This window comes from Geotrypetes seraphini, chromosome 9 (genome assembly GCF_902459505.1).
Source record: "Geotrypetes seraphini chromosome 9, aGeoSer1.1, whole genome shotgun sequence".
In the NCBI taxonomy this organism is placed as follows: domain Eukaryota; kingdom Metazoa; phylum Chordata; class Amphibia; order Gymnophiona; family Dermophiidae; genus Geotrypetes; species Geotrypetes seraphini.
Window position 1 is genome coordinate 32,955,926 of NC_047092.1, and position 109,181 is coordinate 33,065,106.

General features: G+C 42.9%; 1 protein-coding gene across 1 annotated transcript; it reads right to left on the bottom strand.

Moving 5' to 3' along the window:
- Positions 1-37,111: 37,111 nt before the first annotated feature.
- NAMPT (nicotinamide phosphoribosyltransferase) lies at positions 37,112-96,118 on the bottom strand. Its single transcript, XM_033959280.1, has 11 exons — positions 95,875-96,118; positions 88,699-88,855; positions 83,467-83,570; positions 79,439-79,567; positions 79,032-79,190; positions 72,947-73,083; positions 67,158-67,383; positions 61,066-61,185; positions 50,209-50,349; positions 42,379-42,513; positions 37,112-39,584 (listed from the first exon to the last, which is right to left on the bottom strand). The coding sequence occupies exons 1-11, from the start codon at positions 95,926-95,928 to the stop codon at positions 39,471-39,473; spliced, it is 1,476 nt and encodes a 491-aa protein (XP_033815171.1). The 5' UTR covers positions 95,929-96,118; the 3' UTR covers positions 37,112-39,470.
- Between the last annotated feature and the right edge of the window lie 13,063 nt (positions 96,119-109,181).

Consider the following 109,181-nt stretch of genomic DNA (forward strand, 5'->3'; position numbering starts at 1 on the left):
TGGACACATGGATTAATACATTCATGGGGTTATCAGTTTACGGTAAGACTCCTGAGGCAGGCCTTCGTAGGCCGAAACACGATCGTGTCGAGTCTGAGGGGAAGATGTGATTGAAGTCTACAAAATCCTGAGTGGATCGATTTTTCACTCCGTCAAAAAAATTACAAAGACTAGAGGACACTCTTGAAGTTAAAACCAATAGGATGAAATATTTTTTCCACTCAAAGAGAATAATTAAGCTCTGGGATATGTTGCCAGAGCATGTAATAAGAGTGGATAGCATAGCTGGTTTTAAGAAAGGTTTGGACAAGTTCCTGGAGGAAAAGTCCAAGTTATTGAGAAAGACATGAGGGGAAGCCACTGTTTGCCCTGTATGAAATATTGCTACACCTTGGGTTTTGGTACTAGTGACCTGGATTGGCCACCTTGAGAACGGGCTACTGGGCTTGATGGACCATTGGGCTGACCCAGTAAGGCTATTCTTATGTTAATAAATAAAAGGATTGAGCGACATCTGGTCTCCGTTGTTTGTTTTCAGGTATTTATGATGAACATTTCTTCCTGAGACTGAACACCAATTGGTCACTTTTGTTGTTGTGTTTACTGCTCCTGTTTGTTTCCAAGTTGAACACATATGCCATGTCTCCGTTCTTGTGTACTTGTGTGCCTATTTGGAATACAGTGCTCCCCCGGTCATTCGCGGTCCCAGTCATTTGTGGTATTTTCCGACCGTGAATGACCGGGCAGGAGAAGGCAGGCGGAGAGGCAGGAGAGAGCAGCCGGAGCGCCGGCGAGTGAAGGAAATCACTCGCAGTATGCTCCAACCGCCTCTTCCTGCACTAAAGTCAGGCCTCACCAATCAGGAGCTGCGTGTCAAAGCAGCTCCTGATTGGTGAGGCCTAACTTTAGTGCAGGACAAATATCAGGAAGTTCTGCTTCACGCAACGAGTGGTGGACACCTGGAATGCTCTCCCAGAGGAGGTTAAAAACATAAGAAGTTGCCTCCACTGGGTCAGACCAGAGGTCCATCGCGCCCAGCGGTCCGCTCCCACGGCGGCCCATCAGGTCTATGACCTGTGAAGTGGTTCCTGACCATTTCTATAACCTACCTCTGCTTCTATCTGTACCCCTCAATCCCCTTATCCTTTTGGAACCTATCTAAACCTTCCTTGAACCCCTGTACTGTGCTCTGGATTTAAAAGCAAACTAGATGCACATCTCCTTACGAGAGGCATAGAGGGATATGGGTGACTAAAATTATGCCAGGTGTACACCTGGCTGGGCCTTCACGTGTGCGGATCGCCGGACTTGATGGACCAAAGGTCTGATCCGGAGATGGCAGTTCTTATGTTCTTATGGTAAAATACATACCAAAGAGCCATATTCTAAACTGCCAAATTGCCCAATTCTGGGAGGGACGTTCCACACCAGTCCTGCGTTTCCAATAATCCTATCAAGGTGCATGACTTGCAATACAGATTTCAGTGCTGCACAGTTTGGCATGAAAATTCAGAACCAGTACTTGCCAAAGAGTTTGCCTTCTAGAACTGGGGAGCTTGGTAGATGTGCATGTTTTCTGTAGACAGGGCCGGAAAAGAGCACCCAAATCACTGTTTTCTCTAGGCTCCCCACAATCCAGCATCTCTCCCTCTCTCTTCCCTTCCTCCCCTCACCCTGCCCTTAGTCTGGCATCCCCCAGTGTACCTGTAAACGTGTCTGTCACTGACAGAAGCAGCTATTCACACATGCTGCCTGCAGCTGGCCCAGAGCCTTTTCTCTACCACATCCTGTCCCTCTGACACAACTTTCTGTTTCTGGTAGGGCTGAACAGATGGAATAATCTGGTGCCAACCATAAGCAGTACACTTCCCCCTCCCCATTCGCGGTTTTGGCAATCGCAATTTCACATATTTGTGATTTTTTGGGGAGGGGAAAAAAAAAACAAAAAACATAGTTTAGCCTTCCCCCCGGCGTCCCGGCCTTACCTGGTGGTCTAGTGGGCTTTCGGGGCAGGAGCGATCTTCTTACGCTCCTGCCCCGTGTAGATCGCCAATAGGAAATGGCTTTGGGGAGTTCCCGTCGTAGTCTCTCGAGACTACGGGAAGTCACGGCAGCCTTTTCCTATTGGCGATCTGCGTGGGGCAGGAGCGTAGGAAGATCGCTCCTGCCCCGAAAGCCTGCTAGACCACCAGGTAAGGCCAGGATGCTGGGGGGGAGGCGGGGGTGGGTCAGAGCCGGACCAGAAGATATTCACAGTATTTCACCATTCACGGTCCGGCTCTGCCCCTATCCCTCGCAAATCCGGAGGGAGAAGTGTATATTCATTAATTAATTAACTAATAATTGCCTTTTTGAAGAGATTCACCTAAGGTACAGCATGTACAATTCAACATAAAACTTACAATTTTGAAGAAAGACCAGTGAAGGAAGGGGAGATTGACAGAGAAGGGGGAGATACCAGATCCTGGGTGAAGGGGGAGTGGAGGGAAAAGTATTAAACCGTCGATGAGCAGGGGCACTGATGCAATGGTTGGCTCAAGGCGCCACAGGCCCTTGAGCCAGACTTAGCTGTAGATAAAGTTGACTGAGGTTGACATTCTATCGATTACCCTTTTCATTTCAGGGGGACTCTGATACAAGTGTGGGCACAGTGCCGTGTGCCTCCTTACTCTTCCCCACCGCACCGTGCGCCCCCGCATACTTCTTGAAATGTTCACCGGTGCAAGCAGCATCTTCCACCTGCTGCTCGTGCCAGCCTCGGCTTCATTCTGACTTCATGTCCTGGTCCTGCAACCAGAAATTACATCAGAAGCAGTGGCATAATAAGGGTAGGAGGTACCCCCAACTCCCCACACTCCCACTCCTTCCTCACCCCCCCTGCTCATTCCTGCCCCCCATTCCACACTTTGCTCCCCCCCCCCCCACATACCTCTAAATCTTCACCAGTATTGGATTTCCCTCTGATGTCACTTCCTGGCCCCATGACCCAGAAGTGATTCAGAGGGGAACCAGGCTGGCGCAAGCAACATGCAAACTCAGCGCCCAGGGCAGTCCGCAGCCCCAGCAGCCCCTTACTATGCCTCTGGTGAAAAGGGAGCCAAGGCCAGCGCCAGCAGCAGGTGGAAGACACATCTTGCACCAGTGAACATATCAAGAGGTATGCAGGGGGGTGGAGAGAAGGAGAGATGCCAGCACCTCCGTGAGGACAGCGCTTGTGGAGGTCTGCCCCCCCCCCCCCTTCGCCTTACTATGCCTCTACTATGAGTGGGCATTTAAATAATAATAATAATAACAACTTTATTCTTCTATACCGCCACAATCTTGCGACCTTCAGTTCTTTCCACATTCATGAATGCACAGACAAGTTTTTAAAACAGCCATGAAGTAACGAAAATAAAATTGAAAAAAAATGAAAAAGTGATGGCCCCTGGCTTCACAGACAGTGGCAATTTCAGTGTACCCATAATCGCTTGATTTACTTATTGATGGAGAATTGTTCACAGCCTGCAGCTGCCTAGTCAGTGACCAAGGATTTAAGAACTTTGCAATGAGCAATAAACCGAGAAGCTCTCAGAATGGCCAAATAAGGAATCCACAGCAGTTAGCTAAGCCGTGCAAGTGTAAAAAGCAAGTTTATATTTTTCAGCATCTGCCCTGCCTCCTGTTCCAACTGGGGATTTATTTATATTCTGCTGGCTTGTGTAACAAAGCTGACCCTCCAGTAGTTGGATGCAGCATCCCTCCAACCCACCCAGCTAAGATCTCTTACATATCAGCTCCAGTGATAGTTTGTACAGAAATCCACTAGCTGGGAGAAAGGTGAGGGGGCAGTGTATAGAGAAAAGCACTGGCAGCATTGAGGACTAAGGAAAATAATTGCACACTATATTGAGCATGGGGAGAGTAATTTTATAATGGCACCTATTTTATAAAACATTTTTAAGGGCCTATGAGGCTCAACTGCTTTTGCATAGTAACATAGTAGATGACGGCAGATAAAGACCCGAATGGTCCATCCAGTCTGCCCAACCTGATTCAATTTAAATTTAAATTTTTTTTTTTTTTTCTTCTTAGCTATTTCTGGGCAAGAATCCAAAGCTTTACCCGGTACTGTGCTTGGGTTCCAACTGCCAAAATCTCTGTTAAGACTTACTCCAGCCCATCTACAACCTCCCAGCCATTGAAGCCCTCCCCTGCCCATCCTCCACCAAACGGCCATACACAGACACAGACCTGCAAGTCTGCCCAGTACTGGCCTAGTTCAATATTTAATATTATTTTCTGATTCTAAATCTTCTGTGTTCATCCCACGCTTCTTTGAACTCAGTCACAGTTTTCCTCTCCACCACCTCTCTCGGGAGCGCATTCCAGGCATCCACCACCCTCTCCGTAAAGTAGAATTTCCTAACATTGCCCCTGAATCTACCACCCCTCAACCTCAAATTATGTCCTCTGGTTTTACCATTTTCCTTTCTCTGGAAAATATTTTGTTCTACGTTATTACCCTTCAAGTATTTGAACGTCTGAATCATATCTCCCCTGTCTCTCCTTTCCTCTAGGGTATACATGTTCAGGGCTTCCAGTCTCTCCTCATACGTCTTCTGGCGCAAGCCTCCTATCATTTTCGTCGCCCTCCTCTGGACCGCCTCAAGTCTTCTTACGTCTTTCGCCAGATACGGTCTCCAAAACTGAACACAATACTCCAAGTGGGGCCTCACCAATGACCTGTATAATCGGTAGCATAGAATGTCACTACTATTTGGGTTTCTGTACATGTAACCTGGATTGGCCACTGTGGAAACAGGATAACAACATAAGATCATAATAGCCTTAATGGTCCATCAAGCCCAGCAGTCCATTCTCACGGTGGCCAATCCAGCTCCCTAGTACCTGGCCAAAACCCAAAGAGTAGCAACATTCCAGGATCTCAAAGAATAGTAAGATTCAGGAACCCCAATGAGAGCAACATTCCAGAGATGACATTGTGATGTCATAATGCCTCATTTCACAGTGCCCCAAAGCCAACCTCATCAGTGGTTACAATGGCTTAATTGGCCTATATTTGGTTCACGTAAGAAGATAATAGCCTTCCTGGGTCAGACCAATGGTCCATCAAGCCCAGAAGCCCGTTCTCACGGTGGCCAATCCAGCTCCCTAATACCTGGCCAAAACCCAAGGAGTAGCAACATTTCATGTTACCAATCCAGGGCAAGCAGTGGCTTCCTCCATGTCTGTATATAGACCATTGGTCTGATCCAGTATGGCTATTCTGATGTTCTTATGACTTTCTCCACTATCCTCCATGCAGTGGTTTAGTGGGAGAGTGGACCATCTTTGCAGGGGCGCCGGTGCCTCCCCCCTCCCCCCCTGTGTATCTCTTTAAATGTTCACTGGCATGAGAGTAGGACATGACAGAAGGGAGTCAAAGCCAGCACAAGCAGCAGGTGGAAGATGCTGCTTGTGCCAGTGAACGTTTCAAGAGATATGCGGGGACGGGAGGGTGGGCGCTCAAGCAGCAGGAAGAGCAAGGGAGCGCACAGTGAGGCAATGCCAAGTGCTACCGCCCCGGGTGCCAACCTCCCTAGCTTCGCCACTGCCTTTGTGACTTAGAACCTGAAAGCACTGGGAGTAATACCGTTGCTTTTAACTCCTAACCCTCACTCACTCGTAAAGCACCCATGCCTGAGAAGCTCCCTAACCCCCCTACGTGTCCTGTATGTCTGATTGATTAGGTTGTAAGCTCTACTGAGCAGGGACTGCCTCTTGAATGTTTTAATGTACATTGGTGTGTACGTCTAGCAGCTCTATAGAAATGATAAGTAGTAGTTGTATTTTCAAAAAGGAAAAATGTCCAAAAGTGACATGGGGGGCAGATGGATGTGTTTCTCACCAAACCCTTCCAATTTGCTATTTTCCAAACCCATTTTCTAGATGGATTTCTATGGCGGTTGTGTGCTCTGTGTCAAAATCTGAAGGGGGCATGTTGGAGGCGTGGTTTGGGCGGGACTAGGGCAGGCTTATGATTTGGACGTTTTTCTGCAATAATTAAACATTTTAGAAAATGTTGAAGGTGCAATTTGAACATCTGGGGCTAGACCTGTTTTAACAACGAATAAGTGCCAAAAAGGTGCCCAAACTGACCTGATGACTATTGGAGGGATGAAAGTATGACCCCACACACACACACATCCCCACAGTGGTTGCCGACTCCCTCCCAACCCCCAAGATGTGAATGAAACAGTACACTCACAATGAAAATAGACCTGCTCCTAGTTTCCAAGTGGTCCTGAACGCTAGGGTCTTGTATCCCAACTAGCGGAGACTCAGAGGAGACATGATAGAGACCTACAAGATCATGAAGGGCATAGAGAAAGTGGAGAGAGACAGATTCTTCAAACTTTCAAAACATAAAAGAACAAGAGGGCACTCGGAAAAATTAGAAGGGGATAGATTCAAAACAAATGCTAGGAAGTTTTTCTTTACTCAGCGGGTGGTGGACACCTGGAATGCGCTTCCAGAGGATGTAATAGGGCAGAGTACGGTACTGGGGTTTAAGAAAGGATTGGACAATTTCCTGTTGGAAAAGGGGATAGAGGGGTATAGATAGAGGATTATTACGCAGGTTCTGGACCTGTTGGGCCGCCGCGTGAGCGGACTGCTGGGCACGATGGACCTCAGGTCTGACCCGGCAGAGGCATTGCTTATGTGCTTATGTGCTTATGTTTTCCAACCCCCTCCTCCTTCCCAGGGAGCTGCTTCTGTCCCCTATGTTCGTTTTCTACAAGCAAGTTGCTCAGAGATGTAGAGCAGCTACATGGCCTACCCTTCATACCTTCTCCAGGTTCTATAGGGTGGACGTAGCAGCTGGGAAGGACACCATTTTTGGGGCCTCCGTCTTAAAGTCAGGCACAGCGGGCTCACCCTAGCCTCTGGGGACAGCTTTGGTACATCCCTAGCACTTAGGACCACAAGACACATTGCACTAGAAAAAAAGATTAGGTTCTTACCTCAGTAATCTTTCTTGTAGATGTGTCTCGTGGTCCTGAAGCCCCGCCCTGTCTATGGGCTTTGCCTGCCTTCTGTCTTAGGATCAATCTGAATTTGAAGAATTTCTATCCCTCAGAGGACCTGAAAAAAATAAAAGAAGAAGATATTTAAGCATTTCCTCATGATCATACATTCTGGATTAAGGCTCTGCTTTTCAGCAGGACATGTGAGTAGCTACAAACTCTATACATAATTGGTGCTAGTTGCGGCTGTTATAATGTTTTTTCCTATGATTGTTACAGAGCAAACCAAAATTGTGATGTCGGGGATCTTTCCCCATTTTCCTCCTTTCTGTTATGTCTTATATTACAGTGATACTTGATTGCTTTTGTACAAACTGAGAGGGCAGGAGCAGCTCTTTGAGAATGATGAGGAGTAGTTAAACACAATTGACAATTTTTTTACAAGCAACTTGCTGATTGGGATACAAGACCCTAGTGTTCAGGACCGCTAGACACAACTACAAGAAAGATTACTGAGTTAAGAACCTTTTTCTTATTGAGTCAGACCAATGGTCCTTCTAGCCCAGGGGTAGGCAATTCTAGTCCTCGAGAGCCAGAGCCAGGTCAGGTTTTCAGGATATCCACAATAAATAAATCTGCATCTCAAGGAGGCAGTGCATGCAAATCTATCTCATACATATCCATTGTGGATATCCTGAAAACCTGACCTGGCTCTGGCTCTCAAAGACCAGAATTGCCTACCCCTGTTCTAGCCCAATAACTTGCTTCAACAGTGGCCAATCCAGTCACAAGTACCTGGCAGAAACCCAAATAGTAGCAACATTCCAAGCTATCAATCCCAAAGTAAGCAGTGGCTTCCACCATGTTTATCTCAAAAGCAGTCCAGGAATGCTGTTACCACATCTTCTGGCAACGAGCTCCAGAACTTAACTATTTGCTGGGTGAAAAAAATATTTCCTTCTACTTGTTTTAAAAGTAATTCCATGTAACTTCAATGAGTGTCCCCTAGTCATTGTACTTTTTGAAAGAATAAAAATTAATTATCTTTTACCCATTGTACGCCAATCAGGATTTTGTAGACCTCAGTCATAACACCTCCCCCCCCCCCCACACACACACACAGCTATCTCTTTTCCAAGCTAAAGAGTCCTAACCTCTTTAGCCTTTCCTCATATGAGAGGAGTTCCAGCCATAGGAATCAGCTCTGTGGATGCTTGAGCACCCCCCACTATTGAGCAAACCTCTTGATTGTGTCTAAGGAGGGGTAATTCCCATTGGGTTTAGCACTGCTAATCATTTTGAAAAGCTGGATTCTATGGTTCCATTCCCTTTATCCAGGAGAGGGTCCTGAGGGCTAGAGTGGCCTATGGCAGAGCATATCAAGATGTACATGGCTGTGACCCTATGATCGTGCCAAGAGTGGAATGTTTGGGTTAGTTTTCTTATGCACCCAGGCTTGAAACATTGTCTCTCCACACTTTGATCACAGGCCTCGGTGGAAACCTTTTTTATTTTTTCAACTCAAGACTTTCATCTTTTTTTTTTTTTTTTTTTAAATAAGACATAAATAATTGACAAACACACATTAAAAAAATAAAGAGAGAGAGAAAGACATCCCACGTTATAAAGACAAACAGCTATCGCCAGCCAGAAAAGCAAGAGTAATGACTGGTAAAAATCCAAATGAGACAAATAAAGTACACCAGGAGCAAAAGAAAATCAATTCCACATAAAATCAGTACTAAACTTTACTAAGATTAAAATAACAAACCAATAAATCAATTCATATAACTGGAATAATAATGTTTATGAATGGGGGCCTATCTTGGAATGTCCAGGGAGTGGCAGATGGAGCAATCATTTCTCTCATAGCTTCCACCAGTCCTGGAACGCACCATAGCTCTCTTGGCATGCGCCAAGTCCCACAGCACAGAGCAAAACAAAATCATTTTAATTAAAGGTTTTCTTTTTTTTTCCTTTTGGCAGCATACTGTAAAGTGATTAAAACATTAAGGCATCCAAGTGAAAAAGGATACACTGAGTTAGTCCAAGTTTTAATTCAGCACCTTACGCCACTTTCTGGTCATACTCAGAAGCACTTCTGGGAGCCAGGAAATGCCCCATGAGCCAAGGGGTCCTTTCTTGACACTAAAGAAAGGACATCTTTTCTTGCCCATTTAGGCTTATAGACATATCCACTAGTGATTCATAGGAAAACAAGAAATGCAAGGTCATGCATTTGGGCTGCAAAAGCTGAGGGAACAGTGCAGTTTAGGGGGTGAAGAACTTCTGTGCATGAAAGAGGAGTGGGACTTGGGTGTGATAGTGTGTGATGATCTTAAGGTGGCCAAACAGGTTGAAAGAGTAAAAGCAAAAGATAGAAGGATGCTAGGGTGCCTAGAAAGAGATAAGGCCAGTAGAAAAAGAAGGTATTGGTGCTGTGCTTATCCACGTGGGAACCAACGATGTGAGCGGACGGAAGTACGACAGGGAGGAATTGAAGGGCCAACTCCGCTCACTTGGAAGAAAACTGAAGGTCAGGGAGGTGAAAGTGGCCTTCTCCGAGATCCTCCCGGTACCGAGAGCGGATAGAAAGAGACAGGATGAACTGCGAGCAATCAACGCCTGGATGAGACGATGGTGTGAAGAGGAGGGTTTCGACTTTCTGCGCAACTGGACGGCATTCTGGGGAAGAAGCAGATACTATAGAAAGGACGGCCTACACCTCACCAAGCAAGGAGCGAGAGTCTTGGCTGAAAACATGAAGAAGACCATTGAGAAGGCTTTAAACTAAGGATCAGGGGAGAGCCGACAGTCGACAACCAGTCGATGGCCCGGGCATCGGGAGACCCCAAAGAAAGAACTACAAGCAACTGCTCAGATAAAGAGGAAGAGCATGTTGAAATCAAAAGACACAGAGAAAGAGCGCAAATAGATACAATAAGGGATGTGAAGACTAAAAAGCCCAAAAAGGTAGCACAAAGGCAGTTTGAAAGTATGTATACGAATGCACAAAGGGAGCTCAAATGTATGTACACAAATGCCAGAAGCTTGAGAAACAAAATGCGGGAACTGGAAGCACTAGCAAGATGAGAAGAACTGGATATCATTGGAATAACAGAAACATGGTGGAACGAGGAAAATGAATGGGACACAGTACTGCAGGGATACAAACTATACAGAAGAGATAGAATAGGGCAAAAAGGGGAAGGTATTGCCCTGTATGTCCAAGAAGGAGTAGAGTCTATCAAAGAAGGGAAGACTGAAGGAAAAGAAAAGCTAGAGTCCCTCTGGATAAAGATTCCTAGACAAAACGAAGCAGACACAAAAATTGGCCTCTAGGACAGATGGAAGAAACAGACACAGAAATGATAGAGGAAATCAACCATGAATGTAGAACAGGAAATGTAACGATCATGGGAGACTTCAACTTTCCAAGGATAAACTGGAACCTGGGAACCTCAAACTGCGGCAGGGAAGCAAAGTTCCTGGAAATGTTAGGGGACTGCTTCCTAGAACAAATGGTGGGAGAACCGACAAGAGAGACCGCAACCTGGGACTTGGTCCTAAATGGCATAACTGGAAGGACAACAGATGTAGAAGTCACGGTCCCGCTGAGGACAAGCGATCACAGCATGATCAATTTTAAAATTGACATCGGGAAGGGGAAACGAACCAGGACCCTAACCACAACCTAACTTCAGGAAAGGAAAATATGATAACATGAGAGCCATGGTTAAAAAACGGCTCAAGAATAGGACAGTCAAACTCAAAACGGTCGATCAAGCATGGTCCCTACTAAAAAATACCATCACTGAAGCACAGAATCTCTGCATTCCGCAGATATCCAAAAGAAGGAACAATAAGAACAAAGGAGAACCAGCTTGGCTAACTAAAAAGGTGAAGGATGCAGTAAGGGAAAAGAGGACCTCGTTTAAAAAATGGAAACATGAAAAAACAACAGAGGCCTGGAACAGTCACAAGGTGGACCAGAAGAAGTGTCACAAGGCGGTAAGAGACGCCAAAAAGGTCTTTGAGGAAAAGATAGCGCAAGAAGCCAAAAACTTCAAGCCCTTTTTTAGATACATAAAAGGGAAAAAAACAGCAAAGGAGGCAGTAGGCCCTCTCGACGATCAAGGAAGAAAAGGGTGCATCAAGGAAGACAAACAGATTGCAGATAGGCAAAATTCTTTCTTTGCATCTGTCTTTACCAAGGAGGACACTGCATCAATGCCCAAAACAGGGAGAGTATTTAAGGAAGGAATTGAGGAAAGCCTCACCACAGTAAATGTGGATTTGGACATGATATACTATCAGATTGACAAACTAAGAAGTGACAAATCCCCTGGACCAGATGGAATTCACCCGAGAGTGTTAAAGGAGCTTAAGGTAGAAATCGGAGAACTATTACAATCCCTAGCAAACATGTCAATTAGAACCGGGCGAATACCAGACGACTGGAAGATAGCGAATGTCATCCCAATCTTCAAAAAAGGATTGAGAGGAGAACCAGGCAACCATAGACCTGTGAGTCTTACGTCGGTTCCTGGGAAGATGGTTGAAGCACTAATTAAGGATAGCATAGTGCAACACCTGGATAATCACGACCTGATGAGAGCTAGTCAACATGGCTTCAGGAAGGGAAAGTCATGTTTGACAAATTTACTTCAATTTGTTGAGGTAAATAAACAAATCGATAGCGGAGAACCGGTGGATATAATATGCTTGGACTTCCAGAAAGCGTTCGACAAGGTTCCACACGCAAGGCTTCCGAGGAAGCTACAAAGCCATGGAATAGAAGGGGATATACTAAGATGGATAGGCAAATAGCTGGAAAACAGAATGCAGAGGGTGGGCATAAATGGGAAATTCTCGGACTAGTAGAAGGTGACAAGCGGTGTGCCCCAGGGCTCGGTTCTTGGGCCCATTTTATTCAATATCTTCATAAAGGAAGAAAAAACAACAAGTGATATAATGAAGTTTGCAGATGACACAAAACTATGTCGGGCAGTTGGGTCACAAAAGGAGAGGGAAGAACTTCAGAGAGATTTGAACCAGCTGGAGAAATGGGTAGAAAAGTGGCAGATGAAGTTTAATATAGATAAATGCAAAGGGATGCACCTGGGCAGGAAAAACAAGGAACATGAATATAAAATGTTAAGTGTAACATTGGGCAAGAGTGAACAAGAAAAGGACCTAGGAGTACTGATAGACAGGACCCTGAGGTCGTCGGCTCAGTGCGCAGCAGCGACAAAGAAAGCAAACAGGATGTTGGGCATGATAAAGAAGGGAATCATGAGATTGGCGGACGTCATAATGCCACTTTACAGAGCAATGGTCAGACCACACTTGGAATACTGTATCCAACACTGGTCTCCCTACCTAAAGAAGGATATAACACTGCTGGAGAGGGTGTAGAGGCGAGCGACGAAGCTGGTAAAGGGTATGGAGAATTTGAGCTACAAAGAACGCCTCGGAAAACTGGGATTGTTCACCCTCGAGAAGAGAAGACTGTGAGGGGATATGATAGAGACTTTTAAAATACTTAAAGAATTTGACAAAATAGGGCAAGAAACATCGTTATTCACACTGTCAAATGTGACTCATACAAGAGGTCATGGACTGAAACTGAGGGGCAACAGGCCCAGGACAAATGTCAGGAAGTTCTGTTTCACACAGCGAGTGGTGGACGCTTGGAATGCTCTCCCGGAGGAGGTTGTGATGGAGACTACCATTCTAGGATTCAAGGGCAAGTTGGATGCACACCTTCTTGCAAATCACATTGAGGGATACCGGTAATCAAGGTCTCCATCAGGGAGCACCTAGCTTGGCCTCCGCGTGTGCGGGTCACCGGACTGGATGGACCTATGGTCTGATCCGGTGAAGGCATTTCTTATGTTCTTATATTCTTAGGGTTACCAGATTTCCTGTGGGAAAACCCAAACACATGGCCCTGCCCCATTCCGCCTCCAGTCCCGCCCCTTCCAAAAACGGTGACAGGTCAACTGCATGCAAGACAATCGCGTGCGGACAAAAACGCGAAGACAACTCAGCGCAAAGACAATACCGCGCAAAAGCAATAGCGCGCAAGACAATTGAGCGCAAGGATAACTCAGCACAAGACAATTGAGCGCAACGATAACTGAGTGCGAGACAATTGAGCGCAACGATAACTCAGCACAATGACAATTCAGTGCGCCCCTAGATGGCGCCTGGCGAATGAAGGTCAAGCGCACGTTCAGCACGTTAACACGTGATCATGTCACCACATTTTCAGTATTGCATTTTCAATATAAGTCACGTGAATGCATTTTCGTTACTATGGTTACGTGTCCTCATTATATATGTCCTCTCTTTGTGTTTTCAATATAAGTCACGTGAATGCATTTTTGTTACTATGGTTACGTGTCCTCATTATATATGTCCTCCGAACAGCCTGCCTTCCTTTCGCTGCCTGACCGTGTCCGTTATAGGTAAAGATCTGGTTTTGCTAGAACTTGATCTATAACGAATATTTGTCTTGCGCGGATTTTTCTCGCCTCCGGCAAGAGCAAACATACCTCCACATTTCTTCATTTGCAGGTATGTTTATATTTTCGGTATGTTTATATTTTCGGTTCACGCGCGCGCAGACTGTATATTTTAATGTTGCTCTATTTGCAAGCTATACAAGGTGCGCGCTGCACAATCGCAAGAAAAGCGAGGATATAATAATAAAACAGCGCAATTGACCATGAACCGTTTATATTTTCGGTATGTTTATATTTTTGGTTCCCAGACTGTTGCTTCCTATCCCTGACAACTGTGTTTTCTTTCCCCTCCAGCCTCTTGTGTTGCTGCTGCAATGATTACTACCTGAACAATCTGGTCTCCAGCATCATGACTCGCCTGCCTCCTACCGTCTTGTGGGATCTGCTATCCTCCTGTGAGTGTGTGTGTGTGTGTCTCTCTCTCTCTCCCTCCCTTTCTCTCTCTCTCCCTCCCTCCCTCTCTCTGTCTCTCTCTCCCGGTCCCAGACTGTTGCTTCCTATCCCTGACAACTGTGTTTTCTTTCCCCTCCAGCCTCTTGTGTTGCTGCTGCAATGACTACTACCTGAACAATCTGGTCTCCAGCATTATGACTCACCTACCTCCTACCGTCTCGTAGGATCTGCTATCCTCCTGTGAATTTCTCTCTCTCTCCCTCCCTCCCTCTCTCTCTCCCTCCCAGTCCCAGACTGTTGCTTCCTATCCCTCACAAGAGTGTTTTCTTTCCCCTCCAGCCTCCTGTGTTGCAGCAGCTGTGACTACAACTTCACATTTCAGGTCTCCAGCATCATGACTCGCCTGCCTCCTACCGTCTTGTGGGATCTGCTATCCTCCTGTGAGTGTGTGTGTGTGTCTCTCTCTCTCTCTCTCTCCCTCCCTTTCTCTCTCTCTCCCTCCCTCCCTCTCTCTGTCTCTCTCTCCCGGTCCCAGACTGTTGCTTCCTATCCCTGACAATGTGTTTTCTTTCCCCTCCAGCTTCTTGTGTTGCTGCTGCAATGATTACTACCTGAACAATCTGGTCTCCAGCATCATGACTCACCTGCCTCCTACCATCTCGTGGGATCTGCTATCCTCCTGTGAGTGGCTCTCTCTCCCTCTCCCTCTCTCTCTCTCCCTCCCGGTCCCAGACTGTTGCTTCCTATCCCTCACAACAGTGTTTTCTTTCCCCTCCAGCCTCCTGTGTTGCTGCAGCATTGATGCCGCCACGAACTAGTTCCATGAACAATCAAGTCTCCAGCATGAGAACTCGCCTGCATCCCACCGTCTCAGCTCCCATGTCTGGACTTGGCTTGCCAGCTCTCCTTCGATGATCAGAAAAATGTGGCATCATATCTATGATACTTTTAAAAAGACATTTTAATATACAGTTTATTGAAAATAAGAGACAACTGCGTACAGGATAAATGCAAAACCTTATCAAACATAAGTGTTAATTTACATGGCTGTGTCATGCCCACAGACAGCAGCACAGAACTAGGTAGAATTTGTAAAGCTATAAGATTGACAGCTTATCTTGTTTAGAGAGCTTTTTAATAGAGTAGAACAGTGTTTTTCAACCTTTTTACACCTATGGACCGGCAGAAATAAAAGAATTATTCTGTGGACCGGCATCGGTCTGTGGACCGGCGGTTGAAGAACACTGGGCTAAGTCGTGGGCCAGACCCTGCTCATCTCTACCCAATCTGCACCCCAGACCCCACCCCCATAATAGTACTAATTGCACCTTGCACATCCCGTGCCTCATCTGGAAGCCTTCCCTCTGACTTTGCAACATCAGAGAGAAGGCTTCCGGTTCAGGTGCAGGATGCCCGTAGGAGCCACTGCCCGTGGCTTTGTGCACTGAATCAGTTAGGAAGAGGGAGCTGGCTCAAAGATAACGCCACATCGATTGCACTGTGGACCGGCGGTTGAAGAACACTGTTTTGGGCCTAATGCACATGCTGGCCCTGTGGACCGTCAGGAAATTTCTGCGGACCGGCACTGATCCATGGACCGGTGGTTGAAGAACACTGGAGTAGAACACTTATCGTTCTTAATCATTTAAGTATAAATTAGATGAAATTTATAGAGGTGATATGTTAATATCTTTCCTTTCGTGCACACACAATGTGATTGGTGTATAGAGTGTACACCTGGCGTAATTTTAGTCACCCATAGCCCTGTATGCCTCTTGTAAGGAGATGCGCATCTAGTTTAAATCCCAGAACTACTTACCATTAATAAAACAGGGAAACTGGTCTCCTGAAGTAATAGCATGAGAATAATCTTCTTCAGGAGGTATAAAATCCCACTCCCCAAATGCACTCCAATATCACCAATAATGAAGAGATTCAAAGACCTCACAGTGGAGCGTGGTATGTGTTCCCACTCCTATAAGTCACGGGACGGGTAGAGGTGGAAGATATCTTTCTTCTCAGGGGACCCTCGACCACAAGAGGACATCCGCTCAAGCTCAGGGGAGGGAAGTTTCGTGGAGACACCAGGAAATACTTCTTCACGGAGAGAGTGATTGAGCATTGGAACGAGCTTCCAGTGCAGGTGGTCGAGGCACGCAGCATCTCAGACTTCAAGAACAAATGGGATACCTATGTGGGATCCCTACGAGGTCATGCCAAGGGATAGGGTCACTAGGACTGAATGAGCGGGTCAGTAGAGTGACAGTATAATTACAATTATTCTTTAGGGGGTCAGTAGACTTAGGAGGGTGGGTAAATAGTGTGGGCAGACTTGATGGGCTATGGCCCTTATCTGCCGTCATCTTTCTATGTTTCTATATTTTTTACTAGGTAAATGTAATAGGTACTTAGTGAGCAAGGGGTCAAAGCATTGGCGGTGAACATTTCAATTTCCCTGTCCATTTCTACAATATTCCTGTGCTTGCCCTTGCAGTCATAATATCTCTGTTGACTAATAACTTTTTTTTAGCATTAACAGTTCTTCATTCAATACATATATTTCAGACACTGCATGCCTTTATCCTTTTCTTTCTTCAGATGACAGTGAGGTTTGGGAACCATACTTTCTCATTGAACGAGAAGTACTCTGTTAAACAAAATACTTCCGCACAACAAACATATATATATATATATATATATATATATATATATATAAACCGCGCATATATTTAAAACGTACTTCCTGAGCGCAGTTTCAAGGCACTAGCATTGAACAGGTGCACGAGTTTGCTCCACGCCCTGCCCATTTCGCCGATATTTCTACGTTTCCCCTTGATGGGGAACAGCAGCTTTGCATTGAGCGAGAAGTACTCACTTAATTTGAGTACTTCACGCTCGGAGAATTTGGGCTTGTGCACACAAAATCCATGATAGGAAGCCATCTTCTCTGTGAATCTATGACGTTTTTGCAAAGTACTCAGTTCATCTAAGTACCTCACCACCAACCACCCCTGTTTCAGCGACCGCTATTGTGGCTCACACTGTGGCTCCCGCTGTACACACACACTGACTTGAATGAGAGCCAAAGAGTCAGTTTTCTCCACACTCTGTCCATTTCTCCAATGTTCCTGTGCTTGATGGGGAATAATTCTTTAGCATTGAACAAGAAGTACTCAATATGTATATATGGACTAGATTTATGTATGTATCTCTGTATATAATCTTTTACGGTTCATAGTCTTTTACATCCTCCAGTTCAAACACTGAAGCTCAAGGCTTAACTATTTTATACCTAAAGCATACAGAATACTTCTCTTTCTGTGAATTTAGGCTTTCGCACTGGAGTTTCATCCACTCCCTGTGAATTTCTACAATGTTCCTGTGCAGTCGTAATATCTCTGTTGACTAATAATTTTTTAGGCATTAACAGTTCTACATATACTTCTGACACAACATGCATTTATTTCTTCAGATGAGAGTGAGGATGGGGAACAATAATTGTCTTTTCAATTTACAACTGCTTTTAATGTCCATTTCTCCAATGTTCCTGTGCTTGCCCTTGATGAGGAACAATACTTTCTCATTGACAGAGAAGTACTCTATATGTGTATATGTACTATATTTATGTATGTATGTATGTATATAATCTTTTACATCCTCCAGTTCAAACACTGAAGCTCAAGCATACAGAATACTTCTCTTTCTGTGAATTTAGGCTTTCGCCCTCATCAGCATCCTATTTTTTGACCATGTAATTGTCTTTTCAATTTCAAACTCCTTATAATGCTCTTTATCATTCAATGTTATTATTCGCTGTTCACGTCATGTTTACTTGTGTTCAATAATACTTACTTTGCATTAAACTTTGCCCTGGGGGACCTATGTTGTCCATTCTATATGTTCACTGTATTATGCTTTGTTAAATAACACAGTTAACCAGAAATAAAAACATTATAATATAATTACTGAGTCCAGAATTTATTTTATTTTAACCTGACAAACTCCAATGAGATTATAACTGAGGTTGCCATTCAACAAATTAGTTATTATTCTCTTTTAACATATTAAGACACCTCATAAAATTAATAACTAGAAGGCTGCAAACAAATTGTGGACAGTTTTGTTTGGTTTTTATTCGGGGGGAGGATGGGGGGGTTCAGTGAAGCTTGTTTTTTTTTTTCAGTTCAAGAAGTTTTTATTGAATTTTTTTACAAAACAGAAAGACAAAACGTTCAATACAAATAATCTTTGGAATCTGTTGGGCCTGAAGACAACTGAGCGTGAAGACAACAGAGCGTGAAGATACTTATTGTAAGTTTGAAAATGAATAACGATTTAAACAAACAAAGAAAAAGAGATAATGACCTTCATAAACACTTAAAACATATATTCTGTCATGTAAAGATCATTAAGCAAATTCAGCCTTACAAAATTTTGAGAATTCATACAACAAACATATCCTGCAAGACAAACACAAATGAATGATTACTTAGAAATAATGAAACTTAGCATTTGACAGATGGATCAGATGAATAGACACTGCAGGCATCAGACTATGGGCATTTTATTATGACTCCATTGCAAACACCCACTATGCCCATTTACCTTCTACTATAACAGGTCTCACAGTCCCCAATGAATATGTCTGGTAACGGGACAAAAGCACCTGGGTGAAAATTGAGAACTATCCCAAAATCTCCAGCCTGGAACTGGGTAACCTGGCCACCCCGTTACTTTGATTTATTAAACTCTTTTTCCAAATAGAGAATGAGACAGGGACACAGGAACTAAATTTCCCCATCCTGTCCCTGCGAGTTATGTCGCTGTCCAGCTCTGCTTTAACTACACAAGCCTCAAACACTTATGACTTTAAAGTGTTTGAGGCTTGTGCAGATGAGGAGCTTAGGCATTGGTGGAATGAGGCACTATGACATCTGGTTCTGGTAACCGGTCTCACAGTTCCCCCAAATATATATATATATTCCGTAAAGTGTGTGTGGGGGGTTGCGCTCAGTTGTCTCGGCGCGCGCTTTGACTATGAACCAGTTGTCTTGCGCTCATACAGAATACTTCAATTGTCTTACGCTCACATGCCGGCGCTCAGTTGTCTTGTGCTCAATTGTCTTGCGCTCACCTGCCGGCCTCAGTTGTCTCTCACTCAGTTGTCTTGCGCTCAAGTGTCTCGCGCTCACCTGCCGGCGCTCAGTTGTCTTGCGCTCAATTGTCTCGCGCTCAATTGTCCCGCTCGTGCACATTACAGAAAATAATTTGCACTCAATTGTCTTGTGTTAGGTTGTCTTCGCGCTCAATTGACTAGTGCTCACTTGTCTTGCGCTCAGTTGTCTGCGCCTCTTTGTCCGCGCGCGATTGTCTTGCGCGCAATTGTCTTTGAACCCCCCAAAACATCTCTTTTTCTCTTGATCTCCAGGCCACATTTGGAGGGCTTACAGCATACTCTAATGTGTATGACGTCATCCATGCATGCTTGTTAGAAGCCCTCCAGACATGGCCAGAGCTCAGGGCTTTCCAAAACCCAGACAAACTGCTGGGTTTTGGAAAGTCCGTCAGTGAACCTAGACAGTCCTCTAAAAAGAAGACATATCTGGGTTTTCCTAGACATCTGGTAGCCCTAATTGTTGCACCTCTATAAGACTCTGGTGAGACCTCATTTAGAATATTGTGTACAATTCTGCAGGCCACACCTTCAAAAAGATATAAACAGGATTGAGTCGGTCCATAGGAAGGCTACTAAAATAGTCAGTGGTCTTTGTCATAAGGCATATGGGTACAGACTTAAAAATCTTAATATAACATAGTAACATAGTAGATGATGGCAGATAACAACCTGACTGGTCCACCCTGTCTGCCCAACCTGATTCAATTTAAATTTTTTACTTTTTTTCTTCTTAGCTATTTCTGGGCAAGAATCCAAAGCTCTACCCAGTACTATGCTTGGGTTCCAACTGCCAGAATCTCCATCCAAACCTACTCCAGCCCATCTACATCTTCCCAGCCATTGATGCCCTTTCCAGCCCATCCTCCCCCAAATGGCCATATACAGACACAGACCATGCAAGTCTGCCCAGTACTGGCCTTAGTTCAATATTTAATATATAGCTATTGGGGTGATATGATAGAGAGCATACAAAGATAGAATGGGGGAATCCCCCACATAGGTTTAAATACCTATGTGGCATAAATGTTAATGAGGCGAGTCTCTTTCATTTGAAAGAAAGCTCCTGAATGAGAGGGCATAGGATGAAGTTAAGATGTGATAGGCTCAGGAGTAATCTAAGGAAATACTTTTTTTTAACAGAAAAGGTTGAAGATATATGAAATAGTCTCCCAGTACAGCTGTGTCTGAATTCAAGAAAATGTGGGATCTCTTAGGGAGAGGAGGAGATAGTGAATGCTGCAGATGAGCAGACTGAATTTATCTGCCATCATGTTTCTCTGTCACCAGGTGGTGCTGTTCAGCATTAAAAACTTTACTGAAGCACTTGATGAATGCACATAATCTGACAGGTAGTACATTTTCTTCTAGTTGAATCCATACAGAAATAAAAATGTAAAGAACGTAGAAACAGTCCTTATAAAATCTACTGCTCTGGAGAATCTTTCTCCCTGTTTCCTGACTATGCTCTATAAAGATACTCTGCAATGGGCCTTATCCACTTGATAGGGTACAGATCCCCTCCCCCTTCTGTGCATATACATATGAGCTTCTGCTGGTTAGTAGCAAGTATACCAGCCTGGAAGTCATACATCTTAACTCTAGCCAGTGGCTTCTATTTTTTTATTTGAGCTGGCAGTTCTCTCCTGCTCCCTCTTCTTCCAGCTCAAAGAGATTCAGCCTGAGAACTGCTATAATTTCATTTTTATTTATTTTCTTATATACTGCCTGCAGGTCCAAAAACTATCAAAGTGCTCAGGTGCAATAGTGTTTTTCTGTCCCTGACTATTGAAAATGTCCTTCCAACTGTAATTTACAATTGCATGCCAATGTCCTTTACAAGTATGTCAACCTTTCTCATGTTAGACTCATCCGTTGCTATCACCAGTCATCCACTTTGTTTTTGATCATGCAAATCAGCCCCTCTTTACAATTTCTGGCTCAGCAACACGGCACTCACATCAACACAGTCATCGCCATAAACAACCTACATGTGATTGTGAATTTCAACTGGAAGAAGTAGCATAGTAAGGGAGGGGGGCTTTATTTATCGAATGAATGGTTCTTTTTGAGTGAAGTTACATAATATAAACAAAGCCAAAAATGTTTATGTGTTCTTTTGTATGCTTCCAACTTAGTAGGGTATCACATTCAGGGAACAACTGTTTGGCTAATGTGTCATATTTCCATTGCAAATGCAAGCAGTATCTCACTTCCAGTTCACCACACAATTGTTTCCCACGTACTCACCTTTATAGGACCCCCAGGGACCCCTGAAGAAGACTTTTTGTCGAAACGCAGACCGTGTTGGGTCCTATATCCCTAGCGGACTAGGTCCTTTAAGGCTCTTATGTGGATGATTTACTTTTATGTGGATGGAATTATTTTATGTGGATGATTTTAGTGTACCTTTGGAACTTTGATACTTTCAAATAAAGTCCATTTGGGAACATCGTCACTCCACAGAGTTCTTTTGGTTTTCTCTGGATTTTCTTCTTTGTGGATATTTTGGGGTCAATTCCTTTTGTTTTTTAATGTGTCATATTTACCATCAGTTGAACAAAAAGAGATATATTACTAATGGCCACTAGAGGGATCACAAGAGCATACATCTAGGGTTAGCCAGTGAACAACAGACAGGAAGACAGATGGAAAGAAACAGAAGAGAAAGGCAGGAGATGAGAACTGGAACTGGATCATTAACAAAAGAGGGAAATTTGGGTCCCTCGACACATTGGGAAAAGATAATATTATTATGTCCAGGACTGAGCCTAGAGGTATAGCTTCTATGACATTGGTACAGGGTTACCAGACATCCGGATTTATCCAGACATGTCCTCTTTTTAGGCATCCAGATGGATTTTTGAAACCCAACACTTTGTCCAGGTTTTGAAAAGCTTTGAGCTTAGGGCGGCATCCGGAGAGTATCTGCGCATGCGCGAATCTAATGTGGTGATGTCACATGCATGCATGCGTGTGACATCACCTTGAATGCATCTGTGCATGCGCAGATATCCTCCAGACATGGCCCAAAGCGATGAGGTTTGTGTGGGGTCGGGGTTAGGGGACAGAACGAGGCAGGTGGGATGGGTAGGGGCTGTGGGATAGGAAGGGGCTGTGGGCGGAACTGGCGGTGCTGGGGTTGGAATGAGGTGGGCCTGCACATCATTTTTTTGCCTTGCATAAATCTGGTAACCCTACGTTGGTACAATTAAAAAGAAACTTAAATTGACATTGAACAGGGAAATAGCCAGGTAACAACTGCTGCTATCCATGGATATTCTTATTTAAGAAGATTTTGTCATTTCTAGGTCATTTGTTTTTATTGTCACTGTTTCAAATTTCTTTTGAAAACCACATCGAATTCCTAAGGTACTGCGGTATATAAATACATTTTTATGTTATGCTATATTATATTCAGTGTATATATTATTCTCAGGAAACACACCCCAATCTTTGAAAAGCAGTTTTTAGAAACCATTCTTAATCCATTTAGATCATATCAAAACTTCAGCGGTTGTCACTTTAGCTTCAGTTATCTTCTCATTACCAAGAGATTTACACACCAGCCTCCTCATGAGTTTTGAAAAAAATTGTTTTTAATGCTACTTTTCATCTTAATTTTATAAGGGAGGGGGGATATTTGATGCGAGTTAGAATTTGATGATATATTAAGGGCTCCTTTTACGAAGCCGCATTAGCTGCTTCATCGCACGTGACTTTTTATCAAGTGTTAAACCCCCATGCTAGCCAAAAAACTACCGCCTGCTCAAGAGGAGGCGGTAGCAGCTAGCGCGGCCGGCACATTAGCGCGTGCTATTATGTGCGTTAAACCGCTAATGTGACATCATAAAAGGAGCCCCAAGTGATGTAAAAGTATAAAATGATTATATTATTTGTTACACTCATTGTGAGTTTTAAAAATGAATAAAGATTAATTTTTTTAAAAAAAATTACTTCTCTTAAATATAGTAAAAACGATGAAAGTTTAAATATTTTAGGATAATTCCTTGCCCCAGACTATATTTAAGAGAAGTAAAATTAAGATTAAAATTAGCATTAAAAACAGGGTTTTTTTTTCAAAACTCAAGAGGAGGCTGGTGTGTAGATCTCTTGGCAATGAGAGGATAGCTGAAGCTAAAGTGACACCGCTGAAGTTTTGATTAAACGTTTTGACACGATTACATTACATTAGTGATTTCTATTCCGCCATTACCTTGCGGTTCAAGGCGGATTACAAAAGAGATATCAGGAGATTACAAGAGTTGTAACATTACATAAGAATTGTCGAGAATTTAAGAATAATATGATCTAAATGGATTAAGAATGGTTTGATGAATGGTTTTTAATTTTCTATACTGTTCTCCCAGGGGAGCTCAGAATGGTTTACATGGATTTTCAGGTACTTGAGCATTTTTCCCTGGGGGTCTCATAGTCTATCTAATGTACCTGGGGCAATGGGGGGATTAAGTGACTTGCCCAGGAGCACAAGGAGCAGTGTGGGTTTGAACCCACCACCTCAGGGTGCTGAGGCTGTAGCTTTAACCACTGAGCCACTCTCCCCTCTCACTATCTGGAGAGTGGTACTAGATATCCCTAACTAAATGCCGCAGCCAGTATTGAAACAAATTATGACCATGATGTATAAATATTAACCCAAATGCTTGGGAAGACGAAGGTATGTCACCTTTGGTACTGAACTTCTTATGAACTATCTAGGAAGCATATTGGGACATTTCCTTTGATAGATCAAGGATTAGTTTTTGTGCCCCCAAATTAGCTACGTAATATACATGTGCACGAGTCAAGTCTCTTTCATTTGAAAGGAAACTCTGCAATGAGAGGGCATAGGATGAAGTTAAGAGGTGATAAGCTCCGGCATAATCTAAGGAAAGGTTGGTAGATGCGTGGAACAGTCTCTTGGAAGAGGTGGTGGAAACAGAGACTGTGCCTGAATTCAAGAGGGCCTGGAATAGGCAAGTGGGATCTCTCGGAGAGAGAAAGAGATAATGGTTACTGCAGATGGGCAGACTAGATGGGCCATTTGGCCTTTACTTGCCGTCATGTTTCTATGTTTCAATATCTGACCCTGATAAAGCAAAAGTACGCTGCAACAGTCGGAAGGAGCAAAAGGTTCCTTCTTCTGTAAATAATTGAAAAACATATTGTAACCCTTTAAGTTTTGATTGTCTAAAAACTTTACATTGCAAACCCAGCAGAAAGTCATTATTACCATGAATTGGCAAATATGGAGAGACAGTCAAAGAAACCTTGAGGCTGCGGCACACCCAATGCCAGACCCTGTGGGCCAGAGCAAAAATAGGATAGGTAGATACTCCCAAACCTATAGGAGGGGCATCACATAGAGCAGGGGTGTCAAAGTCCCTCCTCGAGGGCCGGAATCCAGTCGGGTTTTCTGGATTTCCCCAATGAATATGCATTGAAAGCAGTGCATGCAAATAGATCTCATGCATATTCATTGGGGAAATCCTGAAAACCCGACTGGATTCTGGCCCTCGAGGACCGACTTTGACACCTGTGACATAGAGCATATAACTAAAGTGATATGGAAACGGGAGAGAAATTTCCAACTGTGTGGCAGAAAATACAGAAGTACCATGGAACAAATCATTAATATGGTGCATTTTGCAAGCCATGGCATACCACCGAATGTTTAACAAGCCATATCTGCCCTTCTCCTTTGGCATACAAGCCCTGGCATAGGTGAGCTGTGACCTCTTTCCACACCATAAATACCGTTCAAGAGCTTAATTAATCTTAACTCATGTTATCATGAGAGTAATAATGGCAACACCTGAAAACGGTATAGCCATCGAGGAAAAAGAACCATAGTATATAGTACCACCCTCCCCGATATAGATAAAGGAAAAGATGCCCAGACTTTCAAAGCGGTCAAAGTGTCCAAAAGGAGAGAATCAAAATTATTTGCATAAAGCATGGAGAGGTCCCTTGACAGAATAATCCCTAAATATTTAAGAGAGTCACGGGCCCACGAAAACGGGAACTCTCCTACCCATGAATCTTGTAATGTAGAAGGAAGGGCTAAGGCTAGGGATTTTTGATGATTTAAAGAAAAACCAGAATAAAAATAAAATTCTTCCAAAGCTTGGAGTAAATAAGTCAAAGAGGACTGTGGGTTTCCCAATGTGAATAATAAATCATCTACAAATGCAAAAACTTTCATAGTAGTCGAAGAAATACGAACTCCAGAAATATCAGGGTCTCCCTGAATCATCCATAAAAATGGTTTTAAATAAAGCAAAAACAATAATGGGGACAAAGGACTCCCCTGACGGGTACCTCGACCAATAGAGAATGGTTCTGTGCAAATATCATTCACTAATAGTCTCGCTACTGGGGAAGAATAAAGAGTCTTAATATCCCCAAAATACCAACCATCCATACCAAGATATTCCAACAGTGCAAAAAGATATACCCAATCTACCTGATCAAAAGCACGGGCCGCGTCCAAGCTAACAATCAAAGTTGTAATCTGATAATGACGAGCGTGAGCCATAGTAAGCAATACCTTGCGGACGTTGACCACAGACTGACGGCCACCTGCTCTGGACCTATCAAATGCGGTAGACAGACCGATAACTTCTCAGCCAGAATCTTTGCCAGTATTTTAAGATCCATATTCAATAATGATATAGGTCAATATGAGTCCGGGGAGGAACCATCCTTCCCAGGCTTCAAAATAAGAGCAATAAGAGCCTCATTAGTGCCTGCCGACAATTCCCCCTCATCAATCACCTGGGCATAATACTCCCATAATTGAACACCCAAAGAAGGGGAGGGTAACATATAGAACTCTAGGGTAAAACCATCAGGTCCCGGTGCCAAGTGATTACACTGTGATGTAATCGCTTGATGTATTTCCTAAGTGCCAATGGCGTATTAAGGGAATCCCTCTCAAGGTCAGTTAATTTGGGGATGCCATAATCCTCCAAATAGTCCAGGACCGACGGGCCTGTACCCAATGTTGAAAATGAGAAAAGAAATTCTGCGCTATCGTACCAGATTTATGATGAAGAGTACCCAACAAACCAAAAAGATCCAAAATGAACCGATTGCCCTGCACCCTTTTGGTAAGTTGTGCCAATAACTTCCCCGATCGATTACCATAGCAATAATATTTATATTTAGAATAAAATAATAATTTCTTTGTGCAATTATAAATAAGAGAATTTAATGCCATCTCCGTGGACACCAAAGATTCTTTCATTAATAAAGATGGGTGAGCAATATAGGCCTGTTTCGCATCACGTAAAACACGTTCTAGGCAAATAATACCCTGGGATATATGACGATTGCGCACAATTCCATACGCTATGCAGTGAACCCGGATCACCACCTTGGAAGTGCTACAAAATAATTCTGGGTCATTCAAATGTTGTTGATTAAAACGGTAATAATCCTCCCATTTTGTCTGGAGATACTCGTTAAAATGATTGTCAGTAAATAGATAACTGGGAAATCGCCAACATGTAGAGCCTCGCACATTAAAGCCTACATTGACATCCACCCATATCAATAAATAGTCAGAAATTACAGAGGGGCCAATGTCTGCAGCATCCACACGAGAAAATATCATTTTGAGAGGAAAGCATGTAATCAATCCTAGAAAGAGTACCATGCGCACGAGACCTATGAGTGAAGTCCCGCACGTTAGGATTAAACAACCGCCAAGAATCTACCAGATCCAAGGCAGAACAGAGATATGGAATTCCGCACAAACATGTCTCAGTTTGAGGAGTATTGGTACCCTCTTCACAAAATTACCAGCACTCTAACCATATGATATAGGATCTTAGCTGACATATTTTCTATATGATTGTTGCAGTTATCTGGGTCTCACTGTATCTGGGTAGATAGAACCACCATTTCAGCCATCATGCTCTGGCTCTCTTCAGGGTGAGCTGTGAGGTCTGCAATTTGTCTTTATATGTAATGGGTTTTCAAACCTGGCTGGCTTGAGGTGATTAAGGCAGGAAAGTCCATTGGCCAGGAGTTTGAAGCCATTGGTCACAACTTTGAATTTTAATAGGAAAGTCCTTTAAATTCTGGCAGGAAAGAGGCTGTAAAATTAATTGTGACCAATGGACCAATGGACTTTTCCACCAAAATTCAAATCATAATGCCAGCCGCAGAAGCCTAGAACATATGTATTTTCAATAATTCCAGTCAAGAATAATAGCTTTTAGGGCTGTGATGTCTTATCACGAGCAAGAGCCAAAACCATAGTTATGTATCTGATCAAATGCTTCCTATTGGGCTGACTTTATTTACAATGCTTAACAGAGGAACTGAAAGCGCGCCGGGACAAAGGCGCGCCCAGACAATTGAGCGCAGCGCGGAGGCGCGCGCCGCTCTAAATTACTGTTTTTAGGGCTCCGACGGGGGGGAGTGGGGGGGAACCCCCCACTTTACTTAATAGACATCGCGCCGCGTTGTGGGGGCGTTGTGGGGGGTTTGGGGGGTTGTAACCCCCCACATTTTACTGAAAACTTCACTTTTTCCCCCAACCCCCCCCATAACGCCGGTGCGATGTCTATTAAGTAAAGTGGGGGGGTTCCCCCCCAAGCCCCCCCCCCGTCAGAGCCCTAAAAACAGTAATTTAGAGCGGCGCGCACCTCCGCGCTGCGTTCAATTGTCCGGGCGCGCCTTTTGTCTTTCGCGCCGTTGTCTATGAACTGAAGTAGCTAACTGGTTTCAAAAGGCTCTTAAACGTTAACATTTACTGTATATAGTTTGTTCTGGTTGATTTTTCAAACACTGTCCTTCGAGAGTATGAGGTGTTTTCAGTTCAGAACTAAAGCTGGTTTTGTTACACATCTCCGTAATGAGTGACTGGACATGTCTTGTTCCTATATATAAATCACCAAGCTTAATCCTCCAGGCCACATTGACCTTTCAGTACACGAAGAGGGGGAGGGGAAGAATTCCCAGTGTATCATGTGTAGAGTGTACTTGCACAATATTTTTATAACCTTCAGGGTGTTACAGTACTACAGGCAATCAAATATTGGAGAAGAGTTGGTATCAAGGGATTTGTTCTGCAGCTTCTTAGCGTAAACTGGTTTATAAGAAAAGGTCCCATTTCTAATCAGTGGTAAGGTCCAGCAGGTATTATTCTACAGAACAGAAACAGGAGGCAGTAGCCACCCATAACTAATAAAACTCAAAAATAGAAGTGACAGAAAGTAAATAAGGAAAAAGCCCAACAAACAATTAAACTAATTCCACCATAAAGACTCTCTAATATCCACAATATAGACGGTAACACTTAATAAACTATATAATGAAACTTCATAACAACAGGTTGTGGTGTTCATTAAGTATTCTATTCAATAAGGGAATCCAACAGAATATCTAGAAACCCAGCAAAATAACTGTTGAAATAAGTCCTACAGTAACATAGTAAATGACGGCAGATAAAGACCCAAATGGTCCATCCAGTCTGCCCAAACATACACTCTATAATTTAATGATTTAATTTGTTATTTTTCATAGATATTTCTGGGCCAGAAACCCAAAGCTCTGCCCAGTATTATGCATAGGCTCCATCTACTAGTTTCTATCAAAGCTCACTTCAGCCCATCTAAATCATCCCAGCCGTTGAAGTCCTCCCCAACCCTTCCTCAACTGAATGGCCATATATGGGACACAGACCGTGCAAGTACGCCCAGTTCTGGCCTTAGTTCAACATATACCATTATTTTCTGATCAGAGATCCTCTGTGTTCATCCCATGCTTTTTTTAATTCTGTCACTGGTTTCCTCTCCACCACCTCCCTCGGTAGCGCATTCCAAGCATTAACCACCCTATCCGTAAAGAAGAATTTCCTAATATTACTCTTGAGTCTGCCACCCCTCAACCTCAGATTATACCCTCTGGTTTTACCATTTTCCTTTCTCTGGAAAAAAAAATTTGTTCTACGTTAATACCTTTCAAGTATTTGAATGTCTGAATCATATCTCCCCCCTGTCCCTCCTTTCCTCTAGGGCAGGTGTAAGGAACTCCGGTCCTCGAGAGCCGTATTTCAGTCGGGTTTTCAGGATTTCCCCAATGAATATGCATTGAAAGCAGTGCATGCAAATACATCTCATGTATATTCATTGGGGAAATCCTGAAAACCCGACTGGAATACTGCTCTCGAGGACCGGAGTTCCCTACCCCTGCTCTAGGGTATACACATTCAGGGCTTGCAGTCTCTCCTCATACGTCTTTTGTAGCAAACATCCTACCATTTTTGTCACCTTTCTCTGGACAGCTTCAAGTCTTGTCCTTTGCCAAATACGGTCTCCAAAATTGAACACAATACTGTACTCCAAGTGGGGCCACACCAACGACCTGTACAGGGGCATCAACACCTTCTTTCTTCTACTGGCCACATCTCTCTCTATAAAGCCTAGCATCCTTCTGGTAACAGCCACCGCCTTGTCACACTGTTTCTTTGCCTTTAGATCTTCAGACACGATCAGGAATGAGTTAGCCAATATGTAGTATTGCAACATTCACTCCAGTGGAGAAAAAAAAGCCTCAGAAAAAAGAGCAGCTGTATAACGACATAAATGTTGATTCTTCAAGGCTGCTTAATCAAGTCATAGGCAGAAAAGAACTCCACTCAAACAAAATTCATCTTACAATCTACATAGACTAGTCATAAGCTATAGTGAAAAAACACAGTAAGGGACTTATCTGAACCACTCCAGCAAATCTTCACCACAGTATTCAAACTCTGCATTCCTTCTAAACCACAAAGTTGTCATATATCCATGGAACCAGTCCAATTAAAGAACCCAGAACCCAACAGAAATTCCTGTTTCACCAGTATATCTGGCTTCCTCAGGGGAATGAACACATCACATCTCCTATGGTCTACACAGGTTATGAGTAGCCTATGTAGATTGTAAGATGAATTTTGTTTGAGTGGAGTTTTTTGTATGCCTATGACTTAAGTAGCCTTGACAAATTGACATTTACACCGTTATACAGCTGCTATTTTTCCTCCACTGGAGTGAATGTTGCCATACTGCATATTGGCCAACTCATTCCTGTAGGGCTTATGTCAAGTTATTTTGCTGGGTTTCCAGATATTTGTTCGGTTGGATTCCCCTATTGAATAGAACACTTAACACCACAACCTGTTACTATACCACGAAACTTCATAATAAGCCAACAAGCTTTTTAAATACTGTATATACTCCTCAATTTTTTATTTTTTGAGAAAAGGAAACAGTGCAATAAGAAACATTAAAAGATGTAACAGTTTGTTACCATAGCCTTCTTAATACGCATCACAGAGTTCCTCAATTTGTAACTATTTCATATGGTGTATATTGAAAATAAGTATATACACACCCAACAATCCAAAAGTCACAAATCTAATATCAATAATGTGAGCAGTCCTCCATACATAAGGTTCCAAACTTCTTCGTTCTTATTTTCTTGGTGACATGCGGGTAAAATGAACAGGGTCCGAGGTGCCCCATTTCACTTTCTTCTTCAGGGACCGTGAGCAATTGTAACAATGCAGCAAACAGCATGAGCACATATACATACAGGTCCCTGAAGAAGATAGAGAAATGGGGATCCTCATTGGATAGCGTTCATTTTATTTGCATGTCACCAAGAAGATATCAACTAAGATAGGGTTACCAGATGTCCTGAAAAACCCGGATATGTCCTCTTTTTAGAGGACAGTCTGGGTGCCTGGAAGGATTTCCAAAACCCAGTAGTGCACCCGGGTTTTGGAAGGCCCCAAACTTAGGGTCGCATCTGGAGGGCCTTTGCGCATGTACGGATATCAATGTGATGACATCACACGCATGTGCATGATGTCATCACCTCGATGTCTGTGCTTGTGCAGAGGTCCTCTAGACGCAGCCCCGAGCTCGGAGACATGAGATTCGTGCGAGGGCAGGGATGAAGTGGAATGGGGCCTTTATCTTTAAAGATAAAATCTTGTAACCCGGTGAGGAAGGGCCCTCTGTTCCCCAAGGGCCCTCAGTCCCACATGAAGTGGAACTCTCATTAACTAACTGATGTCAAAGCTCTATATGCAGGCCTGCCCTGCATTTCATTTTCAACCGGCTTAAGTTTAATTTATTAAAGAAGCAGGCTGAGGCCCTGCAGGATACCAAGCTTTTGCTGCAAGAACACAGGCCTGTCATGTATTTGAACTTGGATCACGTGAGCAAGAAGATATATGGTTCCTAGTACAGAGAAGCACAGCAAAACAAGCCTGTATGTAAAGATATAGGTGTCAGGTCTTAGGAATGCACTGAACCTAGGCCCTACCTGACACTAGCTAACACAAAAAACAACTTTAATTTGCCAAATAAGGAAAAGACAGAACTATAGGAAAAAACTGTGGAATTGTGTACTGATTGGTCATTTGTAGATAAGTGCAACTATGGTTACCGGGAAATGATAGAATATGGTACATAGGAGCAAATTTGCAATATGACAAGATAAGTTTTGATTGGCATAAGAGTACAAGGTGCAACCATGAGAGAAGGTTATAAAAATCGATGCATGTCTTTGTGTAAGCTAGGGCTGATCACTTAAAGCTAGATATTTTTTGCCTTAACATCTACCTGTACCAATCCCTCCAAAGCATACCAACTGAGACAATATCTTTTGCTAAATACATTTTGTGTTGTCACATTTTCATTTTCTGATTAAATAAAATATTGTCTGATTTTGGGTAATACATTGTACGTCTGCGTGGTTGTTGGAGCAAGCTCTTCACCCAGCCTAAACTAAGATAAGTTTGATGCCACATGAGCGCTGAAATCAAACCCTCATGTTTCTTGTGTGTGTCGTATTCCAGTGGTTCCCAAACCTGTCCTGGGGGACCCCCAGCCAGTCAGGTTTTCAAGATATCCTTAATGAATATGCATGAGAGAGATTTGCATACCTGTCACTTCCATTATATGCAAATCTCTCTCATGCATATTCATTAGGAATATCTTGAAAACCTGACTGGCTGGGGGTCCCCCAGGACAGGTTTGGGAACCACTGGTCATATCCATCTGCATTGAATAGAGCAGTTTTTCTCAACTCGATCCTGGAGTACCCCCTTGCCAGTCAGGTTTTCAAGATATCCACAATGAATATACATGAAAGACATTTGCATATAATGGAGGCAGTGTATGCAAATTGAGTTTATGCAAATTCAATGTGGATATCCAGAAAACCTGACTGGCAAGGGGGTATTCCAGGACCGATTTGAGAAACACTGGAATAGATTGTAAATTAAATAATAGGAATTGTTAATTGTGTATATCTTTTAAAATGTTACAAAAACTAACTGCCCCCTCCCTCCAAAAACAACCACTCAGTTCTTACAAATGTATGTTTGAATTTGCTTTGTAGAGTAAATATATACGAGGGAACTTCAAAACGTTTCCACACTTTTATTTTTTTTTTTAGACACTATCTATTAACCGCTCCTGTTACTAAGCCATAGTAGAGGTTGCTACGACGGGCCGGAGCGCTAAATACTCCAATGCTCATAGAATTCCTGAGTGTCGTAGGATTTAGCGCTCAACCACAACCTCAACCACAGCTTAGTAAAAGAGGGCCTAAATATCGCAAAAGCAAATTCCATCACTTTTCCACACAATCATCCTTTTTTGCGATACATTTTTTCCAGCATCCTACTAACACCCCTTCTTACCACTTCTACCCCATTTCCTGTGAAAATATGAAAGCGCATAAGCTTTTTGAACCCTTGTATATTTTTTTTAAAATCCTAGTCACTTTTATTATGTATTTATTATTTTTCATACCTTTGCTGTTGTTTCATCCACTTTTTTGTGTAGTGAGGTTGGCCTCTTTGGCTGCTCAAGTGTTCGATTCCATTTAAAGTAAAAATATCAGATATCCATATTCAAAAATGCCTTGTTTCTGAAAGTGAACCTAAGACTCCAGTTTTCATATTCATGCAATAATGCATTGCTTCCATCATTTTTTTGTCTAAAAAAAAAGTCTGTATATCAGGAATTGGAACCAGTTTGTTATTTCAGGTGTGTTATAAATGCAGTGAAATCTTTGACCTTTTCCTCCAAACTGCTGTGAATGAAAGAACACCACAAGGTACAGAAACTAGATATTGTCGGTAAAATCACAACAGTTACCAACATAATGACAACCAGCAAAACAAGTAGCATCAGACAGAAAGTGTGGCAAAGTGATTAAAGTTACAGCCTCAGCACCCTGAAGTTGTGGGTTCAAACCCACACTGTTCCTTGTGACCCTGGGCAAGTCACTTAATCCCTCCATTATCCTAGGTATATTAGATTGTCAGCCCACTGGGACAGACAAGGAAAAATGCTTGAGTACCTTAATAAAGTCATGTAAACCGTTCTGAGCTCCCCTGGGAGAACAGTATAGAAAATTGAATAAATAGTGTGAAAAGTTTCAGCCTCTAAGAACCAGAGCTGGTTTTGTGACATCATAATGCCTCATTCCACCAATGCCTAAGAGCCAACCTCATCAGTGATGTCACAATGGCTTCGTTGTCCTATACTTAACTCACTTTTACTACATTTTGATTTCTAGAGTGGTGCAGTGGTTAAAGCTACAGCCTCAGCACCCTGGGGTTGTGGGTTTAAACCCACGCTGCTCCTTGTGACTCTGGGCAAGTCACTCAGTCCTCCGTAGCCCTAGGCATGCTAGATTGCGAGCCCACCGGGACAGATAGGGAAAATACTTGATTGTAAAAACCACTTAGATAAACCTTGATAGGCAGTATATAAATACCTAACAAACTTGAAACTTAATCCCCCCCCCCATTGCTCCAGGATTGTGAAAACATTTAAAAAAACACATAAGAACATAAGAAATGCCAGCAACAGATCAGACCATGGGTCCATCTTGTCCGGCGATCCGCACACGCGGAGGCCCAGCCAGGTCTACCTTGGCGAATACCTTAGTTACTCAATGTGTTTTTCAAGAAGATATGCCCATAAATCCTGGAATGGTGGTTTCCTCCACAACCTCTGCCGGGAGAGCGTTCCAGGCATTCAACCACTCGCTGTGTGAAGCAGAACTTTCTGACATTTGTCCTGGCCCTGTCTCCCCACAGCTTCAGTCCATGACCTCTTGTCCGAGTCACCTTCGATAATGTGAATAAAGGTGTTTCCTGTTCTATTTTATCGAATCCTTTCAGTATTTTAAAAGTCTCGATCAGATCCCCTCGCAGTCTCCTCTTCTCGAGGGTGAAAAGTCCCAGTTTTCTGAGGCGATCGTTGTAGCTCAGATTTTCCATACCTTTTATTAGCTTCATCGCTCGCCTCTGGGAGCCCATTGGGACAGACAGTGAAAAAAAACGCTTGAGTATCTGAATAAATTCATATAAACCATTTTGAGCTCCCCTGGGAGAACAGTACAGAAAATTGAATACATAAATAAAATAGCTCCAGTGTACCCTAGAGAGAAGTAAATATAGAAAATGTCAGCAGATAAAAGCCATAGGGGCTATCCAGTCTGCCCATCCATATCATCCACTCCCTTATGAGATCCTATGTACTTATCTCTTGCTTAAATTTGGATACAATCTGTCTCCAACACCTCTCCTGGGAGACTATTCCACAAATTCGCCGCCTTTTCTTCGTTACTCCTGAGTTTATCCCCTTTCACCTTCATCCTATGACTCCTCATTCCAGAACTTCCTTTCAACTGAGATTTGCCTCCTGTGCATTTAATGTCTCTTATCATATCTCCCATCACCTGCATTTCTTCCAAAGATCACATTTTGAGATCTTGAAGACTGTTCCAATACATGTTAGGTCAAAGACCGCTGACCCTTTTAGTTGCCACACTCTTGACCGATTTCATTCTGCTTTTATCTTTTCAAAAGGTGTGGTCTCCAGAATTGCACACAGTACAATGGATCAATGGGATCCTACGAGAGACTTATACAGAGGCTTCATCTCTTCCTTTCCTGCGGGCCATTCATCAACCTATGACCCAAGCCTCCTTTGGGCCTTCCTTTGAATCTGGGCATAAGACAGCAGCTATTAATGCACACATCAAGAATATGCATAGATGTTTATATAAAATTAAAACAGCAACATGGAAATTCAGTAGCTTCCCCAGTGTTGCTTAAACTTGTCTATGCTCAAATTTGCTGTTTCACCTTATATAACTAATCCCTAAGTGGTTTACTTCATTTAAGATAGCTGTAATGGGATCATCTTATTCCTAAACTAGATTAGAATCTTAACAGGATATACAGTCTGGCAAACTGCCCATGATTTGTGACACAGGTGGATTTTATTACTCAAGTGCTCAACATGTGTACTATAGGTTTCCCTTACTTCCATCTCTCCTCTGTGAAAACACATAAGGGGGGGAATATAATGCAGGGAAGGGGCCCTCTCTATTTGGTCGCATGCTTCTGGTGGGAAGCAAGTTATTAGAAACAAGTCATTGGGTAAAGCTAGAATGCCCTCCTCTCACCAAATATGTTGTACATGTTGAAGCCTTCAACATCTGTAATTTATCCTGAATTGACCAATCCCAAGGGGCAACAAGGTTCATCCCAGTCATGTCCTAGAAACTGTTTACACGCCACTTGAAGCCTCTGTGCCTTGCACAATGTGAGGAGTGGTACAATGCACTGACAGGCTTTCTTGTGCAAGACCACCTCGCTGTGGCATGATTGCATGCAGAATTCCCGGAAATTGGGGAGTGGCTCTACTATAGCCTGCTACAGTTAAATAGCTTTTCTCTCACCCCCTCTACCATCTCTAGGACCCTTTTACTAATGGGGGTTAAGCTCTAACACACAGCGCCCAAAATAAGGCTTACCACAAAAATTCTTAAAACATTTACTCCTCCTGCCGTTTGTTTTTGGCCCGATGGCAAGAGGGAGAGGGAATCCCCCCTGCCATAATTTGGACAGCGATGGCGGTAGGCATCAGCATAGGGGGACATTTTTTGGGGTTCAGGGAGGGGGGGGGCGTTTTTTGTTGGTTTTTGTTTTTTTTTTTAAATCGGGCTGATATTTTGCGTATGTTATACATGCAAAATATCAATGCCATTTAAAGAAAAAGAAAAAAAACAGCAGAAGCCCTGACAGCAGCGACAGGAGGCTGCTTCTCCTGTCACTACTGTCTGGCCTCTGCCCCGACTCAAATCGCATTGAGTCGGGAGTTTGAACGCAAATGACTTGCACCTCTGTGCAAATCATTTGCATGCAAAAAAGATAGTGAATCAATCACTGTTTTAAAATCGGCCAACAACAATTGACTCCCTATTTTTAGTGAATCTGGGCCCTTCCCCTCCCTAAAACTTTTGTCACCTCAAAAGGTTCTTCGACAAAACCTTCGCCTTCCAGGCAGCCAAACAGAACACTTGGCTAGCCCAAATTCTGCTCAAGGCCCACTCCTACCTTGATTTCCGAAAAACACTCAAAACGCATTTATTCCACGCTCAATATCCCTAATCCCATCTCTTCCATTTCTCTCTCCCCTCCCTCAAACGACCCAACTCGCCCGGTCCCCTCCCCCCTCTTTTAGATCTCCCCCATCTCACTAACTCCAATGACCTACTCATTCCCCCCCCTCGCATGCCCATCTTTATCACCTCATTGCCGGTAATTATGATCAACTGTAACCATGATCAATTGTAATTTCTTGTTAATTTTGTTCCAATACCTTCTTTACTTGTAAAGATAGTTTATTGTAATTTCTTATTAAGTTTTGTTTAATTGATGTGAACCGCCTAGAACTCCCTGGGTATGGCGGTATACAAAAATAAAGTTATTATTATTATTATTATGTGCTAAATACAGTGTGTAATCCATTCTAATTCTTTCTTTGTTTCTATAACCTGCTCAACTCTAACCCCTTAATACAGCATGCAGGTCACATGCAAAGGTAATGTGAATAGCATCGATTTATTGTGGTGGCATGACAGTTACTGCTCTAGCATGTTAACTGTTTTAACACAATTAAGTTAAAGGGCTCCTAACACAGAAAAATGAGAATGCAATTGGACTTTTTGAAATTGAATACATGCAGCAACATAACCTAAATTACTAGCAAAGATCTCCAAACATATGAACATAAAAACATTCGATGGTGCACAAGATCTCAAAAACAAAACCATGTATCCACAACATTCTCCAAATTTGTTTTAGTCAAGGGCACAATTGTTTGGTTCAGAATAAATGCCATTTTATTGCCCTCCCATCTAGCACAAAGTTTCCAAATATACATTTCTAGAAGGCAGCATGAAATACGTATATATACATTTTCTCTGTATTAGTGAAGACTTGGCAAACAATTTTATATACACAATTTAAAACTTGTAATTAAATGTCAAGGAGTTAAAATGCCAGAGAAAGGCAGGTATAAAGTATAAAAATCAGTATCAATACTCCTTCGTTAAGAGCCCCTTTTACAATGCCGCGATAAATGCACCGAAGCCCATTCAATTCCTATAGTCTTTGGTGCATTGCTACTGCAGCTTTGTAAAAGGAGCCCTAGAATAGCATATCGCAAAAAGACAGTTTCTGAAAAAAAAAAAAAAAAAAAGGAAAACTTATGCTTAAGAGAAGTGCAATGCCTCTTTAAACTGCATAAATTTGGAAATACAGTATAAGAATAATAGACATATCTAATAGGAAGATGAAACAAAAATTATTCACAGGCTCACTGGGATACAAATCTAAATAAGCCAAGGTAGACTTGCAAACTTATGGTCAAGATTAGCAGAATACACATTGTAGAGCTGTTAATAAATCTCTTTTCCCTTTGAATTTTTATTGTGATGTTAGAGCATACCAGTTTTCTTATTCCAACTACAACACACAACAGAAGTAAGCTTCCATCAAGATGGAACACATCATGGTGAAAATTAGATCCCATATAGCAGGGGTGTCAAAGTCCCTCCTCGAGGGCCGCAACCCAGTCGGGTTTTCAGGATTTCCCCAATGAATATGCATGAGATCTACTTGCATGCACTGCTTTCGTTGTATGCTAATAGATCTCATGCATATTCATTGGAGAAATCCTGAAAACCTGACTGGATTGTGGCCTTCGAGGAGGGACTCTGACACTCCTGCCATATAGGAAGTAAAGGCTGATACTTTGGCATACAAGTCAGCGCATTTTCCCCAAGAGGATTTAATCTTAAATACAGTACCCTATTTTTCTTCTGCTCAGTCATTTCTTTTCTTTAAAAAAAAAAAGGAAGAACTCACGATTGATTTGATAAATTTGACTTCTGCTATAACCAAATAGGTAAACTGGTTGCTAGTTTGATATTTTGGCAGCATATATCTTCCATCATTACGATGCAAAATGTAAAGTTTACTGCTATCAAAACATTCACCTTCATTTTTTGATACAGGAGTGCCCCATATACCAAAGGGGAGAAAATGGACACAATAGTTACTTATTTTCCTATTATTCAATGGTTTTGTCAACAATAAAGTATACGGAAAATGTCTTTTTACAATTTTTGTAACCAGTCTGAAGGCACACAAATGAAAAAAAAAACACATTATAAAAATAAAAAAAGAAGTATAACTAGCCACTCTAGTATGTTGCTTCAAAATAAAATGTCACTTAAAGAATATGCAAAATAAATGCATAAGTATACTAAAGCAGGCTACTTCCACAATTATCAGAAGAGAACTAGTTTTTAAGCTTTATAGTGCAATGACCAACTGAGCTTATACTAAAGTATAAAATTAAAGTCTCCGTTTTAGATCTGGCATTTCATTTGCATATATCTATACTGTGACCTGACCTTTCACAACAAAAGAAAAAAGTATTTTCAGGGTAAAAGTATTAATACAAATACTGCATAACAGAGTCCTCAGTTTCAGAGTTTAAATATACAATAATTGCTATAACCCAACTTCTAACAAACTTCTGAGGGGCCAAATTTTATCTGATGATCAATGGACAAGATCTACCTACTGCTCATAAAAATAACCAAGTTGGAGAGAGCCATCATTTAAAATTTTAAATATATTTTTACACTTTTTGGTACAAAAATACAAGTTTAAACTTAAAATTTTAACAACCATAAGGAAATGCAATTAAGGTGATATGCTGTACATGAATGTATGCCTCAGAAGACCCCTCCAAACCTAATCCGTAAATACAGCTTTAGGTTGCAAGTTTAAATTTCCTGATTACAGCTTTGCTAAATACTACCAAAAAATAAAATGGCAGTGTGGTAGGCCCATAAAAATCAACAAATTAAAAAAAAAATGGCTACAGTGTCTCAAACATTGAAGTTATACAGATCTGTACAATAAAACCATCTCTCTGCATTACATACACATGATATACCACAATGGAATGAAAATCAGTGACACACTACTTCAAGTTCATGGCTCTTCAGTCCAGCATTGAATCGTACTTCATCAAATGAGTAACACTTCATAACTTTGCCATTCTTGAAAACCGTATGGAGGAGATCCTGCAACGAATATATAAAGAAGCATTAGACATGAATTCAAAGTACGTTTTGCCCATTGTATCAAATCCTTCTCTTAGCTCTTCAAATCTCACATCCATCCAGAATCAGCCCTGTATACAGGTCATCCTAGAGGAAAAGTGCGCTTTGTAGCTTGTGAGGTACTGTTAAGAATGTTGATCTAATTAAGGGTATTTGAAGATCCCTGTACATCATTTTATGGTGGGTCAGTAGCAAAATCACAACCATGGAAATTTGTTATTTTCTCCTTGCCCTTCACAAGTCATAAAAAGTGCTTATGTTAAAACATAACTGGCAGAAGGTTGCAGGGTAAGATGGCCAAACTGCTTCATGCCAACAGAGGCAGCCATATCGCACAGGATTATCTTCCACCTCCACCCATAGGTCCGAAGATATTCTTTGCAGTCTTCCACACTCCCATCTTGTTAAAATTTTAACAGGAGCGCTGAACACTCACAGTACTTATTTTGGAAGTGCTATTTGCATTTAGACATGCATAAACCAGCATTTTAATGTTTATACTGAGGCCCTGATTCTGTAAAGTGCGTCCTGATTTTAGGCAGCTGTAGGCATCCTACAGCTGTCTAATCAGCCAATTGGGATGCACGTTTTTTTTGGGGTTTTTTTTTAAATGCTCCCCAGGTGGGCTGCCTATATTGAAGGCGCCTCTGGGAGCCTAGGGAGGCCCGCAAGACTGCCTAAACTCCCTGCCGCAATAAGTATAGCAGATGCCTGTCCGATTGCCGGCAGGAGGGTGCCCAACCCCTCCTGCCGGAAAGCCACACCCCCTCCGCGCTACCACCCCCCCCATGACCTCCCCCCAACTAACATCTGAAGTGTTGGCCGGCCGGATGGTCTTTCTGCCGTCCAGCCAACAGGCCCATCTCATCGAAATGAGGCGGGCCCGCCCCTTCCCGGCCCATCCCCACTAAGTCTAAGGCCTGATTGGCCCAGGTTCTAGAAGCCTGGACCAATCAGGCCTTAGGCATAGCGAGTCCGCCCATCCCCACTAACCCTAAGGCCTGATTGGCCCAGGCTTGCCTTAGGGTTAGTGGAGATGGGTGGACCCGCTAGGCCTAAGGCCTGATTGGTCCAGGCTTCTAGAATCTGGGCCAATCAGGCCTTAGACTTAACGGAGAAAGGAAGGGGGCGAGCCCGCCTCATTTTAACGAGGCGGGCCTGCTGGCTGGACGGCAGCAAGACCCTTTAGGCCGGCCAACACTTTAGAGGTTTGTTGGGGGGAGGTTAGGGTGGTCATGAAAGAGATAGTAGCATGGGGGTGTCATTAGCGTGGGGGGTCCGGAGGGGGTGCGACTTTCTGGCAGGAGGGGTTGGGCACCTTCCTGCCGGCGATCAGGAGTATCTAGGGGGGGGCGGCGTTCCGGCAGGAGGGGTTCAGCATCCTTCTGCCGGCGATCAGACAGGCGGCCGCTATACTTATCGAGGCAGGGAGATTCCTTACCGCGCTAAGTGTAGCGGCCACGTCTACTCTAACCGGCGTCTGTAACATGGATGCCGGTTACAGAATCGGGGTTAGTGTAGGCCCGATTCTGTATAGGACACCCCTCCCGGGCGTCCTATACAGAATCAGGGCCTGAATGTCTATATCCCAGTTCTAAATAGCAGAGATACATATATATATATATATATATATATATGTTAAAAAAACATCCATATGGCAAGGAGGTGTAGTCTGGGCATATTTTGGACCAGACTAGGGCAGGTCTAAAAATAAATTTGTATTCTCCTTTTCAGAAGGGAAATGCGTATCTGTGTCCAAATAGATTAGCATTGGGATTTACACCCGATACCCAGGATGTCTAGGTTTTAAAAAAAAAGTGCTCGTATTGAACAGAGCTCCACTACAGGGATTAGGAGGTCACTCCCTTATCCACCCAGTGGTTGATACTACTCAACCCCACCCTCAATACAAACTGGCAGTCTAGGACAATATAACATGTATGTTTATAAAGTTTTGTCAGCCACATGTTCCACCTCATGTAATTCAGAACACACTTATGTGCCGGCACAAATGTTTATCAATAGAGCCAACATGGCAACATATTTATATTTATGTGGTTCTAAAATGAGTGTTCCTGCCACAGACAACTAGGGATCAATACCCATTCCTGAATGTATTTTAACACAGACTCTGCTGGCAGATTCTAAACTCTAGTGCAGGTGCGGGCTGCAACCCAGCTAGGTTTTCCAGATTTTCACAATGAATATGCATAAGATCTGTTTGCATACAATGAAGGCAGTTCATGCAAACATATCATGAATGTGTATTTTTGTGTTTTTAATATGTTTTGTTATATATAATGATTTTGTTACCTGCTTAGAATTGTGGATTTGCGGGTTATAAATATTTAAATAAATATTCACTGTGGAAATTTTTTTTTTTTTTGTAATTCTTTATTTAAACATTGCAAATACAACCCAAAGAATTTACAAGATAGTTCTGACTGGGTTGCAGTCCTCAAAGAAAAAGGCTGCCCACCCCTGCACTAATAGAACTTGACACATCCTGACCTGATGACTTAATTTCAATTTCTAAAATGTCGCACCATACTTTACAGGACAGAAGGAAGGGTGGCCTAAGGACAAATTACAACTTTTAGAAGAAATATGCTGACAATTTTATTTATTGCTGAGTCTGTCTAGCTTTAAAAAAATCTCAGTTTATTCAGTTTGATTTAAAACAGAGTTAAGCAAGTGCTCCTATTGCTGTCAAAGAAATGTTTATTTCAATATCTAAACTATGTAAAATACATACAGGTCCATATTCCTCAAGATCTCCTTTTCCTTCTTCAAGGGTGACATAATCACCAGAAGCTGTCCTATGCAAAGACAGACGACCCTTCTTTGATCTTTTGTTAGGATCGGCAACGGGATCTTTAAAGACATTCACCTAGAATTTATTGGAAAATATGGGGGAAATGTTCAGAAAAAGTTCAACGTGTTACAACACTTAAAAGTTAATACCTTCCCAAGAGAAGTAAATAGAGCCTTCCCACTAGAAATATGCTATAGAAATTCAGAGCTACAAAATCACCAAGTTAAAAAGGGGGTCTTAACAGGTAAAGTAGATAAAATACAATACAGTGTCTTATATACCACAATTTCTGCAAGGAATCTATGCAGTTTACAAGATTTAGATCAAGTTTTTGAGTTACATTGTTAGGAGAGTTGGTTTTAGAAGGTAGGGGTGAAGGATAAGAAGGTGACTATAAAGAGAATAGGTATGCCTTTAGCTACCAAATCAAGAAACCACCATATGAACTTCCATATTCAAAGTCAGTAAATTAAAGAGTTGGGTTCCCAGTGAACAAGTTAAATGCAGTATATCATGGATTCTCAAGCAATACCACCAAGGACTGCTTGGGAACCCACTGCATTTATTTGTGTCCTAACACATGGGGAAAGTATGGCTCATGAAATTCTTTCCATCCTTGTGTGTGTGTCTGAGAGCTAGTATGTCTGCATATTCATAAATATGCATGTGTCAGTGCATGTATATTTTGCTTGCATGGGGGTGGTGGTGTGTATTTTATATCAATGTTGGGTCTCTGTGTCTGATCAAGAGAGCTGAAAATAGGAGGAATGGTGTAGATCAGTAATTGCTAAATAATTGTTAAATCAGTGTTTGCTACTGCTGTTCAAACTACTTTTCGCATTGGAGGAGGTGGGGCTTCATTTCTCTTCTATCCCCCTACCAATACAGATCCTCTACAACAGTATTTCCCAACTTGTTCCTGGAATACCTTTTTGCCAGTCAGGTTTTCAGGATATCCACAAATGAATGAGGATCTGGCGTGCAAGCTAAATGAAAGTCTAGTGTTTATTTAAAATGTTTGCATGACGGAACAGATTATTTCTATTCTGCCTTTGTCTATGTAGTGTACATTGTATTAGTAGCATGCGAACATGATTTTATTATGGATACAATTATTTGTATTCCACTTAGAACTTGCAGCGATAATGTGGAATAGAAATTTGTTAAATAAATATGCATGAAAGATTTGCATATAATGCAAATCAAACTCATGTATATTCACTGTGGATATCCTGAAAACCTGACTGGTAAGGGGGTACTCCCTGGACTGACTTGGGAAACACTGTTCTACATCACAAAGGTGCAATTGCTCTCTTGCTGCAATTACTGCTTTAATGCTCTCTTCCTACAGTTTTCCCACTGGCTTTATACTATCAGTCTGTGCTACTAGTTACCGTGGAAGCAGGCAAGGCAAAATTGGAGATGGAAAAATTATGTTCTTACCTGTTAATTTTCTTTCCTTTAGATGCAGCAGATGAATCCAGAGACCAATGGGATAGACCACATCTACCAGCAGGCGGAGACAGAGAAACTGATTAACAGGTGGTCCTATTGGCTGGCACTCTACCTGTATTGTCAGTATAGCTCCTTGCCCAAGCATCCGTAACCATCAATAGGCATATCATGCAAAAAACTTCTTTCCCATAACAAATCTCAAAAGACAATAATACAGAACATAACCATCAATAACAACAAACTGCGAAAGTTGCAAAAGAAAAAAAACAACAATATCCAGAAAGGGTGGGGCTCTGAATTCATCTGCTGCGTCTAAAGGAAAGAAAATTAACAGGTAAGAACATAATTTTTCCTTCCTTAGCAACAGCAGCAGATGAATCCAGAGACCAATGGGATATAGCAAAACAATCTGCAATCTGGGTGGGAAGCAAACGCCGCCTCCGCAACAACCGAAGCACGAAGCGCAACCACCGCATGCGCCCCCACATCCAACCATCAAAGCGGAGAGAAAGCACTCTCAGAAGACCAAGAAGCCGTGAGACAAAACTCCTCCAAAGAAAAAAGCTCTGGGCTTGACCAAGAAGAAGCCATCGCTCAGGCGGAATGGACATGAAGGGCTTCCGCCAACCGCGACCCTGCCATCAAGCAAGCGTAAGGAACGTCCTCCCGGACCCATCGAGCAACGGAGGCACTGGACGCCGCCATACGTTCAAGGCCCCCATGAAGAAAAAGGAATCGAAACAACGAAAAGTCGTTAGAAACCTAGCTCGCGGAGAACACAACTCACTTCCAAAAAAATGCAGCAAATAAATGCACAGCCCCCCCCTTACTCCTCTTAGGAAGAAGGAAGGCAAAGTGAGAGTGGCATAAAAGAAAGGAAGACACCTCCTTAGAAAGAAAATGTGGTACCGACCGAATTGAACCCCCCCCCCCCCCGGATCTCGGAAATAAGAAAGAGGAATCCCCACCGAACAAGGCCTGCAACTCAGAAAACCGAGCTGAAGCCATGGCCACAAGCAACCCCATGTTCAACGGCACAGCCTATTAGAGTCTCAAAAGACAAGGATGAAAGGAAGCCTTCGGGAAACTGCGAAGAAGTACCTCAAGACAGTACTGCGGACAGGGCTGTCTAAGAAATGTACAATTAAACTTTACTCTATTTAGGAAAAGAACTACATGAAGCTGAGAAGCAAGTGAAGAGCAAGATACCTAGCCCTTGTAACAAGCTAAAAAAGGCACTGGAAGCTGAAGGGAATTAAACGCTAAACCCTTGGCAAGACACTTGTGCCAAAAAAGAACTCTGCCAAAAAGGAAAGGACAGAACACCTAAAAGCCAGGCAGAGTGCCAAGGCAGAGAAACACCCGAGAAAGGAAGCGCCTCCAAACTGAAGTCTAAGTCACAGGCGAAGGAGATGTCTGTAACGCCTGGAGCAGAGAAGAAAGGACCTGCGTTGTACAACCCATAGACGGCATCTATGACATATCAAAAGCCCAGGCCGAACACCAAAGGAGTACGAATAACCATGTTGAACGTACCCCTGGTGAGCAAATCCGGAAGTACCAGGAATCACAACAGAGTGGCCGGCTGAAAGACACATCAGATCCGCACAGCAAGGAGGGTGCAGCCAATCCGGAGATTCCCTGATTACAGTGCCCCAAAAGCGAGCTTGCGAAACCAAACCCGTCCAAGCAATTGCCAGGGGAAAACACCCCAAAAAAGAGAAACCAGAGGTGAGAAAGAAGCAAGCTGCTACCCCCTCTGATTGCCACTTCCCGCATCCGCAGAAGGAACTAGAAAACTGGGAAGTTCGATACGAGGCCATGAGGTCCAACTCAAGGAGAACTCACCCTTCAACAAAGAGCAGGAACACTTGAGTGATTAGCTCCCAAATTCCAGGATGAAGAAGATTTTAGGCCTACTACCATACGAACCTGCACCAAAAGACGAGCTCTACGCTGTATAGTTTAACGTACAAAAGACGGGCAATGCTCAGATTGAGTGGTGAGAAAGGCTATCCAAATCCTTTTCCCGTCCTATAAAATGACGCGTAGACAGAAGAGGAAGACGAGATTCCACCCATGGAAGGAGACCAGAACTATGCTCGCCCAACCGAGCACATCACATACCGTCCCGTCCGTGGGGAAACAGTACCGCAAGAACACTTCCCAAAGACATGTATCGCCATGCCGGAAGAATGGTCCGAAACTCCCGAACCCCTGAAACTCAGGAAACGGCTGCCAGACTACGTTGCAGCCTAGAAGAATGAACGAGTACTGAGTCACCTGGTAACACCAGACTCCTTGCACTGAGGATCGAAGGCACTGAGCCCCCCAACCCGCCAGCCTGGGATGGTGGGTGACAACGTGCCAGTCCAGCAAAGACCAAGGCATGCCTTGAAAGGATTAATCTTGTCGAGGTGACAAATCACAATGAGCGAGGCTTGAGGGGCCGCCTAGACATCCCGATGAGCCTGTGAGATACCATGCACCCCCGGAACAAAGGTGACTGCTGCCGTGTGATCACGTGAAAGCAAACTGAAGTTCCCAGTGGAATCACCACCATATATCCTAGAACCTGTATAGAAGCCCATACACATGCCTTTGGTGACTGAAGAAGAAGAAGGAGGGGAACCTGAGAGTGTAACAGGTCACCCCCATCCCTGGGAAGAAACACACTCTTCTCGTACGGGACTAACAACATTCCCAGATAGTCCAAAATGTGGCATAGAACAAGAGAACACCGCGGAAGTTTGAACCTGCATATCCAAAGAATGGAGAAAATAAATCACCCAAGTGCGTTTGTCAAATGACCTAGCTGGAAGATGGCCGAATCAACCAGCAAGGAATAAAGCATCTCTATACGCCCAAACGCGAGCACTACCATCAACAACTACTAAAATGTTAGAGGAACCGCAGCTAGGCCAAATGATGGCTGCTTAAACAGAAAGCGTCGCTTGAGAACAACCAAGCGGAGAAACTGCTGAGAGGTGTTCACATGAGAATACATACAAAGAATCTCATGGGTTCTTATGAAATGCCAAACTCTGAGAACTAAGTGACCCATATGAAATCCATTGCCAGGCTGACCAATTTCCCCTTCTTGGGTACCATGAAGCAAATGGAAAAACCACTCCTAGTTCCGGAAGAGCAGAAAATATTGTCCCAAGTTACAGCCACCCAGGAAGGGAACTCGCACCAACGGCACCTTGGGATACACAATACATAGGGACACCCAGAAAGAATCTGAAATGGGAGAAAAATTCAAAGGCCCGGAACCTGAGACTACCATATCTCCCTTTCCACAGAGAACGAGCTGGAGGAGCGACGGAAGTTCTGAATAGAAGAAAGGAACTCTCCTAAAACAGACTAGGCCTGCAACGTAAGCATGATTACGAGTAATCTGCGGCAGCCTGCGCAAGCGGAAGACAGCATGCAAGCTACTCCAAATACAACGGCCCTGAAAGGGTAACCTCTCATTGGAGAATTTTTTTTTTTTTTTTTTGTGTGCGAGTTTGCAGTTCAATATGACCCAGGGAAGGAAAATGATGGGACACCCCGGCCATAGACCCTGTAACGCTATAACAGAAAAAGATAGTCATGCCCAACAGACATCGGAAATAGCCAATACGTCCCTAAAATTGCTCCAAATGTGCAGGAAGCATTTCAATAGCGCCACCAGACACATCCAGCGCTGCAGAAATGGCACCAAACCTACATAGTCTTATCCTTTGGAGACCCCGAGAGAGATGAAGAGACACCCGAATGAAAAACCGGGAAGTCTCCTGCGGCTGACCTAAGTTGCACCTTGAGTCACTTCTTCTACCAACCCAGTACAGAGGTAAGCCGAAAATGGGTGGTGAAGGATAGAGCCAAACCTCTCTCTAACGGGCCTGCAGAGACCCCCACAGGAGATAACGCCATCGCGGCAAATCACGCAACTCGGGAGACTTCCACACACTGAGCCCCAATGCCATATGAAAGCAGAAAAAACTGCTAGCAACTTCCGACACATCTGACTTCAAAGGCATAGAAGCCGCAGCAGATGCCAATATAAGCCAGCTACCAGAGAAATGCACCGAACGTTGTGGCGGCCCCACCAGCGCAGAAGCGCGAGCTTCTTCCTCACTGTAAGACAGCGGCTCCCAGCCTACGGGAAAAACAACATACCAGCCGCGGCAAGTGGGAAACTCAGCAGACACGCTCAGCAGAGCAAGAGAACAAGCATGTGCCTGTTTCGCCGGCCCCCTGCAACTGTGAGGTAAAAACAGGGAGACCGCGGGAGGTGTAGAGAGAAATAAGCCGCCGAAACAAACCGCAAGAACGCCGCAGCGCGTCTGCCAGCCTCGGAGCACAAGCGCAATCCACCAGCTCGCAAAAAGGCACGGGCTCCACCAAACAGCGTCCATCCAGTAGCACCCCGACCACAGCCGTGGCACATGCTGCGCGAAGGACAGCTTCAGCGAAACAGGCTGCAAATGCGAGGACTCCCCCCGCCCCCACTTGAAAACAAGCTTGTGTCTCCCGCACGCGGGAAGGCACCGGTCCATCCAACCGAGCCCAAACTATAACTCAGGGGCTCTCCACTGAAACATATCCCCCCCAAAAAAATATAGTCTCCACAAACAGCAAAATATGTACCGCCCCAACAAAGCATAGCGGTTGAGAAATAACATCAGGTGAACCACGCAACCGCACAGCCACCGCATCCTCCGAAGCATAAAACATAACACCAACAACAAGAAAATAGAACTTGCAATTGCAATGTAAAAAAAGGCATACTCACAACCCGGCTTACAGGGCTGTTAGACGCCGGCAAGAACTGGTTGAGCATCACAGAGTACTCAATCATGGAAAGTAAATGTGGTCTCACATGCTAAGGAAAGTCAGACTCTATTTTCACCAAAAACACTTTGCAGTCCTAGTACAATCCATCATCCTCTCCAGATTGGATTATTGCAATTCTATCTACCTCAGCCTAACCAAGAAAAGCCTCCACAGACTTCAGCGGATTCAGAACGCCGCAGCTAAGCTTGTTTTCGCGAAAAGCAAATTTGATCATGTCTCACCACTCCTGTCTAAGCTCCATTGGCTCCCAGTAATCCCCAGGATCCACTTCAAATGTGCGTGTCTGGCCTACAAGATCCTACATGGCATCCTTCCTGCCGTTATCCCTCTATCCTGGAACTCCCCAACCCCTACTTCCTCCAGATCCTCCCAAATTTTTAAACTATCCTTCCCTTCCATAAAAGGTATTTCCCATGTAGGCAAACTTGGGTCATCCTCCCCTTTAGAATCACTGAGATCTGGAATAACCTCACCTCCCCTCTCCGAACCTCAAGCTCCCTCCAACTCTTCCGCAAACACCTAAAAACCTGGCTATTCTCAAAACTGTAACACTTCCCCCCTCTTAGGCCTCTCACCTTCCCCCTTTACACCTAACTCTTTAATCTCTCCACTGTAGTTCCTCTCTCATCTTTCTTCCTGTAAACCGTGCCGAGCTCCGCATTCGTGGAGATGGTGCGATATATAAACCCAAGGTTTAGTTTAGTTTAGTCTCTTTTTTTTTTTTGTAGGGAAAGAAGAAAAAAATAGAGACCCAGCTAGACCCTCTATCATAGGAGGGAGGGTGAGGCCGGACACTCCTGTCTCATTGGAGAGAAAAATCTCAACAGGAGAAATAGAATTGCAAGCTCACTGAAGAGAAAATCTCAACAGGAGAAAATGAGTTTCCAGCCACAGCCAGAATCCAGGAGCTAGTTGAATAGCGATCAACCCCTGCTGGGAGATAGAGCATACTGACAATACAGGAGGAGTGCCAGCCAATAGGACCACCTGTTAATCAGTTTCTCTATCTCCGCTTGCTGGTAGATGTGGGCTATCCCATTGGTCTCTGGATTCATCTGCTGCTGTTGCTAAGGAAATGCAGATTAAGGTTTTAAATTCAGATGCCCTGATTAGTTCAACAGCAATTGAAGAAAACCCATATATCTCCTTCTAAACAACAATTTTTTTATAAACTTACTGAATTAGTGGTGCATCACAATTATTTCAAATTTGAAAACCAATATTTTTTTTTTTACAAACTAAGGGCGTAGCAAAGGGGGCCATTTTCCCCCACATGCTTCTCTTGCCCCCATACACTGGACCCCTTTTGTATAATTCTTTCTAACTTGCATCAAATTGGAAAAAATAAAAAAGGGTTAGCCCTTCAATTTGTCAGCAGACCAAATGTGGTCTTTTCTGTACTCTAATGCAGGTGGGATTGCCTATAGACTGCTCTCTTCCATTTACTGAACTATGTTCTGCAGAACATACCCCAAGTCCATTGGTCACCACATAACTACATTTAAAGGAGCAATTCAAGAGATCTCTGGTTAATTTCTGCAGCAAAGCTCCACCAGATCCAAAGGTAATGTTTTCAATGCTCCATTTATGCTTCTTCATTCCTTCCACAATCTGATAAGAAGAAAAGTGGCATTAAGTAATTTAATAAAGCCAAAAGAATTATCATCAGGGACATTCCACAAAAGGCATAATCAAGGGATCCATCAAATTAAAACATATAGTTGGAATTATTGGTGGGTAAAATAAGGCTCTTTTTTTTCTTTTTTAATCAAATCTGTCTTAGAGTTCAACCACTGAGTTCAGGCATTGATGGTGGAAATATGACAAAAGCATAATGTCACCACAATGTGGAAACATCCGATTGATTTAAGACAAATGAATTCAGCTTTGGAATGTTCTCTGCGTACAGAGGACTCTGCATGCTGAATGCCAATATATGATAAGCTGAAAGAAAGCCCGATGGAATCACCATATGTAGAGATTATTAAGTAACTTATCCAGTAAGCCCTACTCAAAAAAACTATTAAAAAGGCCAATTTTAAATATAAAACAAATATCAGAACAGAGACAGCCTTTTCTAAATACATGCAGAGAGCACACGTGTCTACATATGTAACAGAAGCAGCCATTTTAAAAATGCACAGGGCACCTAATAAAAATCTGAAAATGGGCCATTTTACTGTAGTGCTAAAACTGGCTTTAGCACATGAGGAACATACAGTGGGCATGCTAAGGCCACTTTTTAGCAATGCTTTGTAAAAGAACCCCATAGTATACGTTTGGAGGGTAATCTTATATAGGTTGTCTAGGCTGAAAGGGCAAGACGACACCTACATGACACAGCCTATTTTATAAAAGGTACCTTTGTATCTTTGTACACATGTCCCAATAAAGCCACAGAAGTCGCAGATAAAATAAAGCTGCAGAGGTTTATAATTGCTCAGAAGCAGGTTTAAGTGTTCATAAAAAAGTGCATGCGAATGAAGGGAGGGAGAGGCCCCAACATTCAGCAGGAGATGACCTGCATTTAAGAAAGCCTAAAAAAATGTGGTTATTTCCCACAAATGGAGAGGGGGGGGGGTCTAATGGAGATTTCAGTAGAATATATTGAAGATGGGGTGGTTGAACATGTTAATGTGTTTAGTGATGGGTTGTTAAGTAAGATTATAGGTTTTGGTATTTTTAAGATTAGAGGGTTTTGGAAAGTAGTAATGGGACAGGTAGATGTTATTGTACACTGCTTGGATAGTTTTAATTAGCTTGAGCAGTATATAAAAGATTAATAAAATAGAATGCAAAGATTAGAACAAGAGCTTGTACATGAACTGCTCACTTACTCTGGAATCCATCTCCTTGGGAGTTTGTAGGGAACTCATTTATGCTACATTTAGCAAGGGAGTGAAAATGTGGCTTTTTAATATTAACGGTAGTTAGGTTTTAATTGTTTTTGGCAATGCATTTTATCATAGTTGTTTCGTGTATATTTTTAGATTGCCAAAATAATGCTTTGTCTCAGAAGAGACAGAAGCAGTTCTTAATGTTGAGGCTAGGTGTTCTACAGTTTGGGGGTGGGGGCTGTTCTTTTAAGATTTCCATGTAAATGCATAGTCAAAACATATGGGAGTTGGATATATTTTTCCTTGACCCTCCCAAACAAAAATTTCCCTTTTTTTCATGTTTCATTAGCTACTAATCATTTCTATAGAGCTACTAGACATACGCAGCGCTGTACAGCAAAACATAGAAGAGATTGTCCCTGCTCGAAAGAGCTTACAATCTAAAGTGCATCAATACACAGCACTCAGGTGGAGGAATTACAGAGGAAATGATAAGACAGATATTGGTGCTTAGCAGGTAGGGGAATTACAGAAGGAATGACAAGATATTACTGAACATTAAAATGCCATCTGCAGCTGTTCAAATTGCTGAAGCTAGTCCCTCCTTATCTTAGAAGCTGAATTCATGTGGTTTAAATTCAAACAGGCATCACTATTTTCTTGTACAGAATATTTCTTTTGCATAATGCAATAAATCCTTTCCTTTTACTGAAGACATTTATAGCTTTCTGCATTATATTTTTACTTGTTACAGAAAAAGGAGAACATAGGTAATAAGATGAAGTGGTTATGATATTAAAAAAAAATAAAATAAAATGCATATACAGTACACACTGACAGGTCGGCAACTGTGCCCTGTTGAGAGATGAAAGAAGAACCCAGAGCTCCGGGACCTAAAAAGAAACCTGTGGGCCCTATCTATGAAGCTCTGAACTAGAAAGCTCAACAAAGAAGTACACTTCTCCCTCCGTATTTGCTGTGATAGGGGATTAACAGACCGGCAAATACAGAAACACCTCAAATAACTTTTTCCATATGCTATTCGCTGTTTTCTATTAAAAACCATCGTGAATATGGTGAAACCATGAATAACATGGTGGGAGACCTGGCCTGTTCCTGAAGGCGAGGCAAAACACGATGAAGAAAGTGCTGGGAAACAGCAATTTTCTCTGTAAACGCTTGGAATCGGTGATTTCTCTATGGAAACTGACGTAATTGGGGGGGGGGGGGGGGGGAGGAGTCAGCAAGCTAAAAAAACATGAATAATCGAAACCGCGATTGCTGAAACCGCAAATACGGAGGGAGAAGTATATCAACCTTTGACAGAAGGTTATAGAGCAGTGGTTCCCAAACCTGTCCTGGGGGACTCCCAGCCAGTCAGGTTTTCAGGATATCCCTAAGGAATATGCATGAGAGAGATTTGCATACCTGTCACTTCCATTATATGCAAATCTCTCTCATGCATATTCATTAGGGATATCTTGAAAACCTGACTGGCTGGGGGTCCCCCAGGACAGGTTTGGGAACCACTGTTATAGAGTAAAGAAAAGGAACAACATATTTTTGTACAAACGGGAAGGAATTTAAAGGGGCAAAACAAAAACAAGACACCTCCCCCCTCCCAAGTCCTTAACAGCCAGGAAGCGCGAGGTGGAAGATTCTTATGAGGTGTTTGAAGTGTGATATTATCTTAAAGAGAGGTGGCTGTTAGGCTGTGCATTTTGTACCTAGTGAAGACTGGAAGCCAACCTTATTTTTCAAAGGAATATTAAAGAGAGAAGCCCCTACATTTGTATGAGCCTTAAAATGCTCAAGCCTGAACTGGGACTTAGGGCTCCTTTTACGAAGATGCGCTAGCGGTTTTAGCCCATGCACCGGATTAGCATGCGCTAGCCGAAAATTTACCACCTGCCCGCTATTCCACGCATTAAGCCCCTAGCGCACCTTCGTAAAAGGAGCCCTTAGTTTACCTATTTGCTAGATTTGATACTTTTTTATTAATTCTTACTTTGTTCTTCCTCAGAAAGAAGTTGTAAAGACTAAAACCATTAGTAATATTCACCGAGGAAGTGATGTGCAATTTTAGGAAAGAGAAATGTAATCAGTGGGGTAGTGAAGATACTAGGTGCCCAGGGCAGTGGCACCCCCATGCCCTCCCCCGCATCACACAAACCTCTTTAAAAGCTTTGTCAGCTTTGCTACGGCCTGCTGCTTGTTCCAACATTTGTTTTCCCCGCGACATCACTTCCTGGCCCCGTGACCCAGAAGGGATTTCAGAGGGGAGCCAGGCTGGCATGAGCAGCAGGCTGGAGAAGTTGCTCACACTGACAAATATTTTTAAGAGTGGGGGTGTGGAAGGGAGGGTGCAAGCATGGCATGGGAGGGCTGGAAAGGTGCCAGGGTCCCCACCAAGATGCCCCCCCTAACTATGCCACTGGCTGTAATGTCATTTGGGGTTCACCCTGACTAGTACTACAGTAAACAAAGTACATTCAAAGATTTTCTCTAGTTTGTTTATAAAATTCCTCAGCTCAGACTGGTGATAGGATTAATCCTTAGTCCCTAAAACTCTAAAAGGCTGGTGATAAAATAAATGTGTTGACATGGACCTATTATACATACAGATTGGTGTAACTCGTTTTGAAAGGTGGTATGTATAATTTTTTTTCATACTACTCTGGAACTAAGTACTGATACCCCTGCTATTCTGATGCTTCAAAATCAAATACTCTTTATCTTTTTTCCTTTGGTACAGTCTGAAGATCAATTTGCACCAAAGCTGACTGCTATGGCAAACCTAATATGACAACCTTAACAAAATAGGGTCTCTACTGATTTTGTATTCTGTACCAAATACTTCAGGTTGGTGCCCATTTAAAGCTTTTATTCAATTCAGTATATACGTTATACTGGCAAAATAGACCTATCCGCCTTTTTTAAGCAGAAAAACAGTACCCACTTGCCTTGTATTCAGTGCCAGAAGTTAGTGTATACCTCTGGGAAAGGGAAACATTCCATCTTATTACCTTGGCATAAAGAGGGTCTTTTAATTCATTACCCTGAAGATGTGTCCTGTGAAGATACACTTCTCCCTCCGTATTCACGGTTTCAGCATTTGCAGTTTTGATTATTCATGGTTTTTAGCTTGCTGGCTCCTCCCCCCAAATTACATCAGCTTGCACAGAGAAATCACCGCCGATTCCCAGCACTTTCTTCACCGTGTTTTGCCTCTCCTTCAAGAACAGACAAGGTCTCCCACCATGTTATTCGCGGTTTCACTATATTCACGATGGTTTTTAATAGAAAACAGCGAATAACATATGAAAAAGTTATTTGCGTTTCTGTTAATCCCCTCCCTTATCACAGCGAATATGGAGCGAGAAGTGTACTACACTTCTGAGAGGACAACTTGTAGATTGAGAGGCTCTCATGAATTCCCAGAATGTTATGTTCCTCGCCCCCTTTAGGCCCTAGACAATGTGCACACACTGCATAACTAGAGAGAGACTAAGAGACAGACCAATCCACTGAACTCAAGAGTACTTTTAAAGTCCGTCAAAATCTACTTTTTCTATCCATAATGTAGGCATCTTTTGAATGCAACAGGTCTCTTCGACCTACTGAATTCTGCACATACAGAATCAAAATTATTTTAGAATTAAAAATTGCTAATTTTTCCCCTCCACACCCCCCCCAAAGAAAATTTCTCTATTGAAGACACTAATCTACAGTAAGTAGATGAACTACAAAAACAAAGAATACTATAAAAGCACTGATGAAATAGAAGAATCCAACGTGGAACAGAAGAAACAGTAGACAATCTGTAAATAAATTACAATGGATAAACTAAAACCATATAGATTAAAAAAGTAGAGAAGGTACTCACAGTATTTATTGATATACTTAATTTTAATATCTGTAAAGATAATAAAGATAAGAGTATTTGATTTTGAAGCATCAGAATAGTAGGGGGTATCAGTACTTAGTACCAGAGTAGTATGGAAAAAAAAATTACCATTTATGTTAAATTTTAAAGATTTGAATACTGTATATACTCGACTACAAACAGAGATTTTTGGGCCAAAAAAAAAATGGCCTCAAAATGGGGGTCTCGGTTTACATTTGAGTTTACTATCATAATTTTTAAAAAATATCCAAATTTAAGCCTACTGGGCTGGGGGGAATGGAGTCGCAGTTAAGAGGCAGGCCTGACATGCAAGGCAGGCAACCGATTCCTCCAGGCAGCAACCGCGGCAATCCTCCATGCTGTTTCTGGCCGCCGGGAGGAGTCAGTGATGCTTCTGGATTGTGAGCAGCCCTACCTTCTGTCCTGTCCCAGTCCCGCTAAACCAACTGGCACTAACGAAGCCAGATGGCACGTGGGCCTTCCCTCTTGCTAAATCGTTATAGGCTCTGCTAGTCTTGATCCCACCCCTCAAAATGAGGAAGTAACTTCAGAGAGGGGCGGAATCCAGACTGGCAGAGCCTATAGCGATTTAGCAAGAAGAAAGGTCCACGCAGCGTCTGACTTCGCTTTTGCCAGCTGGTTTAGCGGGACTGGGACAGGACTGCTCACAATCTGGATGCGCCGCCGACTCTTCACTTCCCCCTCCTTCCAGCAGCCAGTACACAGCATGAAGGACTGCTGAAGCCATCGCCAGGAGGAATCAGCTGCCTGCCTCGTATGTCGGGCCTGCCTTTTACCCACAACTCTGTTGGAAGCATCAAAGGGTAAAAGGTGATGGAGAGAGATCTTAGATGTAGGTGGAGGGAGGGAGAGAGAGATAGATGAGCTGTTGGAGGAAAGAGGGGAAAGGATATGCTAATGAAGGGGGCAAGACAGCAGATACTGATTAGAAGAGTGAAAATAAAGGGGTGTAGAGAAATAGAAGAGACTGGAAAGGAGGAGAGAGGGAAGGAAGAGTTAGCAAAAAAAAAAAAAAAAACCTGGAGAAATAGAAGCAGATGGAGATGCAGAAAAATAAATGGCAGAAAACTGAAAGGAAAAGGTTAAAGTCAGAGATGGATGTAGGAGAGGAAGTAAAGAATGGAATGAGAGAAGAGGAAGATAATTTTCTTTCCAGGGTCTGCAGTCTAAGACAGAAGAAAGCAGAAACTGGAATAAACATGAATAAAATGGCCTGACAAGAAAGGTAGAAAAAAAATCATTTTATTTTTAATTTCATGAACAGAAAAAGCAGTTTTACTATAAACTTGCACTGCTTTCTTTTTATATTCAAAAGTGTGGAGTGCTGCTTCTCTTTCTCTGGTGTTGAACTGCATATGGCTTCTTGAGGTTTAAGTTTGATTTTTGTCTACATTTATTTAAGTTTGTGGTTGCTTGTAGTTGTGGTTTTCCTATGTGGGGGCCTTGTTGTGAATTTGTTAGCTTTGGGATATATGCATCACAGATATTTGTATTATGTTTAGTGACCTACGAGATAGCTGATGAGGAGGGAGGGTGAACAGTCTTTATAGATTGACTTGAATATAAACTGAGGTTAGAAATTTGGGTTATCATGGTAATCCAACCTTATTTCCCCCTTTTGGAGGGGGAAAAACCAGATACCTCGGTTTATATTCGATTATATATGGCAGGGGTGTCCAATGTCGGTCCTCGAGGGCCGCAATCCAGTCGGGTTTTCAGGATTTCCCCAATGAATATGCATGAGATCTATTAGCATACAATGAAAGCAGTGCATGCAAATAGACCTCATGTATATTCATTGGGGAAATCCTGAAAATCCAACTGGACTGCGGCCCTCGAGGACCGACATTGGACACCCCTGATATACGGTATGTTAAATATTAACTTTTTTTTATTCATCTAGATGGCTTACGTGCTTTTTTACATTGAGATTTTTAAGTTCTTCGAGTATGTAGACTCCATGCACTTTGAATTTTAGTGTTTTCAGATGTTTTAATGGTTTGAGATATATAATGTTATTCAATGATTTTAGAGACATTTTTGGATTTTGAGATTTCTTCTGTGGTTGGAATGCACCAGTGACATCACTGGAACACATTTTTTTAAGCTCTATGTGTTCCACCGCTTTTTATTTTTGAAGCTTTTCTTCAATTTTTTAAAGGTCATTTTTGTAGCGTTTTAGGTGGTTATGGATTACTGAACATCTCAGGATCCATTTTAATGATTTTTTTGATCTTTTAAATGGATGTATTTTGTGTAGTTAACATTTACATCTTATCTTCTCACTCCCTAGAGCAGTGTTCTTCAACCGCTGGTCCGTGGACTGGTGTCGGTCCGCAGACATTTCTTGCTGGACCAAAGGCTGGCATGTGCATCGGGCCCCAGACTGTGCTCTTCAGCTGCCGGTCCACAGTGCAATCGATGTGGCGTTGTCTTCGGGCCGGCTCCCTCTTCCTCAGTGCTGCAATGCACAAAGCCATGGGCAGAGGCTCCTACACGCATCCTGCGCCTGAACCAGAAGCCTTCTCTCCGACATCGCAAGAAAGAGACTTGGGGAGTACTGGTAGACAAGTCAATGAAGCCGTCCGTGCAATGCACAGCAGCGAAAAGGGTGAACAGAATGCTAGGAATGATTAAGAAGGGGATCATGCCGCTGTACCAAGCCATGGTACGCCCCCACCAGGCACTGGTCACTATACCTGAAGGACATTGTACTACTCAAAAGGGTCCAGAGAAGAGCGACTAAAATGGTTAAGGGGCTGGAGGAGTTGCTGTACATCGAGAGATTAGAGAAACTGAACCTCTTCTCCCTTGAAAAGAGGAGACAGAGGGGACATGATCAAAACATTCAAGATAATGAAGGGAATAGACTTAGTAGAGAGAATGAGAGGGCACTCTCGAAAGTTAAAAGGGGATAGATTTTGTACAAATGTAAGGAAGTTCTTCTTCACCCAGAGAGTGGCGGAAAACAGGAACGCTCTTCCAGAGGCTGTTATAGGGGAAACCACCCTCCAGGGATTCAAGACAAAGTTAGACAAGTTCCTGCTGAACCAGAATGTACGCAGGTAAGGCTAGACTCAATTTGGGCACTGGTCTTTGACCTAAGGGCCACCATGGGAGCACAATGGACCACTGGTCTGACCCAGCAATGGCAATTCTTATGTTCTTATGAGGTATGGGATGCATGAGGAGCCGCTGCCCACAGCTTTGTGCACTACAGCACTGAGGAAGAGGGAGCCGGCCTGAAGATAACACCGGGGGGCAGGCCAGAAAGAGGGAGGAAGAGGGAGCCAGCCCAAAGATAACACCAGGGGCAGGCCAGAAGGAGGGAGGGAGATAACAACGGTAGGGGGAATGATTTTATTTTTTAATTTAGTGATTGATTTACCTCTGCTGTCTGTTCACGAAGAACTGCATCTGTTTCTTTTCTTCTGGGGTTGTACTGCATGCAAAGTCTTGCACCTTAGGGTTTTTGTTTGTATATATTAGTACTTTTAGTTTTTGGTCCCATATTTGAATGGGGTTATCTGTGTTCTGGTAGGAATGAATATCGAGAAGCATACAGTGTGCTTTGTGTAGCTTAATTTTGTGGTTATCATTATGTGTTGTTAATACGATTATATTGTGTGTGTGTATATATATATGAAAAATGAATGGAAAAATGGTGTTTCAATTAGTGTATGGGGGCAGGGTCTTGGGCAGAGATTGAATGGAGCTAGGTGGGGTCTGGCCCATGACTTAGCCCAGTCTTCAACTGCCGGTCCACAAAATAATTATTTTATTTCCGCCGATCCATAGATGTCAAAAGGTTGAAGAACACTGCCCTAGAGGATTTGTTCTTATTGTTTGATCCCCTTTGCTTGTTTAATTGGGTTTCTACCCTGTTTAAGTGCTGCACCAATTTTTATTGTTTTAAGTTTTTAAATCCTTATTATTCATCACATCAGGCTTCCACTATATAAGCCTGGTTGCACACACAAGTTTACCTGTATGTCAGCGACTATGTGAACAGGATACTGCGAGTACCTTCTCTACTTTAATCCATGTGGTTTTATTTTATCCATAGTGTTTGAGGTTTTTGCTTTTACCAAGTAAACTTCTAAATTGCTTGATAACCTTAATGGCGCACCCGTTAATGAGTATTTTTGATAGATTTTCAATATTGGAGTGAGCTGTGCATTCACACCAGCTGATTTTTATTGCTGGCAGAAGCTGTTTATGATACCAGCAAGGTAAGCCATCTTTCTTTGGCTTTTAATTTGTATGGATTTGTTTCTCAGTTAAAAGTTCTTATATTGTCATTAAATTGGCATTTGCATTGTGATTTATTGTCACAGTTACTCGCCCCTGAGCAGCCTTGTTTGGCGAAACTTGGGCATTGTTGCTGGAAGCACTCTGAATAAACATGAATTTATCTCCAAATTAGAACAGAAGAAATGGTAGACAATTACATGGAAATGACCATGTAAGCTCAATTATTGTTTCTCAGCAAAGTCAAATTGTGATGATCCACCTTTTTTGGTCAGCCTGGTCAATACCAGTCACCCTGAGTATCCTTGGGCCCGCTCCTGACAAGCTTTCCCTTTCCAGGTTGCTAGCCCTGGGAGTCTCGTTTTCTAACCCCTTTGCCTCTCAGGGTGAGTAATGAGCTCCCATGTATCTTTTGCAGTGTCTATGTGCAAATGAGCTCCTTCAGTGTTGTCTCTTCCCAGGTTTAAACCCATGCTGTATTCTGATAGCAACTTCCTACAACAGATTCCTTATTCAGGTCCAAGAATCCTGGTGACAGAGAGTATCCCATCACACAAATATTAACCACTTTGTGCATTTATTCTGTTCAAAATAAGAAAATCTCACACACTCTGCAGCATTGAACCTTGAAAGATGCAGCTAAGTATCCCACATAAAAAAAACTTTGCTTTCATTTGATTATCAAGGGATTGCCAGTTTCCAGTGTAGAGAAATGCAAGAAAGCTTCAAAGATTACCACAGAAGGTAAACACTGGATTTTATCATTTTCCTATCAACGCAGTTAACGCTTATGGCTTAAATACATAATTCTGGCCAGGCATAAAACCAGCAGTTTGTCTCCCTAACTTAAGAGGTCCTTCTACCAAGCTGCAGTAAAAAGTGGCCTTAGAATGCCCTTACATAGGTTCTCCCTGTGCACCAAGGCCATTTTTACTGTTATAAAAATGTACTAATGTGGCCATTTAAAAACATTATAAGTGCACATATTTACTGCACACATTTATTTTGTAGGCAATAAGAGCTCATATGCTATTCCTGTGCTAATTACTAATTCCTGTAGTAATTGCAAGGCGGCCCACTCCCCCCCCCAAACAAAAAAAAATTATATTTTAGCATACAGTTAGTGCACACACATTTGGCACTTTCTGCAGGACACCCGAGTACATCCTGCATTGGCCATTTTAAGATGCATTAGGTGCGTGTTAGTGCCTAAAGCAGCTTAGTAAAAAGATCCCTTAGTAAAGCATTAAGATTAGATCCTTAACTTAAAACATGGAATTGCTGGAGATATTGTTCTCAGATAATCCATACCTCTTGGAGCGTATTGATGTCAACACCATCTCCCTGAATAATACGGATATATGGTGGAAGCACCTTATAGCCTTTTGAGTTTTCAGTTGGAAGAAACTTCTTTCCTAATATATCCAATACCTGTAAACAAAAACAGGCAAAGAAAAAGTACTTATTCCTGATCCCCTAAAGAAAAGGAAAAACAAAAATGCCCTCTTACAAGAACTGATTGAACATTGCTGGAAAAATACCTTGAAAAAAAAAAAAAAAAAAAAATGTAAAGGGTGAATTTTTGGTAGCTAAAATCCTTAACATATCTTATCTTTTCCCATTTCTGCTTGTTTACCCTATGCCCACTTTTAGTTGGTTGCTCATTTTGGATCATTTCCTTTCTTTTAGCCTCCTTCTCTACCTTCTTTCAACCTTTATAGATGGCAACCGAGGGTACTGCCAGACAAACTTTAGGCACTTGGGTGACCGGGCATGTGAGTCTTTCAGCCCTCCTGCTGTTTATTTCAACAATAAAAGAACATTATTAAGGAGCCCAACTACTATAAAGTAATATTCTCATATTAAAATGACAATCTTCAACATCTGTCAATCAGAGATAAACAGAGTAGTTCAAGAATTATCTGCTGTCTTCTCCATAATCAAGATCAGCACTTTTAGACTCCTCAGCTCACATAGCATGTACTGGCCAAATAAGAGTCATGATCTTAAGATACGATCTTTGTCATCTTATGGAAAAACTAGTAACTTAATGTGTCAGTATACTTAAGAAAATAATATAAAAATCATTTAGTAAGCACATTAAACTTGAATGCACATGAAAGGGACAAGCTAGATGTATCTCAATTTGTATTAAAACGTTATCCCAGTTTTGATAAGACAGTAGGGGTAAAGGAAGGTAATGAGATTTAAGAACCACTGATTGTATTAAGCAGACTTAAAAAGAACCTGCTTTTCAATATCTGGTTAGTGTGCAATATTTGATTTCCATGTGCAGTGATATTTCCCTCATTTAAAAGTCATTTAATGGACAGAAGAGCATACTACGGACACACTCAACACACTAGAACAAACTCAATCACATAAGGGGCCGAAATCTAAAACATAGGCTAAGTCGTGGGCTGAATTTTAAATTAAGATACTTTGGGGTCCTTTTATTAAAGTACGCTAACCTATTTAATGCATGCTAACTTTGCACCTTAATAAAAGGACCCCTTAGTCTTAGTAGAAGTATAGGGTTACAACCTCTCCAACCCCACACCGGCTCTGTGATGTAAACAAAATAAATAAAATACTTTTCCTCTCTCTTTTAGGTCCTAGTTCATGCTTGCTGTCTTAAAACACCAGCTCTGACAGGGTACATATTTCAAATCTGGCATACTGTAATCACAAAAAAGAAAATAAAATTATTTTTTTCTACCTTTTGTTGCCTGGTCATTATTCAAATCATGTTAGACCCAGACTCTGGCTGTCTTCTGATAACTCACTTGCCAAGGTCTCCTGCCCATTTGTTGTTTTCTTCTTTCTTCATGCTAATCATCCATGTTCCATCTCTGTCCTCCCCTTATGTTTCCCTTCCCTCCCCAGAGGTCTGGCATCTTTCCTTTTTTTTTTTGTCTCCATCTCCGCAGCTGCAGCGATGGACCCCATCATCCCCAGATCCACCATCTCTCCATTTCTCTTCCCAACTAACCTCCTATCCAGTATTTCTAGCCCCCCTCCACAACCATCCCTTGTGTCCAACCCCTCTCCCTTTCTGTTCCTTCCCTCCATCCCATTGTCCACCATCTCTCGCCCTCTCCTGTTTTTAGACCCATTATTTCTTCCCCTCCCCTGCCCCACCCTCAGTCCGGCATATGCATGTCTGTTCGGACCCCTCCTTCCCTCCCTCCGTGTACTTCTACACCAGGGCCTACTGCCGCCAGCCCCCCTCTCCCCCCCATCAAAAGCCTGCATGTTTTCCTCATCTTCAAAGCAGCCTGCAGAGAATCACCTGTCGGCTGTAGCGAACCTAGTAGGCTGTCGTCAGCCTCCGCAGCACATTCCCTCTGCCGGGTCCCCCCATCCTCTGACATACGGGACCACGCTAGAAGAAACATGCTGCGGAGGTCGACAGCAGCCTGCTAGGCTCGCTACAGCCAGACTGCATTGAAGGTGAGACCGGGAAGCCGGGATGGAAGGAACAGAGGGCCAAATCATGGGTCAAATTTAATTACCCCTCGGGACTGAGTTTGACACCCCTGCACTAGAGGCTCTAGTGGCAATTACAAATTTGTATATATTACAAGCTGGCCTTATTCAGCACTGCTATATTTAGGTTTAATTCTCAATATCTTCTTACTGCCTATATTTTTATCCCCTATCCAAATCATTCTGGATCGGTCCTAAGTCCCATCAAGGACAATATGTCATTTCCAACAGAGGCCAATCCAGATCGCATGTACCTGGCAGGATCCCAAAAGGTAGACAGAATTCCATGCTGCTTATCCCAGGAATAGGCAATGGCTTTTCCCAAGTCTACCCAGACATTTTCCTTCAATAAACTTGTCCAGATCTTTAAGACCAGTTAAAAATAAATTGTTTTTACTACATTCTACAGCAATGAAGTCCAGATTACTGAATTTAAAAATATTCAGATGTGTTTTAAACGGGCTACTTATAACTTCATGGATTGTCCTATTTCTGTACTTAGAAGTCAAGCAATTCATATTTGCCCTATGCACTCTGCTCATGATTTTAAAGATGTCTGTCATCTCTTCAGTTGTCTCCTCTAATCTCTTTAGCCTTTGATTCACAAGGAGCAGTTCTCCCCCCTCTTGTTGTTTTGGGCTGCCCTTCTCTGTACCTTTTTTCAGTTCTGCTAAATCATTTGCGATGCAGTGACCAGAATCATGCACAAAATGCAAGGTGAAGTTATATAATGTAGTGATAAAGTGGCAGGATGAGATTCTCCATTACGTACTTTGCTGCTGCACATTGAGCTGTGAATTTCAACATATCCATGACACCTAGGTTCTTTACTTGGGTGGCGATTCTAATGTGGAACTTAGCTTTGCGAGGCTATAGTTTGGGTCAGGCCTTAATATCAGCCAGCGGATAAGACATAATATAAAAATACTTTTTTACCACTGTACCTTTCAGTTCAAAGCGGTTTACAAAGTAAGAAAGCTTTTTTTTTTTTTAAAACACAGGCAAAAGGGAGCCCAGATGAACTTTTCTATCAGGTTTCCCTAACCGCCCCATTTTAATTACTATTCTGCAAAGACACTTCATTCGAATCATGCATCGCTAAGCTTCCCATCCATTTTCTAGTTTAAAAGCTGCTTTATTTCTTTGTTAAAATATTAGAACCATCATACAAACTTGACTGGTTAGGGTAGAGCCCATCCTTTTGGAACACACTACAGAGGCAACACAGACAGCTCTGAAGCAGAACTCTAGCATAGCACATCACCACCATACTGGGGGACATCTGTTCTAGGTTCTGCAACTTGCTGCATTCTGTGACCTAAGAACAGCAGCTGCAAAGTTTAGAGATACATTGAGGTGGGGGGGCGCATAGGACCATCAAATGCTAGAGAAAAAGCACCCAGTTAACTTAATAAAGGTTCATGGTGCTGGAGATTAATAGTAACTGGTATTGAATGAGCTGTCAAAAGAGGTGAAAACAAATACCAACAGAACTACACACCTGCAGCCAAACTTTACAGGAAATGAAATCAATACTGAGAAAACTGGTTTTTACACAGGGAAAGCCGTTCTAAAGTAACACATTAGATACATCTAGGAGGTTAAGTGTCAGCAGAAATACTACATGTTTTGGTGGGCATTTGAAGGTGGAGTTGAGTGGAATTTAGGATTTATACCTATACTTTGCAAAATAGACTGTTCCTTCTTCAGGTACAGTAGATATGCAGAGGGTGCACAATCTATTCTTTTTGCCTAGGGACTAAGATCGCAAGGAGCGACTCATGACTATTGTTTGTTAATATAGTTGATGTAGAGGAGTAGCTGGTTGAGACCAGGGAAGCTCGGGCTCAAATTCCACTGCCACTCCTTATGATCTTGGGCAAAATCGCTTAACCCTCCACTGCTTCAGGTAAAAAGAAAAAAGAGAAAAAGAAAAAGAAAAAGAGAGAGAAAGAAAGAGAAAAAAAGAGAGAGAAAAAGAGAAAGAAGGAGAAAGAGAAAAAAGAGAAAGGAGAAAAAGAAAAAAAGAGAGAAAAAGAGAAAGAAAAAGAGAGAGAAAGAGAAAGAGAAAAAGAGAGAAAGAGAAAAAAGAGAGAGAAAAAGAAAGAGAAAAAAGAGAGAGAAAAAGAAAGAGAAAAAAGAGAGAGAGAAAGAGAAAAAGAGAAAGAAAGAGAGAAAAAGAAAAAGAGAGAGAGAGAAAGAGAGAAAAAGAAAGAGAGAGAGAGAAAGAGAAAAAGAGAAAGAAAGAGAGAGAGAGAAAGAAAAGAGAAAAAGAAAGAGAGAGACTGTACACCCTCTAAGGACAGGAAAATATGTACTGTACCTGAAGGAGGAACAGTATCAGTTATTTTAGGACACTTTACTTAAAATTTCCAAACCAAAAGTAGTGGCATTTTTTTTCTCAAAGGAAAATAAAAGATTCTGACACATCACTTATATGTAGTGTTGGCATGCATGTATGTTTACATGCATCTCTGCCAGGAATTACACAAAAAGGCCCAGATTCTCTAAAAGTGCGTCCCGATTTTAGGCAGCTGTAGGCGTAGGGATTTTAGGCAGCTGTAGGGATCTCTCTGCCGCTATAAGTATAGCGGGCCGCGGCCTGTCCGATCGGATGCCACCCCCCCCCCCCGACAATACTGACCGACCGCCCCCCCCCCCCGACACTACCAACCGCCCCCCCCCCCCGACATTACCGATCTCCCTCCCACCCCGACACTACTGATGCTGGCAGGAGAGTGTCCAATCCCTCCTGCCCGAAGACGGCACCCCCCCCTCCTGCCCGAAGACGGCACATCCCCCCCCTCCTGCCTGAAGACTGCACACCACCCCCCGGCGCTAACAACCCCCAAACTAACCTGTTCTTCGGGCCAGACGGTTCTTTCCCGTCTAGCCGGTAAGCCCGCCTCGTCTAAATGAGGCGGGCTCGCCCCTTCCCAGCCCATCCCACCGAAGCCTAAGGCCTGATTGGCCCAGGCTCTAGAAGCCTGGACCAATCAGGCCTTAGGCATAGCGGGTCCGCCCATCCCCACTAAGTCTAAGGTCTGATTGGCCAAGTGGGGATGGGCGGACCCGCTATGCCTAAGGCCTGATTGGTCCAGGCTTCTAGAGCCTGGGCCAATCAGGCCTTAGGCTTCGGCGGGATGGGACGGGAAGGGGCGAGCCCGCCTCATTTCGACGAGGCGGGCTTACCGGCTAGACGGGAAAGAACCGTCTGGCCCGAAGAACAGGTTAGTTTGGGGGTTGTTAGCGCCGGGGGGTGGTGTGCAGTCTTCGGGCAGGAGGGGGGGGGTGCGCCGTCTTCGGGCAGGAGGGGGGTGCGCTGTCTTCGGGCAGGAGGGATTGGGCACTCTCCTGCCAGCATCGGTAGTGTCGGGGTGGGAGGGAGATCGGTAATGTCGTGGGGGGGGGGCATCCGATCGGACAGGCCGCGGCCCGCTATACTTATAGCGGCAGAGAGATCCCTTGCCGCGATAAGTATAGCAGCTGCGTCTACTTACAATGTAGACCAGCATTTTGCTGGCCTACATTTTTAAGGTTTCTTCCTCTACTAGGGAGATGCGTAGGGCCACCTAGGTTCGCCTAAGGCCCTTAGGCGAGCTTAGGCGTCTTGCGGGTCTCCCTAGGCTCCCGGAGGTGCCTTCAGGCCTGCCTGGGGAGTATTTTTTTTTTTTTAAACGTGCATCCCGATTGGCTGATTAGACAGCTGTAAGACGCCTACAGCTGCCTAAAATCGGGACGCACTTTTTGAGAATCAGGGCCAAAAACTTTGCGTTTTGCAAAGTGTAAGTAAATTCTAAATTCCATCCAACTCCACCCTCAAATCCCCACTGAAATGTTACTTTTTAAAACCCATCATCTTAAAAAGAAAACAGAGAAATAAGACTTATGTTTTGATCATAGACTAGTCTTACCTTCAATACAGTATCAAGAGGATTTCCAGAATCTGGTCTTACTATAAGGGGTGCCTCTGGACTTCTGGACTCAATGATATTTCTTAAATCTTCACCCCAAATTTTTTCACAGGCATTATAAATATCATAGCTATCACTGACCACGGACACGGGCACAGAGGAGAACTGTGTCACAATGTGCTCAAAAGCATCTCGCTCATGTTCTTTGCCCCAGGCAGTAATGGTACTGGAAAAATAGACAAATGTTAACAGGATGTTACTAAGCTGTTGATTTTAAGGTTATTGTTTTGTTGCCTTTAGGTCAAACTACACACATTAAACACTATAATTTAGGAGCAAATGTCTAATCAGCATGCATCAAAACAATGAAAACTGAATTAAATGCCATTTATCTAGATGCTCTGTGCGACAAGGTGTTGTACCACAGGGATGCATTACAGAGGTGCACTTGTACACTAATCTAATCTTTAGGTTTGTATACCGCATCATCTCCACGTTCGTAGAGCTCATAATTAAACTTCCTACAATGCTACTAATGAATAAAAATCCCGACACGTCTAAATTATGTAAAATTTAGAAGCAAAAAGTTAAGAATCAAAGCTCTAAGTTATACGGTTCATTTATTCTGAGTAAAACATCAACCTAATTTATTTGAACCTGCTTACTCACACATGTAATATTTCCCCTTAACAATAAAAGAACTCTACAGCAATAAAAAAATGTTTATATATAAACCATAGTAATTTTATAGCCCAGTGAGAGCAGTAAAAGTAGTATTATTTACCTAAGAAACCATAGAATACAGTCAGATATACTGGATGAGAACAATCCTAGACAGTGGCATACCTAGCATATGTGAAGATGTCAAAAATGTAAGACAGGAACAGCATAGACCTAACTCGAAAAAGCCTCAGAAAGGGCCCTCCCACCTCACCAAAACGGCTCAAAGAGGTGGTCGCGCGTTCACCTCAGTAGCAAAAAAACCTTCATTATGTGATGAAGTCTTATGCTGTGCTGTAATGTGCCAACGAAAATTAAATAATAGAGGAATTATTCCACTTATCTTCACTGATCGGTACACCAACGGTGGCCAGCGTTTCACAAATTCCTGCTGCCTCAGGGTGTATCCCGACCGATCAGGTTTCTTTCAGAACAGGACGCCAAACCGCCTCTCGCTCCTGAGAGGACGCCAAGTTTTTTTTAAAGTCTAGAATCTTTGCTTTTTAATGAGCCCTCTCTATACTCATCTTAATATTAAATCGTACCATGCAGTGATCACTGGATGCCAGATGATCACCCACTGTAACATCAGCAACACGTTCACCATTTGTAAGTCCAGTATGACCCCATCCCGCATCGGTTCCATTATCAACTATTGGAACGGTACATAAATTTAAAGTACGTGGGACAACAGCGCACCAACAAAGCCGCTTGGACAAATGCGTGCAAGACGTCAGCACACTGGATTAAAACTTAACTTTAAAATGCTTTGAAGGTTTTTTTTGGGGGGGAGGAACCCCCACCCCCACACTTTACTTAGAAGTGTTGCCGCTGCCGTTGAGGGGAACCCCCCCCCCATTACAGCAGAAAGTGTAATTTTTCCCTCTTTCCTCTCCAGCAACACATTTAAGTAATGGTTCTCCGTGAACCACATCTCCGTGATTGCCACTATATCCAACTCCTCTTCTTCCATCACAGCTTCTAGAACCAGAATCTTGTTTCTCATACTTCAAGCATTAGTATATACTGCTTTCCAGACATTGACCCCTTTTTCCATCAGTGTAGGTGTTTTCAGTGATTTACTTACCTGAGGACTTATACTCACCTGGGAACTTTGATCACCCTGCCTCATCACTTCTAGTTTAAAGCCCTCTTCAGTAGATTAGCCAGCCTGCCAGCAAAGACACTTCTTCCCTTCTTTGATAATGCACACAATCCCTGCTCAGCAGCCTTTGGAAAAATCATCCCATGGTCCAGGAAGCCAAAACGCTCTTGATGACACCATCCACGTAGCCATGCATTCATCTCCAGGAAGTGAGCTTCTCTGCCCTGGCCTTTACCCTCGACAGGGAGGAAGGACGAGAATACCACCTGCGCACCTGACTGCTTCACCTTCTCTCCCAGAGCCACAGTCACTTTTGACACATTTCGCAGGGGTACCACCACAACCAAAACATAACTTTCATGGATTTCTCTAAACAAATCAGAGCTGTTATGGGTCTGAGCCACTACAGGCGCCCACATTTCAAAATGACTGGGAGTGCAAAACACAAAACAAGTTAGCACTCCCTGGGCACAAATGAAAGAGCTCACTCAATACTGGGGATGTTCTACACTACAGAGCTGGCTTCTGAGACCCACTGCTCAAAACTCAATGTGGAGATGAGAAAAACATGACACACAGTTAAAAAACAAAACCATGTCTGTACAAGATTCTACTCGTGGCCAAAAACACAAATTGGAGAACAGCACATGACACTAGCAAGGAAACAAATACGGATTACTTCATACAAGCAGATATAAAAAGCCTAGTAACACAAAAGGGTCTGATGTAACACGAGGACAACTCTGGAACTCTTCCACATATGCGCTCAGAGCAGCCTTTCCTCTTTTCAAGGGTCTTCTGAAAACATTACTAAGGTTCTTTAGCTTTTTCATCTAATGGGTCGTGGGCTGGAAGGAAGGGTAGACCTGAAGATGACAGTTTGGTTTTAAAGTTTTATAATTTCTGAATGTGTGACTGTTCTTGAATGTGTGATAATTTGTCCTTAAGAACATTTGGAATTCCTTTCATTTGTTTGATCAGTTTTAGGCCCACATTCTCAACACTTTAACGTCAACACTAAACTGTTTTCAGATGGTTTAGCCTGCACGCATTTTAGCAGCGAATTATCAAAACGGCTTATCTCCGTCTTTAGCAAGGTTTCTAGCAGTCTCCAACACTAAAATGGGCTCTTCAACATTAAAATGAGCACTACGGTGGATTCTTTAAAATTGCCGAGCCAGTCTCCAAGAACGGAGTTGGCTTTTGGCAACATAAATCAGCGACTGGTCCAGAGGTGCCGGTACAGTGACAGCACTGTTTTAAAAACCCAATGTGGCAGTGTCGGAGACTGCTAGAAAGCCAACTGACACCCCCCCCCCCTAGGAGCGGGAGAGATGCCCACTCTCTTCCGCCACAAACACCCCCTCCCTGGAGCGGCTGCCCACTCTCTCCCACTGTAAGTGACCCCCTAGCAGTGGGACGGGAGAGATGCCTATTCTCTTCCACTGCCAAACATCCTCCCCCTCCCACTAATTCCAACCCCTCTTCCCTTTATCTTGAATTAGTTGGCTGACTGGAGGCATGCCTACTCCCTGCAGCAATCTGGCCTGCCTCTTCAAAATGGGCCTGCCCCTCCCCGGTGCATCCTGGGATGCACCGGCAAGGGGCCTGAGGCTCTGATTAGTTCAGGTTCTCTAAGGCCCCTCCCATAGGAAATGCAAATTTAGCGAGTCTTCGCTACTCTCCACCACCTCATTTGCATGAGCGTTTTTTGGGAGAATAACTTGCATTTTAATTCACTACCAGAACAGCCCGTTGTTTTTTAGTGCGTTTTTTAAAGAATCTAGGCCTTAGTCTCTAAACCACTTAATACCAACAGCACCATCACTCAGATTGAATAAACCAAAGGAATCCTTGTATGCCATCAACAAATACTACTTTACCACATGATATACATCCTCACTAGATTAGGATTTTAAGCAAAAAGAAGCCAGACAAAAAAAATAAATCCAGGAAGTTACTATTGTTCTTATAATAAAGGAAAATTCAGAAGAAAACGCAAGATGGTAAGACAGCCTATACTACTACACTAGTACAGTGGTACCTCGGTTTACGAATGCACCAGTTTGCGAGTGTTTTGCAAGACGAGCAAAACATTCGCAAACTTGGAGTATTGTGTTCAGTTTTGGAGACCGTATCTGGCGAAAGACGTAAGAAGACTTGAGGCGGTCCAGAGGAGGGCGACGAAAATGATAGGAGGCTTGCGCCAGAAGACGTATGAGGAGAGACTGGAAGCCCTGAATATGTATACCCTAGAGGAAAGGAGAGAGAGGGGAGATATGATTCAGACGTTCAAATACTTGAAGGGTATTAACGTAGAACAAAATCTTTTCCAGAGAAAGGAAAATGGTAAAACCAGAGGACATAATTTGAGGTTGAGGGGTGGTAGATTCAGGGGCAATGTTAGGAAATTCTAGTTTACGGAGAGGGTAGTGGATGCATGGAATGCGCTCCCGAGAGGTGGTGGAGAGTAAAACTGTGACTGAGTTTAAAGAAGCGTGGGATGAACACAGAAGATTTAGAATCAGAAAATAATATTAAATATTGAACTAGGCCAGTTACTGGGCAGACTTGCACGGTCTGTGTCTGTGTATGGCCGTTTGGTGGAGGATGGGCAGGGGAGGGCTTCAATGGCTGGGAGGGTGTAGTTGGGCTGGATGGAGTAAGTCTTAACAGAGATTTTGGCAGTTGGAACCCAAGCACAGTACCGGGTAAAGCTTTGGATTCTTGCCCAGAAATAGCTAAGAAGAAAAATTAGGGCTTCAATGGCTGGGAGGGTGTAGATGGGCTGGAGTAAGTCTTAAGAGATTTTGGCAGTTGGAACCCAAGCACAGTACCAGGTAAAGCTTTGGATTCTTGCCCAGAAATAGCTAAGAAGAAAAATAAAAAAAAAATAAAAAAAATTTAAATTGAATCAGGTTGGGCAGACTGGATGGACCATTCGGGTCTTTATCTGCCGTCATCTACTATGTTACTATGTTACTATGGTGCCTCGTAAACCGAGCTTGCCTCGCTGTACGAGCGCCCCCCCCCCCCCGGCGAACCGGCATCCCCCCCCGCTCGCATTGCCCCCCTCCACCGTGATCCTACTCCCCCCCCCCTGAGCAGTCAATGACACCCTTTACCCGACTTGGCACCAGTGCCTGTGCCCGAAGATCCTCCCTCTTCTGGCGCGGCTGGGCGGTGCGTTGGAGATCCTCCTTCTGGTCTGGGCTGGGCTGGACTGGCTTTGAGCATTTGCGCATGCTCAAAGCCTTCTGGTCTCGCTCTCAATCTCGGAGAGAGCGAAGACCAGAAGGCTTTGAGCATGCGCAAATGCTCAAAGCCAGTCCAGCCCAGCCCAGCCCAGAAGAAGGAGGATCTTCGGGCACCCGGCACTGGTGCCAAGTCGGGTAAAGGGTGTCATTGATTGCTCGGGAGGGGGGAAAGTAGGATCGCGGTGGAGGGGGGGCAACGCGAGCGGGGGGGGGGAAGCTGGATCGCAGGGAGGGGTTTGGACTAGCGTTGGATTCCTCAAGAGGGGGGGGGGAGAATGGAGCCGGTAGCCTCGTGGAGGTGGGGCGGAGGAGGTGGAACCAATCAAAGCAGTTTCCCTTACTTCCTATGGGGAAACTTGCTTTGATATATGAGCAATTTGGTTTACGAGCATACTTCTGGAACGAATTATGCTCGTAAACCAAGGTTCCACTGTATTTGTTTTACAACTGCATCATTAAAAACTACATATTTATGTTGATCAGAATAGACAAATTCCCAAATCTGTAAAAGATCCAATACAGTTCCATGCTTGCCAGTTATCTCAATTGAGAGCACCCTCTTTTGGCCACCAAGTGGAAATTTGAGACCATAATGCAGGACAAGAGATTAAACAGGACTATGGAACTGTGATCAAGGTTAACTTCTCTGAAAAACTAAAATGCAAACATTTTAACTCACAAGGTTGGTATAAAAGCAGAACCAGTACCTGTGCTCAGCAGCTGGAACAGAAAATCCTGGAACTGGGTCTTTTGTCCCATAATATCTTTTAATTAAACCTATTCCGGCTACTGTATCAGTTCCTTTAAAGTTCACCAAGTGAGCAGAAGCTCCAATCCCTGCAGTCTTAGGAGAAAAATAAAAGATTAACTGTACTATGTATATGTTATGTGCGATCTTGTATCCTGCCGAATCTTCAGTTTTAGGTGAGTTACAAGCAGCTTCTTGTTACATAGAAAGTTTTATATAGGCGATTAATCAAAATAAACCTGAACTTGAACTTGTATAAACATGTTACAAATTGTTATACATGCTACATAAGTTATCAAATTGTTAACACATACTGTACATACAAATGGAGGTCATATATCAAAATCAGCAGCTGAACATTAACACCGTCTTTGTTCTGGGTGACTTGTATTAACAACCTGAGTCTCTCTGGACACATGGTAGGGATTTCTTTAAGAGAGAAGCAGTGTGCATATTGTAGTTGTGCGAATTTTGATGGGGAGTTCCACCCTTTTGCAATTTGGTAGTTGAAAAGGATTTCCTTTGAGATGTCTTGTATTTTATATCTTTTAAAGCTGGTCAGGTTATTAGAGAGTTATGTTGGTCAGCAGATCTACATAATAGATCAGTAAATCTGGGGAAGCTATTAGGGACATCACCATATAGCGTTTTAAATGCCAAGAGGCATAGTTTGAATTCTATTCTATTTTCTAATGGTAACCAATGTAGTTCGACAGTATAAACGTAATGGTACAAAATGGTCAAATCTTGATTTGTAGTACAGTGGTGCCTCACACAACGAACTTAATTCGTTCCAGGAGCAAGTTTGTTATGCGAAAAGTTCGTTATGTGAAACGCGTTTTCCCATAACAATACATGTTAAAAAAAATAATTCGTTCTGTAGCATAAAATATGCTAAGATGACATAAAAAAAGATAAATTTATCTTGTTAGAGCTGTTAGAATGATATAGAGGGGATCTATGTGAAGGGGAGGGGAGACAGGGGTTTTGTTGATCCTTGCTGTGTATTATAATCACCCCCCACATACTCCCCAGTACCTTTTTTAATTCCTCCCATCTTTCCCAGCCAGTGGCGTACAGGCCAGAAGCGCAGAGATCAGGAGCAATTCCTCTGCACGCCTGTGTGGGCCCATGCCGATCTCCGAATGGCTGCAGTTAGTTCTTGTGAGTCCCGCGAGAGCTGGCTGCAGTTAGTTCTTGTGAGTCCCGCGAGAGCTGACTGCAGCCATTCAGAGATCAGCGCAGGCCCAGGCAGTAGCACAGAAGGCTTGCTCTTGATCTCTGTCTGCGCTTCTGGCTGGGAAATTTGCTAGACCACCAGTTCGAGTGAGCGGGTGAGAAAGTTGCAGCAGTGGTGGCTTTTTTAAAAAAATATGTGGCGGCGGGGGGAGGTTTAAAAATATGCGGTGGCGGCGGGGGGAGGTTTAAAAATATGCGGTGGCGGCGGCAGGGGGGTTTAAAATATGTAGCGCCGAGAGAGGGCAGTTAAGGATGCAGCTCGGGCGACTTCGTTGTGTGAAACGAAGTTCGTTGTGGGAAGCAAGACCTGAAGTTCGTTGTGCGCAGCGTTCGCTGTGCGAGGCGTCCGTTATGCGAGGCACCACTGTATATGAGTTTTGTATTGGTTGAAGTTTTTCATTACCAGTAATTTGATGGAGATACCGGACAGTAGAGCATTGCAGTAATCCAATAGTGAAAGTATCACTGACTGCACTAGTATTCTGTAGTGCTTCTTAGTTTTTGTAGCATAAGAAAGGATTTTCAGACTAAGCTGTTAACATGATCTATCAAGGGTGACTCCCAGTACTTTGGAGGTTCTCTCATTGTTGGTTCCTTTTGTCAGACTAATATTACATGGGTTTAGAGTTTGTTATTTTCGGTGTTTAGTTTGAAATAGTATCTCTCTGCCTATTCTTGAACTTTAATTATGGTTCTGGACAATATTACATTAGAACATAAGAATAATCTTACTGGGTCAGACCAATGGTCACCTAGCCCAGTATCCCGTTTTCACGGTGGCAATCCAGGACCCTGGCGAGCGAACTAACAGAAGACAAACAAAAAAGATCCTGGGACCAACATCAAAAAGGTAGAAAAATAAATTTAATTTTCTATTCTTTAGATTACAATACATCATATTTCAAGTGTGTATCCTGCCTGAGCCAGTGTTACACAGTGAGCAAGAGCTAGGACCCAACAAGTGTGTTCTGTTTACATTTGGCAGCACCAGCATGGGGTTGGAAAGGGCAAAAGGGGGTGGGGTGGGTGAGGATGCAACGCTGTGTGTGTCTGGTAGCACTATTAGTGAAGAGGCTGCAAAATAAAACCCGTCAGCTAAATTTTAAAAAAATTGAATAACTTTTGCCTGAATTGGACAGCTCTATTCTGCTTGGCAATGCACGGTACTGCCACTAAAGTGGTCATGCAGACTATCCTCCTCTTCTACGAAACCGCGTTAGCGGTTTTTAGTGCAGAGAGCCGTGCTGAATGGCCCGCACTGCTCCTGACGCTCATAGAGTTCCTATGAGCGTCGGGAGCAGCACGGGACATTCAGCGCAGTTTCCTAGAAGAGGGGGTAAGTCTTCTGCTTCAACCTATTATGCCACGACTTTATGCAAAATTAACATACCTGAAGACAGTGGCAAGTTAAAGTAGGAGGGTGCAGGAAATGAACAAATTCTTTTCTGCAATTCTTTAAATCATCCTGTATTACTAATAGTGCTATAGTGTTATACTGGGCTGCAAGTCATAACATCTCTGCACCTAGCTGGAAGCCCATCCATTTAAAAGGAATTAATGAACAGCTGAGAAGAAATATGAGCAGCCTCCTGCCCAGCAGTCAGAGGGCAGAAAATAGATCCAATGCTTTACAGTAAATACATGCATAGAAAAAAAGGCACCAAGACATTACATCCAACACTACTACAAAAAGAAGTATATCAAGCCAGTATACTGTAATCACTTTATTACACTACATAATACAAATGATCGGGTACCAATACATTCACATGAACAAAAATGTCCTTAACTTTTGAAATCATCCAAATCTTAGAGCTCATATTGACTCTTTCCTCTAATCATCCCTTATGTCTACTAGCATAATATTAAATAATTTTAAAAAGCACAGGGGCATATTTTTAGAATATTGAAGTGCCCTGGTATTTTGATCTACTATATTTACTAGGGCTGCACATTAAAATACATTGTGATTATTAATGACATGCAGCCCACCTCTTGTCTTCCCTTCCCCCCCCCCCCCCCCCCCATCTAAAGCCAGTCTTTGGTCCTGCAGCCTCTGACCCAACCCGCCCTTCAAAAAAAGAAAGTTGTGTCAGTCTGCACTGGGCCGGGCAAGACAGAAAGGCCCAGTGCAGACTGCAGTTAGCCTTTCAGTACAATTGCTGTTCATGCAGCAGGGTTGAAGACTGGCTTCAAAAGATAAGCGAGGGCCAGGGTGGGTAGAGGGAGAGTGAATTAAGAGAACCACAGACAGGGCTGGGAGAGAGAGAATGGGCCTTTGTTAAGGAAGGGAAAAAAAAAAAGTATTGGACTGGCGGGTGAGGGAGAGGGTAGGGAGAGTTGGACCTGGGGTAGGAGAAAGGAAGATATTGGGGAGGAGCCCTTGGTGACTTAGACCCCCCTCCTTTGGGGAAGGGTCCCATCCAAAAGCTGCAGTATTTGTTTAATGGCTGGTGGGGTAGCTGAAGCCCCATCAACTGACAAAATCTACTGCCAGAATCACCTCCTTCCCTCTCATATTGCCTCAGGAGCAAAAGTCATGTCATGCCTCCAGCCACCAATGCCTGCACTCCCCAAACATGCTCAGCTCATGCATGAAATGAGCATGCTCTGGGAGTGCTGGTATCAGCGGCTGGAGGTACCCTGCTGACTTCCTTGCTCTTGAGGCAGCAAAAAGGAGAAAGGCGGCAGCTTTGGCAATGGGTTTCTTTAACTGGCAGGGCTTCAGCATCCCCATCAGCAAAGGTAGGATATCTAATGTGGGGAGAAGGGAGAGGAAAAGTGTGGTCCCCAGCCTACCCTTTCCCCATAGATTGCAATTAGTCATGATTAAAAATTTTAATCAAAATGCAGCCCTTCACATTTAGCAAAGTACAGAAACAATTACTTGAGCCTCACTTGGCTTATAAGAGCTGAACAACTCAAACAAAGAATGAGAGAACAGAGTTCTTCCATCATACACAATGTAAAGAAACCAACTAAACATTCACTGCGACACTGTTCACTTATCATGCATCATTGCACTCTTGTGCCTCTTTCCTATGGCGACATCTTCTTTCTGACACTTCCCTCTCACCCACTTTTAATCCCTCTTTTAGTTTGACCTTTCTATATGCTATCCTGATCTGTCATATCACATGATGTGGGACACAACCTGGTAAAGCATAACACATGTTAAGACTGCCACTGAATCGCAGCACATACAGGTAGGAGTTTTGAAAAATCGATTCAATACCGTGTTTCCCCGATGGTAAGACACTGTCTTATTTTTTTTGGAAGGCCAAAATATGCTCTAGGGCTTATTTTCGGGGGGATGCCTTATTTACCCTTTCATGTCCCCTCTGTATCTCTATCCTTATTCAGTAGGTCCTGCTTACCCTTTCTCTTCTTTGTGTCACTATTTCCATTTTCAGCTTTCCCCCCCTTTTCCTTTGTTACTGCACCCTGTAGCTAGAATCTTTCCACCCTCCCTCCACTCCGGCCCAGCCCAGTATGAAATATTTCCTTTTGTTTCCCTCCCCTCTCTCTTTCTCTCTCTCTTCTGCTCCCTCACCCACGAGTCCTGCATCTGGCCCTCTCCCTTCTACCTGCACCTGGCAACACCCCCCTGCTCCGCGGCTCTCTTCAGCAACTTGTCAGCAGCGGTGATCAAGACAAGCTACCGACATCGAGGCCTTCCCTCTACGAGTCCCGCCTTTGTGGAAAAAGGAAGTTGAAACAAGCGGGACTCGCAGAGGGTAGGCCCCGACGTCAGAAGCTTGTGTCGATCGCTGCTGCTGAGTTGCCGAAGAGAGCCGCGGAGCAGGGGATGTGGCCGGAAGCAGGTAGAAGGGAGAGGGAGATAGGAAGGCTGTAGATCTCCGGAGCATGACACCGACCCCGGCCAGGATGATTTCTTTTTCAGGCGTGCAACTTACAAGTCCGGCGTCGCAGCGGGAAATAGCCATGCTGAGCAGTGAGCTCAGCACTACACAGATGAAAGCCTTGCTTGCTGATTGGTCCGGCGGCACGGCCGCCGGACCAATCAGCAAGCAAGGCTTTCATCTGTGTACGTGCTGAGCTCACTGCTCAGCATGGCTATTTCCCGCCGCGACGCCGGACTTGTAAGTTGCATGCCTGCGTGACACACTACCGGAGCCACGGCAAAGGTGGAAAAGAGCCGCATGCGGCTCTGGAGCCGCGGGTTGCCGATCCCCGCGGTAGACAGAGGGACCACACGGAGTCACCCACCGTACCACCCGATTCGGGTAAGCGCAGGTATCGGTGGGTGGCTTATTTGCGGGGGGGGTGCCTTATTTTACAATTTTTTCTAAAAAGGGGGGGCTGTCTTATTTGATGGCCCTGCCTTATCATCGGGGAAACACGGTAGTATGAATCGAATTGAAATATTTTTTCCTGAATCGGGCAGCACTCCTCCACATGTATTTTTCCATTTAAATTAATAGTTTTCATCTTTACAAACCTGATAGGTAAAACTCTCTAGGAAACCTTTAAACCATAGGAAAACATACCTGAAAGGACTGTAAAATATGTACATAACGTAAATTCCACAAAACCTGTGACAAAGCAGGGAATCCTGGAGACAGTGTGATTAACAGATTCCTTCTGAATTTAGAATTAAGATGTACTATAGCACTACCTAGCCATGCTTTAAAATTAAAACCACTTACTATAAAGACATTTGAAGGACTAAAATACCAAAACAGGCTACCGAAAGTCACTTTTGCCAACTGCAAAAGGGCTACTATAACAAAAAGTACATAAATGAATGATCAAGAGCACTTGTCATGCATCTGTTTTTTTACCTCTTGAGAAGAAACTCCTCTGTATCCAAAGTCATGTAGTTTATAGTCCAATCCATCCAAATTCCCAGATGTCTCCATCAAATACTTAGCCAAAATTTTCTTCTGCTCTCTGGAATTTGTAGCGACTGTGATTGGATACCAAGTTTGAACAAGGATAGTCTATTTAAAAACACAAAAAAAAACAATCATTAGCAGGGCTATACAAATACTAGAGATCGCAGTATTCGGAAGTACTACGATTAGCCACATAACAAAACACAATTTTATTTTCAGTGTAAATTTAGATTAAGACTGTAGAAAAATTCTCAATTAACAGTCACAACTGCCCCAGAAAACAATAAAAAAAATAAAAATACCATAACTTGTTTCAAAACCAAATACAAAAATAATGGGAGTCTTAGACAGACCTCAATCCAATTTGTGAGCCAGTAGCATTCAGGATCTGTGTTTTCCACTGTAAAGAGAACATTTCCTCTCGGAATGACACTGCCCTCAGGAACAGCCTTCACTTCTATGGGAAGATGTCCATCATATTTCTGATCAAAACAGATGAACCACAATATTAGCCATTTATCCAATTAGATAATTATATTCAGTGAAGTGTGCTGCAGTGCTGGTGCATACTAACGTACATTAATATAAAATTATGTATGAAATTGGACCTACATAGTAACATGGTAGCATGCTTTTAATAAATCTAGCTTTAAAAAGGTCTTATAAAGCATTTTTCATATGTAAAAACATGTTTACATACAAATCTATGGCTCTTAAAAATTGAGTGGCCAGACTGAACACCTTTGTATGGCAGATGCAGTTTATATGGGAAGGAGTACAAAAAAAAAAAAGACTGGGATGACAAGGAGACAGTGAACTGCCCACTATAAGTTATTAAAACTTATATAAAAGCTTTCTGGTACCTGCCAACTGTACCACCTGGAAGGTGTTCTTTTTTTTTAGAAAGTAGTGGGGGTGCAATACAAATATATTCAAAAGAACAAGCACAATTAGAAAATCTGTATAATGAAGGTACATGCACTCATTTGCAGTTACAGGAATATTTTGACATTTCTTGGTCCCATTTCTAGACATACTTTTTAAGATGGCTGTTTGCAAGCCAAATGGGATATAGAAGTCATTCAAGGTGAATGAGAATTAGTTGAGAAAATTCAACAGGTAAGTGAAGGGAAGAAAAGAATTGGTTTTGCAGTGGTATGATGTATAGGTGGCAGAAGAAGCAGATATAGCAGCTGGAAGCTATGACCTTATACTGGCAATAGGAACTGGGTAAAACCCACAAAGGATACTCAGGGTTACATTCTGAATGCACATTGTTAACAGTAGGGGCAACTTTTGGAAGATGCAGATCAATCCACCACTGCTATGTGGACTCTCAAATATCAAATAATGGACCTCGCAGAAATAGCAAACTAATGGAGAAAGGATCTTTTGTACATAACTGTTTGCTGTCTGCAGCTGCAAAGATTTTGGAAAGTGGCACGAGTAGACATTGTGAGATGAAACTTTATGCTTGGTCTGTGTTAGTAAAAAAATAAAAAAAGGGCTGTATGGAGGGGGGGAGGTGCTGTTTGAAGGCTTTGATATCACTGTCCTCGAGGACTGAGAAAATATGTACAGCTGCATTAGATGAAGAAGCATCCACTAAGAAAGGATGATGCAAACAACGCAATTGAAGGGTTAGATGAAAAGTGGCCAGCACAAAAGGTCACAGATGAGTACCATATATACTCAAATATAAGTCGATCCGAATACCAGTCCAAGACCACCCCCATTTTCCCCCAAAAAAGGAGGAAAAATGGTTGACTCAAATACAAGATGGGGGCCATGCTATGCCCTGCCAGGATCTGCACCCAGTGTCCCCTCCCTCTTACCCTCCCCAGCTTTATACCCAGCCCCTCTACCTGCCAGGCTCTGCACCCAGCCCTCTTCCCTTTCTTGCCAGGCTGGTGGCGGCCATTCAGAGAGCAAAGAGGGGCCAAGCAGCAAGCACAAAGACCTCGGCCCTGTCAGGTGCACCGCTGGACTTGAAATGGGAACCGGGGACAGAGGCTCAGCATGGGTCAGGGCGCAGAAAGATCGCTTCTGCCCCGTACACCACTAGACCACTAGGGATTAAAAATGGCGCAAAAGGTAAGCACAGGAGGTGGTTAAAAAAAAAAAAAAAATAGTCAGCCAGGATGGGAGACAGGGAGCATCCCTCCATGCCGTATCGACCGGAGGGGTTCAGGTTGATGATCTGAATATAGGATGAAACCCCCATTTTGGGGCCATTATTTTTGGCCCAAAAATTTCATCCTATATTCAAGTATATACGGTATATGAGGACATTGGGGCCCCTTCCACAATTTGCTGGGGCTAACGTAACATTAACATTTAGCTAAGATGGGGTTTGAGATGAACTGTATATCAAAGACATGTGAGGGAGGGATGGAGACAGGGCAAGGAATGAAGTGCGATTCAATGAAGGGATAGGATTTATTTTTTTTTTTAAAAGGTATATTCTTCTACCAGCCAGTACTTGTTAGCATATAAAATATGAATGCAATGTTATGAAGCATCTTTTATGTATAGGTTCTACACAGAAACTATTAACATACAAAACTTATTACATTTTTTCCTCTAAAAATAAAATACCTCAAGAAAATTGAAGTGACTGTAGGGCTGAAGGGATAGTTTGGATCTAATGGGATAGTTGGAAAGTTCAAAAACAGATTTATCAGTCAGGCAACCCTTATCGAAACATGTATATTTCCATGGGATCAAGATCATGTCTTCAAACTTTTTTTTAGGATTTTAAGATGTTGAATATATAGGACATCAATGTCTGGGTTGAGACAGCATGTACAATCAATAAAAGGAACATTTCAGCTGAGGTAACCATGCAAATGTGCAATAGTTATTTTTTCTCCTTGAAGCAAATCTAAATTGAAAGTTAATTTGATTGAGATTTTTCTATAATTAGTCATCATGGAAACATATCTGGGGTGATCATCTGTTAATAGGTCCCTATCTTCTCCTAATTTTTACTTCACTTTATATTCATGGTTAATTATTAGTGCTGCCCGATTCAGGGGAAAAAAAATTTGATTCGATTCAGCCTATTGAATAGATTTTTCCATTTGATTTTCCTTTCCAGTTGGGTGTTTTTTTCAAAATCCTGGTGGGCTTATTTTTTTAGCCTCTACACCCACCTTTTGCTCTCTCCAACCCCATGCCAGTGATGTAGTGAACACAAAATAAACAGTCTTTTCCTCTCTCTGTTAGGTCCTAGCTCATGCTCACTGTCTAACACCAGCTCTGGCAGGATACACGTTTCAAATCTGACATATTGTAATCACAAAATAGAAAATAAAATTATTTTTTTTCTACATTTTGTTGTCTGGTCATTTTATTATTCAAATCATGTTGGTCCCAGGCTCTGGTTTCTGTTTGTCTTCTGATAACTCGCTCACCAGGGTCTCCTGTCTATTTGACGCTTTCTTTTTACTCTGTGCTAACCAGTCATCTTCCATCTCTGTACTTTTCCTTCATTGCCATATCCAACATTTCTTTCCCACTATCTATCATCTCTCTCTCTCCCTGCCTTCTGCCCTGGGTCAAACCTCTCTATTCCCCTCCATTATCATTATGAAATATCTCTCTTTCTCCCTGCCCTCCAGCCCTATGTCCAACATTTTTCCCTCTCTCTTCTCCATGCATGTCTCCCTCCCCTCCACCATATGCAAGATTCCTCCCTCACCCCTTTCTTGCACTTCCTTCCTCTCCTCCAACCCATATCAAAACAATTCTTCCTTTCTTCCCCCTGTGCAGTAGATTTCCATTTCCCCCATCCCCCTGTGCAGCACTTCCCAATCGACTGAACTCCCCCCCTCCCGAGATATGACATACCTTCGGGTCTCCTAATGCAGCGGCAGTGCTCTGAATGATGGATGCAGTGGCTCTGAATGATGGACTGCCCCACCACGGCTTCCCTTTGCTGCATTATCAGTGACATGGCAGAGGGAAGGCCCCCAGCGGGGCAGGCTATGAATAAGCCTGTTCAGAGCCTATATCTGCTAGCTGTCTACCGCTGCTGCTGCTTTAGCAGGCCCTGGAGATATGTTGGGCCTCACCGGAGAGGGGGAGGGCTATTCACTGAATCAGAGAGTCCGATTTGGGGGGAAAGTGAATCAGACAGCACTAGTAATTACATGCCCTGTGCTTCAATGGTATTTATTTTCCTTAGTCTTGGTTTCTTTCCTCATTTGGGGACCAAGAAGCACAAAGTTGGGGTAAAGTTTACTTGTTTTCTTCTTTGTAAAATATATTTCCGAAGTGTGCTTTTATTGTAAACTTTAAAAAGCAACTCCTCCCCCCCCCCACAGTTCACACTTTATGTGACTCAGAATGAAACTATTAAGAAGACTGACCCTCATACCTCAAGAATATAGTTCCAACCTTTTTCATTAAAAACATCATCCTGAAAATGCTCCCTGTAGACTTCTTTGGCTTCTTGAATTTTCACTTTCGTCACCACTTGACCTAAAAAAAAGGTAAAATTAAGTTTATCTTTACGCAAATATTACAAAAAGCAAAATAAACTACATAATTTTTTCAAGAAATGTCCTGTACATGTTGAAGACAGTAAGCACTTTCCTTTTCTTCCGAAAATTACATATGCAGTTTCTAGAACCTTCATTTACATTTTCTGCTTTAAATGCTGGCTAATATGGATCATGTTAGGACCCAAACTCAGTAACTCTTGTTCCAGAAGTTGCTACATCTTGGGATGACACAGCTTTAAAGTTTCTTTCAAAATAAGTTGGAAGGGGGGGTTCATTTTCCATTTTATTTCAAAATATTTGAGTTTGAATATACTGTGCAATGAATAAATTGTTGAAGCTTTCATCTCACATGAACTTTATGCACATGCAAGTTGAGACTGGCCCAATCTTCTATAAACACTTTTCCGGTGAACCTAGATATACAATTAACACACTATGGGGACTTCTTTATCTTAAAAAAACCCAAAAAAAAACAAACTACAAAGAAACAATTATACTCCAAAGCAGAATAAATATTATATTCTGGTCAGTGCTTTTTAGCTATGCCCTGGAGTACACTTAATCAATTTGGCTTTCAGGATATGCAGATGCTGATCTCTATTGTTCTTTTTTTTATAGTAGCATTAACTGGTCACATATCTAAAACCAGCTTAGGCTTTTCCCCTGCCTCTAAACGCAAAGAGCGAAAAGAGGCGTATTTAGAGGCGAGGAAAAGGTGTAAGATGAGTCGTACAGCAGGTATAACCAAAAGGTGTAACAGGTTGCCTAATCAGCAGTTATACGTTTTGACTTAGATCTAGTCAAAACAGGTATAAATGCCGAAAAGGGGCTGCTGAGCTGATCACAGCTGCCACGATCAACTCAGTGGCCCCGGCAACCTGCCCACCCCCCACCGCAATGATCGCGGCCGGAGAGATGGCTCATCTCCCCTGCCGCGATGGCAATCCCTCCCGAACCGCGGCACTTTGGGGTGAGGATCGCGGCAGGAGAGATGAGGCATCACTGTAGGAGAGATGGCCAATCTCTCCTGCCGCGATCCACCCCCTCCCACCGTACCGATACGGGCAGGAGGGAGCCCAACCCCTCCTGCCCCGATGAACCCCCCTCCATGCGATATGGGCAGGAGGGAGCCCAACCCCTCCTGCCCATGTTGAACCCCCCCCACCAAGAACACCGCAATACTCCCCCACCCCCCTTACCTTAAATCTGTTGGACTGACAGACGGGTCCTAAGCCCGTCCACCCGGTAGGCCTGCCATCCACTAAATGGCAGGCCTTATTGCCTGATTGGGCCAGTTGCCTCAGGCCCCGGCCAAAGCAGGGCTCCTGTGGGCAGGGCCTTAGGCACATGGGCTGGGTTGGGCTCCCTCCTGCCCAGATCGGTTCAGGAGGGGTGGGGGTGGGAGGTCGCCGGGGCAGGAGGGGTTCGGCTCCCTCCTGCCTGTATTTTAGTGTGGGGGGAGAGGGTCACATCTCAGCAGGGGAGATTGGCTCATTCTCCTGCCATGATAGCGATCCCTCAAACTGCTGCCAACCGCGGCACTTCAGGGGGTGGAATCGCAGCAGGGGAGATGCCTCATCTCTCATACCGCGATCCTCACTCTGAAGTGCCGCGATTGGTGGTAGTTCAGGCAATCGTCATCGCAGCAGGGGAGATGAGCCATCTCTCCTGCTGCAATCGTTGCTGGGGGGGGGGGTGGATTCTGTAACCGGTGTTCTTTTAGGCAATGGACTGGCCCCTCCTTCACCTAAAATGTCTGGTTTTGGGCGTTTGGGACTTAGGCTGTTTTTTTGGTTGGTAATGTGTTGTAAGTGTAGACGTAGTGGTCTGGGTGTTTAAACAGCTGTGCACTTAAACAGGAAAAAGCCTCAGAGATGGAGCCTACTACGCACAATCAGACTGGGAAATTCAGCGTAGCTTATCAGCTCCTAGCTCCAATCATCGGCCTAAAAACCTGTATTTTATTACTTTAGTGAACCTATGTTTATTACTTATTATTTAAAACATTTAAGTGCACTTCTCCTATTGAGTGGAATTTGCTACCTATATTTGATATTGTATTCTATACCACTCGGATTATATATATATGTTTAAACAGTTGAACATAGAGGTAGGCCATTCTTTAAAAAATAAATAAATAAACAAACAACCTCATTTTGGACTTTTTTTTTGAGAATGGACATTTTCCCTGCTTCTACTTTTAGCGTTTAGGGGACTTAGACGTTTTTTATTTATTATGCCCCTCCACGCTTTTCAGATCTCCCATTCAAATCCCACTCCATTCGAATCCCACTGCCCAATCAGCAACAAAGATGACTTCGTTTCTGGACCAACACTGGATTTTTCCTTTGATAAATCTTTCATCCAGTTGCCTTATTAATCCACTTGGATAGGTGGAATTAATAAGGGTCAACAAAAGCTGTAGTAATGCATCAATTCTTTTCTTTTTTTTTTTATAAGTTTTTTATTGATTTTTTCACATATCAACAAGTGTTATAAATTTTCCATACATTTATCTTAACAATACACTTGATATCTTTATAATGTATTTTATATAAACCATATTTTATATTATTTTTCTTATGAATTTATATAACATATATATTGTAATGATTTTATCAATTATTATTTAATTATGAACCCTTTTCCCTCCCTTTATCACGTAAATTTCTCATAAGACTATCATTCATTATGATATATTTTTTATAATGTATAATAAAGAGAATAAATTCTTTACCCCTTCCCTCCCTCCCTTCTTTAACCATTATCTTATTATGGGAAAAAATTAAAATCAGTCATTGCAAAAATCTGTTAATGGTCCCCAAATCTTCTTGAACTTATCCATATATCCTTTTTGTGTTGCAAATGTACGCTCCATCTTATATATATGGCAAACTGAGTTCCACCAAAAATTATAATTCAATCTGTCATAATTTTTCCAATTATGTGTAATTTGTTGTACTGCTACTCCAGTCAATATAAATAAAAGTTTATTGATATTTGATTAAATTTGACTTCGAGCTCTCATTGCAGTACCAAACAAAATCGTATCATATGTCAAGGCTATCGGATTTTCTAACATCCTATTAATTTGAGGCCAAATTGATTTCCAAAATATTAATATGAATGGACAATAGAATAAAAGATGATCTAATGTCCCTGCTTCAAGATGACAATGCCAGCATCTATTAGACTTAGAGCTATCTATTCTATGTAAACGTGTAGGGGTCCATAAAGCTCTATGTAAAATAAAAAACCAAGTTTGTCTCATAGAAGCTGACAATGTGCATTTTAACCTCCAAGACCAAAGTCGTGGCCATTGAGATGCATTAATCTGATGCTTAATCTCAATGCTCCAAATTCTTTTCAACATGTTGGTAAAAAACAAAACCAACCAACCAACTCTTAAAAGTTTGTCATATTGTAAATTCGTCCTATAAAAATACAAAAGAATATGTAAAATTTCAAAGTTGACCCAAATAAAGTATTATGCAAGTCCTGGCAATGTATTTCACTACCACTAAATTCTTCAAATGTAGCAGAGGATTAAAAAAAACAAAAACAAAAAACCGCCCGTTTTATTTGGGGTTTTTTTACCTGTAGCACTGAGATGTTAACAAATAGTAGTTTTGTACATACAGATGATTTTTTTTTAATCTTTGAGCCTACTTGTGAAAACTGCAAAGTACTATACAATATCTAGTGATGTTTCATTCTTTATGTATTTCTCTTATTACTACCAATCCTGTACTTATACATTAGTGAAATACTAGGCTGGTGTGCTGCTATGCAAGGAGGCTTGAGTATTTTCTTGGATCAACTCTTCCCTACCAGTTTGGGGGGGGGGCGCTAATTGTGAAACAATGTCACTCTTGGGCAGATTTAAGATCCTTGATCATATGATGCACGGGGCGGAGCATAAGGCCCTGATTGGCTGAAGCACCTCAGGCTCCTCCCTTGGGAGGAGCCTGAGGCACCTGAGCCAATCAGAGACTTCCTTAGTGAGTACCTCAAGAAAGTCCCTGATTGACCAATCAGGGGGCTTCCTTAGTGAGTACTCACTAAGGAAGTCCCTGATTGGCTGAGGTGCCTCACCTCCCCCCTCTCAAGGGAGGAGCCCCAGGCGCCTCAGCCAATCAGGGCCATAGGCCCCGTGCATCATATGGCCTCAGACTCATTGCAGGAGGCACTGGAGCAGGAGGAATTGAGCACCCCTCCTACTCCGTTCAAGGTAAGTGGGTGGGGAAGGGAACGGGAATGGGGAGGGGAATCCGGTGGATGGCAGGAGGGTGTTGGCCTCCCTACTGACGTTTGGTTTTTTATTGGGTTAAGGGAAGCCAAAGTGGGATCGATGGCAGGAGGGAGTGAGAACCCTCCTTCCATAATTTTATGTGGCGGGGCACATTTTTGGGAGGGTTCGGGGAGTGGGGATGGGGCACTTGTCGGGAGAGGGGGGTGGGGTTAATTTTTTTTTTTTTAATTGGATTTTGTTTATTATGTCTGAAACAGCTTTTAATTCTTTATTTTTATCTATGCTAGCCTAAAACTGGAATTTTACAGAACACTGCAGGAAATTAATGGGGGGGGAGGGAGGTTTTTTTTATTCGGGCAGATATTTTGCTTGTGTAAAACATGCAAAATATCAGCCCGATTTAAAAAAAAAAAATTTTGAGCTGACAGAAGCTCTGACAGCAGTGACAGGAGGCTGCTTCTTCTGCCACTGTCAGGGCTCTAGCGATCCGTTCAGTCAGTTGGGGGCATGTCAATGATCGTCCCCATTTGCATGCAGGCCTTTTGTGAATTTGTCGGCCTGCATGCAATCGGGCATGGATCGGATGCAGAATTGGGGGGGTTAGTGAATCTAGCAACTTGTCTTGAAACAGACTCTTCAAGTCTCAAAATTTACCTCTTAGGTTTTATATTCTACTGTACTACTTTTACAGTAGACATTTAAACTGACCATAAACCAGCCATTAAAAAAAAGCATTTATATTATGAACTATTTGCAGCACATCAGATCAATTTAAAATAAAGTATTAACTGCATAAATAAAAACACTGTTATAGTAGTATCTAATACTGGAAAAACTAATCACAAAACAATACCTTTTAAGTACTTATTAAGTATGTACTGCAAACCATAAAAGACGGTTTCTTCATATTTCACTTTCTTGAATTTGGAGTTTTCTGTCTTTTTCTCTCTGCATTCAAAGTAGGAATAAACTTTGCTGGTATTGGGTGGATACTGCTTATAATGTGTAACCTGCAGCAAAAAAAAAACTTCAGTAAGACCTTGCAAAAATTCCAAAAAGCTTGCAAATAAATAGTGAAGATGTACATGAACAAGAGTCCTCTTATATAGAGTTTTAATCCTAGAAAAATGTCCCAGTTTGGCAATGATATGTCAGTCAAGCTGAACACATGACATTTTATTTAATTTTTGGAAACTCCATAATGCTTGCCCACCCTTGAATACATTCCCCACCCCTTCAAATTTCCAGAGCTATGTCAAAAGCTATACCGTACTCCAATATAACGCTCATGTTGACACAATACAGAAAATTCATACCTTAATGCACAGGAAAGAGAATAGGAAAAAAAAAAGGCAGACTGGCTTATTGTTACATAACCCTGGGTCAATACCATTAAAACCACTTTAAAAGCAATCTCAGAACTTTCAACCCTCTACCTAAAAGAGAAACCGCTCTGACCTTTCAATTCACCTTCCTCGCTTGTTCAACAGCATGGGACAATCCATTCTTTGGAGGGAAAACAGGACTCCTATAAATACCCTGTCCAGGAGAGATCTTGGCTTACAGTCCCTAGCCATTGTACCAAGATACCACTGGAGGAACCGGTTTAGCTTTTACCCCCCCAGTCTGTGTACTTTAAAGAGGGAAGAGAACCCTGGCCACGCAGGCCATAGTACCTGAAAAAGGGAACACAGGGCAAACAAGCACCAAAGTATAAATAAGTCCTGCACTTTTTGAAGAAGAAGTTTAGACCAGGGAATCGGCTTCCCACCCCACAAGTGGAATGCAAGACATCAAGATCAAGCTGTGTTCTAGGGCAGTGTTTTTCAACCGCCGGTCCACAGAAAATTCCTTCCGGTCCGCACAGGGCCAGCAAGATCTACGAGCTGCCATTTCCTGCCGGTCCGCAATTTCTGCCGGTCTGTAATTTTCTGCCTCCGACAGTAGCTTTCTTCCCTCCCAGCAGCTCTCGGTACTTGCCAGCGCAGCGATTCACTTTGGCAGCCTTGGGGCTTTTGCTGAGTCATGGCCTGCCTCTGATGATGCAACTTCCTCTTTCATCAGAGGCGGCGTGACCCATCAAAGGACCCAAGGCTGCTTTAGTGAATTGCTGCACTGGCAAGTACTGAGAGCTGCTGGACAACGGAAATTAAAGGAACAGATGCTATTGGACCTGGAGGGAGGGAGAAGGAGAGATGCTGCTGGGAGGGGAGGAGGGAAGCTACTGGACAAGGGAAAATAAAGGGACAGCTGCTACCGGACCTGGAGGGAGGGAGAAGGAGAGATGCTGCTGTGAGGGGAGGAGGGAAAGGGAAGAGGAGAGTTACTGCTGGACAGGAGGAGGAGGGAAGAGAGAAGGAAAAAAGGAAGGAAACAACTGGCAGGGAGATTAGAGGAGGGGAAGAGGCCAGGGTGGAAAGGAGAGATCAGATGAGGGAAAGGGGAGAAACAGGAATGAGAAAGTAGAGAGATTGATGCTGGGAAGGGGGTCTGCAGAGAAATAAGCAGAGAAGGACAAAGATGCTAGATCTGGTGTAGGAAATATAAAATTGAAGAGAGCAGTGAAATTGGAATGAATCATGTAAAAAGGAGAGAGGGGGGCACAGGCTGGATGGAAAGGAGATAGGGGGCATAGAAAGAAGGCAGATACCATATGAAAGGGGGAGATGGCAGACAGTGGATGAAGAGGCAGATGCTGGATTGAAGAGACAGCCAATTAAACCAGCTGAAAATTATTACTATAGATTTGCAATTAAGCCAAAAATCGTCAACTAATGCAAATCACTCACAAATGTGTTGCAGAGATCCTTCACAACAATTTATCTAGTGGTGCATTATGAGTCATCAGAAGCAGCACCCCGAATACATCAAGTATTGGGTCAAGGGGCTAGTTTACCGCTAATGCTTCCTCATAGACTCCTGTACCACTATAATCATTTATATGATTTTTATAATTTTATAGTTTTTAGAACCTGTATTTGATAAATACTTGAACATTGGATTAGACCAGTGGTCTCAAAACACGTGGCCCACGCCAGGTACTATTTTGAGGCCCTCGGTATGTTTTATCATAATCACAAAAGTAAAATAAAACAGTTTCTCGATCATCTGTCTCTTTAGCTATAAATGACAATATTATTATTAAGACTTAACCTAAAAGAAAGATTTTTAAACTATAAAGAGTTTTACCTCATGCAAAATTGTCATTTCTTTAATAAGACATTAACTATTTATTTCTGAGGCCCTCCAAGTACCTACAAATCCAAAATGTGGCCCTGCAAAGGGCTTGAGTTCAAGACCACTGGATTAGACTTATCTTTTTTGCAATCCTGGTTCTGAACAAGCTAACACCAGGAGCAGCAAGCCGCCAACGCCAACATGCATGTTTTGTGCATTAATGCTGCTTCAGGGCGTTGCAAAAAATTTATAGTTGAACAACTTTCTAAACCTGACGGGCATCCATGCTGCTCCAACGAACAGGAAATTGAAGAGAATGGGCAGGGGATTGAAGAGACAGGGCAGGCGCTAGAAGCAAGAGAGTGAAAAGAAGATGAAAGCAGAAACTAGAGACAACAAAAGGTAGAAAAAAATAATTTTATTTCTATTTTGTGATTAGAATATATCAAATTTAAAATATATACCCTGCTACAGCTGGTGTTAGACATAACTGGGGACTGCAAAGCCCCTGCAGTGGCTTAGGGCTCTCTCTGACCAGGGGGCAGTTGCCCTTGTTGCACTCCCCTAACCCTATTCCTGTCATGTGTGACTGCGATATTCTGTTAGCATGATATTTCTGTGTAGCATTCTGTAATAATTTGGCTTATTCAGTTTTCTTGATAGTAGAGGGGATATATGTGAAGGGGAGGGGAGACAGGGGTTTTGTTGATCCTTGCTCTGTATTATTTGTATTTATAAAATGACAATTGTACAGAATATTGTTTCTTTTTATACTTTAATAAAATACATTCAATATAAAATCATAACTGAGGCTTATGTGGATGGGATCAGATGGTTTGCGGGGACCAAGCTTGCAAAGACAGGGCGGAAACGTTGTTTGTTTGTTTTTTATTTCAGTCCTAGTAGTTTGCCGGTCCACAAAATAATTATTTTATTTCTGCCATTCTATAGGTGTAAAAGGTTGAAGAACACTGTTCTAGGCCACTTTGAAACATAAAAACCATACTAGCAAATACAAATAGTACTTACAGTATATTCAGCGAGTGACCAGAAGAGAAAGGAAGGAGTGCTAGAAACACTGTCTATCAGAGTAAAGAGGTAATACTTTCAAAGATCACATTTCATGTATATAGTTGCATATGGAACAGTTCTTGTTTTGTCTTGGATTACAGGTTCTAGTAAACCCAGCTTCTGGATGCACATGTTGCTCTAGCATTTCTTTTTGACTGAAAGAGGGAGTGTAGTGCAGTATTTCTCAACATGCAGTACATGTACATTTGGGGATACATGGGCTACCTGTTGGGGGTACACAGCCTGGCTGCCACCAGGGTTCCCTCCCTGCCTCCCACCCTGCCTCCCAGACATCTTTGCCTGCCTCCTGCTGAAGCAGCTGCCGCCAATGATGCCTCCCAGTCTCCGTCTGAACACCTGCTGCACCTCCCCCCAGCAGCAACTCCACACAGGAGACGGGCCATGGCACATGCAGTGGCCGGCCCACAAGCCTTCTCTCCACCCCTCCCCCCATCACATACAGCATGTACATTTGGCAGTTACTAAGGGACATTTTAAGCTGTGTTAGGCATGCATTAGCACCTAATGCAGCTTAGTAAAAGGGATCCTAAATGAGAAAGATAGGCAATACTATTTGGAACAGTAAAAATGCTAGAAAAGCAGTCAGGAAAACAAAGAAGAAATAGAAGAAGTAGGTAATACAGTGAAAAAAGGGAATAGGAGAGATGAGAAGACGTTCACTCCTCCTGCCACTAATACCTAAAAAATAAAGAGCATTATTCATGGAATTCATTCCAACCTGTATATATATCTCTGTTAGTCTGTGACCTGGAGCTGAAAGAGCAGGGAGGGGTAGGAGACTTGAATAGAATGGTTTCTTTTTTTCAAACAAACAATATTTGTTTGCGTACCAATTGTGATGATATAACCAGACCATTAGATGCCACTGTCAGATTTAAGATGATATATTTTTTTTACAGTTTAACCCCACATGTAAGTTCCTGGCAGTAGAAACAGCAACTATTAATGAAGGAAGTGTTTTATACTTCTATGCCACTCTCCATAAAAAAAAGTTAACCCAGAGTGGTTTATAAAATAGAAATACTGTACATACAAAAAAGGTAGTCTAAATATCTATTAAATACAAATATTTTCTACTTTTGATAATGTCTATTTTTCTTTCCGAGGTATTTGGAAAGAAAATGAAGACAGGTTTAGAAATTAGAGGTGCAAGAATTGTTTGTCCCTGTAAAGAAAATGCCCCCAGCCAGAGACATACTAGCAAATGTACCATATAGTTTCCAATATATGCACTTGCTTTTTACCACCGACTGTTCTGAGTTGCACCTCCTTTTCTATTGAATTCGCTCTCATCATATGTCCAAAATAGGTCAGTTTCTCTTTGGTAATCTTGCCTTCCAGGGACAACTCTGGGTTTATATGATCAAGAACATCTTTTTTGGTGATCCTAGCTGTCCATGAGATTCGTAGAAGTCTTCTTCAGCACCACAGCCCGTAGGCATCGAGTTTTCTTCTATCTGCTTTCATAAGTGTCCATTTCTTGCAGCCATATGTTGCGATTGGGAACACAATGGCAGTGATCAGTCTTTGATGGTGACAGAGACATCCTCGCACTTCCATATTTGGTCCATGCTCACAATGGCTGCATGCCCCGGTGCTAATCAACGCTTGATCTCGGCTGTCAAAACTGCCACTGTGATCAATGAGGGACCCAAGGAAAATGAAGCTACCAACCACTTCTATTTCTTCATTGTTGATCTTTATGTGATATTCAGGTAAAGACTCATCTTCTTGCTTTCTTCTTTCAGCTTCAGAATCAACTTCTTGAGGTCTCTCTCACTCTCGGTCAGCAGGGTTTGCACTGTAGCTTCTTGATCGTAGTAGGTCGATCTAGGTAGGTCGTAGTAGGTCGAACTAGGTCATTAGTACTCAGACTTAATGGGGTGGGTCAGTAGAGTGGGCAGACTTGATGGGCTATAGCCCTTTTCTGCCGTCATCTTTCTATGTTTCTAGAGTGATCCGATTAACCTGATCAGGTGCACTGGCACTACTACCTCACTCAGTACTTCCCAAAGCTTGACATGCTCAACACAGTCATGAAGCACAGGTAGAGAGCTTCTTCTGGTACTCCTTTAGCTTTTCTATGATCCACTTCAAGGGTGTTGCTAGATAAGAGGGATTTATTTTCTTCAAATTGGCGTCTAAGAATATTTTAGAGAGTCGTTTATAAATGAAATCAAATTCACCTCAAAAACAAGCCACATTTACTTAAGTATTATATATTAGATCAATCTAGTATATAAAAAAAGGCAAGTAAGGAAAAAAGACCTCAAACACTAAGATCTTAGGTAGCACCTTCACTATTACATTTTTATTTAATGACAAAATAAAGCAGCATTTTCCTTTTAGATCAGTAACTTGAATAGTAAACACTTGGTTCCCAGAGACTCTGCCTGCCCCTTTCACTTTAATAGTTCATTGGGGTCATTTTCATATACACAAATCACTTTTTGTACCTAATAGCAGCTTGTGCTTGTCACTCCCTTCAGAATGATCTCAGATATCATGGCTACACATTCTCTAGCACCATGGAATGAAGTCATCCGACACATTCTCCCTTTCTTTTCTGCATCCTCTCTTTTGTGACTTTCCATCCCTTCTTTAGGAAGTTGGTTTGCTTGCAGTGATTACTTTTACATTTTCAATACCTTGTTGTTGAGTAAATTTAAGACCTTTAACCAAAAAACATAGGTGGCTTCTTCAACTTAGACCACTGAAGAAATAAGCTGTTAAAAAAAAAAAAAATGCAGAGCCCCTATGCTCGTCAAATTGCCATTATGCAACCTACACAGAATCTAGTTGTCTCCAGGGCCTAGTTGGGTGTTAATACTCACATTGTAATACAGACTTGTATATGCTTTCTGCACTTCTGAGACTACAGAGGCTTTCCTTTTTTTTTTTTTTGTAGGAATGGCATCCGATTTTGCATATGTTGCAAGAAGATCCCAGGCTCCACTTTCCATTCCCTTTCGCCGCCTCCAGTTTCACTTTCTATTCCACTTCGCTTCCAGTAGAAACTGTGGGCTGCGGGCGGTAATGCAAGCAGACTACTGGGCAAGAACTTCCCCCCCCCCCAACCCACCCTTGTTGCTCTGTCCTGTGACCTTATTAAGTGCAAAGTTTTGCAGCAAGCGCAGAGAAAGAAGAAAAAAAGAAAAAAAAACACCCAACAAACCCCAGCGAGAGGACTAAATATAGCAGAATCCAACCTACAGATCGAAGAGACACGAAAGCGGCCGGCGTGGGGTTTCGACACGAGGCTCCTCAGGACTCCACCTGCCTGCTGTCTCGGAAATGCCCTAAACCGCTTGGGACGTGGGAGCGGCGTAAATCTTAAAAGAGAATAAAAGGTGACTACTGCTATTTTAGCATACGTTGAAGTACAGTTGAAAATCCTAGACCCCCCCCCCAAAAAATAAAAAAACATAAATAACCCCCCCCCCCACCACCACCTTAGATACCCTGGGGGGTCGCCTGCCCCGGCCTCTCACAGACTGACCTTCAGTAAGTGACAGAGCACAGGGCTGCCACCACCCTACCCACCCCTCTTATGGCTCAGGTGGAGGAGGGCAGGCGACAATGACATTCAGCAGGAGCTCCGGCCCTCTTCCCGTCCCCGGGACCCCTCTGGCCTGGTAACGTCGAGCTCCGCACCGGAGTGGGGGGAGGGGGGAAACCCTCCTGGTATCAGCTCCTGTCACGGCAGCGGCGGACAGCTCGGTTCCTCGGCAGCACCGTGCCCCCCCAACCCCCACCTCACCTTGTACGAATCGGTAGCCAGCAAGATATTAAATTCGACTTCGCCGCACTCCATCTTGGCATTCGGTAAATGAGCTCCTCGGCGCTCGCTCGCGGCTTAAAAGGCTCCAGTCTCGCCGCCGCCGTCCACAGTGCCAGAGACGGACGATGGGGGGGAGGGGCGGCGCTTCTGACGTCAGCGGGGGCAGCGACGATCGGCGAGCCAAGGAGCGAAGGCGTGCTCGGCGAAGGCGAGGCCCTGGTTTGTGACGTCACCTCGAAAGGCGGGTGAGTAGAGGTTTCTACGTACGAGGCTGCGGGGTTGGGGGGGGAGAGAGAGAGAGAGCTTGAGATGTGCGCGTGCGTCGTGGCCCGTCACGGTTTCCATGGAAATGAAGGTTCAGCAGTTTCGATTTTTGGGAAAAGGAGGGGAGCTTCGATGACGGTAAAGAGGATCGGGCGCTTTAATCTTGGGTTGTGCCTAACCCCGGGTTCAGGGAGGGGAAGGGAAGCACTCTGCTTTTCTTGGGATCGTTCCTGCTTTGAGTAAGCCCACTTAATACACTGGATCAGCTTTCATATATTTATAAATAGCTAAAGAACACTGCGTCCTCTTTTGACTGCCGCAAAAAGCCGGGAAATTCTGAAAGATCCGGGGTATCCTTGGATTCCGGACTACCCGGATCTTGTTTACCGGAATTTTAGGACTACAACAGCAACGACAGTAAAAAAAAAAAAAAAAAAAAAAAGAAGAGAGTGACATTTAAGATGGTCTGGAATCCATGAGACCCTGTAAATACGTTGTCGATCCCACAGATTTCCATGCTTTCTAATGGAAATCCATAGGATTCACTCTTTGCCTTGTCCCCATATGTTCTTATCGAGAGGTTCAGTGCAATCGCTCATTCATTTATTGTAAATGTGCACCTTGTATCTGAGCTAAAATCTTTTGCATGCACATATCAATTGTACATGTGCATACAAATGGTTTGCACACACCATCAATACCTTTTCTCACATTAGGCAGCATTATGGGGTAAAGATCTAGAACAATTGCTTACGGCCTACTACTTATGGGGAATTCAGGAAACGCCTAAAAACATATCTGTTCCTGAAGTATCTAGGCAGCTGACCCGTACAACTCTTTCTCCTCAATAACTGATCCCTTGAGCTGTTAATCACTAGCTTCCATCCTGTTAAGTTCAGTCAATTTGTACCATCTTTTAATCTTTGTAAACCGCATAGAACTTCACAGTCCTGCGGTATATAAACTGTTATTATTATTATTATTATTATTGATATGTTTTAGTTGCCCATAGAAACCAGTTCTGTGCTTATGCACCCTTTACAGCAAGTATTTGAATTGTGATGTAGCAGAAGGATATCAAAAGACATAATCATTGATCACACCCTGCATAATGTATTGTAATAATACTGGTGCATGTGCATTTGTTAACCCAAATGGCATCCTGGTTTATTGAGATAATCCGAATGCTGTGGTCACTATCATTTTCTCTTTGTCAGCCTTGTCCATGTTCACTTGAAAGTATCCGGATGTTAGATCAAGAGACAGCCCACACTCTTTGCACTTTGCAAAATAACAGAAAACCCTGCTATAGACTCTCAGAACCTATTTAGCAGACTTAGATCATGCATGCTCCACATGCCATGGCTTTGGAGTGAGGTTCATTCCTGCTGTAGTATGCTCAAAACTAACCCACTTGGAGAAATTGCCCCTGAAGTAAACTTACTACATCATTACAGCCCTTAAACTGCTTCCTGTGAAAAAGACAACACACCAGGCCTTAGAGCACCCATACACCTACTATAGGTAAATTAGAACAAGCTAGATTCCTACATAGACTCTACATGCTAGCAGAATCCTTCATCGCACGAGCAGAACATAAACAGACTCACAGAATACAGAACCCCAAAACAGAAACTTGCAGACAAAAGCAGAGATGGAAATCCCCAAGAAAGCCAGACTGTATAAGTAGTTCAGTACTACAAAGAGAAACAAACACATTTCTTTTTGTACTCTACCAAACATAAGAACAGAAAAGATGCACATTTCCCAAAGCTGATACTTTCCAATCCCTAAAGATTTAATTTTTTTTTCTCTACTACTACTACCGGTACTACTACTTATCACTTATATAGGCTACTGGGCTTGATGGACCATTGGTCTGACCCAGTAAGGCTATTCTTATGCTCTTATATAAGAGAAAGAAGCCCCATGACAGCCTAGTTTACCCAATTGTACAGTAGGGTTTTGGTGGACTCACATTTTCCACCATGAATGCAGTGCTGTCTAGCTAAGTTTAGCAGCCAAATCTGACCATGTAAATAGCAGGTCTATCTTTGGCTGCTGGTAACTTAATTGCTCAGTGCTGAACATTGACTTAGCTGGTTAGGTTAGCACTGGCGAGCGGCAGCCCCGGGACGGCATCCACAACTGTGATCTACGGAGAACCTCAAATTTGCTTTACATACCATTATGCCTCACTCTAAGCGCAAGGGGACAATCTGAATTGACTCCCCTACAATTGGGACATCAATCCCTGTACAATGCACAATTCTTGAGTATGTGGCCGTACCTGGAAGTTCCCTGACTGGAACCGGAGCGGTGTCTGGCATGACAAAGCAAAAAGAAACCAAAGACTTAGACTGGGAGATTTCTCTCTCTCTCTCCCCCCTCCCCCCGGTGGCTGTTCCTCCACCACGCCTAGAGTTTCCTGTTTCAGTATTGGAGGAGTCCCACAAAACTTTTCTCGTGAGGGAAACCCCATTGCAGAGGCGGAAGCAGTCGGAGCCACTGGGGAACAACGAGATTTAGAAGGGGGAATGATTACTCCCCTTCCTACAATATCATCTCCATTGGTAACTCTAGAGAGCATATGGAATGCTCTCAAAGCTAAATACATCCGTCGACAAGTATTCCCAGGAGATCACAACACTTGTAACAACAGCAAATACTTTGGCAGGGAAACTTGAAGGAACTAATGAACAATTCGCATTTGAGGTTCAACAAGTTAAAGAAAAGGTTTAAGATCTGCATTCTTTATCCACTGGAATAGTTAGAGATAAAATAATGCTTACTAGAAAAGTGGAACAATTAGAAAACTATAATCGTAGGCTCTAAGCATGTCTCCTGAATTTTCCAAAATCTTTAGGTGTGTCTTCTATGGAAATGTTGAGAAAATTTTTGATTGAAATTTTAAAATATTCCCCAGAAAATATTCCGCCAGTCAATCGCGTATATTATATACCTATGAAAAAGGAATTAGGAGCTACCCCAGAAAGAGGTTTACAAAATGTAATTGCTGGAGAACCTTTGAACTTTACTGACTCGCTTGAAACTTCAATATCTGAAACTTCAGAATGAGCCACACTACTGGTTTCCTTTGTCTTTGAGCAAGACGTGGCAGCTTTTTAAAACAATATTTTCAAAATTCTCAAGCTTTGTTTCTGGGGGAAAAAAGTGAGAATCTACCAAGATGTTACCAGAGAAACAGGAACGTAGAAAACGGTTTCTAGCTATGAGAGTTGAAACTGTAACTATGGGTGCAAGTTTTCTCCTAGCTCATCCCTTGTACGATTAAATATTTAGGGGTTAAATATGTATTCTTTCTGCCTGAACAATTGCAGGTCTTCCTGGATATGAAGAAGTTGTCGGCTGGGGGAACTTAACTAATGTTTTGAACAGCATGGTTAAATTATGGGAATTATCTATTAAGCCAATTCCTATTTGCTTTGTTATTTTTCTTTGACTCTTAATTAGGCCTCTTCACTAATTTACTGATCTCTCATTGAATTTGAACTTAAAGCGGTCTAAGGAGACAAGAAGTTACTTAAATTTTTTCTAATTTTCTATTGTATTTCTGAAGCAAGAGTTAATAATTATAAAAAAGGTTAGCACTGGCCAAAAAAGAAAAAAGGATATTTAATGCCATGGTCTGAATATCAGCCCCCTGTTGTCTGGTCAGTGGTTCACCCTCTTCCTGTGGTTCCTTCTCATGTGACTGTCTGCTTTTACCTGCTGAATCCTGCTGTCTTAATGTGCCAGCCTGTTCTTCCGCTATAGCTAAAGCAAACAGGAGAATGACACAAGTCTTGCTTTTGCACATTTTTCAAAATGGCCTGACTATTGTGTCCTTTTTATCTCAAAGACTCATTTTAGAAAATTGGGAGGCCTAGAGTCATCTTATACTGGTTATGAATGATGGCTGTAGTTTCTAGGTAGTCTTCAGTAGGCTGAATAATTGCAGAGTTACATTTTTCTCTAAGGCTGAATGTAATTTTGCCTTGAGCTGCAACTGAAAAAAAGGCATGAACTAAATCCAAAATTGCACCCCCATCGTTCAGCATGATAGATGCTACCTCAATAACACATGGCATTACATTATTATTGTTTGGACTATGTAGTGGGAATATATTCACTAATCAGGGATGTTGATGATGTTATAAGTGCCTGACAGTATTCCCAATTATTGTTGTGTGCTTGACTAGTCATTGAAACTCTCTGAACCTGCATGTAATAATTTTTCTGTAGCTCTTTAACTGACACATCCCAGTTTTACTTTATGAGTTTTTATTATGCATATATGTTTGGGGGGTTTTGTGAGAATTTTTTTTCAGTTAGTTTTGTTCTCACTATTTGGGGGTTTGTTTTTGAGTGAACAAATTGTACCAGGCAGGTATGGCTTAGTCTATATTGTATCAAAAAATATACAAGCTGAATATCCAAAAAAATAACCAACAAATATTCAAAGTAAAGCTGCTAATAGTGGAAGGTAGCAGGCTGAAAGGCAAGTGACTAACATGGAGAAAAAAACCTCAGTGTTTCAAGGAAACAACCAAGAAACTATATGACCAGTTATAAACGGTCATACAAAACACATTCCCAGGTCAGAAAACTCCATGGAAAAGATTTATAAAGTTACAGTTTAAAATACACAAGTTAAACTGCAAATAACAGCAAAAAACTGTAAGAAACAGGCACTGTGGGAGATGAATGGAAGATAAGTGCAAGTTTCTTACAGTTTTTTGCTGTTATTTGCAGTTTAACTTGTGTATTTTAAACTGTAACTTTTTAAATCTTTTACATGGAGTTTTATGACCTGGGATGTGTTTTGTATGACAGTTTATAACTGGTCATATAGTTTCTTGGTTGTTTCCTTGAAACACTGAGGTCTTTTTCTCCATGTTAGTCACTTGCCTTTCAGCCTGCTACCTTCCACTATTAGCAGCTTTACTTTGAATATTTGTTGGTTATTTTTTTTTTAGTCTATATTGTAACACCCTGTCTCTGCAGTGTCACCCATGTATGGCATAGTTTCTCAGATAACACATAGAAGTATAGGACAACGACTTTCCCTCAGCACTTCCAAATTCCTAGTCATACATCACCTGTCAGACCAATACTCAGAGAACAATATAAGCCAATAAAAGACATGTGCAGTAGTGCTTACTGTACTTTCATATGGATGGGAAGGCCTTAGAAACAATTAATAATACAATAGTAGTAATTGTGATATTACTTGACTCTTTGACCTGGGCCTGTAATTTGCATGTCATAGACTTGAAGGGTTCTCTGTTACTATAGAGTTCTTCTTATCACTCTTTACAAACACTTTATGTAGCGATAAGAACCTTAGCCACTTAAAAAAAAAAACCTTAGAATGGTTGCTTCACACATGTACATTGGCTAATTCCTTATTGCTCCACCACAGTCCAGAGGACTACACCCTAGCCCAAGGGTGGGCAAACTTTTTAACTCGTAGGCCACAACGGGTTCTTAAATTTGACAGAGGGGCCGGACCAAGAGCAGATGGATGGAGTCTTTGTGTGAATTAATATAATATGTAAACGTCATAACATAAAAGGTTTTGGTCTTTAAAAGGTAGCAAAGCATGAAAACGAATGTACATGATCATCTCTCCCTTCCTCGCCTTCACCCCAATTCTTCCTCTTTCCTTTCTCTCCCCCACATGTGCAGCATCTTTCCTCCCCTCTTATCCATCCCCTTGTGCCTTCCCTCTGCAGCATCTTTCTATCCCTCCATCCCTCCCATCCCCCTGTGCAGCAGAACCCTTGCTCAGCTTCCACCCTTCCCTCCTTCCTTCCGTGTGCCATCAGTGATGCAGCAGAGGGAATTCCCCAAAGAGAGAAGGCCGCGAAGCAGCCTGTTTAGAGTGCTGCCAACCCGATGCTGCTCTGGAGGGAGGTATGTAGGGCTCACGGTTGGCAGGGTTCGGATGGTCAGCAGGCTGGATTAAAATACTAAACGAGCGAGATTTGGCCCGCAGGCCATAGTTTGCCCATGTCTGCCTTAGCCACACAGGTACATGCAAAATTGTGATGTTCCCGTGACAGTGCCCTGAAACTCCAGAGGTGGTTGGAGGAGTTGGCGGTTGGCTGCCTGTTTTTTCTTGGTGTTTTTTTTCAGCGTCTACCACTTCTTTTTGAGATTCTACACATTGCAATTTTGGAAATAAGCAACATTCACCTTCCTGGCAGTATTAAGCCAAGAATCACCAGATCTTAAAAAAGTGCTTCAAAAGCAGGTCAGTAGTTCTTCCCCACCTCTAACAAAAATTTGCTTTACAGTAGCCTAACAAGTTGGATGGATTGTTGACTGTATGGCCGTTTGCTAATGAGGCACTGACTGGCCAAAGTAGTGTTTGTTATCCATATAGGCCCTGATTCTATAAAGGCGCCTAATGGTACCTACCTTCTAGGCAGCAGTCAATGCAGTTGTCAATTAACCACTAGACGCTGTTTATAGAATCATGCTAAGTGGCACTTAGGTATGCTTAGTTGTCGCTAGGCATCCCTGTGGTAGGTGCTGGTATATTAAGCCAGGTTTTTTCTGGCCTAATTTACTGGCACCTAACTAGGACGCCTAAGTCAACCTCGCCTACTTTTCAGGTAGATATCCTTAGGTGTTACAGGGTGCCTCGACTTAGGCATTGCGTGGTATTCGGCGCAAAACCTAAATTAATTATTAAAATAATTTTTTACATTTTTTTAATGGCATGGTCAATTACTGTACCATTTAAGCCAATTAGAAACAATGTAGGTCTGTGCGAAATTATTTTAGGATAAGTGTAAAGTGATGCATGTCGGTAACAAAAATCTCATTCATGAATACAGGATGTCCGGGGCGGTACTTGGAGAGACCTCCCAGGAAAGGGACTTGGGAGTTCTGATCGACAAGTCAACGAAGCCGTCCACGCAATGTGCGGTGGCGGCAAAAAGGGCAAACAGAATGCTAGGAATGATAAAGAAGGGGATCACGAACAGATCAGAGAAGGTTATCATGCCGCTGTACCGGGCCATGGTGTGCCCTCACCTGGAGTACTGCGTCCAGCACTGGTCACTGTACATGAAGAAGGACACGGTACTACTCAAAAGGGTTCAGAGAAGAGCAATTAAGATGGTTAAGGGGTTGGAGGAGCTGCCGTACAGCGAAAGATTAGAGAAACTGGACCTCTTCTCCCTCGAACAGAGGAGATTGAGAGGGGACATGATCGAAACATTCAAGGTACTGAAGGGGATAGACTTAGTAGATAAGGACAGGTTGTTCACCTTCTCCAAGGTAGGGAGAACGCGAGAGGGCACTCTCTAAAGTTGAAAGGGGATAGATTCCGTACAAATGTAAAGAAGTTCTTCTTCATCTAGAGAGTGGTAGAAATCTGGAACACTCTTCCGGAGGCTGTTATAGGGGAAAACACCCTCCAGGGATTCAAGACAAAGTTAGACAAGTTCCTGCTGAACAAGAACGTGCGCTGTTAGGGCTAGTCTCGGTTAGGGTGCTGGTCTTTGACCAGAGGGCCACCGATTGAGTGGACTGCTGGGCATGATGGATCACTGGTCTGACACAGCAGCGGCAATTCTTATGTTCTTATCGCTAGGCGTCCGTGATTAGGGTGCCTAGCGGCACCCAACCTATACACCATTTATAGAATCGGGACCCTAGTAACCATTATTCTTTTTAAATATCACCAACATATAGAAGTGGTTAGCGGACATGGATAAGCACCACTATTTAGAAGTACCACTATCCATTAACATTTCAAAGCTTTATACACACTTGATAACAGATAATTCAGCTACACAAATAATAGTTTTCATACTAATAACCATACCCTTTTACCTGGCTATTTAGGTATTTGGCTATTTACCTGGCTTATTGACTTCAAAATATAGGCCCCCCCCCCTTTTATCAATCCGCGTTAAGGTTTTTTATTGCCAGCCGCTGTGGTAAAAGGCCTGACGCTCTTAGAATTCCTATGAATGTGGGAGCTTTTACCACAGTGACCGGCGATTAAAAAAAACCCCTAATGCAACTAGATAAAAGGGTGCCAAAGTACCTAATAGTTTAAAGTCACTGTGATTTTGTGGACATAGATTCCCCTCAGGGAAGGTGATATCAGCTTGTGTGGGAGCCCTTTTGGCAAACCCTAACGCCTTTTGCACGCAGCAGACTGTTGAATGATTAACTACAACATTTTTGATTGTAGCGTGAGATACATTTTTCTTCTTTGAGTTGGGGTGGGAGGGGGGATTTTGTTGCTTTATATATTGGTTCTGTTTCTATGTTGCTTATTGTTCTTGATAACCTTTGCAGCAAAGATTCCAGGTGTGATTATAGAGTGAATGGCTTCTTCAGGTGAGCATGTTTTGCAAGCAAATTGTGATCAATCAGAGGTTGCATTGTCATGCTACAGTTAATGAAGTAAATGTGATCACAAGTGGTATGAGGTTACCATTAGAGTGACATGGGGAAAACATTTGTCTCCGTCTCTGCGCGCTAAGCCCCGTCCCTGCGAGCTCGATCTCTGTCCCCGCGAACTCTTTGATCCCATCCGCATAAGCCTCAAATAGTTTTTATATTGAACTTATTTTATTAAAGCATAAAAAGAAACAATATTCTATACAATTGTCATTTTATAAACACAAATAATACAGAGCAAGGATCAACAAAACCCCTGTCTCCCCTCCCCTTCACAAATATCCCCTCTACTATCCAGAATACTGAATAAGCCAAATTACTACAGAATGCTACATAAGAAAATCAAGCTAACAGAATACTTCAGTCACACATGGCAGGAAAAGCGTTAGGGGATTGCAACTACGGCAACTGCCCCCTGGTCAAAGCTAGCTAGAAGCTGAAGAAGCATGGCCTGGGCTTTGTGGTCCCCAGTTATATCTAACACCAGCTCTAGTACGATACATATTTCAAATCTGATATATTCTAATCACAAAATAAAAAATAAAATTATTTTTTTCTACCTGTTGTCTGCTAAATTTATTCTTCAAATCACATTGGTCTCAGGCTCTGGTGTTGGTTTCCTTCTGTCTTCATCGTGGCAAGGCTGGCTCCTAAAGGTAAAATAGGTATGAGAGGAGCTAGGGAGGAGATGGCGAGTGCAATCCAGGCACAATTTTTTTGTACCACAGGAGCAAGACTTTTTACTGCTCCCACAGGGCAGTTCCTGTTCCTGCGGTAAACCAGCTGCTAGTTTTACCGTTCCTGTGGATTTACTGCGATAACCATGGTTTACCGCTGTCATTCTCTAAGTACCATCAGTTAATGAGTCCAAGTCTGAGGTGAGAAATAGAAAACAATAGAGAGCAATGAAATCACCCTAGACCAGATGTGGGTTTGTAATAACCTAAAATGTTATGGGCATAGGAAGAAATGGAAGAACAGGGATGCAGTGAGCTGGATGGAGACAGCCGAGAGAGAGAGAGCTCTCAGGGTTAAGGCACCTATTTGTATATGAAGTTAGGAGTCCAATATTCCTTCATTGATTTATGTCTTTCATACATAAGGATGCTTTAATGCAACTTTATATACTTAGGACTAAAGACTTAAATATTCTTGGAGGAAAAGTTTAGATTTTTCCTGATGTGGTTAGATTTACTCGATGCAGATGAAAGTAATTCCCAAATCTTCCTCAGCAAGCTATTGATGTATGGGGCTCGGTGTGCAGCGGCGGCTAAGAGAGCAAATAGAATGTTAGGGATTATCAAGAAAGGAGCAGAATACAAAGATGAGAATGTTAAAATGCCTTTATGTTGCTCTATGGTGCAGCCGCACCTCAGAACTGTGTCAATTCTGGTTGCCACATTTCAAAAAAGATATAGCAAAATTAGAAAAGGTACAGAGAAGGGCAACAAAAATGATAAAAGGGATGAGGAAACTTCCCTATGCAGAAAGGCTAAAGCAGCTAGTGCTCTTCAGCCTAGAGAAGAGATAGCTCAGGCAGTGGCGTACCTAGGGTATGTGGCACCCGGGGCCCATCATTTTTTGACACCCCCCCCCCCCCCCCATGTAAAAAAATTTTTTTTTTTTTTTTTTGCAATAACCATGAAATGGAATAAATGGTCAGAATAGAAACAGGCAGTGAAAATTTTCTTTTATTGAACCTCATATATGTAACCATTATTCCAAACATAACATAACATAAATTATGTCTAAATTGTCATGACATTAGAAGTACATATGGAGTAGTTGCAGGTGATGCTTGGGACAGTTCTGATTGTGTTAGTTCGGTTTTATGTGTTTTTTGAATGGAAGGGTTTTTATTTCTTTTTGAAGGTTTTGCAGTCTGTGGTTGATGTCAATTGGTTGTAGGGTTGGGGGTCGAGTGTTGCAGCTCGAATGGCTAGGAGGTTGTCGAACAGTTTTTTTCTTTTGACGTTTTTGGTTGGAGGGTGTGTGAATGGTGCACAAGTTCTCCTATGTCTGTTTGAAGTGGATTGAATTATTTAGCTGAAGAAATTAGTTACCCCCCATTCCACACACATTAATTCTCTTCCATTTTTGTTCCCATTATAAAAAACACTGATAAGTTCCCAGAAAAAAAATACATTAAAATAAGAAGTGAAAACAAAGGCCCCTACAGCTGAGAACATAACATAAGAATAGCCTAACTGGGTCAGACCAATGGTCCATCATGCCCAGTAGCCCATTCTCATGGTAGCCAATCCAGGACACTAATACCTGGACAAAACCCAAAGAGTAGCAACATTCCATGCTACCGATCCAGGGCAAGCAGACACTTCCCCCATGTCTTAATAACAGATTATGGACTTTTCCTCCAGGAATTTGTCCAAATCTTTCTTAAAACCAGCTACACTATCTGCTTTTACCATAACTTCTGGCCACTTCATTTTTAAGTTTAGATCTTTCCTTTCAAACAGAGACCTTGCTAGATGTCAAATACAGCACAAGGTAACTTCACATGGACTTAGCTGTGCAGGAAATGTGAATCTCCTCATACACCCACCATATAGTGCAAAAATGTGCAAAGGTCTTTTTTTTTCTTTCGATCACTACATAGCCTAATGCCACACAAGCAGCGCTGTTACAAACATATTCTGTAGGTCAATGCTAAGGATAACAAAGTTTCCTTCCTTGGACCAGAAGGAGATAAACCACTGGAAGAGATCCCAAAACAACACCCAAAGACCCACTCAGTGTGTGAATCAGTTGAGTGGAGTGGACTAACTGGGGGGTGGAAATGGGCCCGGAGTTTGCTCAGCAGAATTTCCCAGACCACCTCTTCCTCTCAACACATTGACACGCTGCCACCATCACCACTAGGAACACCTCACTGGGTAGGCCAGCTATGCTATAAACTTTATAAAACACATTATTATATTTTCTTATAAAGCACATATTTTAACTGACCTCTCTGACATCCTCAGCCTTTCCATTCACAAAAATAGAAGGAAGAAAAGTTCCCATTTCCTGCTGTCTCATGTCCCCGGCCTATACAATATTTTTTTTCTGCAGACCCTTCAAAAGTCTGACCAAATCCTCGTTTCACTTGCATTATAAAGTACTGAGGATGCCATCTCTCCCCAATCCCAGGTCCTAAAGTCTAAGACAGTAGCGCAAACTAATGCTGCCAGATACAGGAAAAAAAATTTTTGATTCGATTCAGCCCTATTGAATTGGTTTTTCAATTCGATTTTCCTGCCCAGTTGGGTGATTTTTTTCAAAACTCCTGGTGGGTTTTATAGCTTTTTCACCCCCTTTGGCTTCTCCTAACCACACTGGCGCTGTGGTGTAAATAAAATAAAGAAACAAAAAGGACTTTTCCTCTCTCTGTTAAATCCTAGCTCACGTTTGCAGTCCAACACCAGCTCTGGCAGGATACACATTTCAAATCTGACATATTATAATCACAAAACAGAAAATAAAATTAATTTTTCTACCTTTTGTTGTCTGGTTATATTTCAAATCTTGTTGGTCCAAGGCTCTGGTTTTCTTCTGATAACTTGCTTGCCAGGGTCTCCTTCTTTCTGCATGCTAACCATCCATCTGCCAACTCTGTCCTCCCTTTCCATTTCCCTTCCCTTCCCAGGAAGTCTGGTATCTTTCCTTTTTTTCATCTCCCTCCACAGATCCACCTTTTCTTAAATACCCTTTCATCCGGCATCTCTCCCTCCTTCCCCACCATCCCAGAGTCCACCATCTCTCCGTTTCTTTTCCTAATTACCCTCCTATCCAGTATCTCTATCCCTCCTCCACACCATCCCTTGTGTCCAATTTCTCTCCCTTTCTGTTCCTTCCCTCCCTAAATCCCATGGTCCATCATCTCTCTCCCTCTCCTCTATTTTCAGACCCATTATTTCTTCCCCCCCCCCCCAAAGTTTGGCATATGCATGTCTCTTTGAACACCCCCTTCCCTCCGTGTACTTCTAAATCATGGTCCCCCCCCAAAGGCCTGTCCCCCCTTAAAGGTCTGCCTGTCCCACCTTGAAGGTCTGCACCCCCCCCGAAGGCCTGTCCCCCACTTGAAGGCTTGTACCACCCCCTTGTAGCTTCTCCCCCCCTTGTAGGCCTGTCCCCCCCTTTAAGGCCTGCCTGCCTGCCTTTCCCCCCCTTGAAGGCCTGTCTCCCCCTTGAAGGCCTGCACCCCCCTTGAAGGCCTGCACCCCCCCTTGAAGGCCTGTCCCCCCCCCCCCCTTGTAGGCCTGTCCCCCCCCCTTGTAGGCCTGTCCCCCCCCCCTTGTAGGCCTGTCCCCCCCTTGAAGGCCTGCCTGCCTTTCCCCCCTTGAAGGCCTGTTCCCCCCCTTGAAGGCCTGCACCCCCCTTTGAAGGCCTGTCCCCCCCCCTTGTAGGCCTGTCCCCCCCCCTTGTAGGCCTGTCCCCCCCTTGAAGGCCTGCCTGCCTTTCCCCCCTTGAAGGCCTGTTCCCCCCCTTGAAGGCCTGCACCCCCTTGAAGGTCTGCACCCCCCCAAAGGCCTACACCCCCCCTGAAGGCCTGCACCCCCCTGAAGGCCTGCCTGCCCCCCTTGAAGGCCTGC

Bases quoted from the DNA above. Each gene is read 5' to 3' on its own strand.
- NAMPT (XM_033959280.1), bottom strand. From the start codon at position 95,928: ATGGAGTGCGGCGAAGTCGAATTTAATATCTTGCTGGCTACCGATTCG. The intron at 79,568-83,466 runs GTATGAGGGTCA...TGTTTTGATCAG, and splicing joins GTTGGAACTATATTCTTGAG to AAATATGATGGACATCTTCC. The intron at 61,186-67,157 runs GTAAGACTAGTC...TTTTGTTTACAG, and splicing joins CTCTTGATACTGTATTGAAG to GTATTGGATATATTAGGAAA.